Source organism: Zingiber officinale, chromosome 4A, assembly GCF_018446385.1.
Source record: "Zingiber officinale cultivar Zhangliang chromosome 4A, Zo_v1.1, whole genome shotgun sequence".
Taxonomy (NCBI): Eukaryota; Viridiplantae; Streptophyta; class Magnoliopsida; order Zingiberales; family Zingiberaceae; genus Zingiber; species Zingiber officinale.
The window spans coordinates 160,570,861-160,692,261 of record NC_055992.1 but is presented as its reverse complement, the minus strand read 5'-3'; the positions used below and the strand labels follow the sequence as shown (position 1 = coordinate 160,692,261).

At 38.2% G+C, this 121,401-nt stretch overlaps 11 protein-coding genes across 18 annotated transcripts in view; 7 read left to right on the top strand and 4 right to left on the bottom strand.

Moving 5' to 3' along the window:
- Nucleotides 1-12,728: 12,728 nt before the first annotated feature.
- Nucleotides 12,729-19,545, top strand: LOC121971999 (protein root UVB sensitive 2, chloroplastic-like). Of its 2 annotated transcripts, none has more exons than XM_042523565.1 (10): nucleotides 12,729-12,783; nucleotides 12,914-13,018; nucleotides 15,407-15,495; nucleotides 15,595-15,679; nucleotides 16,092-16,151; nucleotides 16,230-16,323; nucleotides 16,519-16,616; nucleotides 17,993-18,172; nucleotides 18,741-18,863; nucleotides 18,947-19,545. In XM_042523565.1, the coding sequence occupies exons 1-10, from the start codon at nucleotides 12,763-12,765 to the stop codon at nucleotides 19,373-19,375; spliced, it is 1,284 nt and encodes a 427-aa protein (XP_042379499.1). In that variant the 5' UTR covers nucleotides 12,729-12,762; the 3' UTR covers nucleotides 19,376-19,545. The 2 variants fall into 2 exon arrangements, with proteins under 2 accessions (XP_042379499.1, XP_042379500.1); XM_042523566.1 differs by having other exon boundaries at nucleotides 12,740-12,783; nucleotides 16,092-16,142.
- Nucleotides 19,546-20,007: 462 nt separating this feature from the next.
- LOC121971998 (ras-related protein RABA2a-like) lies at nucleotides 20,008-25,112 on the top strand. Its single transcript, XM_042523564.1, has 2 exons — nucleotides 20,008-20,249; nucleotides 24,480-25,112. The coding sequence occupies exons 1-2, from the start codon at nucleotides 20,085-20,087 to the stop codon at nucleotides 24,966-24,968; spliced, it is 654 nt and encodes a 217-aa protein (XP_042379498.1). The 5' UTR covers nucleotides 20,008-20,084; the 3' UTR covers nucleotides 24,969-25,112.
- Nucleotides 25,113-27,247: 2,135 nt separating this feature from the next.
- On the top strand, nucleotides 27,248-48,765 carry LOC121971996 (ferrochelatase-2, chloroplastic-like). Its single transcript, XM_042523562.1, has 11 exons — nucleotides 27,248-27,420; nucleotides 27,670-27,778; nucleotides 30,529-30,853; nucleotides 31,720-31,863; nucleotides 35,117-35,218; nucleotides 36,329-36,432; nucleotides 36,507-36,633; nucleotides 46,767-46,919; nucleotides 47,130-47,230; nucleotides 47,362-47,563; nucleotides 48,389-48,765. The coding sequence occupies exons 1-11, from the start codon at nucleotides 27,372-27,374 to the stop codon at nucleotides 48,614-48,616; spliced, it is 1,644 nt and encodes a 547-aa protein (XP_042379496.1). The 5' UTR covers nucleotides 27,248-27,371; the 3' UTR covers nucleotides 48,617-48,765.
- Nucleotides 48,766-48,889: 124 nt separating this feature from the next.
- On the bottom strand, nucleotides 48,890-52,676 carry LOC121971997 (3-hydroxyacyl-[acyl-carrier-protein] dehydratase FabZ-like). Its single transcript, XM_042523563.1, has 4 exons — nucleotides 52,398-52,676; nucleotides 52,246-52,306; nucleotides 52,009-52,153; nucleotides 48,890-49,370 (listed from the first exon to the last, which is right to left on the bottom strand). Exons 1-4 carry the CDS (start codon nucleotides 52,645-52,647, stop codon nucleotides 49,113-49,115), a joined length of 714 nt encoding a protein of 237 aa, XP_042379497.1. The 5' UTR covers nucleotides 52,648-52,676; the 3' UTR covers nucleotides 48,890-49,112.
- A 475-nt stretch (nucleotides 52,677-53,151) lies between these two features.
- Nucleotides 53,152-60,999, top strand: LOC121971995 (long chain acyl-CoA synthetase 9, chloroplastic-like). The gene is made up of 12 exons (XM_042523561.1): nucleotides 53,152-53,343; nucleotides 53,592-54,080; nucleotides 54,257-54,337; nucleotides 55,519-55,788; nucleotides 56,595-56,726; nucleotides 56,806-56,979; nucleotides 57,070-57,299; nucleotides 58,270-58,387; nucleotides 59,529-59,660; nucleotides 59,741-59,875; nucleotides 59,946-60,152; nucleotides 60,577-60,999. Exons 2-12 carry the CDS (start codon nucleotides 53,634-53,636, stop codon nucleotides 60,739-60,741), a joined length of 2,091 nt encoding a protein of 696 aa, XP_042379495.1. The 5' UTR covers nucleotides 53,152-53,343; nucleotides 53,592-53,633; the 3' UTR covers nucleotides 60,742-60,999.
- A 787-nt stretch (nucleotides 61,000-61,786) lies between these two features.
- On the bottom strand, nucleotides 61,787-74,459 carry LOC121971994 (CBS domain-containing protein CBSCBSPB3-like). Of its 2 annotated transcripts, none has more exons than XM_042523558.1 (14): nucleotides 74,103-74,459; nucleotides 73,846-74,005; nucleotides 73,620-73,752; nucleotides 71,982-72,152; nucleotides 70,750-70,828; nucleotides 70,551-70,664; nucleotides 70,358-70,424; nucleotides 65,431-65,536; nucleotides 65,297-65,355; nucleotides 62,981-63,090; nucleotides 62,778-62,905; nucleotides 62,607-62,701; nucleotides 62,429-62,518; nucleotides 61,787-62,204 (listed from the first exon to the last, which is right to left on the bottom strand). In XM_042523558.1, exons 1-14 carry the CDS (start codon nucleotides 74,255-74,257, stop codon nucleotides 62,034-62,036), a joined length of 1,638 nt encoding a protein of 545 aa, XP_042379492.1. In that variant the 5' UTR covers nucleotides 74,258-74,459; the 3' UTR covers nucleotides 61,787-62,033. The 2 variants fall into 2 exon arrangements, with proteins under 2 accessions (XP_042379492.1, XP_042379494.1); XM_042523560.1 differs by having other exon boundaries at nucleotides 62,607-62,686.
- Nucleotides 74,460-80,630: 6,171 nt separating this feature from the next.
- LOC121971991 (amino-acid permease BAT1 homolog) lies at nucleotides 80,631-82,752 on the top strand. 2 transcript variants are annotated; one of them, XM_042523556.1, is made up of 6 exons: nucleotides 80,632-80,867; nucleotides 80,931-81,113; nucleotides 81,251-81,562; nucleotides 81,637-81,942; nucleotides 82,019-82,201; nucleotides 82,261-82,752. In XM_042523556.1, exons 1-6 carry the CDS (start codon nucleotides 80,796-80,798, stop codon nucleotides 82,750-82,752), a joined length of 1,548 nt encoding a protein of 515 aa, XP_042379490.1. In that variant the 5' UTR covers nucleotides 80,632-80,795. The 2 variants fall into 2 exon arrangements, with proteins under 2 accessions (XP_042379489.1, XP_042379490.1); XM_042523555.1 differs by having other exon boundaries at nucleotides 80,631-81,113.
- Nucleotides 82,742-85,602, bottom strand: LOC121971993 (carboxyvinyl-carboxyphosphonate phosphorylmutase, chloroplastic-like). The gene is made up of 7 exons (XM_042523557.1): nucleotides 85,244-85,602; nucleotides 85,063-85,136; nucleotides 83,780-83,862; nucleotides 83,653-83,677; nucleotides 83,535-83,554; nucleotides 83,303-83,452; nucleotides 82,742-83,215 (listed from the first exon to the last, which is right to left on the bottom strand). Exons 1-7 carry the CDS (start codon nucleotides 85,567-85,569, stop codon nucleotides 82,859-82,861), a joined length of 1,035 nt encoding a protein of 344 aa, XP_042379491.1. The 5' UTR covers nucleotides 85,570-85,602; the 3' UTR covers nucleotides 82,742-82,858.
- Nucleotides 85,603-104,173: 18,571 nt separating this feature from the next.
- On the top strand, nucleotides 104,174-109,799 carry LOC121971990 (inactive LRR receptor-like serine/threonine-protein kinase BIR2). Of its 3 annotated transcripts, none has more exons than XM_042523552.1 (2): nucleotides 104,174-106,169; nucleotides 107,973-109,799. In XM_042523552.1, exon 1 carries the CDS (start codon nucleotides 104,296-104,298, stop codon nucleotides 106,132-106,134), a length of 1,839 nt encoding a protein of 612 aa, XP_042379486.1. In that variant the 5' UTR covers nucleotides 104,174-104,295; the 3' UTR covers nucleotides 106,135-106,169; nucleotides 107,973-109,799. The 3 variants fall into 3 exon arrangements, with proteins under 3 accessions (XP_042379486.1, XP_042379487.1, XP_042379488.1); XM_042523553.1 differs by having other exon boundaries at nucleotides 107,950-109,799; XM_042523554.1 differs by lacking the exon at nucleotides 107,973-109,799 and adding an exon at nucleotides 106,729-107,815.
- Nucleotides 107,796-109,236, bottom strand: LOC121972999. The gene is made up of 5 exons (XM_042524601.1): nucleotides 109,077-109,236; nucleotides 108,893-108,986; nucleotides 108,706-108,820; nucleotides 108,242-108,641; nucleotides 107,796-108,160 (listed from the first exon to the last, which is right to left on the bottom strand). Exons 1-5 carry the CDS (start codon nucleotides 109,234-109,236, stop codon nucleotides 107,796-107,798), a joined length of 1,134 nt encoding a protein of 377 aa, XP_042380535.1.
- A 4,494-nt stretch (nucleotides 109,800-114,293) lies between the features above and the next one.
- The window catches only part of LOC121971988 (auxin response factor 7-like), an 11,879-nt gene continuing 4,771 nt past the window's right edge, over nucleotides 114,294-121,401 (top strand). The window contains exons 1-4 of one of the 3 annotated variants that reach the window (XM_042523548.1): nucleotides 114,294-114,522; nucleotides 114,609-114,685; nucleotides 114,793-115,217; nucleotides 121,331-121,401. The exon at nucleotides 121,331-121,401 is cut by the window's right edge and continues 45 nt beyond it. In XM_042523548.1, coding sequence (XP_042379482.1) covers nucleotides 115,172-115,217; nucleotides 121,331-121,401 — 117 coding nt within the window. In that variant the 5' untranslated portion in view covers nucleotides 114,294-114,522; nucleotides 114,609-114,685; nucleotides 114,793-115,171. Of the gene's footprint in view, nucleotides 114,529-114,608; nucleotides 114,686-114,792; nucleotides 115,218-121,330 lie in introns of all 3 variants that reach the window. The other 2 variants (XM_042523550.1, XM_042523549.1) reach the window with 2 other exon arrangements.

Below are 121,401 nucleotides of genomic sequence, written 5' to 3'. Positions count from 1 at the left end.
CAGAGTGAGCTTCTAATTTTCAAAAAGAGAGACCTTTTCGTTTAATTTCATTTTCAGATTTTTACTGAACCTGTAAGTAAGTCTTTAAAATTATTTATCATAATTTTAAAATTATCAATGTTTCCATTTCACTTCCGTCCTCAAATTAATTAATTTTTTTCGGGTCAAAATTTATTTTTTTAATACAAAATTTATTTTCGATCAAAATTGATTGATGAAATTAAAATTTTTAAAATAATATAAAATTATTTTTTTTATATATTCATCTAATTCTTTTGATTATAAAAATATTATCAAACATTCAATTCAATATATACTGAGAGTGATTTTTTAAACACAAATTAATTTTTCGGATACACTTGTATTCAAAAAATCATCAAACTCAATATATTCGGTCAAATTAATATTTTATAGTATTTTTATAAATAAGAGAATTAGACGAACACATAAAAAATAAATTTCATGTCATTCCAAAATCTCTAGGTCCATCAAGGTCGAAACCAGCTTATGGACTTAAAGACATCAGAATAACATGAAATCAGTTCCTATGTGTTCGTCTATTTTTCCTTATTATAAAAATACTATCAAATATCAATTTGATTAAATATATTGAAAACAATGATTTTTTAACACAAATTAATTTTACGAACGTATTCGTGTTTAAAAAATATACTGCTCTCAATATATTAATCAAATTAATATTTGATATCATTTTTTAAAATAAAAATAGATGAACATATAGGAACTCATGTTATTTCGAGATCTCTAGGTTCATTAATTCGATGATTTTTTTGAACACATAAATAAATTAATTTGATTAGAGATTTTTTTTTCAGTCAAATTAATTTAAGGATAGGGTAAAATAAGAAATAGATATATAATTTAGAAATTTTAAAACTACGGTAGGTGATCTAAGTATTTCAAACACCTATCTACTGGGTCCGCTGTTCCATTTTTAATATTTATTAAAAAAAAGTTTAATTAATAAATATATTGAAGAGACTCTTAGGGTATAACTATGATTGTAATTAATCAAGATGCAATTGTCTTAGGGTATAATTAGGGTTGTAAAGTGTGAGGACTAATGGCATTCGGTGCTTGACGGTGGTTAAGAGTGTTGTCTACGACATTTATACATTTGTTAAGTGTTCCGAGTTGTCCCTATCATTGAGCTCCAACCCTAAAACCTCTGGAACTCACCAAGACCTTGTTGGCCATGACCCATTAAACACCTAATTTATTCGATAGTCTAAACTTGCAAGATATTCAATATCCGATTGAGTTGTCTACAATATTGTGGGGGACTGGCCAACTTTGTGCCTTACAGGAATTCCTTAATTATTTGGAGATTGGTCAAGTAGTGGGGATCGATGAACTCAAGCATCAGAACAAAGTTGTGTTGCTGTTTTTTTCTCTCTCTCCGAATTAGTCCATCCAAGTACCATTTTGTGTTATTTTAGTAGTTTTTATATTGTGACTCTATATTATGGTAAATTAATTTAAAAATTAACTATTCAAAAAATTGGTCTGGTTGAGAAATTAGTACTAAAAAGTAACTATTTGAATTTTAAATTCTAAATTCTAAATCCTAAACTCTTAATTTAATAAAAAAAATTATCTTTAGGATGAGATTCAATCTTTATAGTAGCAAAAAATTCTAAATCCTAAACTCTTAATTTAATAAAAAAAAAATTTATCTTTAGGTTGAGATTCAATCCTTTATAGTAGCAAAAACAATGATGACGCTCACTCTTAGCACCTCTCAGGATCAACTCTGTGGCTAAATGAAATATGATATAAATCAGGCACCGAATATACTACAGAAAGGTATTTCACAGTTTTCACAATTCGACCCTTGCTATATGGTGACAAATCTACTACCTAATGGTTAACTCAGCTGTGTCTAGGGAGTAAGATTCACCACCTAGGAGAGAAATATTATTAATATCTTCTTCATGACGGGTAAGAAAGCTACGTACGGTGCTTAAAAAATTTCTATGAAATCGTACCCTTATCCTAGATTAGTCTTTTCACTCAATACTTGAATAATATTTTTTTTATCATCCCAAGACAATGGTGCAACGACAGGACATCTTTTCAATTTTCTAAATATTTAAAAATTGAGTTATAGATTTGGTAAATTAACAAATAAATTTTCTTTAATGAGTGATTGATCTAAGAATACTAGATTGATGGGTAGTCTGCTGCAAGAGCTTCTCGATTTATGATCTCGTGGTTGGCAGGAAACTTTCGTAGAGTCGAACCGACAACTACTCCAGAATTAGCCAGTATAAACTGGATATCTGGTGTCTACTAAATAAAAAAAAAATCTTTCAATCAATCATTGTTACTACATTCGATAAGTTTCATAGTCAAAGCCTCCCACGGATTGATAGAATTGGTACTTATATAAGTATTTGCTCAAATAGATTTTGGGATAAATTTTCAGCGGGTACAAAATTAAAGGTAAGTGATATCATCTTTTACTCTGATAAATTTCAAAATTAAAGAGTTGTCATCCACTTACGAAATAAATGTAAGATTTAAATCTAAGTTCAACGACTCTAAAAACAATATTACACTATTTAGGGTAGGGATATGAATGAACCAAACGGTTCGCGAGTTATTCGGAGCTTGGTTCGATAAAAAACTCGTTCGAGTTGGTTCGTTTATCTTATCAAGCCGAGCTTCATTTTGAGCTCGACAGTTTTATCGAACCGAGCTCGAGCTTAAGGATATTCGGCTCGTGAGCTCGCAAACATGTTCATTTGTAGGCTCACGAGCCAAAAAACGAGCTCTAAAACGAACAAAAAAACGAGTTCTAAAATGAGCTTTAAAACGAGAAAAAAAAATGAGCTCTAAAATGAGCCTGAAAACGAGCTCGAGCTCGCTTAACGAATTATGCCCATTAACTATGATAATCGAGCTAATAACAAGCCGAGCTTGAACTGTTCGCGAGCTTGATAATTCCAAATCGAGCAGAGCTCGAGCCTTGTAATAAAAGTTCGATTCAAGCCCGAGTCGAGCTCGAGCCCGAATATAACTTAAACGAGTTGAGCTCGAGCCTAATACTGTTCGGCTCGGTTCGGCTCGTTTACATCCCTAATTTAGGGCTTCATAGTAGATGAAGTAGTTAAAGGATTATATTACTATCCTAAAAAGTTGTTATCATCTTTATTAAAGATTTAGGGTTTTTTTTTCAAGTACAAATGTAAAATGATCCTGTCCGAAAGTCGATGGGATGAAAAGTTGGGGATGTGACATTCCCGCTGACCGCCTGTAGAATCCGCTCCAACCTGCAACACAGATTATGTCAGTCCCGAGACAGGGAAGGGGTCTCCAACGTTGGCCCTCCGACGCTCAAGTTAGTCACCGCGATGAAGTAGAAGGCGGAGCAACGACAAAAATGAACAGTAGCACGAACAGTGTCTATTGCATACTTCCGTCGATGCTTGGACCCCCTTTATATAGAGCTCCTGTAATGTGTGTGCATGCTCCCCAAGACGAGCATGTTTCCCCAAGTTTCCCCTGAAAATACTTGTCGGTAAAGTGCCCCTGACACAGTACTTTAGCGGGTCGAGCATATCTCTGAAGTGACCGTTGAAGCTTCTTCCATGCGATCTTCTGGTTGTCCATGCTCGGTGTCAGCGACACTAACTCCCAAAAGGATGTCGATAGATAACAGTGAGAGTATGCTACTAGGCCGAGCCGGTTGGGCGCTCGGCCGGAATTTCGCTGCTCCTGTGCCCTGTCCACTCGACCGGAACTTCACTACTCTTGTGCATGTGTCCGCTCGGTCGTAACTCCGTTGTTCTTGTGTCTCGTCCACTCAACCAAAGTTTCACCCTGCCAATGTCGAGTCCTGCTGCCTGGCTGAGAGGGGTAGCTGCTTCGCCCGGCTTCTGCACATCGTCTCCTCCTCCGTCTGGCATCCAATACTCCATTAAGCGTCGACTATTTGCCACCTCCCGTGTCGAAGGTGGGATTAGACCGGGACCTTCTCCCCCCGGTCGGGGCATGATTGTCCGACTGGCAGATGATATCTGAGCGTTGACCCGATCACCTTGACTTTGACCTTCACCCTAGCAACTATTCTTCGCGGGGTGGGGCCCTTCCTTACCACCATCACATGTCACTCCCTCAAGTCTAGTAGAAGAAAGTTGCAAGTCCGAATGACTGGACAAAATTGCCCGTGAAGCTTTCCACCCGATCGGTTTTGACACTCCTTAGTTTCTGATCGGACAAACGTGGCGCAACGGTCGACTATGTGACTGCTCTTTGTCGATCAGACAAACGTGGCGCAACGGTCGGCTTCACTCAATAGGTCTTTCACCTGGCTTCACCCATCAGGATTTCCAACTATCTGGCTTCACTCACTAGGACTTTCACATGGGTTCACTCACCAGGACTTTCTAGTCAAGTATTCGGTCAACCTTAACCTGTTTGACTCTTCTTCACATCAAATTAATCATCCCTTGACCAGAGGGGAATTGTCCCAGCAATCTCCCCAATCGGATAATTGCACCTGCAATTTTTATGTATTGTCAAACATCGAAACTCAAATATCAGGACTCAAGCTTGAGTCAACTCAATCTTAGTCAACCTGGTCAACCTAACCCAGGGGATATTGCACCAACATCCCCCTCATCCTCCAAGTAGTAGGTGTCTGAGCGGAGTTTTTACACGACCTTTAAAGGTCCCGCCCATGGGGCTTCGAGCTTGGTGATATCGTCGATTGACTTCACTCTCTTCCATACGAGATCACCGACCTGGAAGGACTTCGGGATCACCCTCCGGTTGTAGTTCTGCTCCATCCGTTGCCAATACGCCGTTAGACGAACAGCTGCTTTCGTCCGCGTTTCGTCCACCAAGTCGAGCTCTATCAGCCTCTATTTAGCGTTTCCTTCATCATAGTACTGCACTCGATCAAACTCTACTCTGACTTTCACGGGGGTGACTGCTTCGCCGCTGTATACCAAGTGGAAGGGGGTTACGCCGGTCCCCTCCTTCGGGATCGTGCGAAGGGCCCATAACACACTAGGGAGCTCGTCGACCTAGCTGCCTCCAGCGTGGTCGAGCCGAGCACGTAGAACTCTGAGGATTTCCCGATTGGCGACTTCGGCTTGTCCGTTGCCCTGGGGGTAGGCCATAGAGGTGAAGATCTGTTGGATGTCATAACCCTCGCACCACTCTCTGAGCCCCCTGATTGGCGAATTGTCTCTCATTGTCTGATACGAGCTGGCGTAGGATGCCGAACCGACATATGATATTCTGCTAAACTAACTTAATGACCATATACTCGGTTATTCTTGCAAGCGGCTCGGCTTCCACCCACTTCGAGAAGTAGTTCACAGCGACGAGCAGAAATCTCCGCTGACCTGTTACCATGGCGATGTCCTGACGATATCCATGTCTCATTGGTCGAACGGGCAAGATACTGTGGACACCTTCATTTCCTCGGTCGGTCGGTGTGGAAGGTTATGATACTTTTGGCAGGACAAGCAGGTGATTACCATCCGAGCGACATCTTCTTAGAGGGTCGACAAAAAATATTCGGCTAGGAGTATCTTACGAGCTAACGCACGACCACCCGGATGACCTTCGTAGGAACTTTGGTGCACCTCCCGCATAATATATTCGACATCTTTCGATCCGACGCATTTGAGTAGGGGTCTGGAAAAAACTCTCTTATAAAACTGGCCCCCTACCAAAGTGAACCATCCGACCCTCTTCTTCAGCAAGCGAGCTTCTTCCTGATCGACAGGGGTAACTCTTGACCGCAGAAACTTTGTCAAAGTCGTCCTCCATGTTGGTGCAACTTTAGGTCAAGGTTGACCTGGTTGACCTGACTCGAGTTGACTTGACTCGAGTTATGTTTTGATATTTGACGATGTTTGACGAGAAGAGAGTTGTATTCTTGATGTTTGACAAGAATAGGTGTTTGGGAGATTGTAGGTGCAACCTGGTTGACCTGATTCTGGAAAAGTCCAAGCAGGGAGCTTGGCACGCAAAAAGTCCAAGTATGGAGACTTGGCACTGGAAAAGTCCAAGTACGGAGACTTGGCACGGGGAAAAGTCCAAGCAGGTAGCTTGGCACGTGGAAAGTCCTGGTGAGTGAAGCCAGGCAGTGGGAAAGTCCTAACTGGGATGTTAGGCAGTTGGAAAGTCCCGTGAGTGAAGCCGGTGAGAAAGTCCTAACTGGGATGTTAGGCGGTTGGAAAGTCCTGGTGAAGCCAGTGGGAAAGTCCTAACTGGATGTTAGGCGTAGGTGAAGTCCCGGTGAGTGAAGTCATGCAGGGGAAAGTCCTAACGGGATGTTAGGCGGTTGGAAAGTCCCGTGAGTGAAGCTGGGAAAGTCCTAACGGGATGTTAGGCGGAAATAATCGTGAGTGAAGCTGGTGAAAATCCTAGTAAGTGAAGCTAGGTAAAGTCCTGGTGAGGGCACGAGGAGGAAAAGTCTAAGTGGGTCAAAGGATTGACCGACACTTAGTGGAGAAGTGCTAGCAGGTCAAGGGAGTGACCGGATGCTAGGGATGATGTACCAACAGTCAAGGTTGACTGGATGTTGGTGTGGAAGCCTTAGGTTTAGGGTCGAGAAGTTTGGATCGGTCCGTGACCGATCCGGATATCTGCGGTTGCCCGATCGGTCCGTGACCGATCGTAATCGATCGCTGGCTCATCGATTAGAATCGATCGATGCCCGAGACCGATCGAGAGGCAACGCAACCTCGCGAAGAAAGCCGTGATCGGTCTGCTGACCGATCCATTGATACTATGGATAGCCGATCGAGCATAGATCGACCGGAATGTCTGACCCACCTCATCAGCGGCTAGTATAGTCCGGGCGAGGGGAAGGTCAACTCCTACGTCGTGGATCCGCTCATAGCTCGGTCGACAGGAGATGTTCTGATCGGTCTGGCACTAGCCGTTGGCTCACAACGGCTAGTCTTCTGTCTTCTCTTCTTCGCAGGTGGATGCAGGTATAAGAGGCTGAGGGCTTCTACTGTGAAGTGGAGTTCTTCTTGCTCTTCTTCTTGCTGCTGCAAGTTCTACTGCTGTGATTTGAGTTTGCTGAGCTCGATTCTGCTTGAAGCTTCGCGTGAGCTTCCTTTCGGCTGGGTTCCTGCTGTTGTAGGCGTCGCTTGAAGCTGTTGCTTCATCCAGTCGAAGAGAAGGCAAGTAAGCGAAGGTGTTTCATACATTTGTATTGTACTTTGCTTCTTGCTGCTTTCTACTCCTGTATTGCTGTTGCAAAGTTTGTGGCGAGGTTTCTCCACCCACAAGGAGTATTTATTAGCCGGTTATCCGGGGACTCATCCACCGACGGATTGATAGGCTTCGTCCACCTTACGGACACGCCGAGGAGTAGGAGTATCATCTCCGAACCTCGTTACATCTTCGTGTTGAGGTTTGCTTCTTCTTTTGCGTTTCTATTTAGTTATTTCCGCTGCGCTAACCCTAGTTTGTAGAAAGAAACGCGAGAATTTGGGGCGGCTATTCACACCCCCCTCTCTAGTCGTGTCCATCGATCCTAACACTCCAATCATTCGGGAAGGTCATTTCTTCCATTTGGTCAATATGTGCCACGAGCGAGACCTGTTCAATCGGCTGACCTATGATGATCGATGATAATGAACTGACTAATTTTTTCAACTCATCTGCCTCCTGGTTCGCCGATCGGGGATTCTTTTGTATAATGACCTCCTGAAAGTTGGTCTTTAGCTTCTCGAAGGCCTCCGCGTAGAGCTTGAGTCGGCATTGCTTATCTCGAACGTCTTGGATAGCTGCTGAGTGGCTAACCGAAAGTTCGAATGGATGAGGACTTTAACGACTTCCATATGTCGGGTTGCCTGTAGGCTGGCTATCAATGCCTCATACTCTGCTTCATTATTAGTGGCATGATAGTCCAGCCGAACGAAAAGCTACATCTGGTCTTCCCGTGGTGAGATGAGCAATATGCCGATTCAGCTACCTTGCTGAGTGGACGAGCCATCAACATATTGTTGGTGCAACCTTATGTCAAGGTTGACCTGACTCGAGTTGACCTGACTCGAGTTGTATTTTGATGTTTGACGAGAATAGAAAAGTTCTATTCTGATGTTTGACGAGAGTAGAAAAGTTGTATTCTGATATTTGACAGAATACAAACTTGGGAGATTGTGGGTGCAATCTTTGGTCAAGGTTGACCTGGTTGACCCGAGGTGAGTCGACCTGATTCGGAAAATGCTGGTGAGTGAAGTCAGGTGAAAGTCCTGGTGAGTGAAGCCAGGCAAGGGAAAGTCCTGGTGAGTGAAGCCAGGCAGTTGGAAAGTCCTGGTGAGTGAAGCCAGGCAAGGGAAATCTAGATAGGTCAAGATTGACCAGACATCTGGTGAAAAGTCCAAGCAGGGAGCTTGGCACGAGAAAAGTCCAAGTATGGAGACTTGGCACGGAAAAGTCCAAGCAGGGAGCTGGGCACGGGAAAAGTCCAAGTATGGAGACTTGGCACGGAAAAGTCCAAGTATGGAAACTTGGCATGGGGAGTCGGAGAGGGCTCGGTAGCTCGTTCTCCGGACTAGGTCAGAGAGGGTTCGGTAGCTCGTTCTCTGGACCGGACGAAGTCGGAGAGGGCTCGGTAGCTCGTTCTCCGGACTAGGTCAGAGAGGGCTCGGTAGCTCGTTCTCTGGACCGGATGGAGTCGGAGAGGGCTCGGTAGCTCGTTCTCTGGACCGGACATGGGAAGTCGGAGAGGGCTCTGTAGCTCGTTCTCCGGACTAGGTCTGAGAGGGCCTTGAGCTCGCTCGTGACCGTAGGGTTTAGGGTCGAGTCTAAACCCGGATCGGTCCGTGAGCGATCCATGATACTGTTGATCGATCGGTCCGGTGACCGATCAAGAATAACAACGAAGTTTCAGAGGTCCCGATCGGTCCGGTGACCGATCGGTAATCACAGACGAAGAAGATCGGAGAAGAAGAGGGGATCGGCCCGTGGACCGATCCACTGAGTCCCGATCGGTCCACGCATCGATCGAGAGTTCGCAACTCATCGTGAGCGTGCTGATCGGTCCGGGACCGATCAACATAGGTCCCGATCGGTCCCAAGACCGATCGAGAGGTCCGACCGATCGGTGGAGCCGATCGGTTCAGCCACAACGGCTAGCTTTCTGCTGTATCCTCCGCTCTCTTCGCAGGTTCGCAGGTTCAGGGATATAAAGGGGTCGAGTGCCTCTACAGTAAAAAAAAAAAAAACGAGAGCCTCTCTTTTCTTTCTGATTTTACTGCAATCAGAGCTTTGCTGAGCTCTCATTTTCCTGCCTTCGCCGGTTCCTAGGTGTTTCGTGAAGTTGCTTCATCCAATTGACGAGAAGGCAAGCTGTGTTTTTACATTCTTACTGCCTTTGTATTGTGCTGTATCTTTGTACTCCTATCTTGCTGTTGCAAGAAGTTTGTGGCGAGGTTTCTCCACCCAGAAGGAGTTTCTATTAGCCGGTTTTTCGGGGTCTCATCCACCGACGGATTGATAGGCTTCGTCCACCTTACGGACATGCCGAGGAGTAGGAGTATCATCTCCGAACCTCGTTACATCATCGTGTTTGAGGTTTGATCTTCTCCACTTTCGTTTCTACATTGTATTTCCGCTGCGCTAACCTAAATTGTAGGAAGAAACGAAAATTTGGGGTCGGCTATTCACACCCCCTTCTCTAGCCGCATCTGAAGGTCCTAACACATATATCTTCCACGTTGCCTCCGGTTCGACATTTTGGATCTCTATAATGAAATCCGCCAAGGCCTGAACCTTGATTGCCGCTCGGGGTTGATATTCTATGTCAAATTCGCTCAGCTCGGTCGTCCATTTGATCAATCTTCCTGATGCCTCAGGGTTGAGAAAGACCCATCCTAAGGAGTTGTTAGTCAGCATGATGATTGAGTGTGTGAGGAAATATGGACGAAGCCTCCAAGCGGCGAGAATCAAAGCATAAACTAATTTTTTCAGACTGGTGCAGCGAGACTCTGCATCCTTCAATATATCACTTAAAAAGTATATAGACTGTTTCTCTTGACCGTTTTGCCTAACTAGAGTCGACCCAACTGCATACTCATTGGATGATAATTAGATCCAGAGCGGTTCACCAACAATTAGCTTGGCTAATACAGGCAAGGAGTTAAGATATTCCTTCAGCTCTTCCAATGCCTGATCGCACTCAGTGTCCCACAGAAATTTTGTAGCTTGGCGAATCACTTTGAAGAATGGCAGGTTCCGGTCGGATGACTTAGATATGAATATGGACAACACCGTGATCCGACCGGTCAGCCGTTGAGCTTCCTTCAAATTCCGAGGCGGCGGCATGTCTTGCAGCACCTTGACTTTGCTTGGATTGACTTTAATGCCCCGCCCGGTGACAATGTAACCCAGGAAGCGACCACTCTTCATGCCGAATAAACACTTGCTCGGGTTCAGCTTTATTCCATAAGCCCTCAGTGTTCGACAGGTCTCCTCGATATCTATTCACAGGTCAGCAGCTCGGAGGGATTTTATTAATATGTTGTCGACGTATACCTCCATATTACCGCCGATCTGCCGTCGGAATACCTTGTTCATCAACCTCTGGTAAGTGGCTCCGACATTCTTGAGTCCGAACAACATGATGTTGTAGCAGTGCGTTCCGTCGGTCGTAATGAAGCTGACCTTCTTCTGGTCTTCTTGGGTGAGCGTCACTTGGTGATACCCTTGGTATGCGTCGAGCATGTAGATCAGTTCGCAACTCGTCGGTATGTCCACCATCTGGTCTATCCTGGGTAGCGGATAGAAGTCTTTTGGGTATGCTTTATTCAAATCTCGAAAGTCGATGCAGACCCACCATTTATTGCCCGGCTTGGATACTAACACGACATTGGCTAGCCAGCTTGGGAATTGAACTTCCCTAATATGGACGACCTCTAGCAACTCTCTATCTCAACCCGGATGATCAAATTTTGCTCCGTGCTAAAGTCCCTCTTTCTTTGCTTCATCGACCGAGAGTCTGGTCGGACATGAAGCTCATGCTGAGCCACACTCAGGGAGATACCGGGAAGATCGTGTGTCGACCATACGAACACATCATGATTTTGTCTAAGACAGGTGACCAACTCTGTCTTCTTCTCCGCCCATAGGTCGGCGACGATAAAGGTGGTTGCTTCCGTTCGGCTGGGGTGGATCTGAACCTCCCTATTTCTTTGTACACCAATATAGGAGGCTTTTCAACGATTGTGTTCACCTCCAAGCGCGGACTCTTCCAAGCGCTTCTCGCTTCAGACTTGACCATCTTGACGTAGCATCGCCGAGCGGCCAGCTGATCGCCTTTGACTTCACCCACCCGGTCGTCTACCAGGAACTTGATCTTTTGGCAATATGTAGACACCACCGCCCAGAATTCGTTGAGGGCCGGTCGACCCAAGATGATGTTGTAGGCCGACGGTGTGTCCACCACGATGAAATTTGTGGTATTGGTTCTCCTCAGTGGCTCTTCCCCGAGCAAGATGGCCAGTCCGGCCTATCCGAGCAGTAGTACCTCGTTGCCCGTGAAACCGTAGAGAGGGGTCGTCATGGGAAGCAACTCATTTCGATTGATTTGTGGAGGTCAAAGTCAAGCCGATCGGGTCAACACTCAGATATCATCAGCTGATCGGGCGATCATGCCCCGACCGGGGGGAGAAGGTCCCGGTTTGATCCTGCCTTCGACACGGGAGGTGGCAAATGACCCATGCTCAATAGAGTATCGGACGCCGGACGGAGGAGGAGACGATGTGCAGAAGCAGGGTCAAGCGACTACTCCGCTCGACCAGGCAGCAGGACTCGACATTGGCAGGGCGGAACTTTGGCCGAGTGGACGAGACACAAGAACAACGGAGTTATGGCCGAGTGGACACATGTACAGGAGCAGTGAAGTTCTGGTCGAGCGGATGGGACACAGGAGCAGCGAAGTTCCGGGCGAGCGGCCAACCCGCTCGACCTAGTAGCATACTCTCATTGTTATCCATCAATATCCTCTTAGGAATTAGTGCCGCTGACACCGAGCATGGACAACCAGAAAATCGTATGGTGGAAGCTTCCACTGTCAGTTCAGAGATATACTCGGTCCGTTAAGGTACTGTGTTAGAGACACTTTGCTGACAAGTGTTTTCAGGAGAAACTTAAGGAAGCGTGCTCACATTGGGGAGCGTGCATGCGCTATAAGAGCTCTATATAAAGGGGGTCTAAGCATTGACGGAGGTACGCAATACATACTATTGGTGCTACTGTTCATTCTTGTTGTTGCTCCGCCTTCTACTTCATTGCCGGTGACTGACTTGAGCGTCTGAGGGCCAATGCCAGTGACCCCTTTCCTGGCTCTGTACTGACATAATTTATGTTACAGATCGGAGTGGAGTCTACAAATGGTCAGTGAGAGTGTCACATCTCTAACTTTATATTTCATCGACTTCCAGACTGGATCAAAATATTTTGAAAATGACAAAAATAAAATAAAATAAAATAAAAGGGCTTTCCTTCGATTTAAAGTATCATCATAGTCAAAATTATTAATTATCATATCAATTTTTTTTAATAAAAAATATAGTGAAGTACCTTTTTGATATTTTTTAAAAATGAATAGATGAATTTTAACAGTGAAATAGAAAATTTGAGAAGTACTTGAACATTAATAAGATTTTTTTAAAACAATTGGGGGGCACTTTGAAAATTACTATTTCTTTGGACTTAAAGCCAATTCCCACGAAACGACGGCAGTAGGCAACAGCGGCAGCCATGTTTGCGACCAAATCAAAGGTATGCTGCCGCTCCCGATCCCTTCCAGTTCTTCCCACTACTCCTCCTGCCTGAATCGATCATCTTAATTCAGAAAGATGTTTCTGTTTTCTTTTGTATGATTTCATTTCTTTTTCATTCCAATGAGAAGTTGAAGGAACCAACGAAGGAGCCGCCTCGTCGCCCCGATTTCTGGATCGAAACCTGCGACTCCGTCTCCCAGATATGCCGCTTTGATTCCAATGGGCGTCTCTCTGTAAGCTCTTTCTGATTTTTATTTTCTTTTTCTTATGTTGTGGTGAGGCTCTTGAAAGGAAGCTCTCTTGGTTCTTCATTAATGTACAAGGGTTAGATGGGCGAAGTGCTAAAATTTAGGGAAACTACGTATGCGTTTCTGTCTGGCTGGGCTTCGTGAATCTTAGAGCTCGCAGTGTTGATTTTTTCCATTAAAGACCGTGTTTTTAAGTGTCCTTTGGTATCTCTGATGATGTTCATGATCTCTCTAGTTTCTTAGATCTTGGGCTTGTTTGTTGTTTCTACATCAGGTTACTGACGAATGAGTTGGCATTGATGTTGACTTTGCCATAGTTCACCTTGGCGCATTGAGGACTAGTAGGGATCTCCACCGGAGCTTGGGGAGAGAGCACTAGAAAGAGAGGGTTAGAATGCCGGTTGGGGCTCCCAGCGCAGCCACTCCAACACTCAAGTTACTTGCCGGTGGAAGAGGAAGAAGAATGAAGAAGAGTAGTTTAGAGTTTTTGGATGTGTTTGTGCGCGTACCTCCGTCCGTCAGCGTGGGCTGTCTTTTATAGGGTTGCAGCTGTGCTCCCCGTGCCTCAGGATCCCGGCTAGCATTACCCACATCTCCCGTGATAAGGGCTACGTTGCCCACCTTTCATTGATTAAATGACTACGTTCTCCACGTTCTGCGGGGAATAACGGCTATGTTGTCTGTATCTTCAGCCAGTCACAGCTTATCACCTGGAATTGTGAATCACCTGGAATCGGGGGCGTCATGAAGTCGAGGCGCCCCAGAGCTGGGGATGCATGGAGTCGGGCATGTTCCTTACCCGGGAGTGATGTGGAGTCAGTGCAACATGAAATAACCAAAGTATACAGAATTGGGGAGTGACTCGGCTCTCTGTTGACTTTGACCGCCACCTCAACAGAACCATTGACCTTCTTGGCCATGTGGCACCCTCTGATTACCTCCCACATCATTTGTGCTAGCATTGTCCTGTTCTCCTTTTGTGCTTGCACATTGACTTATCATCCTCTTTTTTCCATTAACTATTTTTTGTGATGAAAACTATGGAGTATGAGAATGAGTGAGTTTTCTGTAATTTCTTGACTCAGTGATCTTGCAGTTTTGTTTTGGTTAAGCATAGTATTGTTCTTGCTAGTTTTATGCACTCTGGAATAATATTGGGGAATTTAGAGTATCCATTGATGTTCATGCTATCACTTTGATCTTTGCCTACCAACTATTGCTTGATTTAGGGATAAAGCTAAATCTTGCAACTTGTGAATTAAACCTGAAACCTAGGAATCATTCTTAAAGTGCCACCCAACTGTAATTAAAGATTCATAGTAGTATGACAATCAAAAGATGACATTTTCCCATAAATTAAATTGTTGTCTCAGGCTAATATTTTGAGTCTATGAAAGAATTGAGTTTTGCTGGTGTTCACCCAAAAATTGTGGCTATGTGCCACTCTGGAATTTAGGCGAGTTTCTAATTCCTGCGCTTAATATGCCAGCTTGAGTACATATAATATGTTCCTGCTGTCTCTCCAGTAGATGATAAATGCACAATATTTTAGTAAGTTCAGCGGTGCTCATTCCTACTTGAATCTGTTATTCACAAATTCTGATAATTATAAAAGATTAATTTTTAGTTATTTCATTTTGTTTTGCGTCCAATTTAATTAAAGGGATAAATGATTGGCTGTAAAATTCAATGCTGTTGGCTATTAAATGAATATAAGCTACCAAAGTACTTTATCTCCACAAACATATACTTCTGGCTTGGCTTATGTGGAACACCCTTGAGCAAATACATTTTAGTAATGTTTCCTCACTTGAATCTATGACCCAGATTGCAAAGGTAGTGAAGGATCAACTTTGCTGTCAACCTTGTCCTCTATGGGTAATTTTGAAGATTTAATTAAATATAGGTAACTGATGTTTATTAAAGATTTACATTTTTTCAGGAAAAATGTTAATATTTTGAACATGTCAATAAAATAAAATAAAAGGGCTTCCCTTCCTGAAAAGTGTCCTCTTTAGAATCTAAGGATAATTTTTAAAAGATCCTACAATATTTATTAATTTTTTAAAATACCTATTATGGTGTTAAAATATCTTGTTAAGAATTTTATTTTATTAAAACATTTTGTCTTTAGTAATAAATAATGAAGAATTGGATATGCTCTTGACTTAGTCTTCCCTGCCTAATCCGGTTGGTGTAATGTATGAATATACTATAATTTTCTCATCAAGGTTGTAAACTATAATCACTTTTCTACTTTTATGGTGTAAGCATTGATGATATCTACTAGGTAAGGTACTTTAAGTGAATCTGAGATATTTTTTCCATGCTTCTCCGAATGATTTCTTTTCTGAAAATGGTATTGGATGGTAGGTTACAATTGCAAGCGACTCAAGACCTATAATACAAAGAGTGGTTGAATCATTTCTTAACAAATTCTTTCCATCAGGGTATCCATATAGGTAAGATATTCTCCTGCTATTCTTTTTGATAATCCATATATCTAATAGTATATGGAATTGTTTTCAACTCTTTGTATTCAAAAATTAAATATTGTGCAGTGTGAACGAGGGCTACTTGACTTATACTCAATTCCGGGCATTGCAACACTTCTCAAGCGCTGCATTATTTGTGTTATCAACTCAGGTCTTCTCTTTTTGTCTTATCCCTAGTAGTTGTGTTAGCATGGAAAATGATATTTTGAAATTAGATGAGAGGCTAACAATATTAAAGTTCAATTGTTACACTATAATCAATATTTGTCTTCAATGACATGGGATCACGTTACCTTGTGATAGTGTTAGAAAATACCTAGGGCGTCCAAATTGACAGACATCTTCTCTAGAACAACAGTTATAAGGAGTTTCATACAAGGATATAGCAGTACCTCGAGATCAAGACATTAATATTTTAGTTAAAATATTAATTATTTGTGTTATCTACTTTTAGTTTCTCTATTATTTAGCCAATCAAGGCATGCACGATATCATCTGTACCTCTGAATATATTATATACTTTATAGCATGCCTTTGACTAACAACTATCGGCTATGGTTCAGTCGCTTCTATTTGCCGCAGGCTTGCGTCCTACCCCTGCACAAGAAACCGCTGTAAGCTGGGTAGGATATTGTATGCTAAAATGGTTTTCAAGCTTCTAGTCTCCTCGGTCTTTTCTTTCTTATGCCTATTGTTTTCAGATTCTAAAAGATGGCATGCAACATGCTGGCAAACTGATATGTAGCAATATGGGAGCTAGAATGGACTCTGAGCCAAAGAGTTGGAGAATACTAGGTAATTCCATTTAAATAATAATTATATGTCCACCTTGCTATCATCATGTCAGCCACGAAGGCATAGTGTTAAGTATTTCACAGTTTTACTTATGCAAGTTTCTCTTTCTTCTATGCTACTAAAGTTTTTTTTGGTTAAGCAAATATGTTTTGGACTAGTGTTAATCCTAATGTTCTTTCCCTATCTGTGTTGTAGCTGATGTGCTTTATGATCTTGGTACTGGTTTGGAAGTTGTTTCACCTCTATGCCCACATCTTTTTCTGGAAACAGCAGGTTTGGGAAACTTTGCAAAGGTAATTCTTCTTTATTTCATTATTATCGAATTATTGATAGTGCTTTTGCTTAGTATACTTGATCAATTGATTTCTCTCTCTCTCTCTCTCTCTCTCTCTCTCTCTCTTAATTACACACATGCACACACTTGAAGTTGTCCCCTCAAGATGGACAGTTGGCTAGTACATGGTGGTGTTGCCACCACGAGATCTAGGGATCAAATCTTTGCTAGTAGTTGGGTGTCTGCCCTCCCCCCATGCATTATTCAACTGCCTAAGGCTAGTAGCCACCCGTGATTTATCTCTTCCATATTGGGTTGGTGACAGACTGGTGGAGGCGCTAGGGCGAGCGAATCGCCTTTTGCCACCATGCACGCACTTGAAGTTTCTTATTCCAAAGGCACGGCCTCTTTTGCAAAATGGCCAAATCATGCACTCTCTCCACATACCCAAAATACCCTTGATTCAATGTGTTTTTGGTTCAGTGATGAGTTTTTGTTTTTTTCGAAATCATCAAAAAATTTTACTTGACATCCAGAAGCATTTTGATGTATTTCCATTTCCAAAATGATGTGTTTTCTTCCAAAAAGATGATTATTGTAAATCATCCTGATGTGCCTTTTGAACTCGAAAACTTTCTGGGATTACCGGACACTCACTGCCTCTCTGGTGTAGTTCTTTGTCAAACTGATCATTTGGGAGACAAAATCACCTTTCCTTGATGAAGATTTGGAACTCAAATACACTCAAAACACTTTATTTAACACTCCCAGAATTATTACAGTGTGTTTACACTTAAATACTTTATTTAACATTCGTTGAATTATTACAGTGTGATTATCTATCCCAAATGGCCCATGTTCAGTCATCAATGGGCTTTCGGACTCAAAAGCACTCATGACTAGGTCACTACCTAACATTCATGGAAATTCTAACTTGATTTTCTTTCCCAAATGACATGTTTTAGGTCATCAAGGTGATTTTGATGGACCTATTGAATTCATAAACACTTGCTGAGATTACACAACACTCTTGTTTATTTTCTTTTCAAAAAGTCTCCTTGATGAGCTACATATCATTTTGAAAAGAGAGATGCTAAAATATTTCTGGCATTGCCAAATAGAATATTATGGTGTTCTTGAGCACAAAAGATCCATTAAGATTCAGTTTAAAAGCTAAATTTCATTTTTCTAACCAAAATACCAAACCAAGGTTATATTGAATATATGGAGAGATATGTGCATGATTTATGCGTTTTGAAAGTAGGGGGCTTGCTTTGGGAATATCTAAAGTTCAGTTTCTATTTGGGAAATTTGTCTAGATAATTAACATGATAAATTTTTCTGTGCTTTTTTTACCTATTGCGTAATGGACTTTATTATGCATGTGATTTACAGGGAATGGCTGTTGTAGCTGCAAGGGCTACCAGGTTACCAATTTATTCCTCTTTTGCCAAAGAAGGTAATCTTAGTGACTTGTTTGCGAAAGGAGAGGCTATCTCTACCCTTTTCAATGTACTTGGAATAGGAGCTGGGATTCAATTATCTTCCACAGTATGCTCATCAATTCAAGGAAAGGCATGTTTCTGTTATCTCAAGTATGAAGTTTGAAAGAATAATTGCAATATTAACATTAAATTCAATTGTTTGGATGTGGTTTTTGAAACAAGCAAAAGCCTTGTGTTTTTTTGTTATGAATAAAGGGCATTTCATTCATACTATATAGATACAGCTCAAAAACATGGTCAAGATGTTCTGTTTGGATACCAGACCTTGGAAATACATGATTCTAAGAAACTAATCTACAATAGTATTGGTGGATCTTGCCAATATGAGACACCTTTTTTTGGTTTACTTGTTGGTAGGATGTAACATTACTTTTGCCCCTTGATATAAGTGTGACTTTGCATTTTTAGAAACTTCTTTATTCGCTAGCTGGTGCTGACAATCTACTGTTGTTGGGAATTTAGCATACTTTACTTTCTCCGAAGAATCAGCTATTCTGGTGTAGAATTCCCTTTGATAAACTGCATTCCTCTAGGCAGCAATACCAGTCTTTGTTATGGCATGCTACAATCTGATTTCCCTTATATGATTAAATCTATTCATAGAATGGACTTGACTCGATCAAAATGTTAACCTGCAGTTGATAGCCGCCCCTCTGCTTTCCGCGATACACATCTACAGTGTGGCAGAAGAAATGCGAGCAGCTCCTGTGAACACCCTTAATCCCCAGAGAACGGCCATGATCGTAGCCAATTTTCTCAAGGTGCAAATCAGTCAGTGCCATTCAACATTCATTGCTTCTATCCATTTTCTGGTGACTGACTGTCATGCTCGCATCTGAAACAGAGCGGAAAAATATCTAGCCCAGCTGATCTTAGATACCAAGAAAATCTTATTAACCCTGGTCGCGTCATAGAGGAAGCAGGGAACGTGAAGGTTGGGCAACCACTTAAGAAGGTCGTGAAGAATCTGTCGACCCTCAAGGAGCTCAGGGACATTTTTCCGAGCGAAAAGTTTCTCATCAACCGACAAGACAAGCTCACTTATATGTCTCTCGAGCAGAGTGCGTCGGGCGAGGACGCATTAAGGGGGTGGCTGGTGGCTGCTTTTGCTGATGCCATGGAGAAATCAGGTCATGGCTCGGGGTCGCCGGTGTTGTACGCAGCTTATGAGAAGATGGAGAGTGTTTTCCCAACCTTCCTTTCTGAAGTGAAGATGAGAGGCTGGCACACTGATCAGTTCTTGGACGGAAATGGCAAACGGTATGCATTTTGAAAGTGTGGATTTGTCGTGATCATCTCAAATCCATTTCAAAGAGTTGCTGTAAGATGATCCACGTTTGCAAGATTGTCTAATTGGATCGGGTTAAATGGACTAGTTGGATGGGTCGGGACAGTTAACCCGTTTGATAGGGTGACCGGGTCGAACACACCTAGTGAAGTCGATCTAGGCAGACAAAACAGTTAGTCAGATTGTGCAAGCAAAATAAATCAGACAAATTATTCATACCAAAATATTGTATAATTTTTGTATGTATTTTTCATAGTATTGCTACCAAATGAATATCAAAAAAAAAAAAATCCATCTTCGATTAATTATATCATTTTATTTTATCTATACATTCACACCAAATAAATACTCATATAATTACACTGACAACAACAATTAAATAGATAAATTGATGACTAAACATAACGACAATCAATTAATTTAAAAAATTCTTAACAAATTTATTATTTATCGTCTTCTATTTTAAATTCCGGCCAATATGAAATGATTTAATTTTGATTATTAAAATTTTGTAAATAAATATTTATCGAATTATTCATCTTTAATCAATTAAAGGATGTTAAATATTTATTTTATTTTATTTTTAATAAAAAAATGTAAAATTTTTGATCATCAGACAGTCCAGTCCAGTCCACTCGAGTCCAGAACAGAAGAAAAGGTCGAGCTTGTGGGAGGAAGCTGCAGGAGGGAAAAGATGGCGAGAAGGGCGGACGAGGAATACGACTACTTGGTTAAGGTCGTGCTGATCGGCGACTCCGGCGTCGGCAAAACCAACCTACTGTCCCGTTTCACCCGCAACGAGTTCAACCTCGAGTCCAAGTCCACAATCGGCGTCGAATTCGCCACCCGGACCCTACAGGTATCGATCAGATCTATCGTTTCCATTGGGTTCAGTGTCTTCCTGCGATGGATCGGATCTTGGGCGGTGCACAATCCTGTCTTTGTGATCTCTTGTTTCCCTTTACGGAACCGACAGATCCATTTCTGCCTTGTTGGGATTCGTGGATCTTAGAACTTGAACTATTGATTTTTCCACGAAAGACCGTGTTTTTAAGTTCATCATTCCCCTTAAATTTTGTCCTTTTGGTATCTCTGATGATGTTCATGATCTCAATATTAACTAGTTTCCTAGATCTGGGCTTGTTTGTGTGAGCATTGTTCTGTTCTCCTTTTGGGCTTGCACATCAACTTATCATCCCCTTTTTCAATTTTTTTTTCTAGGAAAGCTATGGAGTATGAGAATGGGTGAAGTTTGTGTAATTTCTTGACTTAGTTTTCATGTACTTTTGTTTTAGTTAAGCGCGGTTTAATTCTTGCTAGTTTTATGCACGCTGGAATGATGTTGGTGAATTTAGAGTATCCATTGGTGTTCATGCTATCAATTTGATCTTTGTCTACCCACCACTGCTTGATTAGGAATAAAGCTAAATCTTGCAACTTGTAAGCCGAACATAAAATCTAGGAATCATCTCTGCCATGCGCTTTCAACTGAGTACTTGCATTTACCTCCCTCCATATCCGTGGGACCGGCTCTAGGGGGCCGCTGATGTGGCGGTTCCACATTTATAAAATCTAGGAATCATTCTTAAAGTGGCACTCAGCTGTAATGAAAGGTTAAAAGTAGTATGACAATTGAAAGATGACTTTTTTTTCCATAAACTAAATTGTTGCCTTAGGGTAATACTAGGAATTTATTTACGAATTGAGTTTTTCTGGTGTTCACTGAAAAACTGTGGCTACGTGTCAGTCTGCAATTTAGGCAAATTCCATTCACGCGCTTAATATGCCAGCTTGAATACATAGATTATGTTTCTTCTGTCTCTTCACTAGATGAAAATGCACAATTTATCAAAAGTTCAGTAATGCCACTCCTACTTGGATCTGTTATTTGCAAGTTTTAAAAATTATAAAAGATTAATTTTTGGTCATTTCATTTCATTTTGCATCTAGCAAACGGATAAACAATGTATTCAACTATGGTTGTAAAATTGAATGTTGTTGATTATTAAATGAATATGAGGGAGCAAAGTACTTTGTGTCCATAAACATATACTTCTGGCTTTGTTTATGTGGATCACCCATAAGCAAATACATTGTAGTAATGTTTACACACTTGAACCTGTGACAAGTTGCAAAGGTAGTGAAGGATCAACTTTTCCTTCAGTCTTGCTCTCTATAAGTAGCTTTGAAGATTTAATTAAATATATGACTTGGAATAGTCCAGCATTGCATTGTATGTTTTCTACATTGACTGCTACTATAGTTTGTTTTCTAATTGATGCCATTGTATTTGATAACGACTTAAATTTTGATGCCAAGAGATCTCTGATACAATTTGGCATTCATTGGTATTGGCAAGGACTTGCAATACGCAGCATTGTCTGAGATAAACCATGCAGATTACCTCAGTGTGTTTTTATGCACCCCATTTTCATAAACTGATGCGGTGATTTACCCTTTTTATAAGTTGAGGAAATCAAAGCCATTACCTGTTTACCTAGGGCTGTAACTGCTGTTTATTTGAGTCACCATTACAGGATAACCTGAATGTTTATTTGTTTCTAATTTTTCCCTCATATTGTCATAAACATTTCCCAAACATGGATGTGCTGCATTCATTTTTTTTTTCTCGAATAAAGAATACAATAAATTTGTAAAGTTTCTTCAATCTCGTACAAAATCATCAGCCTATGATTAGTTGGAGTGAGAAGCATGATTTGATTGAGATAGTAAATGATTCAAATTAAGAGCAAGATCTTGATAGATTTGGCCAACAATGTGCTACTTCAATATCTTGGTCAAGCACTTTTTAGTCTTCTTTGTTAGTTGTCAAACCTTTAACTGTGTTTATTTTCTTTGTTTGTGTGTGATATGTCTAATCTGCATTTTTTGAGCCTTTTTATTCTTCTCTATCTTTATGTTCCGGCTCAACTAACAGTACAATAAACAATTAATGATACAATTATTTCATATTCTTTGTTCTTTCTAGTGCAGATAGTTCATCACACTCTCACCATTCTTTCCTTGAAGATAGTTCCTCAGACTCACCATCTTAACACTCCATCTAGAAATTTTCTTTTTTGATGGTCAATTCACAAATACTGTTAAATATAGTAACCTTAGGATGAGCATAGCCTTTAAAGCTCAATCTCTGAACTATCATATAGGTATGCCTTTAAGTAGATTCATCGAGTTCTAATTTCCCATCTAATTTAATCTTTTTACCTATCTTCTCAGTTGAACTTTTTATCTAGATTTCTAAATGAGGCCATGACCATATCCCAGTCCTTCTGTGAAGCTTGATTATGTATAATCTTTCCTTCTATGCCATTCCATGGACTTAAGTTTCCTTTGGAAATGATCTGCACCATGTGAGGTTTTCAATCATTCTGAATGTGTATCTTTTGCTTATGGACACTGAGGAATGAGAATAATGAAATTTTTTTGCTTGATGATTTTAAACACCATATAGATAAGTTAATTATCCTTTATCACCAACAACCTTAAAATCTAGTTAATCATTATAGTAGCTGATGAGAAAGAATACACTTTGCTTAGTTATCAAGTTAGTTGTTTTTCATTTTCTACTAAAGATAGGTAACTTTTAAGTATTGAAGAGGAATATGATTGGTTCCGGTTTATATCTATTTATCTACAAGTACAAAAATGGAAAAGGGAAAAGTTTTGTAAACTGGTTAACATTATTAGTTTTAAAGTTCTGGCTCATTCTTACTAATTTTCTTGGCATGCGGAAACATGTAGTAGATGAACAACCAGATCACAATCTATGCACAAAATCTTATGGATGCTTCATGCTTACCCTACTTTCCCTCCAAACCAACAAATAGTATAATATTATTATAATTAGCATCTTTGACTTCTAGTTACAATGAAATGACATTTGTTCGATTCAAAATCTCAGATTCAGAGCAAAATGTAGAGGTGGAGCTGCATCAGGGGTTGCTTCCTGTCCTCTGAGGGGCTTAATCCTCAGTGATGCAATAAGGGTTTAATATTGATAAATGAAAATACTTCAGTAGAGTACGATGAAGAAATTAGTTATTTAGACCACATGAAACTAAACATCATAGCTTTGAGGTATAGTGATTAGCTAGGACGAAAATGGCATGATAAATAGAATACAACAACCACCACCAACAACTAAGTTTTCTCCCACTAGGTGGAGTTGGGTATATGGATTTTTCTATGCCATTGAGTTTATAATCCTTCTATATCATCATTTATATTTAAATAAATTTTATCTTGTTTTATTGTTGCTAACCAAGTTTTTTTTGGTATACTCATTTGATATGAACATTTCTCATAGTTTTACATTGTCTAACTGGAATATTTATTGGTTATCTAAGTATGTGTTTGTATCATCTTAAATATGTCTCCCGGAGGTTTTTCTCAATAAATGTAATCGCGATTTTCTCTCTAATATTTTTACTTCTTTTCTTGTCCATCCTTGTATGTCCGCACATTTATCTCAACATCCTCATCTTTACAACTCTCATCTTCTGCTCATGTATTTGCGTAATAGTCCAACATTTAGCTCTATATAATATAGCAGGTCTAATCGTTGTTCTGTAAAACTTTCTTTTAAGTCTTAGAGGTATTTTACAATCACAAAGAACAACTGACACTCTTCTCCATTTCAATCATCCTGTTTGTATTTTATGTAAGACATCCCAATAAATAGAATACTTGTAAATTTTTCTTTGCTTCAACTTGATGGCTGGTTTGCCTGCTTTGATGGCATACTCCGGGGATGTCATTTTTCCAAGGCTTTCAAAGTTGAGCTTCTCAAGTTACAGTTTCTTTAACATCGCCTGAAAATATGTTTCTGTTGAATGGAACCTTTTCTTTATACCAAAACGAAGATATGCAAAAATCCTTCTCCTAGAAAGTTTTTGATAAACATCAGCATGATCCATAGCTTATAATATTTCTAGGTCAAAGTTCACACATCTTTTGTATCAGCTAACACGTTGACTTATATCAAGTTTTGAGAACCTCAAGGCATATGGTTCCATGTTTTTGGTTATTTTTTGTATGATTTAATCTTATTCCTGCCTACCTTGTCTAGGTAGAAGGTAGGATAATAAAGGCCCAAATATGGGACACAGCAGGCCAGGAGCGATACCGGGCAATAACCAGTGCCTACTACCGCGGAGCCCTTGGTGCTGTTCTAGTCTATGACGTGACCAAGCCAACCACTTTTGATAATATCAGTCGGTGGCTCAAGGAGCTTCGTGACCATGCCGACTCTAATATTACAATCATGCTTGTCGGTAACAAAACAGACATTAAGCACCAGCGTGCAGTAGCCTCTGAAGATGCACACAGCTACGCAGAGAAGGAAGGGCTTTCTTTCATAGAGACATCAGCTTTGGATGCTACGAACGTGGAGCAGGCTTTTCAAATGATTCTCGCAGAGATTTATCGAGGTATTAGCAAAAAGAACATCTCATCCGACGAGCCTGGATTTGGGACTGCCGGTGTGAAAGAAGGAAAGAGCATTGACGTCTCAGCATCAGAGTCCAATGGCACAAACAAGCAATGCTGTTCGACATAGTGGTCTATGATCTCTTTGTTTCTAATATTGTAATGGTTTCAAACTTCCCACTCTGTCTCCTCCATTATCATTTCTTGTTCTACATGATGAAGTGATTATTTTTCTATTTTTTATTTTATGATCAGTTGAGGTGATTGTTGCAAATTTTATTGTTCCCTTTATTGTTTGCCTCTTTTTTTTACCTGCTATATTCCATATATGTTGTTGCAGGAGATAGGTTTAATGTGTGGTATTTGATATTTGCTAACATAAAATAAATAGCAAAAGCAAAAAATCAAGGAAGTTCCTTTTTCATTGATTATCAAAACAATTTTATATCTCATCTTCTTGTTTTTTTTTTTCGATGTATGTCTATATCCTTTTACATTATGTATTTCAACAGCTATAATATAGAGTTGATTAAAGCATTTATATTATAGAAATTATCATTTATAATTAGGGTGAATTATATTTTACCCCCTGAGGTGTGATTAAAGTACGAAACGATTTTCGTGGTTTCAAAAGTAACAAAAAAGCCCCTTGACCGGTAACATTGTAACATTATAACCCTTTGACACGGGAAATGCACACTAAAATACTGATGTCATCATAAATTCTTTTTTTTTTTTGGACAATAATACCCTTATTATGCTGTGAATTTAAATCCGGGGCAATACTACCATTTAACAAAAGAAAGGTAATTACAAAACAACCTGATGATTTAAACAACAACCCACACAAAGATATTAAAAACCCATAGATGCTTTCATTCCACCAAAATGAGTACTTAAATTTTCAGCTGTACAAAAAGACAGTATATATGTCTCCTTCGACATAATTTTTTTTAATTTCATGGATGCAATATTTGTTAAACCAACTGTCATCAATAGAATCATGATTATTTTCATCATCGTCCCCTCGGGACGGTGCGATCCATGTGTGGGTTGTTGTTTAAATCATCAGGTTGTTTTGCAATTACCTTTCTTTTATTAAAGAAAAAAAAGGAATTTATGATGGCATCAGCATTTTAGTGTGTATTTCCAGCGTCAAAGGGTTATAATGTTACAATGTTACCGGTCAAGGGGCTTTTTTGTTACTTTTGAAACCATGAGGGTCGTTTCATACTTTAGTCAAAGCTCAGGGGGTAAAATGTAATTCACCCTTATAATTATTATAAGGATAATACTAAATGACTAAAATAATTTTTTTAATAATGTTTTATGATTATTATTATTAAGGGTGTCCAACTAATATTATATTTTTATAAGTTAATTATATCTTTTTCATATTTAATTTTTAAAAATAATATCTAATTAATTTTTATTAATAATATTTAATTAACTTTTTAATTAGCTTAATTAATTTTTTAACTACATAAATTTATTTTCTGCTATTAAGATTTATCGTTGTTATAATATAATATTGATTGAAAAAAAATGATAATCCTAGTTAGTCTCATTGATTATTTCTGGAGTGGTCGGTTTGGTCTTACAAAATTTTCCACTAGTCATTAGGATAAATCGGGAAGCGTACGCGGCGGTCAACTCAGGAGTCCAGTATTTTTTGATTATGCTCCCCATTTGGAGAAATTTTTTTTATAGATATGTCATAGTTAGAGTTCAAATTGTGAATGTCTGAGTGATAATCTGGATTGAACAAGAAGCTATGAATGGTATATGTTATAATATAGTGTTGATAAGAATTAAAATGTTAATATCATAGTAATTATGAATCATATATGTTATAATATAGTATTTTCTTGACAATTTGAATAAAAACGGTCGTCTTTTAATTTTTGTTTATATATATATATATATATAGAAATGTTAGCCTGCGGTGCTGATGCTGCGGCATCGGTGCGGTTTAGTCCACGTATATTCCTGATCGGTCTGTGGACCGATCAGGGAACCTCCTGATCGGTCAGGGAACCTCCTCCAGACCGATCAGGAAGACAACCACACTAAAACCGCAAGAAATACACCGCAGACTAACATTCCTCTCTATATATATATATATATATATATATATATATATATATATATATATATATATATATATATATATATATATATATATATATATATATATCCTATTCTCTTTTCTTCTCTCCTTTCCTTTCTTTCCAATTCAGCGGTATGGTAATTTCCACAAATTTGCCTCCGGCCTCTGCCAACATCTGGCCGTCCGCGCCGAAGATGGATGAAACTAGCGGCCAGGATTCACTTTCTCTTTGGACTCATTGTCGGAAAAGCAACACCAACCATTGCGGATTAAAATTGAAAATCAATTATAGTTAATTTTCTTTTCTCCACAAAAAATCTCGACGCCCATCCGCCGCTGCTGCTTCACCTTTGGGTTTCTCGTCTTCGCTCGCGGATCCCTCAGTTTCCGCCGGAGGAGGAGGGCGAATCACATCCTTTCGGCATGGGAATAGAGATCCTGGCGCTTTCCCTCCCTTCTCCCGCTTCCCAATGTTAGATCAGACCCTTCTTAGTCTTCGCGGATGATTTTTTGTCCTTTTTTTTTGTTTTACTTTTCTGGTGTTTTATGTAATCTCTTGACGTTTTTTTTACATTCTATGGTTGAAGATAGCTACCTGTATCTAGCTAGGATGGACTTGCAATGATGATTTTTTTTCCCCTGGCGTTAATGGAGATGAATCTCCTGCCGTATTTACTCTGATGTTGTTGTTTTTTCATTTATTTTGTGTATTCTCCTCCAGGGGAGCGATTGTCATCATCTCATCAAGCCAGCACTCGGGGCTTCTTGGAGATGACGGGCCTGCACCTTGGTTCTTCAGCTCTGTCTCAGACAGTGTCGTCGCCGAAAAAGTACTCCTCATCCTCGGACTGTAATTTGGAACCTCTTCTTTAGGCTACTTTTCAGTATGTTTTATTATGTTGTGAAGCAAAATACGCGGGCTTTGTTATTTGACAATTAGCAGTAATAATTATACCTGACTACTATCTTCCTTTTTTTTCATACCATAATATTGATGTATTTCACCACTCACTGCATTATGTTAAAACTTCTTAATTTTAAATCTATGTATTCCAATGAAGTTACATACTCTTAGTTCCTTGTTGGAGATAATCAACTCATATATTACTATGTGAACATTTAGATAGTTCTGTAAGAACATTCATCCATGGATGGAAATACTATCTTGCCTTTCCATTATTCGAACATCATCTTTCTTATACTTCTGCAACTGTACTTCACTTAATGTAGGGATCGGTGAAGTTTAAAATCTCATATTCTCCTGGAGTATTAGTCTCTGATTGAAACACTTTCTTTGTCATGTTGTGCTGACATGAAATCCATCAACACGTTAGAGTTCTTGTTATGATGGATTCAAACAAGTTTTAATCCTCATCAATTGACTTGCTTACTTCCAAACATAAGTAAATAGTAATTAAAAAGTTATTTAAAATAAAATTTTAGAGCAATAAGTTATAAAATATTACAAGATCTCTATGATTGATCACACCTTACTAATATCAAAATGAGAATCATGCGTTAGATAATAAAAAGGTTTAGAATATTATTCCATTGTTGGAGTTTTGATATTTGTCTGAAACAATACAATTTGAACACCATATCGTGTAAATACTCGACACGCTTCTGCATGCATTGAAGTGTGCCAAATGAATTATACTATAATTTTTTATTTAGTTTATTTACTTTTAAAAATTAAATAACTACAATTAAATAGTCAATTGAATTTAAATTTTGTTGTACTATACCATATTGATGCTCACCGTTCTTCAACACTTGTTAATACCTTATCCATTTAATCCTCATTCCCTTAAATTCTCTACTTTTATTAAGACTTTATTAATTAGATAAATTCATTTAATTTGTACACCTATCTTATTTACTTATCTTATTTACTTCCACTTATCTTATTTACTTCTTAAAATTAAGGCTAAGAAATTACATAATCAATAGCATTAAATCTTGGAAAAAATAACAATAATAACTTAAATTCATCTTGCTGTGTGTTGAAGCATGTCAGCCGTTGGCATGACATGATACTTATTTGCACCTTTTGATTGTGCTCTGCAGTGTATCACTAGATTTCAAATCATGACACCAATTTATATATATATGTACATATATTTTTAAAATAAGTGCGATCGTTGTTGGTTCAATAACTTGACTCATGCCCATATTCTACAAGAGGAAGACTAGATGGGTTTCCGCAATGGGAAGATTACCTCAAACTTTGGATGGGGTCTTTGTGAGAGAAGATCTAGTTTGTCACCTGCCGCAGGAGGGAATAATGGATTTCTTGGCACCATATGTGAAAACTTCTCGGAGTGGCCCTTGTAGGTGCTGGAAGGCATGGAGCTTGCGTCTGGTAGGTTCTGCAGGAGGTACTAGTGCAGGGTGCATCGGAGCAGAGGAGGTGTGTTGAAGATGGAGGTTTCAATGGTCCAACAAATCTGGAGTGCAACACAGGTGGTTTTTGTGTAGGTTTGGTGATTCCTTTGTTGGATCTGCTGTAGAATGGTGTCTGACACAAGTGGTAGGAACGATGGGTAGTGGTATTGTAGCAGGATATGTGCATGGGACCTCTTTAAGGTTTGACAAACTCTCATGAGTTTGACTAGCAGTGAGTCAGTGAGGCTAAGGGAGATTAAGTGGAGAGGAAAGCATGGAATTTTGGTGGTAGGATGACAAAGGATTAGACTGAGGGATCTTCTGTGTTTCTGCGGGAGGTGGTAGGAGTTGCCTTCAAGGAAGTGTTTGAAGGGAATTAGTGATGGCAAGAGGTTTTGGACCACTTGCCTACAAAGAAACAAGTCTCCCTCTTTGTCGAGGTGCAGAGGCGAAAGTGAACTGTGGTTGGGGTTTGTTCCAGGGTGGTAGTTCAGTTTGCTTCTCATGAGAGGGATGGGTTGCAATAGAAGGGTGTACAGGAGGAGATATGTAGTGCTTGAAGGGAAAGCACAAACTTACTGAATTAGGAATTCAACTCTGATACTAATTAATTCAACACCAAAATCAAACTCTGAAAAAATAAATATTATAAAGAAGAAGAGGGGGATTGAAGTCTCCTTTAAAGCCCCAACCAACCCAAAATTGGAAATAAACCAAAAAAAGGAAAAAATCTAATAAACTAAAATACTTTAGGAAAGAAATAATATTATATGCAAAATGACTATATCAAACTCTCTAATCATGACAATTACCAGATAAAAACACCACCTTAGATATCTTACTCTCCTAGATAAAACACTCTTACCAAAATAAACTGTCTAAAACTCTTAAAAAATAAATTCTAATTCACATCAGGTGATCTCTGCATGGCTGTTCTGTTTTTTTTCCCCCTCTAAAAATGACCAATTTCAGTTGGTTAATGAATAATCCAAGGTTGCACTACTTTCACTAATGCAGCATTTTGATATGTCTTTGTTGTTCTGTTCTTTGTTATGCTTATGGTTCCCATCCTAGTTTAAGGATGCATATCTTTCTGGGTTTGGCTTGTTTGAGGTATTTTTAGTTAGCATAAACATATTGCTTTGTGTTAGTTCACTCAGATAGAATTGATATAATTAATCATTTCATGTAACAGGATTAAAGTGCCTGCCACATGCTCAATTCAGATGTTGAACCATTCTGGCTGCCACATGGAATCTCATACTAGTCTATGTTACACAAAGAAAAATACAGTTTCAAGAAACTGTTTATGGAAGCATGATTCATCATCATCCAATCATAGGCAATCATTCAAACTATGCTCATCTTCCTCGGAAGCATTGCTCACTTCTACATCTCAAACACCACAGGACAAACTTTTTCTGGGCAATGAAAGAGTAGGAGTCTTGTTACTCAATCTAGGTGGGCCAGAGACCCTCGATGATGTCCAACCATTCTTGTTTAATCTATTTGCTGACCCGGTATATCAAATTTCACTTTCTTTTTCCATCTTTGCAATGACATAAATTTACAGGCAAACGACACCTGAAAAATGCATTCATATGCTTGTGTTATCTTTAGAACATTCTACGAGTTGGCTAACTAATTACCCGAGAGCACATATGCCACCCTTGAAATCATGCAAGAAATCCTTTGGGGAAATGTTAGTTGCTATTCGCTGATGAATTCACCTTTCATGACATTGATTGTTACTTTGTTAAAGGAGGAATTCTTATTCTGTTGGACGCATGGTAAATGACTGATGGACCACGATTAATAAACTATTAACATACGAATATTTCTAGAGTCAACAGCAACTGACAATTTTTCCACTGTGTTTAGCCGATAGTTCTATAGCGGCAATAACTGCGACAGCAACTATTAATAGTACAATTTTATAGGGTTAATCAAAACACAAATAATATTTAGTTGAATAAGAGCTCCAAGATTCACAGCATGGTATATTTGAAATTTTTATCAGGCAGTTTTTTAATCTACAACGCCAATTTTAACTCTTTTGTCCTTATTGTAAATTGTAAGCTTTCAATTGGCATTGAAAACATCTCATCATAATTTTGTTGAATACTGACCAAAATTCTATTCTGAGACAGTGCATTACACTTGTTTTGCTTTAAGTTTGTTGACTTCACATTATATAAACACTGAGGCATGCCTTCACTATAAGTAGTTGGAAAGTGAGATTGTTTGCCAAAGCATTACCTACAACATGAAATCTGAGTTAGTTGGAAAGTGAGATTGTTTGCCAAAGTGTTGTCTACAACATGAAATCTGATAACTCTACTATTTAAATCCTGACAACTTACTTGGTGATATTTTTAATTTACAGGACATAATTCGGCTTCCTAGACTGTTCCGGTTTCTTCAAAAGCCATTGGCTCAATTTATCTCTGTTGTCAGAGCACCTAAAAGCAAAGAAGGTTATGCTTCTATTGGTGGTGGATCTCCACTCAGAGAGATAACTGATGCACAGGTAAGTTTCTAAGAATTGTTTTGGGAAAAAAACATGATAGTCTATTCCTCTATGGCAATCAAATTTTGCTTGAAAGTAATTTGCATTTTTAATATTTATCTTTTGATGGAATCTAATGTAGTACATTCTCATTTATGAAATTTCAATTTTTTTTACTGTTTTAAACTTCTAATATGTTGGTTTGCTATTAGTGAGATACATAATCATTTTGTTGTGCTCAGCAAACAAGCTCAACGCCTACAACAAATTCACATCCTTGCCTGTATAACATAAATTATTCACCATTAATTGGCTACCATCCTAGTGTATCACAAAGAAAATATATGATAATGGAATTGAGATCACTATGTTAATTTCATTGATCAAAGAGGGAGACCATGAATAAGTGAACACTCTAGACAAAGTTATCAATAGTGCACTAGGAAATTATAGCAGCCATAGAATGCATTGGATGGATAAAATCCATGTAGCTTAGCCAAACGATTGGGACTGACAAGGCTTCATGATGATTTTGTTATTTTATATATTTTTTTATTACCATATTCTGATCCTTAAGGCATACATTAAGTGAAATGAAATCGTCATTTTAGTCAATTGATCTTATTCCAATGCTTAAGGCAACTATTGAATGGATTGAAGTCCAGTGTTTGAAATGTCATTTCGTGCCGCCCGACACGGACGGCTTTTACCGTTCCGCCGGGCGGCCGAAACCGGCACGGGAGGTGTCCCCGTCTCGGCGGCATCGGAGGAGACGCGAAGGCGTCATGTGCAACGCCTTCAGCGCCGAAGGCGTCGTGCGCGACGGCTTCTGCGGCGCCGGAAGCCCCTCGCGGGATCGCCCGCGGTCATCGCAGCGCGATCTCGCGTTCTGCCGCAGCGATTTTTTTTTATCTTCTGTTTTTAATAATTTTTTATTTTATTTAATTAATTTATAGAATTCCCAAGGATGTGTGGAGGATGTGTGATAGTTCGAAGAAGCTTTTATAAACCCTAATTAAATTATCCTAATAAAATATCTAAAAAATATATTTAAAATTAAAATAAATTAAATAAATTTTATTAATTAATATTCTGAAAAAATAATATTTTAAATTTCATTTAAAAATTTTAAAAAATATATAATAATTCTTATTTATATTCTAATATTTTTTTTATTATTTTAAATTTCATTTAAATTTTTAAAAAAATTTAAAAAATTCTAATAAATTATATTTATATTCTGATTTTTTTTTTAAAATTTTTTTACTTGATATTTTTTACTATTTAAAATATATATTATTTAATTAATAAGTAATTAAATGAATAAATAGTTAATTAATATTATTATTATTATTATAGATACTTCTATTTTAATTTGAATTATTAATATATCAATTCTATTTAAATAAATTTTTTTAATTATTTTTTCTAACAATATTAAATTATTCAATAATTGAGAACCTATAATAAATCAATATACAACTTATTTTTATATACATAATAAACATATTTATCTTATAATTACTATAGATAAATAACAAATGCCGAAACTGTATCAGCACGGTACGATATGATACCAAAACCGTATCGTTCCGGTCTGAGACCGAAACCTCGGCACGGGTCGAAATTTTAAACCTTGGATTGAACAAGCTACTTTGATTTAATAAATTATAACATAATGCTTCTAAAAGACTAATAGTTTTTGTTGAGTAAATCTCTAAAGTATTTACCTTTTTTGGGGTAGAAAATGGCGACAAAAGTGACCAGTAACAGTTTTATGTGTATAGATTAAGGTAGGAGATTTGAGCCCAAAATTGTTCCAGATCCCTTACTGAAAAGCTAGTATCTCTTTTCCTTTAGTTTACTTCATCAATCAGTTTATTGAACTTTCATGCATTCTGTTTTTCTTTTGTTTTTAATGATTATTTAGAAAAATATGATGGGTGAAAAAGTATAAAATCTCTGGAATAAGCATGTCAAAAATGTTATTCCCATAATAAAAATTAGTGCCAAACTGTCGTATGAAATGAATAGTGACAGTTTTGATCTTCCTGTGTCATAAAGTTTTATGACCCATAATAAAATTAGTGCCAAATTGTTATAAAATCTCAAGTCCCAAGTAGCTGGCATATGACCTGAATAATGAGAGATGATAAATAGTGCATCTTATCTATCACATGCCATATCTGACATTGACAATATGCATTTTACATCAAATCTGATACAGCAGCAAACAATTTTGCATCAATTCCATGTGACAAAACATGACCTTTTTGGATGATACTCTAGAATTCATGTTTTGTCTAGGTTTTGGGCACCTCATTATCTAAAAGTTTTTATGCATTGGTATCTGATTTATAGGCAGAAATGTAAACTTGTACGAGTGTTTGTTGTCCAGCTTTAGTGGAGTAGATGAAGAGTTTTAGGATCAAAGGCTTCAACATATGCCCTTATGCTCAAGATTGAGGTCATGTTAAAGCACGGCTGAGCACATTCTATCCCAAAATGATTAGCTACTTGAGAGAGGGCGCCTCCTTAAAATGGGCACTCTCAATCACCAAGCATGCCTTCACTTGGCTATGTGGGATGGAGTGTGGAGAACCGAGTTCGACATCCTGCATTTTCACATGGCACACTCTCACCTTTTATGTGGTTTACAAGGAGATTTTGAACAAAAAAATAGAGAGGTACGGAACTGCAAGAGCAGATTCATAGTATGCCATGTTCTATGGCATATATATTTGCGTAGGTTAGTTCTTTGATCTGATTTGATTACTCTGGTATCAGTCAAAAGAATACTCCATAAGAATTTAGCCTATCTTGAGGGCATTTTATATACTTGCTGATAAATAACTCAAACTTTCATGTTTGATGATGCTCACTGTTCAGCGAGGGTGACTTGCATCACATTGTGATTCATTATTGTTCCGACATAAGTAGTGAGGCCAAAGAGGTGTTGGACTGGTGTTGCAAAGTTTCTTGTAAACTGAAGCTTTCCAAATTGGGCCTTTTTTTATTTTTCAAATCGGCTGAAAGTATTATAATCTGACCTTTCATATTCCTAGTTTTGTATATAAATCATTATGTTTTCCTGTTTTTAATTTATTTTTCTTTATATTACAAAGAGGTAAATTAAGGATGTACCTATAAATTATGTTCAGTAGTTGATGCCTACTGCAACCCTTCAAATTTACTGTCTAAAATATTTACAAATTTCTGTTGTCAACTACTACAGGACTAATATAATTGATTGTTTTTTATGTGAATAATAAAGGCACAAGCATTGAGAAAGGCATTGTGTGACAAGAATGTTCCTGCTAAGGTTTATGTAGGAATGCGTTATTGGCATCCATTTACTGAAGAAGCTATTGAACAGGTCAGAAATAATCCATTTCTAGATAAGAATTGAATGGCACAATAGAACGATATCAATCATCAATTGATACATTTTTATAATGGAGCTAGAATGGTTGGAACCACAGCATCCTATTCTTGTAGATTGAATGGTTTTATGGAACTATATGTATATATCATATGGCCATATAGAGACTACTTATGATTGGCTTGCTTGGGAAGATATTATAGATCAACTGTGCATTCTATAAGTTTGACTGAGTGGCTACCATTGCATCTGGATCACTATGCACTGCCTAAATGCCTACTTTAATACGTTTATTAGTTTTTACAATTCAATTGGAGACGTGGGAGTTTCTGTCCGTGATATAATCATTTAGAGCTAATAAACAGAACAGAAAAGTCTTATGTATGATTTACAAAGAATTGTATGGCTTTTGCTAAAAGTTGACAATGAGCAAGCTTTCCTTTTCTAGTTTCTTTTAGTTTTCATTCTGGTTTCTTTCTTGGACAACTGATAGAAATAACAGTTTGGATGACACTTTTTTAACCGTGAGGTAAACCTGGATGCATTTAAGTGGTAGTGTTCTAAGGGAAGTTATTTTCCCATGAAGGTTTTGTTGGCTCAATGCACATTAAATCTAATTTTCCTGGACTGTGACTTCAAATTTACACTTTGCAACTATCCTTTTGTTGAAGTGAATTATGTCTGACTTTAGAAATCTTGGTGTTATGATGAGTGAAAAAATGCAAATGGTTGCATTAGACCACCAAAGGTGATCCTGAGCCAAGATGAAAAATGTTGTTCCTAACTCCATGAATCTTAAGTGTTGACGAAATGATGAGTGGATAAGGACTTTCTTTATTGTTTATTGCCCATTATGTTTTTTTGTTTATTCTCGAATCTATTGCTCTACATATACAGTAACTTAGGTTTACTTATCCTGAACTATTAGATCTGCGATTCAGTTTCTAATTATCTTGTAGTTTGTAAATTTTTGAAAACTTTCACCACAATATTTTCCAAAGAAAATTTTGAGCGAAAATTTATTTCCACTAATCTGGATCTTGTATGGTTGATTATGCGCTACTTATCAATAGGTAAATGTTTAATTCTTTTTTTTTCTGGCAGATTAAGATGGATGGGATCACAAAACTTGTTGTGCTTCCTCTATATCCTCAATTCTCGATCTCAACTAGTGGTTCAAGTCTTCGTCTATTGGAATGTATATTCAGGTTGAGTCCTAAATATGGCCCCATAGTCCATGTTTCTTCTGAATCAATCTGTGATATCAATTTATGGTGTCTAGGGAGGATCAATATTTGGTTAATATGCAACATACTGTTATACCTTCTTGGTATCAGCGAGAAGGATATATCAAGGCAATGGCTGATTTAATTGAAAGAGAATTGCAGAAATTTGAATCACCCATGAAGGTATGGATTGAATTTTACCGAAATGTATATTCTCTTTAGATAAGGACCATATCACATCTGTTCATCCAAGCTAAACCAGTCTCTAGTTTTATAATCTGAATCATGCCTAAGTTAATACTGATTTTATTGAACTGGATTTCCAAATTGAAAAATGAGAAGCATCTTAGTGTTGCTAGGTTTACATGCACTGCTGTATGTTGTTATTTGTGGGTTTATGTTGCTTATAATTATATGCAACAATAGGGCTTTAAACAAGCCAAGCTGAACCAAACTTTGTGGTGTTCAAATTTATTAGATAAGGTAACTGACCCAGGCAAGTCAACCTAAAATAAATGTTGCTTCTAAAACAATTGTTCATGCTTAGCTTGTTTTTTTTTTTTTGAGCTTGAGCTTGAGCTTGAATTTGGCTTGAGTTTGGTTTGTTTAGATTATTGAGCTCTTAATCTGAATTTGTTTGAAACTTTTTCATTCTTAAGTTTGTTTGGTTGGTTAATGAGGTTGATATTACAAATTTGTTTGTTTGTTTTGAGAGCTTCTTTATTTATTTACAAGTTTGGTAAAAGATTTATTGATGAACATAGTTCACAAGTTTTGTTCATGGATATTGTTTATGAACATTATTCCTGAACAGTTCACCATCTTTATTCATGAACATTAATATTTAAGCTTGTTCATTTAGTTTAATGAAACTTATTCATTTAATTGACCTTGTGTATATTGGATGAGCATGAGCAAGTTCTTACTAAGTTGAACATCAAATTTGTTCACGAATGCTTAGTTCATTTAAAGCCCTATGCAACACACCTTGCATTGGCTGATGGATTGTTAGGATGATTAATTAATATGTCAAGTGTAGATGTAATTATTTTTTATATTGAATTCTTTGGTTAATTGATTTGATGTATTACGTAGATGTAAACTTATATTTTGACACATGGTGGTATGTATTATTGTCGAAAACTAGTATTTGTTAAAAAAATATGGAGCCTCATCTGCATTATTCGGTTGTTTGACTGTAATCTGAATATAGTTTTTCTTTTTTTCCAAAACCTCATTAGGGAGTCTTGAAATTTGGACCATTGTTGTGAGTTTATGTAGTTCATGTAGGGAGATCACAGTGTGAAGCAGATGAAGATATTTGGAAGGGAGGGGTCTCCTATATACTGTAACATACTATGGTTTCCTAGCTGAAGAAAAAGTGAAGAGATAATAAAGTATGAATTAGGCCCAGGATCTATGACTGGTATCTATTTGAGAGCGGAGAAATTTTATTGAATAGAAACTTAAAATGTTGCAACATATATAAATCCTAACATAATAAAAAAATAGCCTAATAATTCATGTAGCACTGTTTGTTGTAATAGCAAATCCAACTGTTGCAATGATAGTTTGTAGAATCCTTTTATTCAAGTAATCGCACCATTACTATAAAATGCAGCAGTATGTTGCCAAATTTAAACTTTCAATGTTAATGCTCATGTAATAAGCTAAGTTATGAAATGATAGACAGCTAGTGGCCTTTTAATGTATTGTGTTTAATATGTCAGTATTGCTAAAATGGCAGCCTGGTGCATAAAGTTTCCACCAATGTGGGATCTTTGGAAGGATTTATTGCTTATCTTGCTTTGCAAGAGGCTATTTCTGAGATTCGAATCCATGACCTCTAGGTCACACGGCAACAACTTTACCGTTTTGTCAAGGCTCCCCTCAATATATTAGTATTGTTATAAATAACTAATTCTTTGTCAAGAAAAACATAGGAATTTTCATTTGCGGCAAGAGGTCATACGTTGACCCTGAGGGCCCCCACACGGCAGGGCCACAACCATATATAGAGAGGTAAATCAGGAAATCGAAGCAGGCCCCCATATGGGAGGATATTGTCACATGGTGTTTACCAAGATTCGACCCTTGCTCACCGCAATAATTCTATCGACCAACTCGACTATGCCTTAGGGGCTAGTAATTTCCATTCCAAATCAAGCACAATAATAGTTTGATTAAAGCACATGTCTAATTCAAGCATTTAATATTTCACTAATGAGGGAAATAGAAAGCTTTAAAGTTTCATTCAATGCTATCGTTTTGGTTCTCGACATTAATGAGATGGTTATTAGGACCCTTGGCGCCCGGCTAGAGGGGGGCGGGGGTGAATAACCCCTATACAAAAATAAAACAAAAAAATCTTTCTCGGACTTATAACTTAATTAAAACACTTGCATAAACATAGAAATAATAATGAACTAAAAAGACGAGACTCAACAGATTTACTTGGTTACAACCGGGGAGGTTGTTAATCCAAAACAGATGAAAAAGCGCACTAAAAATCTCCTTTGGATGGAGAAGCCTCTTACAACATTTAAAACTCATAAAACAAAGCTAAACTCAGACAAACTCAAGCACAAGTGTTGTTACTCTGTAATTCTTATTGTTGTTAGCTTCTGGTAGCAGGGTTGCTTATATAGCTTGCTCGGGGAGCCTGGAAGGGTTCCAGGCGTCTGGAATGGGATAGAATTCTATCCCGACGCAACGGTACACGTCACGTCAACTTTGGATAAAAACTAGGTTCTGAGCGCTCGGAATGGTTCCGGGCGCCCCGGATCGGTCCGGGCGCCCTGGATCGGTCCGGGCGCCCCGAGCACTAGAAATCAGCTTTTGCTGATTTTTGGTCCCGGTCTCTTACTCTGGTTTCACTCGCATCGGTCCGGGTCTTTCGCTCCGGTTCCGCTCGCTTGGGTGATTTCGGCCATCCGAAATAGAGCTCATCCAAACTCAACTTCCGGCCTTCTCGAGCAAACTTTCGCTTCGGCTTTTCGTCCCTTGGAATCGCTGCTTGCTTCCTTCTCGCCCGCCAGCGTACTCTTCCACAGCTTTTCGTCCCTCGGACAGCTGCGTCTTTTGCTCTTCGAGCAATCTTTTGCTCCGGCTTCTCATCTCTCGGAAACACCGCACGCTCCCTTTTCGTCCGCTGGTGTACTCTTCCGTAGCACCTCGTCCCTCAGACGCATCGAGCTCGTCGATTCTCTCCCGTGCCGTTCTTCTGGCTAGCTGCGTCTTTCGCTCGACTTCCTGTGCTCCTAAGTTCTTGCACACTTAGACACATGGTTAAACACAACAGGACCTAACTTAACTTGTTTGATCACATCAAAACTACCTTGGGGTACCAACAATCTTCCCCTTTTTGATGTGAGCAACCCAAGTTAAGTTAGGGTAAACCAACATACAACAACAACAACCAAGCCTTTTCCCACTAGGTGGGGTCGGCTGTATGAATCCTTTTATGCCATTGAGCTCTATCTCCTATTATATCATCATCTATATTTAAATAAATTTTATCTTGTTTTATTGTTGCTAACCAAGTCTTTTTTGGTCTTCCTCTTCCTCGTTTGATATGCATGTTTATCATAGTTTCACATCGCCTAACTGGAGCATTTATTGGTCGTCTAAGTACATGTCCGTACCATCTTAAACGTGTTTCTCGGAGTTTGTCCTCAATAGATGCAACTCCGACTTTCTCTCTAATGCTCTCATTCCTTATTTTGTCCATCTTCGTATGTCCACACATCCACCTTAACATCCTCATCTCTGCAACTCCATATAACATAGCAGGTCTAACAGCGATTTTATAGACTTACCTTTAAGTTTAAGAGGTACTTTACGATCACATAAAACACCGACGCTCCCCTCCATTTCACCCATCCTGCTTGTATTCTATGTAAGACGCTCTCTCAATCCCTCCATCATTTTGTAAAATGATCCTAAATATTTAAATCTCTCGGTTCCGTGAACTCGTCCTCTCCTATCTTAACAATTGTTTCATTACTTAATATTGCTAAACTTAAATTCCATATATTCTCTTTAATCTACTAAGCTTAAAACCTTTCCTTCTAGTATTTCCTCCAAGATTCTAGCTTAGCATTTACTCCTTCACTTCTCATCTACCAAAATAATATCATCTGAAACAAGAAAGTACATCAGTTTTTCAATGCTGAGTTCAATCATAATTAGTGTAAAAGATAGGGACTTAAAGGCTGATCCTTGATGCAACTCTATCTTTATTGGAAATGCTTGAGTTACTCCTGAAGTCTTTACTCGTCGTTACATCCTCATACATATCCTTAATTAGTTCATATATATTACGCTAACACCTCTCTTTTAAAATTCTCCATATAATTTCTCTTGGGACTCTATCATGCTTTTTCTAAGTCAATGAATACCATGTGTAGATCTTGTTTTTGCTCCCGATATTTTTCAATTAATTGTCTAAGGAGATGTATAGCTTCATTGTCGACCTTCCATAAATGAATTGATTTTCATCATCGTGGTCTCCTTCCTTAATCTTTTTCTATTACTTTTTCCCAAAGTTTCATAGTATGACTCATTAGTTTAATACCTCTATAGTTTGCACAATTTTGTATGTCTCCCTTGTTCTTATATAAGGGAACTAGAGTACTTATCCTCCATTGATCAGACATTCTTTTCGTTTTCAATATCATGTTAAATAATTTTGTAAGCCATTCAATACCTTGTTTCCCTAAGCACTTCCATACCTCTATCGGAATATCATCTGGTCCAACGGCTTTTCCATTGTCGCCATTAAAGTTCATCATGATCGGAGTTTGAATTAAAATTAAAATTTCTATGCTCATTTGACCTAATTAAATTACCTAAGTTAAGTTGGTCACCTAAACCTTCATTAAAAAGTTGATGAAAATACCTCTTCTACCGCCCTTTTATTTCTCCATCATTTACTAATACCCTATTACATTCATCTTTAATACATTTTATTTGGCTAAAATCTCTTGTTTTCCTTTCTCTCACTTTAGCTATTCTATAAATGTCTCTTTCTCCTTTTTTTGTATCCAATTTTCGATATAACCGTTCCAAAGTTTCATTTTTTGCTTCACTCACTACTTTTTTAGCTTCTTTTTTGGCTATTGTATATTTTTTTAAGTTTTCCTCGTTCTTACAAATATATAATTCCTTATAAGCTATTCGTTTTTCCTTCACTTTCTCTTGTACTTTCTCATTCCACCACCAAGATTCTTTACTTAGTGGTGCATGTCCCTTTGACTCACCGAGTACACTCTTAGCTATTATTTTCAACTTTGATACCATCTTATCCCATGTTGTATTAGAGTTTTGTACTTCTACTTTCTCCTTAAATATATTTTGTTTTCCATCCTTTAACTTCCACCACTTAATTCTAGGAATTGTATATATTTTCTTTCTATTGATACTATATTTGAGGCGTATATCCAACACTACTACCCTATGTTGGGTAGTTAAGCTTTCTCCAGGGATGACTTTACAATCTTTACAAATCTTTCTATCCTTCTTCCTAACCATAAGAAAGTCAATTTGCGATTTATTATTCCCACTTTTGAATGTGACTAAGTGTTCTTCTTTTCTTAAAAAACGTATTAGCTAATATAAGGTCATATGCTATCGCAAAATCTAATATAGTTTTCCCTTTCTCATTTCTCATTCCATGCTCATAACCCTCATGTACTCTCTCATATTTCTCATTTTTCACTCCGACATGCTCATTTAGATCATCTCCTATTAAAATCATTTCATTTGATAAAATGTTTTGTAATATTTCATCTAAATCGTCCCAAAACCTTGATTTGATAACTTCATCTAATCCTACTTACAGTGAATATACATTAATTATGTTCATAATTTTTTTGCCACTATTATCTTAAGGGCTATAATTTTATCCCCTTTTTTAACTACTGCTACAACCTCATTCTTTAACGAACTATCTACAATAATATCTAATCCATTTCTTGCTTTACTCTTTCCTGTGTATCATAATTAACTTAAAACTGGAGTTTTCTATCAGTTATGCCTTCTCACTTACCCATTTTGTTTATTGTACATACAAAATACTAATTCTTCTTCTAATCATCATATCTACTACTTTTATTGATTTACCAGTAAGGGTTTCTATGTTTCATGTTCTATATTCCATGTTCTAAATCTTAAATTATTAGTTTTCCTATCATATTTGTTCTTATTTAACCTATGGTGTGAGAACTTTTGCCTATTTAACACTACACCCAAGTTCTCATGGAGATGTAGCGGTCCTTGCTGAAACGTTATAGTCGGACCTTGTAACGCGAACTCTTGCATATTTATCACTACACCCGAGTTCTGGAGATGTAGCGGTCCTTGCCGAGACGTTACAGTCGGACCCTGCAACGCGTTCCTTTCGGGGAACAACCTAGCATTAGCACAATAGTTTAATGGATTCATTCATTAAATATTTGCCATAGTTTGACGCTGGCTGGCAACCTAACGCAACCCTCCTCCTTTATCCGGGTTTGGGACCGGCCATGACCGGTCATCATGGGCGGAGTTAGGGTAAACCAACATAAAGTAAAAGAAATAAATTTTGTAATAAGGCGCAAAAATTGAAAAAAGTTAATACCTCCCCCAAGACTTGATAGCTTGTTATTAACGCAAGTTCGAAGAAAGCCCCAATCTCTAATTCAGATGACGTTTCATTCCACGTAGCCTTTAGCGTCTTGTACTTGTTAGATTGGACAGGCTTCTTGTTCTTGCCCTTGTCTTTGTTCTTCAATTTAGGGCAGTTATCTTTTACGTTCCCTTCTTCATCACAGTGGTAGCATCCGATTCTTCTTCGTTTTCTACCTTGTAGATTATTAGATTTTTCAGATTTAAGCAATTTTTTAAATCGCCTTACCATCATTGTCGTTTCGTCATCATCGAAAGAGAATTCTGAATCTTGTTCGTCCATCTTTGCCTTAAAGGCAACGTTGTGCTTCGGCTCCTTCGAATCTGCACATCTTGTTTCATGGATTTCAAAAGTTGAAATAACTCTTCTAAGGTAACAGATTCTAAATCCTTAGAGATATAGTAGACATCTACTAATGATGCCCATTTTGTATTTTTAGGGAATGCATTAAGAGCATACCTTAACGAATCTCGGTTGCTTACCTTTTCTCCGAAATTCAAAAGTCCGGTGATGAGATCCTCGAGTGAAGATGTGCTATAGTTTCGTCTTCTTTTAATCGGACATTGCTGATCTGGTTGCGAAGTAAGTACCATCTCGTAAGTTTCGCCTCCGAGGTTCCTTCGTGAAGTTCCAGGAATTTTTCCTCTCCTTGACGAACTCGTAAGCTCCGATCCAATTGACTTCTTGTGGCGGTAGGACGCTATGAAACTCTGCTTTGCTGTTTGCCACGAAGTCGGCTTGTTCCTTCTTCGTCCATTGATACTTTTCCTTGCCCTTGGGTGCTTTAAAATCAAATTTCATTATTAACAATAAATCGAAGTCTGTTTTGAAAAATACCTCCATTCTCTTTTTCCAGTTCGCGAACTCCCCCTCGAACATTAGTGGGTAGATGCTTGGTCCGGCCATCTCGTGTGCTTCGTTTGACAGTTAGTCCTCCTGAAGCGTCCTGGCTTTGATGCCACTCGTCAGGACCTTGGCGGCCGGCTAGAGGGGGGTGAATAACCCCTGCACAAAAACAAAATAAAAGAACCTTTCTCGGACTTATAACTTAATTAAAACACTTGCATAATCATAGAAATAATAATGAACTAAAATGACGAAACTCCACAGATTTACTTGGTTACAACCGGGGAGGTTGTTAATCCAAGGTAGATGAAAAAACACACTAAAAATCTCCTTTGGACGGAGAAGTCTCTTACAGCATTCCAAGCTCACAAAACAAAGCTAAACTCAGACAAACTCGAGCACAAGTGTTGTTACTCTGTAATTCTTGTTATTGTTAGCTTCTGGGAGCAAGGCTGCTTATATAGCCTTGCTCGGGGCGCCTGGAATGAGATACAATTCTATCCCCGACGCAACGGTACATGCCACGTCAACTTTGGATGAAAACTGGGTTCCGGGCGCCCCGAGCATTAGAAATCAGCTTTTGCTAATTTTTGGTCCCGGTCTTCTACTCCGGTTTCGCTCGCATCGGTCCGGGTTTTCCGCTCTGGCTCCGCTCGCTTGGGTGATTTCGGCCATCCGAAATAGGGCTCACCCGAACCCAACTTCCGGCTTTCTTGAGCAAACTTTCGCTCTGGCTTCTCGTCCCTTGGAATCACTGCTTGCTTCCTTCTCGTCCGTCATTGTACTCTTCCACAGCTTTTCGTCCCTTGGATAGCTGTGTCATTTGCTCCCCGAACAATCTTCCGCTCCGGCTTCTCGTCCCTCGGAAACATCACACGCTCCCTTCTCGTCCGCCGGTGTACTCTTCCACAGCACCTCGTCTCTCAGACGCATCGAGCTCGTCGGCTCTCTCTCGTGCCATCCTTCTCGCTAGCTGCATCTTTCGCTCGACTTTCTGTGCTCCTAAGTTCCTGTACACTTAGACACATGATTAAACACAACAGGACCTAACTTAACTTGTTTGATCATATCAAAACTACCTTGGGATACTAGCAATGGTGCCTGTGTTAATGAGAAGAATAGCAAAGTTTTAAATCTCATATTGCGGGTCTCGGTGCCTTTTTGGAATGAGATGGTTTTAGTACCAACCGGCAAATCCTATGTGGCAATCTACTATTCAAGTACCAACTCGGCTATATCCGTGGGGGCACTAACCGACAAATCCTGTATTGATATGAAGTGGTACCATTTAACATTGAATTAGAGTAGGAAATGAGGAATAGGAAAAGAAGATCGATGGAGGAAACATGCGGCTTCTTACTACGGTATTGGGGCTAGGGTTCAACTTGGTTATACCCGTGGGGGCACTAACCGACAAACCCTGTATTGATATGAAGTGGTACTATTTAACACTGAACAAGAGGAGGAAATAAGGAGGAAGAGGAAAAGAAGAGGGAGGAAATGTGTGGCTTCTTGCTAGGGTATTGGTGCTAGGGTTGACAACCTTGGTGAATGATTCCACTGCCGACACTTTAGTTAGTGGGCATATTGGTGTTGGTAATTTTTGTACATGTTTCCATGCCACACTGTATTTAAATTTCTCAGCAAATAGGTTGTGATCAGCCAATAGCAATTTAAGATGGTACCAAAATTAGAGAGCCTATATTCCTATCGTTAGGGGTATCAAAAATGAATCTGACTGGACAACCCGACCCAAGTCTACTCGAAAAATATTAGATTTGGGTTGAGGGTTTTCAAGTTTGGTTCAGGTTTGGGTTAGGGTGTTTTCAGGTTGTATTAGGATTAGGTCGGGTTCGGATGACCCGGGTTGACCTAAATTTAGGATTTAGTGGATTTTTATAGGGTTAAATTAAATTTTATTTTGAAAATTAAGATGCTTTTATGGATATCAATACAAGGTTAGTATGATAATGATGTAGTCAGATAAAAGTGAAGAATTAGAGGGAATTAGCAAAAAAAAATATCGTTTTAAATTGGGTTATTCGGGTTCGGATTTAGGGTTTTCGGATTGTGTTTGGTTATGGTCAGGTTCAAGTTGAGGTTTTTTTGTAAAATCTTTACTTCAACCAGACCCGAACCCACCCAACCCACACACCCCTACCTATCGTTGCAATATATCCCAAGTCGAATCAGGTCACGTGTTCAGCTTGGACAATTTGATTTCCTTTTCCATGGCTGTAATGATGTTAAGACTATAAATGTATAGATTATTCTATTTCCCAAATTGCTCAATCTTTTGGGACGGATGATCTGCAATTAACATTTAGGAGTCATAAATGACTCATTAACAGTTTATATAGCTCAATGTATTTAGAATCCAAACTTGAATACCATACTCCAAAGCGAGTTTATACTTTATACATTGCATGTGATCAGAGTGTCACACAGTCCATGTGAAGTATGCAGGTGCATATGTAGTCATTTCTAAGAGAATAATTTATTTTACTTGTGTTCTGAAAGCATTTCAGTTTAATATTCCTTAATGTTATTAAATTTCATCTGTGTCTCCAAGACGAGCTTGATATTAAACTGAAAATATTGCACTAAAGTTCGTGCTCTTGGTGTATTATTAGATTTGTATCAAATGCTCATCTCTGTTAATCCACATTTCTATTTCTAGTGTTGAGCCCTCAATTTTGCTTTAAGAGCTTTTTTGTTTTTTCGCACCTTGAAGAATCCTTGAACTAAAAAATCTCACTGTTTTTGTTAAACTAATATCTTGCCTTGGAAAACTGGCTATTAGGTTATGCTATTTTTTAGTGCTCATGGTGTTCCACTTGCTTACGTGGAAGAGGCTGGAGACCCTTACAAAGCAGAGATGGAGGAGTGTGTGGATTTAATTATGGAAGAGCTGGAAAAACGTGGAATAACTAATGCTTTCACTCTTGCTTACCAGGTAAACAAGTTCATAGCTCATAAGATTAGAATGTTTACTAAGTGGTTGTTTATTTGGAACAAATTCTTTCCATGGCCTCTTTTTTTGTCTGTATAATACATTAGCTTGAGCATGCTTACCTTAGCACGTGTGCATACTCAATCCAATACAAGTTAATCTTCATGATTGTTTCATTGTCTTTCAATTAAGCTTCATTGAATGATTTAATAGAGTCGAGTTGGACCCGTGGAATGGTTGAAACCCTACACTGATGAAACGATAGTTGAGCTTGGGCAAAAAGGAGTAAAAAGTCTTCTAGCGGTTCCTATTAGGTACACTTGCATCTCCATATAATCTATTCATTCTTCATACCTCAAGAATTTGCTTATATGCAGATTATATATGTTCCAATTGACTTTTGAGCTACCATAAACTTGTTTAGTTCTTGTTATCCAATTTGTAGTTTTGTGAGTGAGCATATTGAAACACTAGAAGAAATTGATGTGGAATATAGAGAATTGGCTCTCAAGTCAGGCATTAAGAATTGGGGTCGTGTTCCTGCTTTAGGATGTGAGCCTACATTTATTTCAGATCTAGCTGATGCTGTTATTGAAAGTCTTCCATATGTAGGAGCTATGGCAGCTTCCAGTCTTGAGGCTCGACAGGTAACGATCAACAGTTTAATTTTATGCATAAGTTGAAGCTAAGAACTGTTCCTTTCTCTACTAGTTTCAAAGTGAAACACTAAAAATTTGCTATTTTACACCTTAATCTTCAAGCTCTGTCTATATGCATTGTTGGGTATTCTCATTCGTAGATAGGAGATAGGGAAGTTTTCCTTTCGGAGTAGTCTTCCCTGATTCAATGTGAAGCTCTTTTTTTGAGGGGTAAAAATACAAGGGAAAAAAAATTACAGGATGGAGTTCCAATTCTTGACGAAGGTCAATCTCATATTTATAGATATATTGTTACAATATTATTTCCATAGGTAACCTGATAAACTAGTGTACTACTCAAATTGAGTAGTAATGTGTCACTTAACGGCACCAATTCATGATCATGCATCTCCAAATATTGATACAGAATCTTCTGAGGCCTAACATCATACGACAGGGCATAGCTGCATTGCTTCTTATGGATTCTAAACCTTGTAGTTGGTAGAAAACCCATTTACACTGTAACATAGATTGATTCTCTCGCTGTAAGAATTACTAGCCTGTCCGTCACTCTCCATGTTAGAGATTTCCATAGTTTTCAATCCATGAATGGTAGGGGAGCTATGAGCTATCCCTTGGTTGAACAAAAGTGATGGGGGGAATAAGATCCACCTATTGTTCCATGAAGCAAACATTATCTTCCTTTGTTTGTGAGATATTAGAGTTTGATAGATAATTCAAGTTCTTAAAGCTCTTCTAAGCCATTGATACTCGATTTACATTGCATGTGCATCGTTGGTGGCTTAATCTTACTAAGCTCTGGGCAAAATGCAGTCACTTGTTCCGCTTGGGAGTGTGGAAGAGCTACTGGCAGCCTACGACTCTAAGCGTGCAGAGCTTCCTTCTCCAGTAGCAGTTTGGGAATGGGGTTGGACCCCAAGCGCCGAGACCTGGAACGGCAGAGCAGCCATGTTAGCTGTCCTCGCTCTGTTGGTACTGGAAATCACCACAGGGGAAGGGTTCTTGCACCAGTGGGGCATTCTTCCCAGATCCTTTAAATGAAAACTACTTTGCCTCCTTGAATCCTGGAGATTCAAGCAATAGAGTTGAAGATAAAAACCATCTAAATACAATTTTAACATTAATACGTCAGGAATTGTGTTTTTGTGTTTTGGTTCTGGAAAATAATGGCAATTTCAAGCTTCAACTCAGAAAATTCTTTAAAAAATATATGACATGAACTAGACAACCAGGTAAAGGCTCGAAGCTCGGCCAGGAGTTATAAAGAAACTTTATTTGAAACTGGGATGAATCAATAACAGTCAAACAGACATGTGATATCGAACAATTTATATTTCAAAAAAGATTCTACAGAATTTTCAGTCATCCCTCAACTCTTCGTGCACAGATTATTTCAGAAAATGAAGGTACCACACAAGTTAAATATGCAGGTAGTTCTAAATGAACAACTCAAAGAAACAAAAACAGAATGACTTTTGATCCAGTGATCCTCTCATCCTGGGCAAGATGCATCGGGGAATCAGTTTGTGTGGGGAAATCACTCGCTTCCAGAACCTGTAGCCATTAGAAATTCGCCCTCGCAGACAACTTCACCACCAACATATGCCTTCCCTTCCATTTTCGCAATTCCGAAGCGTTTTTGCAGCTTGACCAGGGTCATTCTCATTACCAAGGTGTCCCCTGCAATCACAGGCTTCCGGAATCTTACTTTGTCAATTCCAGCAAAGAAGAAATTTTCACGAGAGCCACCCACTTCAGGCTGCAACATGACCAGGCCACCTACCTGGGCCATTGCCTGCATCACCACATCAACTCATGTTTTATGCAACAGAACAGACAAGATCGAAGATATTATGATGAGGGACAAAATTTGGATCATTCGATGTGCTCTATAGAAGTGTGATCTGAGAGTTCTGTAAACTAGTACTTGGTTTCAGTAAACCATCAAGAATTAAGATTCTCAGTAGATTCTGCAGTTGCTGAAGTTAAAACAAGTCAGGTTACAGTATCAACTATAAAAATTGGCTATTCCATTCTAGCAAATACAAGTTGGGTCCCTAATACTGAAAAATTCCCAGCTTAAATATTTTCACACCATCATCGAACAGATTGATAAGTGATGTTTTATACCCAAATTGCGCCAACAATCAACAATACGCTCTGTGTGCGTGCAATTATCTCAGTAAAATTTGGCACAACTTTTTTATACGAAATATTGTTCACCAAGTGACTAGAGGATTAAAAATTGTCAATGCCATATTTTTGATAGTTTATCCACAATTTTATATTTTTGGTAGTTTGTTCTCATGTTTCAAAGAGTTTGAAAATATTAGTATCAAATAGGTCTATTTTGGTGAAATTTTGATCTAAAATTTCATATGTATCATTGTGTTTAGTGAAACAACCTGAATGGTCTGAAAAGGTTATTCTGGTACAATGGGTGAGGCAGGATCTAATTTGCACATTTTTTTAAAGGAGGTAAGGTTTGGAATTTTTCATTATAAGGTGCGATCTGGATATCTGCCCTTCCATTTGTTTTCTTTTTTAACATTTCCAGATTAGAATTTTGGCATAGGCAGGCAGCAATTGTTTGACAAGAGTAATGCTTGTTTAATAACAGAAACAAAGCTAACATAACTTATTAGTACAATAAGGTAATACAAATTGATGAGGTTTAAGAGATATCACAAATGAATGCTGGCAAAACAAGTAAAAATACAATAAGCAATGAATTATTCAGGTTGCACTATTAAACAAAGAACCAGAAATCATCAAAGGGAAAATAATAATAATAATCAACCTCTAGCATTATTGCTAACATTAGGACTAGTTTTGTAAAACTCCTTGAAAGTCATGATGACATGATCTGGCCACTCAACTAACAAACAATATGGGCAAATTCAGTTCGAAGAGGTGGATACTCATCATTGGTCACTCAATATGTTTTTTTTTTAAAAAAAAATACAATATTAATTTCATTGTCTTCTTGGGAGGTCAACTATCATCACCAAAAGTCTTCTTCAATCATGTAGACCAACTTAGTGTGAGTTCATAAGATTTATAAATTCTGTCCAAATAGTTCCAAATAAGGCTTCAATTGCATAATAAATTATTATTTTTCACTCACCTAAGTTTTGGACCATAATGAACAATGAAAATACTTGTGATTAAGAGTGATAATTAGTGTAGCAGTTGAGCTAGCTCCTTCAACATGGAGATGTGGTAGTTATAAGTTGATGAGTATAATAATATGAGACAAAATAGAGTGACAAGGTATGGGCATGTTCAAAGACGATTTCATAGTGAAAAGTGTTGAGGGAGATTAAAACTAAGTCAATATAATAAAACATAATTTGATTAATTTAAATGCTATTAGTGATATAATATTGCAACCGATCCTAAATTGTTAGAACAAACAATGGTTGACAATGATGATGATGATGATTGTAGAAATAAGGCAATTATCTAAACTCTCCTAGGTCTTTGTCTCATGACTGATAAAAATATTTAATTCTTTATTTAAAGATGCTTCAGTATACAAATAGATTTTGGCATTCAATATTTTGGGTTAATGGCATGAAAAAAAAAATCAAGGTAACAAAATTAAACTGAGATCATTCTAGCGATTCCTAACTTCAAGTTCCCAGGTCATTAAGCTGTTACTATAGGTAAGCGTTTCTGCACACTTCTTGGAGAGCATTAAAGTTTCCAATGAATTTTTCCATCATTATATGATAAAGATTACTATCAAGTAACTGTTTTTACAAGGATCCCAAGATTTAACTATGAAAAATTGTAGCATACAAACATTCATTTATCTGATCTTTTAAACTCTTATCTGGATTTAAAGATTTAGAAAAGGAGGGAAAGGACGATTCCTTTTCTTCAATTTGGAAACAAAGTTTGTATGAATAAAGAATGAAGATGCAGCTGACATCCTAGTTAGTCCAATATCAGAAGCAGTGAACTATTTGCGTTGATTCATAGGCTAGTTGAGTCTACCAAGACCTGGTTGAGCTTGAGCATTTTATCCATTGATTGATTGATTCAACCCTACTGAGTAAATTTTCTCATGTGGGACACCAATAACAATTCGGTATAATTGGGGAATATTGTAAGAGGATCTTTACTGGAAAGAATTACCGACTGTGGTTGCACTTCGTTGTATACTAAATTATCAACCTTTTCCAGTTTGCTACTTTGTTTTCGGGGACAACCACACATATTAAAGTAGGTATAACTTAAAGTATTAGCAGGTAAATTTTAGTTAGACTTCTCAATTTCTCCAAACTGAGAAATTCATGTCTTTTCCATCCCTTTTCCTTCTAGATCTTACTCCGTCTAGCTAACAAAGTTCCCGAGAAAGCCCCATTCAGTATAATTGAACAGTAAATCTGTGACTAGAGAATTCTTTTTAATGATTGAGTAGATACCTCGACCATGAGAACACCAGGCATTATAGGGCGGTCGGGGAAGTGTCCAGGGAAGAAGTTATCGTTGATTGTAACATTCTTGATACCAACAGCCGTAACTCCGGGTGTGTATTCGATCACTCTATCAACCAATAGAAATGGAAACCTGCAATCCAAGGGCAAAAATCTCATTCGTCGAATCTTCTCGAGTAAGGTAGGTACTCAAAAATAAAAATCTCATATACAAAATAAACTCACCGATGAGGCAAAATACTTCGGATCTGATTTATGTCCATTACGGCCGGGAAAGGCGGAAACCCTTCAAAGAAAATCGGCAACGACAAAAACAATCAGAACTTCGATTTTACATGTCACTCATGTCTGAGCAAAAGAATATGAAAAGAACAAACTTTTCTCGATAGGAGCATCAACTTCCGTAGTCACGACGCCGTCGACGGCGCATCGGGCGACGAGCCGGCCCCTCTTGGAACCCACTACCGGAGCGGGAGTCCGGATGTTCGAGAAGAATAGAGGCTGAGAGCTTCTGGCACGGAGCTTTACGGAGGGAGGGGAGAAGGGCTCCGGCTGCCCGAGTGGGCGGCGGAGGGTCGGAGGCGGTGAGAGGAAAGATCTGGCGGCCATGGCAGACGAGGCTTCCATCGCGACACTGTCTGTGAGCGAGCCAGCTTATGCTTAAATACAAAGGACCTCCATTAGATTTCACCTTCACCTTAAAGGGCTATTTTCTACAGTCCGATCGGAGAAAATTTAATCTCAGTCGTTGATTCCCTATCTCTCATCAATCTCCAGGATCAAGCGATTCTAGATCGGACGACTACCAAGTATGCCTCCACAGGAAATCCTACAGAGAGCACCGTATTAAGATTTGCTGCTGTGGTTGGTCATCTTCCTGGACGGCCATCAAGAAAAGATATTGGAGTGGGTCCCAGATGTGGACGATATCCCACCGTCCACGTGTAATTTCGATTTGTTACTTATTAGGGCGTTGTTTGACATTTTTTAAAAAAGAAGTGCCTTTTTACGAAAACGACAATAAAGGACATCATTTTTAATTTTAATAATAATAAATGTAATATAATTATTATTTAATTTGTATTGGTCAAAACAGTTGGTGCCGATGTGTTTGCATGAACATGAAATGCGTTCCATATTGGCACGTAGACGTTCTCGCACAAGTAGAGAGAGAGAGAGAGAGAGAGAGAGAGACTAGGGATCGGCCTTCGACAACCGTCGCACGATCTTTTTCTCGATCTCATCGATCGTCTTCTCCATCGCCTCGACCACACGCCGAATCTCTTCGACGACGACGCCGGATCGATGTTGTCTACCTATCACGTACGAAATCCATCTTGCCTCTTGATCATCTCCTAGTGCAATAATGTCGATGACCTCTTTCGTGAAAATGGAATGCGTGTATTTTTTTTTATCGTACTTTATGCATATGTAAATTGATCGCGGTTTTGTTTATTCTCGTTTAAAATTGGTTTCTCCTCTTGTTGATTGTGATCTAGGGTTCTCAATTTCTACATTTGAAACTCTATCTAATCATGTTACGCTCTTTGTGATCTTTGTTGCCAATGAAGTGACCTCGTCTCGGGTGACGGAGTAATTGCTCGTGTGCAAGTATGAATCCTTATCTTGTTGCCATTGTTGTTCCTATTATTGCTTCGGTGTTATTACGGAGATCAAAGAAGGCAAAAACACGGGGTTTGCCGGTTGATGTTGGGGGAGAACCTGGTGTTGCAATTCGCAACTACCGTTTCCCTTCTCCATTGCAATCACTGTGGGAAGGAGTCTCGACTCTGGCTGAGCTGTTTGAGCATTCTAGCAAACGCTTCCAGCACAAGCCTCTTCTTGGATCTCGGAGACTTTTGGCAAGGGAAACAGAAGTAAGTCCGGATGGGAGGTCTTTTGAGAAGTTCCACCTGGGAAACTATGAATGGATCAGTTATGGTGATGCTTTTAAAGCTGCCTGCAGTTTCGCATCTGGTCTTGTGCAACTTGGCCACAAAAGGGATGAGCCCATTGCAATATTTTCAGATACACGAGCAGAGTGGTTTATTGCTTTGCAGGTAGATTTCTTGACATGCATCCTGACTACTTGAATATCCATCTTGATGTTAAATGGATAACAAGTTTATTGGTGGAACATTTAAATTATAGCACAAGAACTTGTCTTTGCAAGGCACTTGTTTTCTTTATACGAAAGTTGTCAGGTTGCTTATATAGTTCACCTTTCTTAAAATAGGGGTGCTTCAGGCAAAATATCACAGTTGTTACAATATATGCTTCGCTAGGGGAGGAGGCTCTTTGTCACTCTTTAAATGAGGTTTGGTTGCTCTGAACTTTATTTATATATACATGCATACAAACATCATACAATTATCATGCTACATTCTTGTATTGCATATATATTTGCAAAATGTATTTCCTCCACAATTATTAACTTTAGTACTTTCTCTGTTTTGAACAGTGAGATTACATTTATTTTGTTTATTAACAAGAAAAGCACATACTATTTTTCAATCCTCGTCAATTGTTTCAAGTGCTACTACTAAGAAAGGTGGCTTTTCACATACCTAATAACGAAAGATATGCCATATCCCATTTAATTTTTATTGTTTTATTATTCTCTTTTCAGTTCAATATAGATTCGATAATTGCAATTGACTAACTTATGGAGATCTCTCTTGCATGCTTTCCTGATTTTTTTTTAAAAAAAATTGACTAACTTGATGGATCAACAGACAATCTAAATATATATACATATTTTGGATCAAGTGGCATACATGCATGTATAAAAGTTGGCAATTGAGGAAGCATTTAAATAATGTAGCGCGTTGAATCTTTTTCTTAATTATAATTTACTTAGAGGGACCATCTTTCCCTTACACTATTTTAGTTATTTCAATTGGTTGAAGGGTCACTCTTGTATTCCAATAGTTAGGAAACTATCTTTCAATATTGTTTGGTGGTTCTCTTGCAAATTTGACCCTATATGTCAAAAATATATATAAGTTCAACTGTGCAGTCCATGAGTATCATTTTGGTTCCTTGAGACATGGCTATTTTCCCTATTGATGCATGACCTCTGGCATGAAAAGTTTTGCTCATTCCTTCGCCTCTTGCTTTCATATTTTTTTTCTTCTTTTTTGGTAACATTAGCAACACAAGTAAACTTGTAAAAGTTCAATCTATACCTTCGGTGAAAGATCATCCATTGACCCTTCCCATGAAAGTAGTCTACTTCTTTGCAAAGGATGATCATTTCTGTGCTATGGCTTCTTAACAAAGCTCCCGAGTAATAAGTGGATCAACAAAAACAGTTTGTTTTTATATCAATTTCTTTGTTCTTGGTAGCATTTTGTGGATTTTTGTATCAATTTTAACACAACTGAACTTGTAAAAGTTGAATCCATTGTTTCAGTGTGCCATTTTGTGGATTTTCATGTTGCTTTTTTATCTTATGGAACACAAAAGTTGCAATCCTAACTAGTACATATGAATCAGACAGAGGTATCGACTGTAATTTGTGGACCGAAGGAACTGAAAAAAGTGATCGACATAAAAGCACAGCTTAATACTGTAAAACGTGTTGTTTATATTGATGAAGACGGTGTTTCAAATGAGATTTCATTGGACAAGAACACTACCTGGGTGGTTGCATCATTTGTTGAAGTAGAGAGAATGGGCAGGGAAAAGCCTGTGGTTCCGTATCTGCCTAAATCAGCAGATATTGCTGTGATAATGTACACAAGTGGTAGCACTGGTCTGCCAAAGGTTTGTTTAACTCAACAGTCTTGTTGGTTCAGATTATACATTCTTGCATGATATATTGGTTTTAGTTGCTAGGTTGGATTCTGGAAGTAATCATTTTTGCTTGTCTAGTTATGGTTATATTTCTTTCTATTTATCTAAGCTGGATTCTGGAAGTAACATGTTTTCTGGTCTTATCATGGATATAGTGCTGCTTCATAATGTTATTATCAGTCAGCAAATGTAATCTTTTGTTGGAATTCCTATTGGATGTGTTAATTATTCATGCAGTGCCTAGTCTAGTATTCTGCTTTTATATACATCCAAGATTGGTGAAAGATCTAGCATTGTTCTTCTAGGTTTCATCTTGCTCTTTATTTTGTGACTATTAGTTGTAACATTGACATGTAAGCATGGACACATCTAACACTATACAAATATTGTTAATTCATATATGCAAGTGAAAATTTCATCTTGAAATACCTGAAACAGAGTTTGGGGATCATGTAGTAGCTTTGTTTTTAGATTGAGTTTCCCCTTCTAGTAAACTCACAAACCATTAAAGAAAAAAAATAGAATATGCACCCCAGTGAAAAAAAATAAAGGAAAATAATCTAATGGAAATGCTTATATTATCTATTTCCAGCTTTAAGCTGATAGACATTTAAACTACTTAATTTAAGTATAAAATTAAATGTAGTTTTATGCATAGTGAAACTCTGTCCTGACTATCCATGGCAAACCCTTACTGAGTTCTGATTATGTCATGTCCAAACATGCTCCCATGGTTGCTTATCTGCTGCATTTCTAATAATTTGAATCCCATGTAGGGGGTAATGATGACACACGGCAATGTTCTAGCTACAGTTTCAGCTGTTATGACTGTTGTCCCTTCCCTTGGTACTAAAGATATATACATGGCATACCTACCTCTAGCTCATATTCTTGAGTTGGCTGCAGAGGTGAAGGGCTTCAGATTTTGAGCTTCCCAAATTTCACTTACTTTCTCAGATAATAACTTTGTCAATATGCTCCATGCAGCATGTAATGGTTGCTGCAGGAACTGCTTTAGGATATGGGTCACCTTTAACTCTCATTGACACATCGAATAAGATAAAGAAAGGAACAAAAGGTGATACTTCAGTCCTGAAACCTACCTTGATGCCTGCTGTACCTGCTATCCTTGATCGTGTTTGTGATGGTGTGCGAAAAAAGGTCTTGTCAATTTTCAGAGAAGTCATTTTTGTTGTCCTTTTGGCCTGAGGCTCTTGTACATTTTTCATTGGGCATTCGTTTTCCTTTCAGGTAGATGCTAAGGGTGGGTTATCAAAGAAACTATTTGATATTTCATATGGTCGTAGATTGGCTGCGAACAACGGGAGTTGGTTTGGAGAAACTAGTTTTGAGAAGTTCTTTTGGAATTTTCTTGTCTTTAGAAAGATTCAGGCTGTTTTAGGAGGTCGTGTACGATATCTACTCTCTGGTGGAGCACCTCTTTCTTGCGATACTCAAAGATTTATTAACATTTGTTTTGGGTAAGTACATCACCATTCCATTTCTATGATAGATATGCACATCATTGCAACACAAACATTTAGGGGCGTCTGGATTTGCAGAAGCAATAGCGGGCCCTTTATTTCTGTGTATAGATTTAAAACTGTAAATAAAATATGTGCAGCAATGTGTGAGAAAGTAATATAAATACAAACTATCTCACACCCAGATGCAATCAAGACAAGGAGAAAGTCTTGTTAAGTTTTTTTAAAAAGATTTGGGTGAAACCATATTCTGATGACCAGTGTTCGTCAGCAACTGATTCTCCCTTCATGTCTGTGTCTCTAGAGATCTGAAACTTTAGCTCTAGGTTGTGTGCAATTTTAGTTGACAATATGTTGTGTTCTACCTGATTTATTCTGATCTCTCTTTTCTGTTACTTATTATTGTTGGATTTGTATGTCCATTTTTTTTATATGACCTCAGTTGGCTTATATTTTTTCCAATTGTCTTTTAAATTTTACTAAGTAGATACAAGAAGACTATAGTTTATGGTTTTCAAAAAAATTGTGTACAATCATAATCTATACAAATGGGACTTGGTACTAATGAATACACTTCATGGATACCTAAAATTTAATATAGGGCAGGTCGACATGAAATCGGTTATCAACTAAAACACCAAGAGATTAGAATCGGGAGCTTACACATTTGTGCATGGACAGATCTCTTTGTAATGTGTCTTGAACCTATCCAGGTTATGGACTTGAATAATGTGCTGACAAGAGGAACCAATGGTGGTGTACAATAAAGTTGACACTTGCCCATTTGTTCTTGGACGGAGACATTTTGAGAAGAAATTGGGTTCTTGTTCCATGCATGGGAGTAAAATATGCAAACAATTTCTTGTGTGTTATTTTTTTTTTGCACAATTTTCTTGCAAAAAAAAAAATTCTAAATTTCTTGTTGGTGGCATTTATTATTTCCTTGATCTTCCTAAATATAATTCAGGGCTACAGTAGCACAAGCATATGGTCTGACAGAAACTTGTGCTGGCGGAACGTTTCAAGAAGCTGATGAAATATCTCTTGGTGCTGTTGGTGCTCCACTTCCGTGTTCATATGTCAAGGTAGTAAATGTTTGGTATCTTGTTGTGAACATTGGCAGAACAATTAGGCAATTGGCAATGTAGATCATTATCCACCTATTTAATTGCATTTATGCAGATTACTTTGTGCTTTCACCCCTGGTTCCTATGTGCCTCTACCCTTGTTTGCAATTTATTATGCAAATATGTTTAAAGATAGTTTTCTCAGATTTAGGATTATCTTCCCTTTTATTTCTCACTAAATGCTTTGGTGGATAGCGATGTTCCATGCATCAGTTTACTTTCCAACTAAAATAGCAACTGCATAAACTCTGCCTATTCATTTAGCAAACTGTATGCTACACAAGGCTTTTGGAAAGAGTTGTTTTAATTTATATATTTTTAAAATTTCTTCATGCCACCGTTTAGATATCTCATTCGTATTCATCTCATGTTCAACCATGGCATTCAGATTCACTGCAATTACTCAATTCTTATTCTAGTCATATTTTGGGGGTATCTATCATAAATTATGTTCATCTTGTTTTATTTCTTGATACTTTGCTGTGTTCGTTGATAAGACAATTTTTTCAATCTAACTTTCAATCTGATAATTGAGGTTATAGTTTCTTAGTGAAGTTGTACTTTTAGAGTATTCTTTCTACACAAGTCACAATCTATGAAGAACTCCTGACTATCAAATGTATAAAGGAATAATATATTACTTGTTAATAACATGAAACTAAAGATTCAGATTGCTCTTTGCATTAGCTATGTCTTAGCGATGAGTGTGATGGCATGTTCAGTTTTACCGATGTATCCTCTACTATAATAATCGAGTGAAATCTTAGTTGAATGAAATCAACTTCTAGGGAATAATACATCCTCATGGAATAGTTGTCGGACTAAGTTCATTTCCTCAGTCCTCACAGAGCTATTGTTAGTTGCAATAGCTGTCAGACTAAGTTCATTTGCTTACAGGATGAGACATTGGATCTCTTAAACTAGTAAACTACTATATTGAAAAAATAAACAATATTTTGCGTTTCTTTTTGTTACATACTTACATTGGGCAAAGTTTTTTCTTTATAATCTTCATAGAATTAGCTGATGTACTGTGGATGAAAATGTGTTACCACTCTCTTAGATCTTCTATATTAATACAAAACATTTTTGGTAGCAGTTGATAGATTGGTCCGAAGGTGGGTATTTAGTTACAGATAAACCAATGCCAAGAGGGGAGGTAGTTATTGGAGGTCCAAATGTTACTGCAGGGTACTTCAAAAATGAAGAAAAGACTAAGGAAGTTTACAAGGTATACTAGTTACAGCATCGCTTATCATGTTAGTATCTTATCATTAGAACACTAAGGTGCATTGGTGCCCAAATCAAAAGGTTGACGAGAGAGGAATGCGTTGGTTTTATACTGGTGATATAGGAAGGATTCACCCTGGTGGCCTCCTGGAAATCATTGATCGCAAAAAGGATATAGTAAAACTCCAACATGGTGAATATGTCTCCCTAGGAAAGGTAGGATGGTGATTAATTATTTCTGTTTTATTAATGTTCAGTTTAGCAAACTCACTGTTCTTTCTCGCAGGTGGAGTCTGCTTTAATTGTGAGTTCCTATGTGGAGAACATCATGTTGCATGCCGATCCTTTTCACAATTTCTGTGTTGCACTCATTGTTGCTGCACACAATACTTTAGAAGATTGGGCTTCCAAGCAAGGAATCAATTGTACCGATTTTTCAGATTTATGCCAAAAAGAGGAAACTGTGAAAGAAGTCCATGGTTCACTGCTCAAGGTTCGTATCTCCATATTATAATATATGATATATAAGCTCAATTTTCTTTTATCTTTGTTGTCTGCAAAGATAAGATGGCCTCTCCTACTCGCTTGTTTATGTTCAAAGGAGGACTTCTTTTCACATGATTAAGTAACCTCAACTTTCACATGTTTGAACACAATCTAGATGCCAGGATTATTTTACGTAGATTGGTTTAATGTTAAAAGTTCAAATAAGTATCATAACAGGTACAATCACATGTAAACTGTATCACCAATCTGGTTGTTCTTTTGATATTAAGAGTGCATCATTTCATCATCTGGCTTCGTTGCATCTTTACCTCATCATTTCTCATATCTACTTAGATGCTGTTTCAATGAGTCAGCATCTAATATATCAATTGATGAAACTGATACTAACTTCTTATTCAATTTGGAAACAGGCGGCGAAACAGTCTCGACTGGATAAGTTTGAGATCCCAGCTAAGATCAAGTTGATTCCTGAACCATGGACCCCCGAATCTGGTCTGGTCACTGCTGCACTCAAACTCAAGAGAGAAGCCGTCAGAAAGGCATATGCTGATGACCTTCAAAAGTTATACGCGTGAATTTTTTTCTTTTGCCGCTACAGCATTCTACATTTTGGTGACAATTTTTTTTCCCTCTCTCAGCAACTAATGAAAGTTTATTAGTTTTGTTTTTAGCTTGTTTTCTCTTGAGGAAAAATACCTTCGAAGTTTTTTTTTAATAATAGTGCTCCCAATCTTGGAGAGCATTTTTGGGCATGGGAATTTGTTGAAGTGTATTTGTGGTTGTATCCTCATTATCGGAGAACTTTTCTTTTTCTCAAGATTTTTAGGGTGATTGTCCAACATGTCTTTTAGAGCTACAATTTGTGATTGAGGATGGCAGGATGCTAATATTTTGGTATTATATGTAAAAGAAATTTGCAAATAGATGAATTAATTGAATGAAAATGATAATATGCACTTTAGTAGATAACTATGAAGGACGAGCTTAACATGAGCTACCCAGCTCTTGATGGGATGCCTCATAAACATTAATACTCTGTTTAAGCAGAGGAGTGAACGATAAATCTAGAGCATGAAAAAAGAATGGAAAGAAAAAGAAATCTCACTTATTTATATTTATCGAGGAGTGTAATTTTGTGTAATTTTTGTAACTGACAAAAATTGTATGCATTATTTTTTTTGATATCTAATGTAATTTTATGAATTAAAAAGAATACATATATCATTTTGTTTAATATATGATATCATTTTGTTTAATATATATGATGTAATTTTATGAATGAAAAAAAATACATGTGTCATGTTATTTTCCATGTTACTTTCCACCCGATTTTGAAATAATCAATCATCCGTTGATGGATTATATTTCTCTTCCCTTTTAAAATTTTAATTAAATAAACAACGAAAATTTTTTCACAACGAGAATTTTTCCTTAGTTTTACTTTCCGCTCTTATAAGTAAACATAACATTAAAAAAAATAGTTGAGATTTCATGGAATGATTTATTATATGGAATCTTATCTTACTTTGTAAGAGGTCGAGACTTACAATTGCGTGACCTAAGTCATACGCTAACAATTGCGTCAAAGCTCCTCAATGCTTCCTCATAAATATACATGAGTAAAACCAAAACACCTTATCAATAAGCATGAAAATAATTGATGCACAAGATTTCTTATTTCATTGCTTGATCAATATCACTCACATCGATTCCTCTATTTGCTCGGCTAAAAATTATACATTAGGGTATGCTCAAAATTGGAGCGATCTTTGATGATCCAACTGACATGCGCAAATAAATGCCATTCAGGAGCTTTATTTTTTTTTTATATATTTTATGTAGCCTGAAATTTTAATTTTTAAATGAGTCACGAGTTGGATCGTTTCAAGTAAACCATAATTCCAATGCTAGCCAGTACCACAGTCCCAGTTAAAATCCCCCATTGGAGAGTTGTTACTCTACCTCTTTGGACTTCTGCAAGATCTGTTTTCGTAGCTTCATTCTTAGTTTCTGGGTCGTCAATGTGCAACCTTAGAACCTGAAACAACGATAAGCCTACTAAATTGAACATCTAGGCATGAAATTATGATTTGAAGTTTCACATTTAAACATGATTTACTTTTGAAGTCAAATTTAATAACATATAAAAATTAATTTGTCTGGATACCATAATATCCTACCCAACTCCAGATGGATACATATTTGGAGATGAATGATAGAAGGTAATGCGGTAAATGAATGGCAAGTTAAATTAAAGAGTACCTTCCATCCTGCTGATCGGGCATGATTGATAGCTGTCACAACATCACTATCTGAAGTTAGAAGAACCTTGTCGCCTTCATCATCTTCATACTGCACGGGCAGAGTCATGGCTGAACCATTGAGTTCCATTACTTGTGCAATGACACCACACAAATGCATGCAAGAATTATGATCTCACCAAAAGTTGAATTTTGTTGTCACGATCAAGCCTTATCCTCTTCATTATAGTAGATACAAGTTCATCCAAACTCTCCGTGTCTACAAGATTCAAACCTTAGATATTAGTGCAGAAATCAATTGAAGCTCTGTCAAACAGAAAATGGTTCTTGTGATCTTGTCTCATACTAACCACAATTAAATCTCTGTATGTGCCCGTTTTGATCTTCAAATTTGAATGAAAATGTGTTTCCAACAAGAGGAGGATACTTGTACTTCCCAGTTTCAGCATGCTCAGATGTCATCAATGCTGATGATTCACTGCAAAGAGCAAAAAAAGTTCATAAACAGAAGTTTGGCAAGGAAAATACAATAGAAAAAGATGATAAAATATACCTATTAGTGTCAAACTCTTGATCTGCAGGCTCCAAGGCTAGGGCAGAATCCCAAAAGTTTTGCATCATTGTGTTCGCCATGTCATTGGTAGCTTCAGAACCTCCATCAACCTTTTCAAATGAAATGCAACAAGGATCACTTAAAGTGAACCAAACCAGAAATAGCTCTGTGAGCATATTCTGATATTTAAAAAACCATCAAGACAAAATAGTCTAAGGGGCATTGGTTATCAATATCACCTTGTGGAATTAGGTTATTTGGCAGAATAATATCCGGTTAGAATATTCTGTATAGCTGTATCTATTACATCACTCAGTGTAGCGATAATACTCCACTGTCTGTTCATGGCAGTGATCTCCATAGTTCTGACCCAGCATGTAGTTGGCTGTCAAAAACTAGCTATAAGCCTATAGTGGTCTCAATTTTTTTAATAAAAAAATGAGAAAGAGTGAACAAATTGTTCATCCAGCATTTTCATTATTCAAAATTGTTCAGCCAACACTGATTTTGGTACCCAAATTATGGAAGCTGCAGGTTTGGTCTGCCGGACAATCCTCTTAAGCAGTTATAATTATGCATGACATATCTTCTGAAATTCCCTTTCTGTGTTTGGTTTGCCTTGTCCTCTGAAGTAGTACTATACTAGTTTTACTCAGATCTAAAGTAAATTGCTAGATTCATTCTTATTGTTTTGAAAAGAAATGAAAACATAGTGTGAAAAGAAGAGAGTGCATAATTGGAAGTATAGTTTCAAGTGTAGTTCAATGTTGATTAGCACGGTTGGAACCTATCATGCAAACCACTGACTGATACTTGTACCATGTCAGCACGAGTAAATTTTATTGTCGCTTGTGCCACAATAGTTTCAGTGGTACTTACTAAAAAAGGGTATATTTCAGATGGTACAAACTATAACTGGTAGAAAATATTTCTCATCCCATGACTTGTCCTTGGATTTTGTTTGCCAATGATAAGAAGATGTATCACTAAAAAAGAGAAGGGAAGGTTAAAAAAAAACAACTAGAATACTGGCAACAACAGAGAGGAGTAATGCTAGTGTCAAAGAAACCAAGATGTAATCATTACTTGCATGTTTCCTAGTTTCAATTATGTCAGTTCAAGTCCAACTAAATCAAGATAGATTTATAGGCATGTGGAGTAGTATTGAATTTGTGCTGGAAAGATTAAATCTAGGTCTAAGAAAATTATAGAGCTCTCACTCAGATGCTAGAAGAATTTATACCCTCATCTATGCAAGATATTCATTTTGGTATGTACTATGTAGCATAATCATTAGTTGATAGACTTTGTTGTATTTTTGTAACTTGATACTCCAAAACTTTAATTTAATTGAATTGCTAATTGTGATAAACTTCAAATTGATCTTGACACGCTTGAAATGTGTCAACAGCCCAAATCCTATCAAGTGTTGGCACGACATAGTACTAAAACCGTACTATTGTAGTTAGAAACTGAAATTACAACCTTGAACAATTCTTCAAACATTAAAAGCAAGTGTCTTTAAAACCAGAGTGCTGGTGTATATGATACTTTTCAATCATATGATTCCCATAATCTTGGGTTTCCAATCTCGTATCAATAGTTTAATTTTAAATCCACTAGAACAATGTGTTTTAAAGATAGTGTTGTCAAACGGGCCAACCTTTAGCTAGGTGGGCCGACCCGTCAAAAACCAGTCATATGCCTGAGCAGGCTGGCCCGCCATATTGGCGGATTGGAAAATCTCCAACCCAACCCAAGGCCCGTCAATAAGAATGAACTCGCCAAAAAAATTTATATATATATATATATAGAGAGAGAGAGAGAGAGAGAGAGAGAGAGAGAGAGCATGTTGAAATGTTTAAGTTTGGATTTGTGGATTAGGCGAGTCAAACTCACGAACCCATTGAGTTTTCCATTTTAGTTTTAAATCTTAGAAGAATTTTTTTTCTCAACCCGTGGGTCAATCCGAGCCCACCACACGACGACCCGTGCGAATCGTGTGCCTAAGCATGTCGATCTATCTTAAAATGGATTGATATAATCTCAACCCAACCCGCTTAAATTGTTTGACAGGGTGGGCTAACCCGACGGGCCCAACCTAAATTGATAACTCTATTTAAAGACGGCTCTGTAAACTTGATCAGACTGGCAAAAATAAATGGTCATAATTCTCTAAATTTTGATTGGAGATTAAAAAATACAAACACCTGTTTTCCTTGTTCATGGTGAAACTGAATTTACCAGTTCATATTCAAAGAGCATTGGGAAGTCTTTCATTATGTTACTGCACATATAAAAGCATGTTAGTATTACCAAGGAAATTGCTGCATGTGTTAGCTGCAGAACATCCAAACAAGCAACAATTCGTCCGTCTGTTTTGGGAAGTGTAGCAGAAAATCAGAATTAAAGATGGAAACATATTTACATAAAAATAAATGATAGATTACCTCTGTCTAGTACTGGAATATGCAAGAACTTTCCGTCATGCATAATGTGCAATGCATCAAGAACTGTGGTGTCAAGGGTGGCGCATTCGGGGTTCAAGGTCATCACCTATAAAATGGACATTAGACAATGACTCATGATACTTGTTGGAAAGAAATTCATAAAAATTTGAAACATTATATAAGAATTTACAGGTTATTAAAATTCATCAGCAATTGCAAACAAAAGTTGCTCCAATGAAGATCCAATGATACTGAAAAATCTGGAAATCATCCCTAAACAATATGACTTAAAATATGAACTACGGCCTTGAAAACATATCACAATTATGAAGAGCCTAAATTGGCATGAATAAACAAGTTTACCAAATAGGCAATTCTTTGATGCAGTAAAATTGTCATAAATCAACATGTTTATAAATAACTTACTAATAAGTTTAACTAACTTTACATCCTATAAATCAACTATCAATTATTTCACATAATATAAATTGCCTAAATTACACATCAGTTTGTAGCCTTGGAGTTGACCTGTAATGATACAAAAAGACTAGAATGATACCACAAATTGACAGCCCTATGCCAATTGAATGAATGTTTATCGACGCCTTCCTTCAGGTATCCAGACTTGCTAAGAATCACATTGTGAATTGCCAATTCTACTCCGCATCAACTTTTTATCATTCTAATTTGCAAGTACCATATATTTTTATCCAACCCTGCCAATAATGAGATTTTCTTGATCATCTACTAGGAATTGAAACTTGAACTGCCCAAGAGGACACACCAGCCAATCCTGATCAGTACAACCATACTTAGCAATGCAATGATACGCGATGAGCAACTCTTGATTCCTAAGCATTGATGGGGATGAAAAATGTATGGGGAAATGCAACAATGAAAAAAATAAGTATATAAAGGTAGTGAACATCTTCCCAGAGCTCTGGCTTCCTATTCCATCTGTTCTGTTTTTCTTTCTCACTCACTTTTTTATATGTTTCTCAGTTGTTCTTACCATGGAAAAACATATTTGCACTAATTATTTGAATTGTTCTATGTCCCTAATTTCTTTATCTAATCGATTTCCTTTCAATCTGATGGATTGTATATCATATTTGAACTCCTCAAATTTTCGGATTGCTTTCATCCTAACTAAATACATGCTAGACCCCGTGGTAGTTTTGATGTGATCAACCAAGTTGGTTAGGTCCTGCTTTGTGTTTGATCCCTATGTCTGAGTGTGCAGGAGCTTAGGAGCGCAGGAAGTCGAGCGGAAGACGCAGCTAGCGAGAAGGACGGCACGGGAAGGGAGCCGACGGGCTCGGTGCGTCCGAAGGACGAGAGAGCTGCGGAAGAGTACTCCGGTGGGCGTGAAGAGCGTGTGCGGCGTTCGAGGGACGTTATGCCCGGACGGAAGGCTGCTCGAGAAGAAGGCCGGGAATTGGGTTCGGGTGAGCCCTATTCCGATTGGCCGGAATCACCTAAAAGAACGGAGCATCGAAAGCCCACGCAAAGGAGCTGGAAAAAGGAGTTGTGCTGAAAAATCTAGCTCAAGGCGCCTTCAACTTGAAGGCGCCTTCAACTTGAAGGCGCCTTCAAGGCTTGTTCAAGGCGCCTTCAACAGTCAAAGTTGACCGTTTACGCAGCGGATAAAGTTTTATCCGCTGACCGAACTAGAGGTGCCTTGAACCCAGTTGGAGGCGCCTTGGACTCTCGGGATAAGATTTCTAGGACCTATATAAAGGCCCCTGGAGCTAGGAAAGAAAAAAAAAACAATTCAAGCAATCAACTGTGTACTCTTTCCTAGCAATAGTTCTAAGCTTCCAAAGTGTAAAAGGCTTCTTCGCCTTCAGCAAATGAGATTTTTCTACTGAGCTTTTTCTACTGCCCTGGATTAACAACCTCCTTGGTTATAACCAGGTTAAATCCTGTCTACTACTTAATTTTTATTTCCTTGCTTGTTTTAATTTTACTATTGCTTTTCTGAGTTGAAATCCGAGGAGGGTAGTTTTATTTTTGTTTTCAGCAATTTACCCCCCTTCTTGTCGACCGCCGCTTCACCTACAATTGGTATCAGAGCCTGATCGCCTCTAACTGCCAACTGAAGCACTCGATCAAGACGATGGCCGGAGCGAACATCCATCCCCCGAAGTTCGACGGAGACTTCGCTTCATGGAAGCAAAAGATAGTGGTATACCTTAACTCTGATTTTTCTATTTATTTAATAATGAAATCTGGTTATGAAGCACCAAAGAAAGCAAACGGAGAAGAGCTCGAGAAATACCTCTGGAACGAGAAGCAACGTGACGAGTTTAAGGCAAATGCACGGGTTGAATTTCATCTTCTAACCACAATACCAAATGAAGATCTCGACAAAGTCGGAGAGTACAATAGCACAAAAGAACTTTGGGAAAAGTTCTTAAAACTCCATGAAGAACAAATTGAAGTTGAATCCGACTCCTCGATGGACACTGATCCGACGTCAGAAAAGTCCGAAACTGAGGCAAGTGCCGAGACAGAACCAGTAACCGAACTCAAACTTGAAGACCTAGAATGCTCATCACAAATGAGCATCGATGAAGGGGGAGAAACATCAGAAGACGAAAACAACTCAACAGGGGGAGAATCAACCGCCGACAAGGTAAGTCAGGTATAGTCTCCACCTCTTGGCAAATTAATTGTTTCAATTGAAATATTGCCGAAAGGTTTTCGTGAATTACAAATTATTTCGTCGAAAGAATATTTTAAATTAAAAACTGAAAAACTATTAAAGAATATTGAGTTAAAAGACACAACTTGTCAATTAAAAGATTTTGACAAACTAACAATAGAAAATGTACAATTTTTTGCATGCTCAATATTTTTTGCCATAATTCTAAAAAACTGTGAATTAAGAACTTATGAGAAGTTAAAATGGAAATTTAAAAATCATAATATTTGATCTTAGTTGAAATATTAGACTTAGCGCTTTCAGAGAAGAAAATTAAACAGTAAATTTCTTTATAAAGCTTTGTCAAGGAAGTGGTTGTTGCTCCAATAACCAAGAAGGCCTAGTGCCTCGCCACGACCTGGAAGCTGAAATATTGAAATGAAAGGTTTAATTAACTTTCTGAAAAAGTATTTAAAAATTAGAATTAAATAATGCTTTGAAAGTTTAATCAAACATTTTTGAAAATTTTGTTTATTAATTCATTTTTAGAAATATTTTTTCCTGAAAAAATTCTAAAGACTTAATTTGCTTTTTGACTTGAAATTTTTTCTCTTTTGAAAATCCGATTTTTTTTTTTCAAAAAATTCATTTTGGGTAGAAATATTTTTTCTGGAAAGTTCTGTTTGAAAATTCATTTACCTAGAATTTTTTTTAAAAGTTCCCTCTAATTAGGACCCCATTTTTGCTGTGATCAAAGGGGGAGAGAAAAGTACAAGTTGAGGGGAGTTAGGAAAATTAAATTTTTTTTTTCTAACTATGTTGCAATTTTATTTTATTGCAAAACTTATGCTTAATATGTTAGTCTAGTAATTTTTCTTTAAAATTACTATTTATGTCTATTTTAACCCTAACTTGAACTTGGGTTGATGCACATCAAAAAGGGGGAGATTGTTAGACCCCGTGGTAGTTTTGATGTGATCAACCAAGTTGGTTAGGTCCTGCTTTGTGTTTGATCCCTGTGTCTGTGCAGGAGCTTAGGAGCGCAGAAAGTCGAGCGGAAGACGCAGCTAGCGAGAAGGACGGCACGGGAAGGGAACCGACGGGCTCGGTGCGTCCGAAGGACGACAGAGCTGCGGAAGAGTACTCCGATGGGCGTGAAGAGCGTGCGCGGCGTTCGAGGGGCGTTAAGCTAGGACGGAAGGCTGCTCGAGGAGAAGACCGGGAATTGGGTTCGGGTGAGCCCCATTCCGGTTGGCCGGAATCACCCAAAAGAACGAAGCATCGGAAGCCCACGCAAAGGAGCTGGAAAAAGGAGCTGTGCTGGAAAATCCAGCTCAAGGCGCCTTCAACTTGAAGGCACCTTCAACTTGAAGGCGCCTTCAACTTGAAGGCGCCTTCAAGGTTTGTTCAAGGCGCCTTCAACAGTCAAAGTTGACCGTTTGCGCAGCGGATAAAGTTTTATCCGCTGACCAAGCTAGAGGCGCCTTAAACCCAGTTGGAGGAACCTTGGACTCTCGGGATAAGATTTCCAGGACCTATATAAAGGCCCCTGGAGCTAGGAAAGAAAAAAAAACAACTCAAGCAATCAACTGTGTACTCTTTCCTAGCAATAGTTCTAAGATTCCAAAGTGTAAAAGGCTTCTCCGCCTTCAGCAAAGGAGATTTTTCTACTGAGCTTTTTCTACTGCCCTGGATTAACAACCTCCTTGGTTGTAACCAGGTTAAATCCTGTCTACTACTTAATTTCTATTTCCTTGCTTGTTTTAATTTTACTATTGTTTTTCTGAGTTGAAATCCGAGGATAGTTTTATTTTTGTTTTCAGCAATTCACCCCCCACCCCCTCTTGCCGGCCGCCGCTTCACCTACAATACACTCATTGCAGGAATCCAGAATGGAGTTGGTAGTTTCAGAAACCACAACAGGAATTAATGCTAGATGGAGAGAGAGGGAAAAAACACCAAAAAAGGTGGGTTATCAAGTTTTGTTTCTCTATTTAGTAAATTTATTATATAGATATCCATCAAGAAGGATGAGCAGATGAATAGAATAATCACGAATATGTGATCAGAAACTACAATTGTGGAACAATGATAAAACACCTATAGATCCTAAATTTAAGTATTCAAAAAATATAAGAAGATGAAATGGCCTTTAGAGATCAGGTTTGCCCTCGAGGAGTCATTCAGGGTTATAATTATAATGTCTGGAAATTGTAAGAGCCATGCATAAAAAGGATTCGGGAACATCGAAATTTCTAGAATCAGTTTAGCATAGACAACCTTTTCTACAAGAGTTAGTTCAGGTGAAATATTTTGAGCAACTACTCGCACAAGCACATCCTTTGAGCTGCAACAAAATTAATTAAGCAAAATTATGAAACAAGTATTATCAGACAAACAGAGTTAAAAAAAATAATGGAGAAGTGACATTAGTTGAGAAATCAAGGTCAAAATATCACAATGAGCAGCATACGTTAGAACTCCATGAAGACTACTTCCTGTTGTTACAATCACAGAGTTAACTCGGAAGTCACGCATCTTTTTGGTTGCAACAGATACAGAATCTGAGGGAGACACCGTCACAACTCTGCAGACAGGTTTCAGAAAGGTCAATGACAATAATAATTGCATTGGTACAAGAAAAAAAACAAAGCTAAAGCCTAGAGACATACTTTGAATGCTCTGTCACAAAAGTTGAAAGAGTTGGCTTAAACATTCTTTCTCGGAGGGTTTCAATGAAAGCATAGGGCGCTGCATCAAGGAAAAAGGATGAATCATGAATAATTCAATAAAGTAGATAGAGCAATTATATAATCAAAGTTATCTCAAGAGTAAACAAAATCCTTCTCATGGTTCAACAGAAGAACACAACATTGAATAAAGTTGTCAAAAAGCAGAAACAGTCCCATAAAATAGCCACCTAAAAACGAACATGAACTTCATGTGTCTCCAATGAACCATTGGGCAATACTTTTATGAATAATAAAGTAACTGAATATCATTGGCATAATTATCAAACTGTCTTAGTCCCACCTATTTGGAAACTAATAATGTGACAACTTATTAAAGTAAAAATATAGTGTATCATAAACAAGCTTATAAAATTAATTACAATTTTTTTCATTCACCATTCAGCTGCACATTCATTAAGCTTAACAAGTGTTGTGTGTGTTAATATTGTTAATTGCATCCTTAACATAAGTAATGACAATGTGGGCCATGTTTAAGACTTTTAACCCATGCATTATATTTTGTTCTCAATTCAAGTCAATATGAGCTGTTGAATACAATAGCAAAACAAACACTTATCAAACAAGAATTTCAAATTTCGATGCCATTAGAACACAAGTGTCATTTCATCCTTATTTTGATTAACACATGTGTCCCTATACCTTCATCTCCTTTTCAGATCAGGCATTTCGCATGGCTCTGTGTCATTTGTCTTGTATATGACTAAAAACATAATGACTCAACTCAATCTAATGAGAACACTAGATAAAGTCCATATATCTTTAAGGACAATCTGTGTTGTACCATACTGAAAGGAAGGATTTTATTCTCAGAGCTATCTGACAGTTTCATTTATACCCTACTATCATTCTAAACAGTAAAATTTGTAAAATGGGATATGAATCAAAATGACACCAGTACTAACATGGTACACATTTGAAGTTGATCATTCCAAACACTAAAACTGTAAAAGGAATATGAAAGAAAATGGTTCCTCAACTAATCTATTTAAAGTTTATTTCTTCTTCCCTGAAGATTTTCAATCCTCAACTTTTATGATGAATGGAAGTGTTGAGGAGCAATTGAGCATATCCACAAACATGCTAAAAATAACAACACTAGAGGACCTAATCTACTCATGCCTTGTTCATTAAGATACAATAAATCCTCTAACCTGACAAGCTGCTTTCCCATTGACGTTCAACTCCCTCAACTGCAGCAGCAATAGCACTACCTCGTTCAGCAGCTTTTTCCATTTTTGATATAGCATCATACAAGCATCTCGTAATATCCAGCATGGCAATAACTTCACCATTCTCTACTACAGGAAGGTGCCTAAATTTTCCTGCAAAAGACCAAGCAAATGAAAAGCCCAAGTTAACCCACAAAGAGTAAGAAATTTTGAACCTAGAAACAATACAGTGTTTAAGAAAAGATGAGAGGAACAACAAATTTATTACAATATGATATAGTCCTGAAACATGAAAGCTACTACTAGGAAAGTACCTCTTCTCTGGTCTAAGCATATCATCAACAGGAAATATGCACTATTCACCATGCAAAATAGAGTAAACATCAAAGCTACTACTAGGAAAGTACCTCTTCTCTGGTCTAAGCATATCATTAACTGGAAATATGTACTATTCACCATGAAAAATAGAGTAAACAACGCATCCATAACTTCAAATTAGTTGTATAGGTCATAAGTTAATATTACCCAGAGGTCCAATCAACCAAACAAATAGCACTATAGCATGGAATGATGCTAAGCATTTTGGAACTGATAATCATTCTTGCATAACTTCAGTCACATAAATATATTGAAGTTCCTGAAATTATTATTTTAACATATTAAACTTAAGTAGCAAATGTGACAACTAACATCAACAGTTAAAATACATGTTAAGTTTTAACAAACATTGTTGTTTGTAATTATAATTTATGAGCATTAATTTTTTTTTAAGTCATTGATTCTTGATAGTCCAACAATTTAATCATAAAGTATGGTAGACCACACCATAATTTTAAAAAAAGTGTTCTTTAAGCTTGAGGGACACAACAAATTTTGTTTTGCAGCACAATAATGACATAAGTCGAAAGCTCGTCTCCCTTCCAACAACCCTCTCTCATATCAGGTAAGGTAATACCTACCAAATTTTTAGCCCATGACAAGAAGTGGTGACAAAATCAAAGAACATATATCAACCAACAGACAACATTAGGCTCGTCCTTTTGAGAAATCATAAAGTATGAATCTCCAATTTAACATCAATAGCATATGCACAATTTAACAATATGGTTAGTACAACTGGAATCAACGAAAAGAGACTATCAGAAAAACTATCCAAGTAGATGTAAATAGCATAAATAAATCTTATAGATGTATGTAATATCAGGAAAAGGAATTCAATTACAGTTACATTTCATTTCGAAAAAAAATGACCAATCCACAATATTTAATCTCATATAAAAGGTAAATCTTCCTCTGTCTTAAACATGAATTTTGACTTAAATATGTTAACTCTTGTTGTGTAGAAAGGAAGACATGTTCCTTCAACCAGAATTATTGGTGCTTCATGTACTTGATGTAAGAATTATTGTTTCATCCTACACATTTATAACAAAAAATAATGTCAAAAAAGTGCATTGAATTTGTAGGCATAAAAGTTGCAGCTTTAACTATTCATAATGAGCAACAACCATAGCATTATATCAAAACAAGCCATCAACATCAACACCACAAGAGGAAAGCATTATCTAGGAGCAACTATATGTGAAGGTAAAGAATAAAATAATTCATGAATAAGCTAACCTTGAACCATTTTCTGTAGAGCCTCTATTGCAAGAGTATCAGACATTACGTAAAGTGGGTTTCTAGTCATAATCTTAGACACAGGTGTTTGCTGCGGCCTCAACCCCTCCGCTATAACCCTTATGGCAATATCCTGAAGAAGCGAAACCGAGCCCAACACAAACACTTACCTCATAACCAAAGAAGATGGAACTATCGAAAAACGAAAGCAATCAGCTTAACCAACCTTGTCGGTAACAATTCCAGAGAGAAGCCCGGTGACATCCGTCAAAAGCACGGAATCGACCTTACGCGCCGCCATCCTCCTACACGCGTCGGAGACAGTCGTGCCCTCCGGAATAGTCAAAGCTTTCGATAATCTCAGCTTCTTAACCGTCCTTTCCCCACTGTCCCATTCCGAAAAAAAGAATCACAACAAAAAAAAATCCCCAAAAGAGCAAACTCGAAAGAAAACAGAGGCGAAAAAAAAACAAATAACCATACGATGCTTGAGTAGGAGAATTCGGCTTGGTGGTGTTCCCGTTGGCGGCGGCTGAAGAATTAGTGCTGCCGTTCTCGGACAGAAAGAGTTTCTTCGCCGCCAACGCAGCGCGACGGGAGGCGAGGCTTCTCGTAAGAGGAGCGGCGTGGCTGCTCATCTTCTTGCTCGATCGATCGGGCCGAGGAACAGACCTTCAGGACTTGCCGGAGACGATCGAAACTGAGAACCCTAAATCGATCGCAATCGAGGATTCGTTGCGAGAGACGGTTTAACTTAAACAATCGCGTTCGCGTTCGCCTTCTTTCTCCCTCTCTGCGATCCTTCCTCTCCTACAAATGACCTACTTCTGCGCGTGCAGCGCACAGCTGAATTTGTATTTATTTATATATAAAGGCACAAATTCCAAGTTGCACCCTCTATTTTGTAAAAACTCTTACAAACCAAAATTTGAATCAAATTTTTTGATTTTTTAAACTCTTAGGTACCAGAGTATTTAATTTTTAAACTTACAAAGAAACTTTTATAACAACATAAAATAAAGGGGGAAAATGAAACTATGTCATGAAATATAATTTTTAATTTTTAAAAATTCCTTTGCGCCTTGTCCATTTAATAAAATTTTACCTAAAATGATGATAATGATGATTATTGCGACGGGTTGAGGGAGTATTAATTGATTTAATTGAAGGTGTTAATGGCAAATTTGAAATCGTCGAGCGGTCGATGAAAAGGAAGGGGAATAAAGCAGGCATAAAGAAGCGTGAATTGAACGGGAAACTGCCAACTGGGGACTGCATTACGTGCGCGGGCCGCCCGCATAATTTTGTGGGCCATCTCCGCGGTTTACCGACCGTAGTGCTTGTCGAGTCACGAGTGTACGCGATAAAGAGAGACGTAAAAATACTCACATTTCTATTACCCGCAACGACGGCTCCGAAACGGAGAAGTCACTTGGAGAGCTCGCCTTGTGGGTAGGACAAACAGGTAGTTTTTAAGGAAAATTATGACTTTTGGTTACAGTGATGGACGGCGCGTGGTGGACCCACTGACCTGAGAGCAGACGAGTCAACTCTCAATGAGCAAAATAACCGGGCCAAACATGGACACAACTCAAGACACGATCACTGTCGTGATTCCAATATGAAAATAGCATTAAAAAGTTGCATAATGGTAATGATCACATACGTGACTTTTGCCGAGAGGACAGATCTTCTGGTTTCTTGTTTACGGATTAGAAGATGATTCGTTTTTTTTTAACTCGTGATTTAGATAGATTTTATTTATTTAAAGATAGTATATCTAAATAAAAAATGATCATATAATGGATCATCCTCTAATCTATAATTTACGGACCAAGAATTTTTACTATTTTGAATGACGGATCCTCTGGTCATAAATTACAGATCAGATGATGGTCTATTTTTTTAGACCCTTGATTTGGATGGACTCCATCTATTTAAAGATGGAGTTAATCCAAATCAAGGATCCTCATGCAATGGATCATCCTCTAGTCCACAATTTACGGATCAGAGGATCCCTACTGTTTTGGAGGACGGATCCTTTGATCCGTAAATTGTGGATCAGAGAATGATCCACTTTTTTAGAAACTTAATTTGGATGGACTCCACCTATTTAAAAATGGAGTCTATCCAAATCAAGGGTCTTTATGGAATTGACCATCCTCTAGTCCACAATTTGCAGACCAGAGGATCCCTATTGTTTTGGAGGACGGATCCTCTAGTCCGCAAATTACGGATGAGAGGATAATCCACTTTTTTAGACCCTTGATTTGGATGGACCCCACCTATTTAAAGATGGAATCTATCCAAATCAAGGGTCCTCATGCAATGGACTATCCTCTGGTCCACAATTTGCAGACCAGAGGATCCCTATTGTTTTGGAGGACGGATCCTCTAGTCCGCAAATTACGGATGAGAGGATGATCCACTTTTTTAGACCCTTGATTTGGATGGACCCCATCTATTTAAAGATGGAGTCTATCCAAATCAAGGGTCCTCATGCAATGGACTATCCTCTGGTCCACAATTTGCAGACCAGAGGATCCCTACTGTTTCGGAGGACGGATCCTTTGATTTGTAAATTGCGGATCAGAGGATGATCCATTTTTTTATACCCTTGATTTGGATGGACCCCACTTATTTAAAGATGGAGTCTATCCAAATCAAGGGCCCTCATGCAATGGACCATCCTCTGGTCCACAATTTGCGGACCAGAGGATCCCTACTGTTTCGGAGGACGGACCCTTTGATCCGTAAATTGTGGATCAGAGGATGACCCACTTTTTTAGATCCTTGATTTGGATGGACCTACCTATTTAAAGATAGAGTCTATCCAAATCAAGGGTCCTCATGCAATGGACCATTCTCTGGTCCACAATTTGCAGACCAGAGGATCCCTACTGTTTTGGAGGACGGATTCTCTGGTCTGCAAATTAGGGATCAGAGGATGGTCCACTTTTTTAGACTCTTAATTTGGATGGGCCCCACCTATTTAAAGATGGATTCTATCCAAATCAAGGACCCTCATGCAATGGATCATCCTCTGGCCCACAATTTACGGACCAGAGGATCCCTACTGTTTTGGAGGACGGATCCTCTGATCCGCAAATTGTGGATTAGAGGATGATCCACTTTTTTAGACCCTTGATTTAGATGGACTCCACCTATTTAAAAATGGAGTCTATCCAAATCAAAGGTCCTCATGCAATGGACTATCCTCTAGTCCACAATTTACGGACTAGAGGATCCCTACTGTTTTGGAAGACGGATCATCTGGTCCGTAAATTGCAGATTAAAGGATGATCCATTTTTTTATACCCTTGATTTGGATGGACCCCACCTATTTAAAGATGGAGTCTATCCAAATCAAGGGTCTTCATGCAATAGACCATCCTCTGGTCCACAATTTACCGACCAAAGAATCTCTACTGTTTTGGAGGACGGATCCTCTGGTCCGCAAATTGCAGATCAGATGATGGTCCACTTTTTTAGACCCTTGATTTGGATGGATCTCACCTATTTAAAGATGGAGTCTATCCAAATCAAGGATCCTCATACAATGGACCATCCTCTGGTCCACAATTTGCGGACCAGAGGATGTCGAACACTTCTCCGCAGGAACATAATGTGATAGGGGTGAGCAGTCAATCCATTCTATCGATCAATCGATCTATTTATATCTATCTAAATTGAATTGAAAAAAAAACATCTATTTTATAAGACGAGATGTCATATTCTAATATTATATTATCTGATCTAATATGATCAAATAATTTTTTATCCTAATAATTAAATTAATTTGATATATGATTATTCCTACTTATAAGTAATATTAATTTTATTTGATTATTTATTAAATGTATAATAGGTAATATTTATTATCATTTTAAAATATTTTATTTATTTTTGTTATATTTATATTTTATATTTCATTAAATATAGGATTGAATATCCAAATAACTGATAATCCGCGGGATATCTAATACATAAAAACGTCCAATGTAGAATCGGATGTAGTCCTAATATTACATTATCTAATTTAGTAATATTATATTATCTAATTTAATATGACTGGATAATTTTTTATCTTAATAATCAAATCAATTCGATCCATGATCATTCTTAAAATGTAAGGAATCATATATGTACGATGAACATAATAATCCTTTATCACTAGAGTGATTTTTACCGACGGTAAATTGTAATGGTCAGATTTTAGCCATCGGAAAATATGAATTTATCTAATTAAAAAAATTAATTTAGTTAATTAAATATTATTAATAAAAATTAATTACGTATTATTTTTAAAAATTAAATATAAAAATAGATGAGAAAGAATATATTTGACTTATAGAAATATAATATTGCTTGGACACCTTTAATAGTAATCCTAAAAAATTATAGAAAACAAATTTATTTAATAAGCCAGAACACACTAGTGAAATAATATATGTATATTTCAAAATGAATTAGTGAATATTAAAAATGAAAAGTCAGTGTATCTAGCTAATTAGTGTAATGTTTCACATAATAATAGTGTTAGTTGGTAAAAATTATTATTCTCGGGACTATAATATAGTAGAAGGGTACTTAATTGGGTACCTACGATTGATTCCTAACTACAGTGTATTTATAAGGATTTTTTCTTCAAATGGGATATGTAATCAATGAATACTAGGTTTCTGGACCTCCCGCTACAAGCGCTTCTCAATTTACTCTGACGATCGATAGAAAATTTCTATGGATCAAATTAGTCATCCTATATTCAATGTTACCTGTCCTGATTAATTATTTTTTTTTCAATGAATATATTAGGATTCTCAGTAGTTGGAACTTTCGATTACGTTTATTTAATTGGAATTTGAATCATTTTTTCGAAAATTCCCTCTACCATATCTAACTTGAATCATAACAGTGCATCTTGAAATAAAAAGAAATGAATTTGTAATATAAAATGATAAAATGTAAACACATTTCGCAGCTATACTCGAAATGAAAAGTCCACTTACCTGGTCAGAAACTTCTTCGGGTTTGGACAGAAATTTTACGAAACTTGAACTTGCACTTGATAATCGGAACTTGGGCTAAGAACTTGTGTAGAAATTTGCACAAAGATTTAAGTGTCTATTTGGAAGACAGTGCATTGGCTATTTATAGGAATGAAGGGGTGGCCAAGGCATATGAAGAGATGGCTAGATGGAGGGTCATTTATTAAAAAGGCTAGGTGAAAGGTCATCGCTAGATGGAAGTTACAAGTAGATGGAGAGTCATTCATTAAAAAGGTTAGTTGAAAAAGGTCATGACTAGATGGAAGTTACAAGTAGATGGAGGATCATTCATTAAAAAGGCTAGGTGGAAGATCATGGCTAGGTGAAAGTTACAAGTAGATGGAGGGGTATTCATTAAAATAACTAGGTGAAAAATCACCATACCATTACAACTTAGCACATGAAATATAGGCATGGTAGAATAAGTCCAAGTTACATAAAAGGATTAATACATGACTTATTATGTTATCATGATAAAATCACAAGAAACATAGACATAAATTTTAACCTATAACTCACTAAGTCATCTTGTTAAAAACCAAGAAAAACATAGATATAGCTAGAATAAAAAGTTAAAACACATAAAGTTAATATGTGACGCATTAAATTCTCATAATGAAGGGCATAGAAGAAACATATGAGTAACTAGACCCAACATCCGAAATCCCTAAGATTCAAACCTACACATGACACAAAGTAATCATAAAATTGGGTTTAATTTTTATGGTATTAAGATTTTTAGGAGTCGAACGTAACTTAACCTTCAAAGGTATCTCAACTAGTGTCTATCATCATGTCCAAAATCAGGTCTTCACAGTCAATGTATCTAACTAATTAGTATAATGTTTCACGTAACAATAGTGTTAGTTGGTGAAAGTTAGTATTCTCGGAGTTATGGTGCAGTAGAAGGGTGCTTAATTGGGTACCTACGATTGATTCCTAATTACATTGTATTTATAAGGACTTTTCCTTCAAATGGGACGCGTAACCAATGAATACTAGGTTTTTGGGCTGCCCGTCACAAGCTCTTCCCGATTTACTCTCTCGGTCGATAGAAAATATTTATGAATCAAACTAATCGCCCCAGATTTAACGTTATCTGACTTGATTAATTATTTTTTCAATGAATATACTAAAATTCTCATTAGTTGGAACTTTCTATTACCTTGATTTGATTGGAATTTGAATCGTTTTTTCCTCAATGGTTGTGATGTCTTTCAATGGGATCATGAGTCTATCGTTCTATTTCTGAAGCACTATTTTGTGGAATATAAGTAATGGTTAACATCGTTTTGATAGAGAAAAAAATTCGTTGAAGATTTTTTGAAATAAATAGTCGTATCTTCCTTTGATGCCTTATGAGATATATCCGGTCATCAAAATATAAGTTAAGAAGGGTCTTTATATATAGTAAATCAAGGGTTAAGGAGTCATTCCCTTAACTGATGATAATCTGATCCCACGAGAAATTAAACAAATTACTCCTTAATTAATCTATTTTTTTAATATATATATATATATATATATATAGCAATGGAAGTTTTAAACGAATGAGGGGGAGAAAAAAACTTGCTAATTTCCCTTTTTAATAAAAGATAAGTTCTCTGATTCTAACTAACTAATTTAATAAATTAATCAAATTTCTTAGTACATAATTCATCTGGTTATGCCCATTTTTAATAGATACTTCTCTGATTTCCAGCAGCTGTCAGTCAGTGGAGTTTCACATTAATTGGAAAGATTCCAATTGAGCATCGACGACTTCCACGAATAAACGCAATGGCCCTTATTTCTTTCTGTTCCAGTCAAATTCATATAAACTGGGAAACTCCGATTCATGGTTGAGCTGTCCTTTACCAATAAATCATAACATAAATGTACTACGAAGAGTGTGAATTCTTTCTAAAAGCACGAGCCAGGACGCAACCAGCCAGCTTTGACTATTTTGTTTCCCTTTCGCTGCCGTTTTCTTCCCTTTTGCGTCGCTTTGTTCACTTGCGATTTGAAGAGTCAACCGACGGCCCTGCGTTCCCATTCACTGCATAAGAAAAGGAGACAATTAAGCTTCCTCCATCCGAGAATCTGAGAGGAGGAGGAGGAGGAGGAGGAGGAAGAAGAGGCAGGAAAAATGGTGGAGATGGATTCAGGGGAAAAGCGGCTCAATGAGCTCGGCTACAAGCAGGAGCTCAGGAGAGAGATGGTGAGTCTTTTCTTTTCATCTTCTCCTTCAAAATCTAATCTTTTCTCTTCTCCGATTGTGCAGACGCTGTTCAAGACGCTGGCGATATCGTTCTCGACCATGACGCTGTTCACCGGTATCACGCCGCTGTACGGCTCGAGCTTGCTGTACGCGGGTCCCGCGAGTCTGGTGTGGGGCTGGGTCGTCGTCTCCTTCTTCACCTGGTTCGTCGGCGTCGCCATGGCCGAGATCTGCTCCTCTTTCCCCGTAAGCGCCTGCCGCTCTGACATCTAAAAAATTGCGTGCTTGGTAATTAGCTTTAAAGATCCAGAGGGATCACATCAGTAAGAAACGTTTTCAGATTCAGGGTAAATCATCAGATTAATCTTAAAAATTATCAACAGACCACAGGTTCTCTATACTTCTGGGCTGCTCATTTAGCAGGCCCCGTTTGGGGTCCCTTTGCCTCGTGGTGCTGTGCTTGGCTGGAAGCCATCGGACTCATCGCCGGAATCGGCACTCAGGCATTCGCAGGTTCACAGGTGCTGCAGAGCATCATTCTATTATGCACCGGGACGAACAGGGGCGGCGGTTATCTTGCTCCCCGAGGCGTCTTTCTCGCTATGTACATTGGCCTGACAATCATATGGGCAGTGCTCAACACATTTGCATTGGAAGTCATCGCACTGATCGACATCGTCTCAATCTGGTGGCAGGTGATGTAATGTTCATCACTTTTCATTACTGATCAAGCTTCGTTGCTAAATTTTGCTGGTGAGCGACAGCGCAGGTGATCGGTGGCTCTGTTATAGTTATCATGCTTCCCCTCGTCTCTCTCACTACTCAGCCTGCGTCTTATGTCTTCTCCCATTTTGAAACATCCCCTGACTCAACGGGGATACACAGCAAAGCCTACGCCGTCGTCTTATCGGTCCTTGTCAGTCAGTATTCCCTCTATGGATACGACGCTGCTGCCCATCTAACCGAGGAAACCAAAGGCGCTGACAAAAACGGACCGATAGCCATTCTGTCGAGCATCGGCATCATCTCGGTGTTCGGCTGGGCGTACATCTTAGCCCTCACTTTCAGCATTCAGGTTCTATCTAATATTTCAAAACTCTCATCCTGTGTCAATGTCATGTATATTAATAAGAGAAGAATCCTCGATGTAGAACTTCGACTACTTGTATGATACTGGCAATGAGACTGCCGGAACGTTTGTGCCGGCGCAGATTCTTTACGACGCGTTTCACGGGAGGTTCCACAACTCCGCCGGAGCGATTGCTCTGCTCTTCGTCATTTGGGGGTCGTTTTTCTTCGGCGGACTTTCGATCACCACCAGCGCTGCTAGAGTGGTAAGAATGACTACATCATCTGCACTCCGATCATGGAAATCATTGTTTTGCAATTGCAGGTGTATGCACTGTCGAGGGACAAGGGAATTCCGTTGTCATCGGTATGGAGGAAAATACACCCGAAGCACAAGGTACCGGCCAACGCAGTGTGGCTGTGCGCGGCCCTTTGCTGTCTCCTCGGGCTGCCCATCCTCAAAGTGAACGTGGTGTTCACGGCCATCACGTCGATCTGTACCATCGGATGGGTCGGTGGGTATGCGGTTCCGATCTTCGCGAGGATGGTCATGGCAGAGAAGAACTTCAAGCCGGGTCCGTTCTATCTGGGAAGGGCAAGCAGACCCGTTTGCCTGGTGGCGTTCCTGTGGATCTGCTACACTTGCTCTGTGTTCCTGCTGCCGACGTTCTATCCGATCGATTGGAACACCTTCAACTATGCCCCTGTCGCACTGGCCATCTGCTTGGGCCTGGTGATGTTGTGGTGGGTTGTGGACGCGAGGAAGTGGTTTAAAGGACCAGTTAGGAACATCGATAGCCACGATGGAAATGTCTAACCTGAATTGATTAATCGATCGAACACTTACAGGTCTTTTATTTATAAGACAATACATACACGAGGTGACCACTTTACAGTATAACAAACAGGTCGCGTCTATGGATTCAGTTGGAAGGGATTTTGAATTTTTCAAACCGAGCACCGGTCTCGTTGTATTTCTTCAACTCGATCAAACTGTTGAACTCGTCGAACGTGGTGAGCTTGTGGAGATGATCTCGGCTGGTTCCATCGTCCTTCATTACTTTCAAGATGTCGATCAAGGCGCGAGCAGAAGCGTAGACAGCGGTGGTGGAATGCACAATGAGATGGAAGCCCATCTCCTTGAGCTCCTGGGGCGTGTGCAACGGCGTGAACCCGCCTTCGAGCATGTTGGCTGCTCTGAAGCCATTTGTGCGCTTGCATACCTCCCTCAGCTCGTCGTCGCTCCGCGGTGCCTCGACGAAGCAAGCATCTGCCCCTGCCTGCACAAAGTTACTTACTCATGACGAGTAATGACTTATTCGTGGTATTGAAGGGGAAATTAGCAACGATGAACAACTGATTTGTACCTCCATGTAGAGGTTTGCCCGCGCAATTGCTTCGTTTAAACCACCAGCAGTTGCACGAGCATCAGTACGAGCGATAAGGAAAAAATCAGCATCGCCAATAGCTTCTCGAGCGGCTGCTATCTTGGCTGCATGTTCCTCAGCTGGTATCACCTAAGAACAATACAACAACAGGCAGAAACATAAAATTATGATAACTTAAATATTTATCGGATGCAGTTGTGCAGCAAATTACCTGTTTTCCTTGCATATGTCCTGATTGCCAGAAGGGAAAGGAAATTAGGTAAGAAAGAGTTTTGAAGGAGGAGAAACTAAGCTAGAGCAAAGCAAGGGAATTAAGATTGATCTCATACCACACTTCTTTGGCCAAACTTGATCCTAGAAATCATGCAAATGCAAAAAAGTAGGAATAAAGTTCATTCTGAAGTTGAGAACCAAATCAACTGCAAAGAATGAAGGAAACAAGAATTGTTCGTGTACCTCAAGGAACAAACCAGCAGCACCAGTACCAATTATGTCTTTAACAGTCCTTTGAACATTGAGAGCGTTTCCACCTCCTGTATCTGCAGCAGAGCCGTTTGAAGAACCATAAGGATTATATCTCAATGACTATACAAGGTTATAACAGATGTTAGATAAAATTTAATAAATGTATTAAAGAAAAACATAGTAAAATATATCAAAGTTTATATATAAAGTTAAACTGAGCATTATTAATCAAGAACATACAATATAAAGTTAATCATCTTTGAAAATTCTGTAATAGATAAACTATCGTCTTTGAGCATTCGACTCTACACTATAAAGTTTCACATCAATCAAATCAAGAAACCTACAAACCTCTTGCAAAATCACATCTTGTTGGTACACCCAAAATGAGCTGTTCGAACATTTGTAGTTTCTTTATGGTCCAGAAAAACCATATAATATCAAAGTTATGGGTAACAACTGGTCCCTTGCAATTAGGATTCATTTCCTTTTGGCAGCTAAAGAAATGTTCATCCGAAACATAATAGAATTTTTGTTGAAAAGATAATCAACAGCTTACATTGGGTCAGATCAAAATTGAGAAGCAAATTGAAAATTTGAAAGGAATAGTTAAGATGTTAATGTAGTTGAGTAAGGTACACAGTATGTTCTAGATCAATAAGTAGAATTCATGCGGATTACTATCATAATCTTTTGGTCATGTTGATTTATAGGACTTCTACAGATCATCATATGTGACAATAATTTAACAAAACAAGCATTAATCGTGGTCAATTTCCATTTTTTATGAGATAAATCATTTGCTTTTGTAGTGTGGGAAATGTTCAGCTCCTGTTCCTAGGGCAACAAAAAACTAGTATTAAAAAAAGGAAAAGGAAAGAACCAGTTAAATCAGAAGCAAACAAAGAGCAATCAGATAAAATAATAAAATATACTTGATTTCATTAGATTTTTGACAACTCAAATAGAAAAATTAGGATTCCAGTTTAAAAAACAGAAAAAATAATGATATAGGGAAAATTTTCATATCCCAAACCCAGAGTTTGGATCAAAATGCTGACAAAAACGAGTCAAATTTTCACCAAATAGTTCCCCGAATCTCTGTCGCAAAAACATATAGGTAAAAGACACTACAATTTAATAGTTTTCAAACAAAATGCCAGCTTCAAAATAAACCATCGCCATTGTTCTTTACCACAGATCAGTCATATTTACTTTACCAGTACTAAAAGAGGGTTCATAATGCAGACAAAATGAGGCGAAAAGATGATTACCAGCATCAACAATGAACGCAACGTTAGGAGCCGCAGCGCAAATTGCTCGAGCAACATCAGCCATCTCCGGCGGCCTAAAATTCCAAAATCCGAATAGAAATTGCAAACAAAGGGCCCAAATTGTAATTCAGAAAAAAGAAGAAAAAAAATGAATCGAAGCAAGGGAAGGGCGAAAGCATACGTGAGGAGGCCGATGTCCGGCATGCCGAGGCGGGAAGCGGAGACGGCGTATCCGGAGACAAATCCAGCCTTGAATCCCGAGCTCTGCAGGACGGCGGCGGATAGGGCGTCGAAGATCCCCGGCATCAGCACGATGCCCTCCTCCTCGATGAGGCGGTGCATGCGCGTTCTCTTAGATCCAGAAGACGCCGCCGAAGGCATCACCGGGACGCAGGTCGTCTGAGAGCTCGCCATCACTTCAGCTTCTACACCGACCCGGAACTGCTCGATCGATGGATTGGTGGACGGACAAGGTACGGAGAGGGAGAAGGGCAGCGCCGTGCTCATTTATAGCGTGCGCGAAGGCGACGGGTTTGGAACGAGAACGGCGTCGCCCTGACGCCCTTCTCTTTCACTGTACAAAAATGATTTATTTAATTCATATCAATTTATAAAATTAAAAATCTAATTTAGTACCTAAAATTTCTAATATTTATATCACACATTTTACTTTTAAATTATAAAGCACGTATCGATATACAAGCATCAATAGTGGCATTTTAATTTCTATAAATTGCTTTAAATAAATAATAAATCGGGTTTCACGAGTTTGTGATTTTTTTTTAGGGCGAAAATGTGATTTCATCAAATTTCAAGGAGTGGGACCCAAATGCATCATCCTTCCCTAAAGTGCCGTACAAGCACTCGTTTAGCCATTCCGGTGACATTTACGACCTCCATGTGTATGCGAAAGTTTTTTTGTGTGTTCTGTCCAGGACACAGTACGTTAATATTCGAGTAGTCATTGGTCGAATGCATAGAGCCCACAACATACCTTCGAATAGTGCAAGTCTTTCCTGCAGTTGGTGTAATAGGTTGGACACCGATGCTCAGTTTATCACAGACAGGGCAGATTATCTACAGAAAAAAGAAATTATTCAATTCTAATAAATAAAATAATATTTTTTCCAAAAAAAAAACATAGCATTAATTAAAAACTTGATAGCTGAACGTTAAACCAAAACCATCTCTGATCACAAGTTAAAGCAACAATATATAATTATAAAAAAATTAATTACTGTCCGGGGCAATATTACATGTTTTCTAGAATCTAATGAATGAATTAATTTTTTAGTGGATAATTAAACTAAGAATACTGAATTAATGAGCCATGATTTATCCGGATAGGTTAGATATCAACTAAAAAAATGAATAACGGTCAAATAATTAATCGTATGATTTAAAAATATGCAGAATTAATTGCGTGTTTAACAATAACTATTCCACGTGGCGGTGTATCATTGAATGAACAAGAAAAGGCAAGCACTTAGTCAATTAACAAATAAGTTCCAAAATTTTAGCGCATTGACTAATCGTCCAAAGATACACAACGTGACTAATATTATAATATGGACGTGGCTTTTTGCAAACTGTTTTGCCACGTTGGGTTAGAATTTTCCCCGCATAATTTAAAAATAATTTAAGGAAAACGCTACGAATATAGGTAAAAGGTGGAACCATCACCCTAGCGGTCCCTTGGTCTCGCCCCCATAAGATTTCAGAGGGAGTAAATCATGATTAATGCTGGGTAGGATAGGTGACTGGAGGTCGAAGGAATTTTTGGCACAGTAGACTAGGATTTTATCCCCGAGTGTAACTGGTGACCTTCGACTCTATGATTTCATTGACAAATTGTAGGTACCTAACCAGCTGATCCAGTCCGTGAAGGTAAAACGCTACGAATATAGCAAGTATGGGAGTGCGACTTGACTTGCACGCATCATACTGCGCACGAAGAACCTCATAAATTTTGAAATATAAATTTCATTTTTTAAGAAAAATCTAGAAGCTGATTTTAACTTTAAAAAAGACACGCACGTCACATTTGTAGAATGTGGGAAAAAACAATTAAAGAAGACGAATAGAATATGAAAAGAAAGTGATAGAAATATGTCTGTTGTCTCATTTTAACGGCCTCGATAAGATTAAAAATATACATCAGGTGATTGATGCAGCGGAAATCAGCCACGTCATTTGAGATTATGGACGAAATTTTTAAGCCCGGGATAATAGTACGATGATTAGATTTTTTAATGGATAATTAAAAATTTTAAGATTTAAATTTTAATTGTGTGAGATTTTTTCTTCAGTGAAATTTAAATTTAAAAATATTAGTCATTTGAATGAGTTTCATACGTTTTAATTTATCCTAATTAGTTACGGAAGCTTCCGTAAAAAATTTCTGTGTTAAGTTTTTCAATAAGGCCCTTCTCCTGTATCGGAGTTATCTGACGAGACATTTTCGATATTTAAATCATCATAATACCTTAAACAATAAAATATTAATAAAATAAAATGAAAAACCCTAAAAGTACTAAAAGCGAATAGAAGAAGATCAATTCTCTTTCAAGAAGTATATATCTATTTAAGGGTATTTATAATCTATTTTCATTATACTATCCATCACTTAGATTAAAAAAAAGTTTGGGATTAATTGTCACCAATGACGGATCCAGACAAAAAGAAAAGAGAATATTTAAAAAAGGGAGCTAAAATTTGTCTTACTTCTCGCTGCCCCTCGGACTGCAGTATACTGATGAAATTTTCTGGAAGTAAGGGGATGCTCAAGCACACCTCCGCTCTTCCTAAATCCGTCACTGACTGTCACATACTCATTATAACAATATATCTTTTTTATTCATGTTATTTTTAACATTAATATTCATTATTTATAGATCTTATAATTTATTCAATCATTTTAAAATTAAATCATATTAAATAAATATATTTTTAAAAATAGAGATCAATATGGCGGCATACAATTTTATTTGTTGATTTTAAAATTTTTAAATAAATATATAAAAAATTTTATAGGTCCATATGGCATACAAATTTTATTTGTTGATTCTAAGATATTTTTTTAATAAATAATATTTTATTTTTTATTTTTTTTTATAAAGAAAGGCAGAAAACTTGAACACGTTCAATGCCACGATGACATTAACATCCACCATAGCACATATGGAGAGTGCATAGTTCTGTGACTGAAAGATCCAGGGGTCGATCCCCGAAGTGTCACTGCCTGGGGTTAACGTCTCCGCTATGCACTTTCCACCTGTGTACCTGCATTTACCTCCCTCCATATCCATAAGATCGGCTCTAGGGGGCCACTGATATGACGGTTCCACATTTTTTATGACATTAACGTCCACTAGTAAGGACTTTGACATATGAAAGCAGTTATAACATTCCTTAAAACTCACATGGAAGCCCTAATATTTATAGATGCAAGGGGACAAAATACCTTGGAGATTATGGAAAAGCGGATTTCAACAAAGAGTATCGATGTGGTCTAAAAGCTGAGTAGGCAACGAATACTTCTGTTATTGACTAAATGGAAATTTTTAGCTGTCCAAAAAATTGACTCCAAAGTGTTTTAATGATCAAAAAGAATGTTAGCATTCAGGTTAGAGCAGAGGTCCCAGGTATAGATATTCAAACGTTCAGGTCAGTAATCTAGTTAAGTAGAGCAAACAGTAGTATAAATGAATAGTAGTTATGAACGCGTGTAATCACGTAACCTTGCGTATCTGTGCTGATCCTGTCTGAACGCTGAATTAACGGACGCTGGGCACGAGGTGCTCTCCTCGTTGCTGACGTAGATCCCCGACCGGTCACACGGAGCTCCGGCGAACCTGCGAAGAAGTCGGGACGGGAAGGGATTCCCGGTGACGACCCTCCGACGCTCAAATCAGGCAAGTGGACAACAAAAGGGGTGACTTCGAATATCAAAGAACGCGTACCTCCAATGAAGTGTGAGGCCCTTTATATAGAGTTGTGAAGAGGCTCACGCACACATATCGAGGCGAGTACGTGTCCTCAGCCCATACTTCAGTATGGGCATGTCAGACAAGCTTACCTGACACCATACTGCTACAGTCCGAGCACGTCTCTGATGGGACAACGGAACCCTCTGTCAGAAGATCCTGCGTATGGCCTACTCATCGAACCTGCCCGCTGTCAGAAGATGTTCCCTTGTCCTTTTCTCGTTCTACTCCCTACTGAGTGCCCGGCCGGTCGGCAGTCCCCCCACGTCCGGCCGGCCATACGTGCTGGTCCGCTCGGGAGATTCCCAGTAGTGTGCTCTGTGGACTGTTCGCAGTATTGATACTTTATGCCTTCAGCTGAGCGGGCCACCCGCTCGGCCATACGACCCTGTTCAACATGAGCGTCGGAACCCTGACTCCTTGCCGGGTGCCTTTGACTCCAATGAGACCCCGTTCGGCCTCCCGGTCTCCCCTTCTCCGGTCGGCCATTCAACCCTTTGACTTCCACGTGGCGTTGACTTCCCTCTGAGGGGGGTCCCTGTTCTTACCGCCGGATCACTTGCCTCCCCTTCAAGTCTAGTTGAAGGAGGCAATTAGTCCGACTAACTGGACCATCAGTTGAGCCGAGTGGCTTCCTGCAACTACCGTCCGCTCGGAATAAGGGGGGGTAGCCAAAACGCTAGTCAACGCCCATCTTCCTCAGCATCTCTTCGAAGTTTTCACCAATCTCCATCATTAAGGTCGAGCACGCGCTCATTAAATGCGTTCCAATGGCTGAATGCCACGTGGCGGTGCTGCCGTCATTGTACGGCGGCGGCGTGGTGCTCTGATGGGATCGAGGCGGTTCGAAATGAACGGCGCGATGCGTGCTCCGATTCTCGCGACCTAGATCCAACGGTGGAGACTGCTCGGGCTCTACCCTATAAAGCCTTCTCTTCTTTCTCTTCTTTCCTTCGCCTCAATTCTGCTGTCGCGTGCCTCCCGCTTCTTCCTTCTCAGCACTCCGGCGATCCTGTTCTTCTGCTTTCCGACGATCTCCGGCGTTCTTCCTTCGATCCTCCTTCTCTGTAAGGCTCTTCCTCTGCTCTATCTTTGGTTCCCGACATTTTCTTTGCATTTCTTTCCCAAGTTTTCGTCCTCGAGGTACTGTTCCGTTGCCATCTTCTTCCTTTTATCCTCTTTCGTCCTTTTTTGATTTCATCCGCTCAGACAATGGCTCATTCCTCTCAACCGGAAGACCAAACCCTCGGCCCATGGTACTATACTATGGAGTCGCGCTTCGATCGGCGCAACGCCGATGTCCTGATTAATAGTTTTGACATTCCCTGATCCCACTCCTCCAAGAGACGAGCTTATCGAGTTTTATGTTCCTGTATGATATGTTTTTATTTGTTGTATGAATGGTTGTTCTGGAGTCCCTTTTGTGAACTTTCTTTCATTTTGAATGTATGATATACTTTTATGCTAAGCTCTCCTTTTGGTTCTACATTTCAGTGTTGTTATGTTCTGTTGATATATGTGTGTTTTAGGGGGAGCACTCCTCGTATTTATCATATTTGCTTTGTGCACTTATTGAGGGGGAGTTATTTGCTTTTGATTTTTGACAAAGGGGGAGATCTATGTTGAAGTTCATGCTTATTGCTTATGCTTATCTCAGTAGCTTATTGCTTATGCTTATCTCAGTAAATTAAAATCAAGCTTACTGCAATTATGCAATTATTATTTCAGCAAGCTACAATCATTATTTATCATTGTATTGGAAACTAGCCTAAACTTAAATAGATTGTCAAACATCAAAAAGGGGGAGATTGTTGGTGCAATCATGCCCTGGAAGTTTCAATGTGTTGACAATTATTTAAGTTTAGGTTAATACGGTTGAACTAACATGCATTGTGAGTTTGCAGGAGGAGTTTCTTGCAGGTCAGAAGACCAGATGCAAGAGAAGTCCAAGAAGGTCAAGGACTGAATTCTTGACAGAAAGAGCTCTTGCGGGTCAGAAGACCAGATGCAAGGCAAGAGAATTCCAAGAAGGTCGGGGACCGGATTCTTGACAAGAGAAGCTCCTGCAAGTCACAAGATTATGTGTGTGTTAGGCTCACTATCAGAGATCGACTGGTAAATCGATTCAGACATGGTTGTGCGGCAGATTGCCTCTGAATAGATCAGCCGATCGATTGAAGGTAAGTCAATCGATTGACTGATCGATTGGTAAGGTTCTGCGCAGCATAGAATGCGTCTGGATCGATCAGCCGATCGATTCAAGGTACTGAATCGATCAGCCGATCGATCCATGAACATTCTGTGCGAAGCACAGAATCGTTCTGAATCGATCAGCCGATCGATTCAAGGGATTGAATCGATCGGCCGATTGATTCACAAAGCTGCGATTTCGCGAGCAGGTGTCTGGATCAATTCAAAATCTTCCCCAAATCGATCCAAGGTAAATGGAAGAATCTGTGCCGTTGATCTTGACGTGATGGCTCCAAACGGATACTTGTGAATCGATTGGGACATAATCTCAATCGATCCACGGTGACGGCAGAGTGAGAAACGGCTAGTTTTCTCGACGTTTAAAACACTGAAAGAAAGAAGAAAAACGTAGAGAAGAACACAACAAAAATACTGTTCTATTGCTTGGGTGTCAAAAAGCTTTCAAGCGCTCAAGATTTCTCAAGAGTTTAAAGTTCAAGCGCTCAACCTCTCCATGTTCTTAAATCTCACGCACAAGGAAGAAGCTACTTCAAGTTTGTAATACTTCTCTCTTCTTGATTGTAGTGAGTGTGATCTGTTTCTTTTGGAGAGGGACTGTTGATAGTGTTGTAAGGTTTCTCCACCTTCGGTGTGTTTCCGAGAAGGAGGGTTTTTGGATAGTGGAAGTATGGTGAGTGGCGTGAATCCTTGGATTAGTCAGCTCCTTGAGGAGGTGGATACCAAGTAAATACCTGAGTTAGCATTGGCTTCAAACTTCCGCTGTGAAAAATCTAAGATCAAGAAAACGAAGTGAGCCATTCACCCCCCATCCCTCTAGCTCAACCGATCCTAACAGATATGACTTCTATCTGGTGCATTTATTTAGTAGAACTAACTAAAGTTACCCCTTATTAATCCTAACTGATTAGATCAAAAGTTTTGTATTAAGTTTAGTGGGCAGGATTATTTGGATAATTTTGAATACGCGGCTACTCTAATGATGTCTAGGTGATTCACCACAACTTAGACGTTTATCTAAATAATGTTTGCCTGTTGAATCTAAGGCTAAACTTGAATATAATACAAGTTAAACCAAATCCTAAAAATTCAACTGAATTCATCTCACAAAATTATATGATTTCCCTGATTAAAAATATAGATCGAGTGTGATGAATAAGGTTAAAATTTAAATTAAATAAAAAAATCAAATTTAAATAAAATTTAAAATAAATTTAAATTCAAATTTAAATAAAATTAAAATGAAAATTAAATTCAAATTAAATAAATTTGAAATTTAAATTAAATAAAATTAAAACATTAATGGAATCTAACTTAAAATAAAATCTAAAATAAATAATAATAAACTTAAAACCAAACCTAAACATTTAACTAAAATTTGTCAATGATACTTAATTTTAATTAATTAAAACTTAAGTTTAAAATAGTTGTTAAATCATATAATAATAAAACTTTAACTATAAACTATAAAAACTTTAATGAAATCCTAATTTAATTAAGCTTAAATTAAATCTTAATTTAAACTTAATGTTTACTTAAAGTAATTAAATTAATTAATTTAAACCTAAATATTAATTAAGTAATCAATTAAATTAATTAAAAAGTTAATTAACTTAAATTAAGATTGAATTAAATTCAAAATATTAATCTAACCTTAATTGATAATTTTGGATAACCTCAATTGAAAACTCAATTTAACTAATACTTAATTTAATTTAACCTAATTAAAGCTTTAAACTAACTTAATTCAAATCAATAAAATTACCAATCACTCAACTTATATCTCAATTAATAAAACAACAGAAACCAATTCTAAAATTTAATTTGATTAACTTGAATCCAAAGTTAATTTTCTTGACTAATTTAAACAATTAGATAGAGTTTCTTGATAACCATAGATGTCAAGTTAAGGAAGAGTGTAAATTTAAAGAGGAGGATTTGTATAGCCAACTTAATTATTTTAAAATTTGTTTTGAAAAATCCTTTGTAAATTTTGTTTGAAAAACAGTTAGAAATGCATTGTAAAATATTTATTTTTGAAAAATACTTTGTAAAATGCTTTGAAAAAGAAATTGGTTTGAAAAAAATCTTTTCAAAATCTGGTTTGGAAAATTTACTTTCAAAACTTGCTAGAAATATATTTTTTTAGATGACTATTTTGAAAACTGAAAATAAAAGTGTTTTGAAAAATACTTTAAAAACATTTTTGGTAGAAAATGTATTGCAAAAATAATTTGAAATGTATTTTATCCCTTTGAAAATTATTTTAAAAAATACTTTGAAAAATATTTTTTGAAAACACTTTGAATTTTTTTTAAAAATTTTAGAAAACTCTTGCAAAACTTATCCTTTCAGTTTGAAATTTATCTTTGGAAAACCTTTTTAATTTGTTTGAAAACTATTTTGAAAATATTTCTAAAATTATTTTGCTTAGAAAAATTTCTTTGATAACACTTTAAAATATTTTACAAATTATTGCAACAATTTTTTCTGAAAAAAAAAAACATGTTTTGATATGTATCTTGAAAACCGGCTTATGAACTTCTTTCATAATTTAGCTTTACACAATGATTTATTTTAGCAAATTCAATATTCAAATTTTGAAACCATCTGAAAATTTTGAAATCTCTTTCAAAATACTTTGGAATTTTTTTCTTAACTCCTCTCTATGATAAAGCTACAAGTTTCATTTATGCCCACTTAGAATAAAATTCTTACTTGCTTTATTTTCTTGAGTATTTAGATTTTCATACTTTGGTACACTTATGCATTCTATTTTTTTATGAATACCAAAGGAAGAGAGTAGGGGATTAAGTAGAAAAAGAATGTGATTAAGTTAGAAAAAACATAGATGATCAAGAGAAGAAACAATGAATAGACTTATGCATATTTAGTTATTCTATGCATTATTTTTTTCTAACTATATTTTTATGCACTTGTTTTTTCTAACTTTAACTGAGATTGTTATTACATCAAAAAAGGGAGATCATTGGTGTAATTTGTATTAACGGTTTAATTCAGATTTTGATGAATGACAAGTAAGTTATTAGGTGTTTTTATAATCTAATACATTTATCAAGCATGCAGAGATTGAGGGGTCTAGGGTATCTGACACTAAGATGAAACTCAACTAGGTCTGAGGACTCGATAGTTGGTGTGAAGCCCATATAGGTCAAAGGATCGACTGAATATCTAGCGGGAACTCCGGCTGGGTCTGCGGGGCCTGACAACTGACCAAAGTCTAGTTAGATCTGCGGACCTGATAACTAGCAAGAAGATCTGATGGATTGAGAGGCTAGTCAATAGACTACAAGTTGGTAAGTGAAGGTAAGTCACTGGAGGAGAGAATTTCGGTGAAGGCGAGTCCAAGTTTAGACATTAGGCGCTAGTCCAGTTTATGTTCATTTTGGATCCCTAAACTAAGATATTGACTAATTCCTAGTCTTGGAAGGACAAGAACTAATTGTTATTGCTTATTATTATTGTGCTAACTTTGTTTTATGGGTTAGATACTTTTGTATTGGACTAACATATTTTACAGGGTAAAAGGAGTACAAAGTGCCTCGGGTGAACAATACCCGAGGCGCCTTCAGGAGCTTTGAAGGTACCTTAAATACTGTTCATGGAAGGTGGCTAGTATTTGTAAGTATCCTGTGTTAGTTTTAATGTGATCAAACCAGTCAAGTTAGGTTCTGCTATGTTTTGATGTCCTGTGTCTAAGTGTGCAGGCACTTATGAGCACAAGAAGTCGAGCGAAAGTTGTAAGGGATCGGTGGCTGGCTTGAAAGGGGGTTGAATAGATGACGCCCCCAAATAATCACTTTCTTCCTACACTTGTTAGTATGCGCAACGAAAATCTAATACTAACTACAAATATGAAAGCTAAAGACAAAGAATAAGAAAGACAAGCAAACTAATTGACACGTCGATGTAACGTGGTTCGGAGATAGTTTGCTCCTACTCCACGGCTGTCCGTAAGGTGGACGATCCCTCAATCCGTCGGTGGATTAGTCCCCGGCAAACTCTGGCTATCTCAAGTAGCTCCTTGTGGGTGGAGAAACCTCACCACAACACTCACAAACACTTGAGAACAAGTAAACTACTAATTAAGGTTTACCACCACTAATTTCATCAACTATAACCAAGCTCCTAAGGCTTGGTTATATAGGTCACGGGTTGGAAACCCCGCCTACCAGTCGACTGCTAAAATTAGCAGTCGACTGCCCTCTGTGGAAATTCGACTGTTACATTCCAACGGCTCGATACCAATCGATTGCTAAAAATAGCAGTCGACTGCTCCACACTGACCGAACGAATAGAAGCATTCTGTTCGCTCCCAGTCGACTGCCCGGTCGATTGCACCAGTCGACTGCTAAAATATGCAGTCGACTGTTACAGTAACGCTGCAGTACTGCTACTGTAACGCTGCAATAAAACCCTAAAACTTGGATTTTACTCTGAGTACAATCTCTCGTGCACTCGTACCCTCACCCTTATGACTCACTTGACGCTTCTTTGCAACCTTGACCTCTTGCCTTCAAGCCTACTTCCTTTGGCTCTCGTCCCTCGGATGCATTCAAGCACGCGGCTCGTCCCCAATGTCATCCTTCGCGTATGCCTCGAAGTTGTTTCCCTCGGCCCTTGTCCTCGCTGCCTTGTCCACGGTCCCTCGGATGCTCCATCCTTCATCGGACCCGAAGCCATCAACCTGAGTCACATGTGTATCCTGCAAACCTGTACAACTCAAATACACATATCAAATACAAGGGTGAACCTAACTTAAACCCTTTGCCAAAACACCAAAACACATGATCGCACAAACCATTGGAATTGCTCCAACAAAAGTCGCAGCTAGCGAGAAGGATGACGCGGGAGAGAGTTGACAGACTCAATGCGTCAGATGGATGAGGTGCTGCAGAATAATATGTTGACGGACAAGAAGAAGGCGCGCGACGTTTCTGAGGGACAAGAAGCCGGAGTGAAAAGTTGCTCGAGAAGGCTAGAAAATGAGTTCAGGTGAGCCCTATTCTGGATGGCCGAAATCACCTGGAGCGGAGTTGGAGAGGAAGACAGGATGAAAAGTCAACTAGGGGTTGACTGTGCTCCGGGCACCCGGACCACCCGGACCACCCGGACCTAGGGCATCCAAAGCAAGTCCTGAACCAAAAAAACTTATCGAAACACACACTGTTATGATCCGGTGCGACGAGGATAAAATTTTATCCACGTCTAGGTGCCTGAAACCCTTTCAGGCACCTCGATTAGGGCTATAAATACAACCCTGATCCCAGAACCTAAACAACACTGAAAAAATACAGAGAACAACACTTGTAATCGATCCTAATTAAGCTTAGCTTTGTAGTTGTGAACTTTGACTGGTGTAAGAGGCTTTTCCACCTGAAAGAGACATTAGTGAGCTTTCAAACATCTTGGATTAGCAATCTCCTGATTGCAAACTAAGTAAATTATTGTGCCTCTTTTTCTTGTCTATTAATCAGTTTCTTTCTATACAAGTACTTTATTTCCAAAGTTCTGAGAAAGGTGTTTATTTTTATTGTGCATGGTTATTCACCCCCCTCTAGTCAACAGCCAAGACACCAACAATTGGTATCAGAGCAAGGTCACTTTAGAAGGACTAACCGCTGATCAAAATACAAGAAATGGCCGGAGCTAGCATCTACTCACCAATATTCGAGGGGGAGTTCGCGTTTTGGAGACGTCGAATGGAGATATATTTTAAAGCCGATTTCAATAGTTTACTAACGATTAAGTATGGTTTTGATATGACAAAAAACGAAGAAGGAAAAAAACTTGAGGAGCATCGATGGACTAAGAAGTAGCGCAACAATTTTGTGTCAAATGGTAAGACTGAGTTCTATCTTCTGAGTGATTTGCCTGCTCAGGATCTCGTTAGAATTGGCAAATACAAGAGTGCAAAATAACTTTGGGAAAAGTTCTTGAAGTTCTACGAAGAACTAAAGGAAGTTGAATCCAACTCCTCGATGAACACTGAGTCGTCGTCAGAAGAATTTGAGACCGAGGAAATTGTCGGGACAACTCTTATAGCTAAATACCTACCTGAAGATACAAAAAGCTTGTCCCAGATGAGTATCGATGAAGGGGGAGAGTCTTCGGAAGAAAGCAATGTTGAAGGGGGAGGAAAATCAGAAAAAAGTAGCTCTACAGGGGGAGTATTATATTTTAAGATCGACAAGGTAAGTCAGGTACAATATCTACCTCCGTAAATTATTTAAATTTATAAAAATATTATTGAAAAATTCTTGTAAATTATAAATGAAAAATAAAAAATATTAAAAGAAAATAATGAGTTAAAAGAAACTCTAGCAACAGCTTGTCAATTAGAAGATTTCGACAAATTAAAAATAGAAAATAAAATTTTAAATGAATAAATACAAAATTTGAAAAATTCTATATGTTCTACTTTTATTTATTCAAAATTTTAAAATAATTCATGACTTAAGGGACATGTTAAATTAGTTAGAATTTAATTTTTCTAAGAAAGAGAATTTCATTACTCATCTAAAGAAAAATTGTCAATTTTTTTTTATCATTGCATTATGTTTCTATTCTTTGTTATTCAAAAATCATAGTTTTTTTTAAAAAAAAATAGCAGAGTTACTATTGAAAAATTTATTTTTAAAAGCTTATCATCTTCTCTATCCATGGAAAAATATTCAAAATTATATTACTGTAATTGAATTTTATCTAACTTATTTATCAAAATGCTAACTTTCTTAAAATTATCGAAAGATAGGTATTGATAATTTTTTTTTTACTTGCTCTATTACACTATTAGAAAATTGCTCATGATTTTTTCTTAAAAAATATTTTTAAGCAATTTTTAAAACCAATTTTTTTATATAGAAAAGTATTTATTTCTGTTTTAAATCAGTTTCATAACCGTGTGAAAATTTTATGACAGCTTTTGGATATTTCTTTGTTGTAAAAATTCTCAGGCTTTTTTAACAATTAAAATTCTCAAAAATTATAAATTATAATTGTCATCATATTTTATCCCTTGGACTTTGTTTAAATTAATTTCAAATTACTTCCATAAGTGTACCCTCATTTTTATATGATCAGAGGTGAAAACTAGAAGTTAAGTTTAGGGGGAAGGTGCATTTTTTTATTTTTGTATAATTTTTCTTATATGCAAAATATGTACTTGCCATTTTTATTACTATCTATTTTTTTGGTTTACTCTAACTTAACTTGAGGTTGTTCACATCAAAAAGGAGGAGATTGTAAGTACCCTATGGTAGTTTTGATGTGATCAAACCAGTCAAGTTAAATCTTGTTATGTTTTGATGTCCTGTGTCTAACAAAAACTTAGGAGCACAGGAAGTCGAGCGAAAGACGCAGCTAGCGAGAAGGACGGCACGGGAGAGAGTCAACGGGCTCAGTGCATCCGAGGGATGAGGTGATGTGGAAGAGTACGCTGACGGATGAGAAGGAGGCGCACGACGTTTCTGAGAGACGAGAAGCCAAAGCGGAAGGTTGCTCAAGAAGATAAAAAAATAGGTTCGGGTGAGCCCTATTCCGGATGACCGAAATCACTCGGAGGGGAGATGGAGTGGAAGAATCGGAGGAAAAGTCAACCGGAGGTTGACTGTACTCCGGGCGCCCGCCCGGACCCAGGGCGCCCCAGACGAGCGCCCTGGTCGAGCCGATTCAGCCCGATCCGAGCGCTTAGACCAGAAAACTTATTGAAACGCGCGCTATCGCAATCCAGTGCCATGAGGATAAAATTCTATCCACGTTTAGGCGCTTGGAACCCTTCCAGGCACCCCGATCAGAGCTATAAATACAACCTTGATCCTAGAAGCTAAACAATACTGAAAAATACAGAGAACAACACTTGTAATCAATCCTAATTAAGTTTAGCTTTATACCTATGAGGTTTAATTGCTGTAAGAGGCTTCTTCGCCTGAAAGAGACATTAGTAAGCTTTCAAACGTCTTGGATTAGCAATCCCCTGATTGCAAATCAAATAATTATTGTGCCTCTTTTTTTCGTCTATTAATCATTTTTTTTATACAAGTGCTTTTATTGTGCAGGGTTATTCACCCCCTTTAGTCGGCAGCCAAGAGACCAAAAATATCATCTGTGTTGTCTAATGTGTGTTGTAGTTGGAGTTAGACAGTGTTTGGTAGAGCTTCTACTAAGCGCTTCTTGGATTCTAGTTATATTGAAGCACTTTTAAGTGTTTGTGAATATCAACTTTTGCTTTAGTTTTTGTAACTTTTACTCAAAAGTTGAAAGTAAATATTTGATATTTTTTCCTACTTTTATTTTTTTTATTTATGGTCTAAAATTAAAAGTTGATATTTATGTTCTTAATAAATTATCATTTTACATAATTGTCATCACATTTTTTACCTTAATAAATTTATCATTTTACATAATTGTCACCCCACTTTTGGGATATTTTATTTTTTTAATAATATTTATATGTTATATAATTTACATTGCTAGAATTTTTATACATATTTTTGTGTATTTATATAAATTTTATTGTTTTTTTATTTTTATTAATTTTATATATTTTTATTATAAAAATAATTTTAATACAATATTTAAAATATAATAATAATTATATAAATAAATAGTGTATCAAAATTATATTTAGATAATTAAAAAATAATAATTTATATAGTTTAAGAATATTATTATCATTTAACTAAAAATTAAATTTGAAAACAATTATTCATCCAACACTCCAGCTTTACTCTATATTAAGTTTTAACTTCTATTTTAATATATTTTATACTTTAGTTTCTCATTATTTTCAAAATAATTTCTATAATAATTAATTTTAAATAAGTAAAAGCTTGAGACATGGCTTCAACTCATGGCCCACCACATGTCAAGTTATGTCAAGAACAATGGGACATGAATCTCTTATCCACAAATGTTGGATCACTACATCGCTTCCCATTTATCCATCTATCTTGGTCAAAGAATGGATCAAGACAAACGATCTAGAGGATTCGTCCTCCATAACAACATGACCCATGTGCTAAACATAATTCTATGATTTATTTAAAAAAAATAAGTTTATATTTTATATTTTTTCAACTTTGCTATGTTTTTTCTTTAATATTTTCCAGGCCGAAAGCCTGTATTTTACAAAAACTCGGGCCAAACTCTGTCTTCTACCGTCGACGTTGACTTCTAACCAAGTCAATATTGATTTATCTTTCTTTGAGAAAATGTCGATTAACTGTTGTCGGAAACGTAGTCGTCTCGTCCACGGCCGACCAGTTCAAACTCTCCCCGGTCACGTTGTCTGACTTTTCTCGTTAATAAACTTGACTAATCGCATTGCTGAAAGTAACGACAACGAGTCCGGAAAAGAAAGTCGCTAGCGATCACCTAACAAAAACAAAAACCACAAAGAGAAAGTGTGCAAAAAAAAAAAAAACACGAAGAGTTTATTGCAATTATTAAAAGGTATCCTCTTTTCATTGATCATCGAAACATCATTCCACCCTTTACCGTACACAAATTCTTCGTATTTATAAGATGTTATTGATTTATAATTGTTATAATATATGAAGACATGAAATCTTATTAAATTCTAATCAACATTGATAAATAAGTATCACAACAATTATAAATTGTAGTTGTGTAATCCCTACAAATCATAATTGCTAAACATGTGTATATGTGAAATCATATTAACTTAAATTAACATTAGTCTATATATATAATATATTGTAATAGCTATAAAGGATAATTGTCACATGTTAGCGGGCGTTAATTAATAGCATATTGTACTAATTATGAAATATAACTACTGTATTAATATATGCACACGTGGTTTTGAAGGTCAATTGAATAAAAAAAAGTAATTTAAATAATAAAAAATGAGATGATCTCTTAAGGATTAATAATAAAATGAGATTCATTACAATGAGCAATGACGGAGCCAGGATACGGATTACAAATTGTCCACCAAAGATTTTTCAGGTTAATATAGTTCAGGTAGTCTACAGTTTGGCTCCTCCCTTAATGATGAGGTAGAAATTAATTTCTGATGAATATATATTTAAAAAAAAACTCCTCCTATACTTCATTTAACGAACTATATATTGATTCTATTATTTATCTTATGCTAAGAACACATAATAGGAAGGTTTGGCTGCGAAGAAATTAATGAAGGTACTGTAATAATAAAAATGAGACACGAGACTGCTAGTTTCAAAAGTGAGAAGGATTTTTTTTAATCTTTTTAAAGCGATAAGAGGTTTTCGATCTTATAAATTGAAAAAAGCTTCTTTTTATTAAAATGACAGTTATTTTTATTTATTTATTATTAAAATAGTATCTCATTCCGCCCCAACATATTTTTATTTTTAAAATAATTTCATTGTTTTATTATAGGAGATAAGAGATTGAAGATTTTATTACATGAACACTTTCAATTATATTCAATACTACGAAAAAAAATCGATTAACCTTGAATCTGAGGTACCTAAAGGCCAGCATCTATTAATTACAAATTTTATTTGGAGAAAAAATCTCTAAAAATACATTGTAGTCGTGTATTAAATCATGGATTTCTATATAATAATTGAACATTCTTCCACTACATCATAGGCTGAGGGCTATATTTAATACTACGAGTATTTACATCAATTTTTCTAAATATAAAATTATCTTAAATTTTACATTTTACATTGATATGGAGAATAAGGCGAGACCCTCGAAGTTTCAAAGTCAAGAAAGCCGACTGATGTGGTGGTCAAAGTCATGGAGGAGTCAACACTATAAGCTAATATAAGCACGTAGCTCGCCCGAATATCTTAGCCGATCGGACCTCCGTCTGATCGAATCTCGATGTTGATGCAATTTCTAGTAATGGTCTAACTCAGGTTTTAATGAATCATAAGTGGATTAAAGTTAGAATGTTTTGTGATATAATTACTTTACCAAGTGTGCAGGAGTTGATAGGTCTGAATGACCTGATACTATGCTGAAATTCAGCTAGGTCTGCGGGCTCGATAGCTGGTGGGAAGTCCAAATAGGTTCGCGGGCCCCGATATCTGGTCGAAAATCCGATTGGGTCTGTAGGACTTGACAACCGGCTGAAGTTCAGTTGATTCTACAAACCTGACAATTGGAAGGAAGACCTGATCGGTCAAAGTCAAGCCAAGCGACTACAATTGGTAAGTGGAGGTAAACAACTGGAAGAGAGATCAAGTGAGGACGCATTCCCCATTGAGAGAACTGTAGGCGTCAATCTAGCTTAGGTCAATTTGGGAAACCTAAGCTGAGACCTTGACTAGATCCTGATCTCGGGGAGACAGGATATAATTATATACTCTTATCTTATTAATGTTGTGTTAACTTTGTTTTGCAGGATATATATATATATTTCTATTGTCTGGACTAATATTTTTTGCAAGGAATAAAAGAGACAAAAAGTAGTTTGGGCGTCCGGAGCTGGTTTAAGCACCCGGATCAGTTTCGCCCAGGCAGGTGCAGCAGGCACCCGGGCGGTCCGAGCGCTCAAAATTGGTCCAAGCTCTCAAACTACAAAAGTTATCCATAAGCTGAGTTCAAGCATGACGACTAACCGAACGTCAGAGGTCCAGACGCCCGGAAGGGGTCCAGACGCCCGAAAGTGGATAAACTTTGCGGATGAAGTTTCGACGAGAGATCACTACGTCATCAACGGTCGAACACCCGGAATGGGCCTATATAAGGGCCTTTGACCAGCCGCTTCAAAATAATATTGACTATAACTTTCATATTCAAGTGTTGCTTCGAATAAACTCCGATGACACTGAAAGACTGCTACGAAGTTCGAGGAATAAGAGACTTCAGTTTCCTTTCTGTTTGTCAGTAATAAATTTTCAATTCTTATACTCAATCATTGTAATCCTTTTATGAACTGATAGTGATTGCCCAACGAAAGCGATCGACGATCACGAGACTTGGAGTAGGAATTGTCACAGGCTCCGAACCATTTAAAATCATCTGTGTTAGCGTTGTTTTCTATTTTCTTTATTCTGCTGCGTAACTCGTTTTAATTCTCGATGTTCGACAATCACTATTCACTCCCCTCTAGCGATTTTATGATCCTACAATCGAGTCCTCTTAGCACGATGGAAATCTTTTTGGTTCCATTTGAGCAGAGTCCTCCTGGTTTAATTGGGTGGTATATTCGACATAAGGTCCGACCAAATATCATTTTTAGCGGATGCTGAATTCCGAGCATAAACCCGACTGGACTCAACGTCGGTTGGATCTATAGGGTTCAACTCCCCACTTAGAAGCAAGGCTCCTAGCATACATCTGCCCGGACTTAGCGTCGGTCAGATCTACGGAGCTCAACTTCTTACTTAGAAGCAAGGCTCCCAACTTACATCTGCCCTGACTTAGTGCCAATGGAATTTATAGGACTCAACTCCTTACTCAGGAGCAAGACTTGTAGCTTACATCTTTTCGAACTCAGAGCTGATGGGATCTATGAGGCTCAGCTCGCCACTCAGAAGTAAGACTCTCAATATATGGTTGGTCGGCCCAAAGTACAGGTCAGACCTTCTAGAACTTAGCTCCTTGTTCTTCAAGGGCAAGTCTCTCAGCATATTATCTCAGCATAAAGATAATAAAAAATTTAAGAAAATCGATACATAAAGTAAAAAAAATGTAAGTCTAAATTTAATATTAAAATTTAAAGAAAAACAAAAAAAATACTGGTATAAATAAAAAAAACACTCTTACTATTATAAAAAATTTATCTATTATCGAAACTGAGACTCTGTCATTCCATCAGCAGCAAGTAAAACAATATTATGTTAAAATAATTTTGAGATTTGTTTAAAAAAATTTTGTGCTCGAATTTTAGGGACTTCACAATGGGAAGTAAAGTGAGTGCGCTCTCAACTTCCAGGTTTGAAGTTGGAAGTCAAAGTCGACTCCACGACCCTGGTCCGCTTGGTAGTAGTAGCAGCAGCAGCGTATGTAGTGGCATATCAAAGTCCCCCAATCCAATGCAATTTGTCTCTCTATGCCTTTACTCTTCCAAATTCCGATCACCATGACCGCCTTCTTGCTCCTGCTCCTGCTCCTGCTCCTGCTGCAGACGACGATCGCGCAGGAGGACGACGTCCGATGCCTGCGCGGCGTCAAGGCCGCCCTGGACGCCGGCAACTCCTCCCTCCAGTGGAATTTCTCCAACACCACCGTGGGCTTCGTCTGCAGCTTCGTCGGCGTCTCCTGCTGGAACCCGCAGGAGAATCGCGTCCTAGGGTTCAATCTAAGGGGTGTGTCCCTCGCCGGCTCCATCCCCTCCGACATCCGATTCTGCGCCTCGGCCAACACTCTCGATCTCTCATCCAACGCCCTATCCGGCCCCATCCCCTCCCAGATCTGCTCCTGGCTTCCCTACCTCGTCTCCCTCGACCTCTCCGACAACCAGTTCAACGGCACCATCCCGCCGGAGCTCTCCGATTGCCGGTTCCTCAACATACTCATCCTTGCTGGCAACCAGCTCCAGGGCGGGATCCCTCCGGCCCTCGCCGAGCTTTCCCGACTCAACCAGCTCGACCTCTCCAGGAACCGCCTCTCCGGTCCGATCCTTCCTTCACTTGGCCAGAAGTTTGATTCCTCCTCTTTCGAGGACAACGACGGCCTCTGCGGCCGCCCTGTTTCCTCCAGATGCGGCCGATCGCTCTCGACGACCAGAATCATTATAATCGTAGCCGCCGGTGTGTTTGGCGCCGCCGCCTCGCTTGTCCTAGCTTATCTGATCTGGCGGTGCTGGACGCCGACTCTAAAACGAGCGGCTCCTAGGGATGGGGAGGAGGGCAGTAGGTGGTGGGCAGAGCGACTTCGGGCGCAGCAGCACCGGCTCACGCCCGTATCCCTGTTCCAGAAGCCCATCAAGAAGGTCAGGCTAGCCGACCTGATGGCGGCCACGGCGGATTTCCACCGCAGCAACATCATCGTCGCCGGGAGCTCGCGGGCTGGGACCGCTTACAAGGCCCTTCTCCGGGACGGCTCCGCGCTCACCGTGAAGCGGCTCCATTCCTGCACGGTGCCGGAGAAGCAGTTCCACGCGGAGATGGAGCCCCTCGGGCAGCTCCGCCACCCCAACCTGGTGCCCCTCCTCGGCTTCTGCCTCGTCGAGGACGAAAGGCTTCTCATTTACAAGTACATGCCGAACGGTTCTCTCGCTTCGGCCCTCCAGTCGCCGGACGTCGCGCTTGACTGGCCGGCACGGGTCAGGATAGCAGTTGGCGCTGCTCGTGGCCTAGCCTGGCTCCACCATGGATTCCAAATCCCTTTCCTACTCCAAAATTTGAGCTCGAAGAGCATCCTCCTCGACGATGACTACGAGGCAAGAATCACGGACTTCGGCATTGCGAGGTTGGTAAGGACGTCGACCTCCGACAGCATGCACACGAGCCAGTTCTTGAACGGGGAATTTGGGGAGTTTGGGTACACTGCGCCGGAGTACTCCACCAATCCGGATCCCACTCCTAAGTGCGATGTGTATGCATTTGGAGTTGTTCTGTTGGAGCTTGTCTCCGGTAAGGCAGCCACTGAGCTTGACTTAGACGGGGAAGAGTTCAAGGGGACTTTAGTGGATTGGGTGAACATGCTTTCAGCAAATGGCAAGGACAATGAGGCAATTGATCGATCCCTTCTCGGTAAGGGCAAGGATGATGAGATGATGCAAGTCTTGAAGATTGCCTCTGCTTGTGTGGTTGCTCAACCTAAGGAGAGACCTTCTATGTACAAGGTTTCCGAAAATTTGAAGTTGTTGGGAGAGTCCTATGATTGCTCGGAGCAGTTTGATGAATTCCCTCTTGTGTATGGAAAGGATGAATCGGACTTGCTGTAATTGGCATGCTATGGGAAGCTTCATCTGTAAAAATGGTATGTCTTGTGCTGAACTTTAGCTCCATTCTTGCTAAGATTTTGGTCTTTCTCAGTTTGACCAATCTGTAGTATTTCTTGTTCACTCATTGTATTATTATCCACTGTCTTTTACTGGAAAATTTAAATTTAACTCTCCAATAAATCATTGTGTATGCTGCTTATTTATAGATTTGCTGATTCAGCCTTTTATTCTTCCATTGCTCTTCTTAGCTAATGCAGTTCCTCTTAGTTTGTATTATTCTGTATCTTAGATAAAATGCTCTTTGTGCATCTGAAGTTAAAGATTGTAATGCTTCGAACGGAAGGCTATAGACAGCATGGTAATTGTTTAGGAGCTTTGCTTAGTTTCAAACCTGCATTTTAGATTCATCCCCCCCAGTTTTTAAGTTGTGACAAGAATCTACTCAAGTCTCAAAGACTGTTTATAGGTTCTCAGACTGTCTATAAAGAGGTCATAACTTGTTACTCTCAGGATCATTTCTTTAGAGTTCATAAGACATTTTTCATTAGGGTTGTAGCCAAGCTTGACCATCTCTCTCCTGAGCTTTTTATGGAGGTCAACTGGAGACATTGTCAAGCAGAACCTCCAACTGCAACTGTTTGAACACAAGCGCACAATGAGGTGGCTTGTGGTTGAAAGTTTTGTAGTCGGACGTTGGAACGTGCTAATGGGGTAGCCTACAACTAATCAAACTCATGAATGAACAGAGGAGCTCCGCGAGATTGAAGAATGAAGGCCAAAATTTGTCTGAAACAAAAGAGTTTTCATTCTGCATCCGTTATTATAAAATTTCACAAGTTGTATTTCCTTTAAGTTGGTCCCAAGGGAGAGGGCTTTCGTTGGGTTTGATCCTAAGTCATTTTGGACTGGCATAAGCACGATTTCGAATGACTCGGAACTTGATCCATTGACACATTTAACTTTTTATCAGCTGGGGCTCTTAACAGAGTTGTCATTTTGACAAAGCAGCCTTTGTCGACATGTATACTCAAGTGCTTACTATGTTTAACAAACGCTGTATAATTTTTCAAAGAACCTCCGAGAATTGCATAAGCTTCAGTCGTCAAAATCTTAGAGATCTGAAGAACTTCACATCCTGCAACTTTGTTGTTTCTTTATTTGAAGAAACCTATTCCTGCATTGTTAGTAGGACTTCCAACAAAACCATCACAATATTTTTGCCATACACACTCAATTGATGAAAAGACAGTATCACAAATTGGATGTTTGCATCGACAACGATGGCATTGTGACCTCCTAAGATGTTCTGGGTTGATCAATCTGAATCAGAGCTAAGCAACACATCTATCAAACCGATCCTGTCCTCTATGATCATGCTTCACATGTGTAGATTGTAGTGTCTATAGGTGTAAATCATTACATGGTCATCGATTACCTTTACCAAGCTGATGTAGATTAGTATGGGTTGACACCATTTTCTCAAAGCATGAAGTAGAAAACCTAAACGAATACAATGCAATTTGAGAATCAAAAACAAAGAACAAACTTTATTATGTCTATTCCTTTTTGAAACATGAACACTTGGAAGACTATAAGAGAACTTTAAAGAAGGCATTAAGTATAATACTTATTGTTTATAATTATGCCCACAAGTTATCTCTCTACATGATATTGCAGTTGCACTTTGATTCTATCTTGGGGGGTTTTACATGCTCTATACTTTTTGCATCAGTTCTTAAATCACTTAGTGCTTTTTTGGTATCGAATTCTTGCTTTTTCCTATTGAATCTTTGCAAATTCTTATTACGTTTATAGTATACATATCGAAAATACTTCAGATCCGAAGCAGATTTCACCAACTGTTCAAGCGATGGACGAGAAATCTCTGTGAGCGCCATCTGATTCTCAGACTCAATGGCTGCACTTTCGTAGACAAGGTCATGAACAATAGAATTGCACAGAAGTATAGCGTCGGTGGCTTCTTCTGAAGTAAAGTTTCTTGGAGCTTCAGTTGTCTTGCTTAGTTCTGCCAGGAGAAAGGAGACAGGAATTCTCTTTGATTAGTTGCCCTACTTAAGGATTTTGCTGATTCATTTCGACAAATTACCTGCTGCTGTTTCTGACTTAGTAGCGCAAACATGGCCATTTTGATCTGACACATCTTTTTCAAAGCACGATTTCTCAGTAGCACTCATCAGATTGGCATCTCCACAAGCTTTCTCATGCTTTGAGGTGTCTACTAATGTTTCTTGCGCACCTTCCTCCTGTCCAGAGTTGACAAGGCCACCGAAATTTTGTTCTGATGCACCTTTTGCTGGAAACGGCTCCTCCTCTATCACACTAATCAAGTCGAAGCTGCATAGATGTGAATTCGTGCACCCGACACACACAATATCATTCCTCTTCTCTTTCGCCTTAGTGTTACCACTGCTTAACCGCCGAGATGGTTCTCTTCTTGCATCTCTAGGAGATGTAGCCACGGTGCCTCTAGTTTGGGTCTTTCCATTCTGCAACAATAGCACTTAAAAAGTATGCAATCCTGAAAGCAGATTACCAAAGTCAGAATGATACCGTAGATGGCCGCGGAGTTGTAGTTGTTTGAGTTCTTGCTTTGTTTGGAGGATTATCCACCGGTTTAAGCTCTCGATTGATACCATTCAGGGGAGATCCTGGAGGAGTTACAAGCCTGCTCCCATCACACCAATTGGTTAAGCCTTGTCCTCAGTTTCATTTCGCTGTTGAGACACAGAGAACTCACCAATTGTACTCATTCTTGCCACCATCTGAAGCTTTTGGTGAATCTCTTCTCTCGCTTTGACGAGCAGAAAAGTATGTGATTTCTGCTGATGATTCTAAAGTCAGAAACAGCGAACAATTGTGATCTTCTTTAAGCATGGAATAAAATGAGACAGAAGGACGGAATGAGATCTAAGAATTTTTGCCTGATTCATGTTTCTTCATCTCGGTGAACAGAAAGAGATCGTCAACATCCTCATTGTTTTCCGACTCGAGCATCAGTCTGCTCTCCGAGCTACGGCTGCTTCTGCGGGAGTTCCTCTTGCAAAGCTCAGTGGTGCGGCGGCTCCTCGATGGGGGTGGCATCTGTTCAGGAGCTTTGTGGCAATGGAATTTTCAGGAGTTGGAGTGATGCCATTGTTGAGCTCTAAAATAGCTGAACAGACAAGAAAACATGGCCGAGTTTGGCGGTTAATAACTGTCATTTCACAATCTTTTACCATATCGGTGGACAGAATACCAAATTGGAAACGGGTGGAGGGTCAAATTCGAGCTCAGCATTTATTCCTAATTGGCTCATAATTAATGATAATTATGATCAATACTGGGACTGGGATCAGGGTCAGATGGAAGGTCATGTCCAAATAATATGGATGTCGATACGACGGACTCAATTTTCCAACAATTGGTTATGTATAGTTTGCGAATATATCGAAAAAACACATCGGTTGGTGAAAAATGCCAATTTGGATCGGATGCAATGTCACGTTTGAGCTTGAAATGTTCGACACCGACCCGGTTTGAATTTTTGTGGTTTCTGCATCACTCTAGAATTTATGTTAACTTCTTTCCTCCCTCTGTTTGATCGTTGTAAAATAATGGACGAACGGATTTAAAAATTCGTTTGCTCGCGGTCTCAAGATCGCTCATGGCCGAGAATGACCTCGCAGAGATTGCGGCGTGTAATCGAGCCGGGTCGAACCGAATTCTTGGATGTTTGAGTTTGACTCGTTTATAATCGAGCCGAGGTCGAACTTTATTTAACGAATATATTCATGACTCGTGAGTTTATTCGAACTTTTATCGAACTTAAACGAGCTTAATAAATATAAATTATAAATTTAAATATTCATTAAAAATTAAATTATATATTTTTAAAAAATTATAATATTTTTGTTAAAATTTATAATTTTATTCTAATAAATAAATTTAATATATTTGTCTATGTTTTTCATAAGTAGAGTGTAAAATTTATAAATTTAAAATCAAAATTATTATTATTCTTATTTAAATGTTGATTTATGAGCTTAACGAATATGTTCACGAGCTAACGAGTCGAATATTCTGAAGTTTGAGTTTGATTTGTTTATCTTAACGAGTCTCGTTAAACAAGTTCAAACGAGCTTTTATCGAATCGAGTTTCGAATAGCTCACGAACGACTTAACTCATTTACACCCCTAGACTGCGCTGCCTCGTTCACGGCCCCATGGCCGCAAAGTTTCACTAGGCTAGCTGCGACGACAAGGTTCTTTCTCTTTTCCATCCATCCTTCGAGATAAACAGAGCATAAACCTTTTGACCACCTAACTAGGATAATTGATTATTCAAACTAAGTTCAATTATATGAAGAACGGTCGCGGGCTTACTTGTGAGGGCCACACAAGATTCAATTATCGAGTTTAATGTTTTGGCTGGTGAACCTACTGTAGAAAGTGAGGTAGTTGTTGAATTTGAATAGGGATTTGAACTAAATGTCTGGTCGGTTGCTTTGCTAATAATAATAATAATAATAATAATAATAATAAATCTTCAATATTTAGTATAATAGAAAATGATCATTTCAGTTGAAATATTTCTTGACTTGGCAATGATCTCCATTCAAAATCAAATTAATTTACAATTATATCGAGTCATAAGTGTCAATTACTCGCTGTTTTAAACAAAACGTGAACATTAAATTATAGAACACAAATAAAGACTCTTTTTATATTCCATTTGAAGAGCACATGCATAAAGTCAGTTGGTGGTTAAATCTTTAAATAGGTTTATTGCATCCTCTACATCAATGGTTAAGTAATCAAATTTAGGCTTAACAAGAAACCTTATTGTAGAACGGTTCCACAACTTTCTCATGATAATCATATCAAACGTCCTCAACTACTTTTACACCTTCTTCAACAAATCATCCATCTTATTTTGATTTTGTTTTTTTTTTATAAAAGGGTGCCTCATCTCATCAGTTCGCATTGTAAAATAATACAATTGTCCTTACTATAATTTATTATCATTATTATTTTTCTATCTATATTTTTCATTTAATTCTCAATTGGGAGTGTATTATAGTAGTTCCTAAATTTTAACTGTCACACAATTATAGTAGTTACAATTTATAGCTACTATAACATAAATGATAAATAAATTAAAGTTGAATCAAATTAAAGTGAGATTTTTCCATGTATTTTGCATTCAAATAAATACACTATCAATAAAATTTCAAAAGATATTCATGGAAAATCTACTAGCTATGAACATAATCAAACATATAGAGTAGTAGAATGCTAAAGAGAAAATATTAGAAAGTCAAAGAACTCATCATTCACGTGGTAGCAACTACAAAATTGTAACTATTGTTGCATGTCAATCTGATTCAAAAATTAAACGAGAGATTTAGATGAGAGATAGCAGTACTGAACAATACTAAATAGTCGTTGGATATATGTGAATGGAGAAGAGGTGGAAGAGACATGAAGCTCCATTGTAAATGAGACTTTAGTCTCGTATTGGGAGTTTCAAGACATATTGGTTGACTTATATTAATTCACATGCATTGATGATGTGAATAAATGCATAGGAAGAGACTCTCTATCATGGGTGGGTGTGTATGGGGGATGTAAATCCAGGGTTCAAATTACACTGAACCAAGTTGACTCGTGTGTGAGCACGACATGCGTCTGCCGAATGCAGGACCGGTCGAGACAAAATTTGTTCAAGTGGAATAACCAACAATACATTTACATGCTCAAAAAGTTGAAGCTCTCCACCTACGTTTCCCTTCTTCTCTGTCATGTATCTCTTGCTTGGTGGAGTGCACATGATAGTAATCAGGTACCTCTCAGTTCGCTGTGGCCATAAGTGATTGGTGGGAATCATGGTTCACCGTTGTATCTTGGGAAATAGACGACCCGAGAAAGTTTCGAAATACAGTCAGAGGTGGGGCGAATCTGTTTCAAGGAAACTGCATATCGTAGGCCTCGGTTCACAGGTCTGGCCGCTCGCATCGCTCGCCCGATCGTAGTGCCCGCCCTACCTCATTGGCTGCTCGGCTGCACGGCCGTCTTATGGTAGCACGCTTGATTTACTCACCCGCTCGCTCGCTTGGACCGCTCGACTCCACTATAAGGCTAATTGCATGCTTGACTTATTTGCTCGGTCGGCCAATCTACTGCTTGCCCCCTGGCCTTTCAATCTGCTCGACCGAATCCTTCGCTCGGCGAAATTCACTCGGCCTCTGCGTTCGTTCGGTTACACACCCGTCCGGCCTCAGCTCGCTTGGTTAGTTCGCTCGGCCACTCCCTTACTTACTCGGCAGTTCGGTCACTTGGTCTGTGACTCGCCCGTCCAGTCGTTCACTCACGCGGTTGCATAGCCCGTTCGACCACTTCGCTTGGTGAAATTCTGCTTTGCCTCTCACTCGGTTCAGTACACACGCTCGGCTTGTCACTCGCTCGACCTCTCACTCGGTTCGCTCGCCAGTACGCACGCTTGGCTAGTCACTCGCTCGGCTACTCTGTTTGGTAGGCCTAACTGCTCGCTCGGCCTATCTGACCAGCCTCTGAGCTTGCTCGGTTGCTCTGCCCCGTCGGTTGCTCAGCTCGCTCGGCTACTGTACAGTTTGAGTTCAGTAGTTGGTAGAAATCTATCCCTCCTGGTAGCTTAAGATTATCGACTCAGATTATCTCGACAGATAAGTTAGATTTAATTTAGTATATTTAAATTCAGTTAATTTCTAATATATCTGACAACAGATTATTTTATCTAATAATAGTGTAGAAAAGTAATTGAGTAATTGTACACGATTAAATAGCAGAGGACGCTTTCTTAATTTTTGTCCCTAAAAAGATCCTATTGTGATCTATGAATCTAAGTTCTCCATGAGTGTTCAATCTTATGGAACTCTATCTGTTTAGGGCATCTTCAATAGTTAGAATTTTATAAAATTTTTTTTTATGATCTCAATATGCTACATCAATATTTTAAAAATCTATTGAAATATCTCCAATAGTTAGAGCGTTAAATGATTTTTGTGTGATCCATTTTATAATATGTAATTGTATGACTACATACATATTACATTAATTTCAACACAAAAAATAGTTTTAAAATTTTACTACTGCTATTTAACAATAAACTTCAAATCTTACATCCATAATAATTAGAATTTTTTATTTAACTTTTTCATTTTACAAATCTCTTAACAAATTTTACATGGGAGATGTTCTTATATGTAATTTTATGTATTTAATTTAATGTAATTTTATGTATTTAATTTAGGACAAAAACATTAAAAATTATATTAATCGCCCTTAATTGAAAATTTCAATTTAGCGAGGCCCAATAAATACACTGTTCGAGGAGCACACAATAATTGCCCTTTGTTTCTCACGTAGATTATCATAATTAAAAAGAAATATTTCTTTATTTAAATTTGGAAAATATTAAAAAGGGGCAGATATTGATTAAAAAAAAATACTAGAGAATTTCCCAATAATTGCTCCCCTTGTTTCCTCTTAATTAACATATGATATTTTCCTAATCATTGTCGCTTATTTATTGCCAAAGAGCACAAAAGTCAGATCCTTTTAATTGCCGGAACATTACTGGACAAGGCTCTCTGCTGGTGCCTGCCCGGGACCGGACACCGTAGCACCGCGGTGGGCCCCACGTTGATCTGCTAATGGTCCGCACCGGCGCGACACCGGAGCGTTTTGTGGACGGCACGTGCGTACGACGCGCGTCGCAGAGGATCCGCCACCGTGATGTCGACGCGAAAGCGGTGGGTCCCGGAACCGAACGCCTCAGTGGCCGTCCGATCTCTGACGGGCGGCTGCATCGACGCTCACGTAGCCGACCCTTAGTGGCCTTCTAAGAGCGCCCGGTCAAGCCGCGCTGCGGAGGTCCTGGGGTTCCTGCGGAACACGATTAGGATAGGCAAGTAAGGAAGTGATGGACGCTAATTGGAGATGTGAGTGGTGGACTAGGATAACTATATGAGTTCCGAGGGAACAGGAGAACTAATTGAAAACAGGAAGGAGCCGGCGCTGCTGGGCGTAGCAGAGACAGCGAAAAAGGAAAAAAAATAAATATAAATAAATAAATATTAAAAAATAATTTCAAAAAAGGAGTAGGTGAAGTCGGTAGTGGTTCTCCGGTCCCACGTCATCCGACCATTTCCTGTTCTTCCTCGCGGTGCATCACGGATCCTTCCTCCCTCGCTCGCTCGCTCGCGACGTCGTCCGCGCGCCAGGAGGAGGACTCCGATCGCTCGGGCGTCGGTTTGGTAGGTGGATGGGAGCAGAAGGAGCTCGGATTTGGCGGATAGCGTGTCTTCTCTGTCGGTTAGGCTGGTGGAATAGTGCTGCGGCTGTTCCTGGGTTCGGGTGCTTCCTGCTCGTCCATGAAGTGAGGTTTGGCTTTGGCTTTGGTGATTGTGATTGGTTCGGTTTCTCTGTTTTCGCAGTGTCGGTGTTTGGGCGATTGGATCTGCTTTCTGAGCTCTGGACTGGTTTTCCTTTCTCCTTTTCCTGATTCGAGAAGGTTTGTTTGAGTTGGGCGCGGCTGAGGCCTGAGGGCAGAGACCTTTGGTGGTTGAGGGCTGCGAGAACGTCGGTGAGTTTCTCATTTGGCCGTGTTCTTTGACTCAGGTCTGCGGTGGAGAGTTCTCGCTAAAGGTGGCACCTTGCGGTGAATCCGGACGAGACGAAAAAGAGACGACTTCAGACATTCAGCGGGCGTTAAAGAACGAAGCTCCGACTATGACAAATATTGTGCGTCTCGAGTCTCTTCTGCTAGGGTTTGTTTGTCAGGAGCAAGGCGTCAAATTTGGCGACGAGAGTTCAGTGGAACTATAGGCGTGGCATCTTTTGCGTAACAATAGAGTCTTGCTTGGCCTTTTGCTACGGTGGAGTTTTCGCTGCTGCTTTGCAGTTAACGCCGCGATAAGAAGGGCTTTTATTGTGGTGGTATAAAAGCTGCCAGCGAGTGTTCTTTTATCGAAGTTTCTGAGAGAAATTTCACGCACTCATGTCTTTGATGCCTCCAAGTAGGTCAACCTCAAGTCACGATTCAGGTGAAGCCCTTCGAATATATTTAGTAACCTGATTGTCTTCTTCAGTACTTAGAACTTATTTTTGTATATGGCCCATACTTTCTTCATCCTCTTGGTTTCTTCGGCTTATTTGTGATTTTTTGCTTAAGCATTATTACTCCTTGGAGAAGGTACTATGTGAGGTAACAATAGTTTCATGATTTACTAAACTATTTTGGATTCACTGGAATCCGCTTTCCATTTGTCTATTGTTGATATGTCGAACCTTTTTTATATCTTGGTGTGTGTTTTGGACAAATTTTGTTATCTTCTTTTATACCCCTTATGTCCATTCTTCCAGACATAGCTCATTTTATAAATTAATCTCAGGATGCCAAATTTTCCCTTTTGGGGACATTATGCCATGGCCATTTAATATTGTTGGAACTCCTCCCATGAGATTGGTCCAACATTTTAGGTCAGATCAATTAGCTTGTTGACAAGTCAACGATTTGAACCAGTGGGGTAATGGTAAAATGACACAGATCATGTCTTCTTTAGATTCTCAACACACTCCTTCAGGAATTGAGACACCCATTCGGATGGTAGACATATCCCTTCTGGTAACATTGCCACCAATTTACTATTGATAGTCACTAACTTAATAATACTGGTCGTTGAATCATCTCTATGGATGTCAACACCATTTTCGGGTCAGTTTATCCCCTCAGATAAGAGAATTAAGGTTCATGCGAAGGCAAACCTTCTCGCTTTAGGATGATATTGCTCTGTCCAAGTACCTATGATTGATTGATAATCACCTTCCAAGATACAATGCTCTATGACTCAAAATAGAAGCACTTCAAATTTTGAGTCTTGACAAACTTTTGAAGCCTTGGAACACTTCAGAGAGGAGAGATAAAGAACTCCAAAGGGGTGTTGGTGCAGCGGAGGCCGACAAGAGGAGGGTGAATTGTCTACAAAATTAAACTATACCCTCCTCAAAGCTTTTAACTCAAAAATACAACAACAATAATAAAATTAAAGCAGAAATAAAAGAGGAGACCGAAGTTTAACTTGGTTACAACTAAGACAGTTGTTAATCCAAGGCAGTCGAAGATCGTACTGGCAAAATCTCCTTCACTGTAGGTGGAGAAGCCTTTTTACACACTTAGAATGCTCACTAGTTGCTAGGAATTGATTACAGAGTTGAATACTGAGTTGATGTCTAATTCCTAGCTCCAGGGGCCTTTATATAACTCTGGAAAGTCTATCCCGAGGGTCCAAGGCGCCTCCAATAAGGTTCAAGGCGCCTCCAACTCGGTGAGTGGATAGAATTCTATCAGGTGCTCGAACGGTCATTTTGACCAGCTTGGAGGCGCCTCCAACAGTGTTAAAGGCGCCTCCATTGTTGAAGGCGCCTCCAAGGTGGAGGACTGCGCAGGCGCCTCTAGCACTTCCTTTAAGGCACCTACAGCTCGCTCTTTAGCTTCTTTTGACTTTGTTTCAGCTTCCGAAGCTCCGATAACTTGGGTGATTGCGGCCAATCGGAATAGGGCTCACCCGAACCCAATTCCTGGCCTTTTCCTCGAGCAGTCTTCCTCCCCGGCTTAACGTCCCTCGAACGCCGCGCATGTTCTTCTCGTCCACCGGTGTACTCTTCGGCAGCTCTCTCGTCCTTTGGACGCACCGAGCCCGTCAGCTCCCCGTGTCGTCCTTCTCGCTAGTTGCGTCTTCCGCTCGACTTCCTGCGCTCCTAAGATCCTGCACACTCAGACACAGGGATCAAACACAAAGCAGGACCTAATCAACTTGGTTGATCACATCAAAACACCCACGGGGTCCAACAATCTCCCCCTTTTTGATGTGCATCAACCCAAGTTCAAGTTAGGGTAAAAATAGACACATAGTAATTTTTAAAGAAAATTACTAAACTAACATGTTAAGCATAAGTTTGCAATAAATAAAATTGCAACTACTTAATTAAGAGTTTAACAAGAATTTTTCAAAAAAAACCAAATAATAAAATTATTTTTAAGACTCAGAGTTTTAAAAAAAAATTTCTTCCCCTAAACTTGTACCTTTCTCCCCCCTTTGATCACAGCAAAAACGGGGTTATAATAGGAGAAAAAAAATATTTAGCAAATTTTTAAGTTAGAAAAATTTCTAAGCAAGATGAATTTTTCCAAAAATATCTAAGAAAAAATGAAAATTTTTTAATTAAACTGATTTTTTAGAATTTTTTTAAAAAATAATTTCTAAGTAAAAATGAATTTTTAGAATTTTCCAAAAAATGTTTGAAAAACTTTCAAAACATTATTTAGTTCTAGTTTTAATGCTTTTTCAGAAAGTTAATTAAATATTTTATTTCAATATTTCAGCTTCTAGGTCGTGGCGAGGCACTAGGCCTTCTTGGTTATTGGAGCAACAACCACTTCCTTAGACAAAGCTTCATAAAGAAATTTTAACGTTTAATTTTTCTTCTGAAAGCCTTAAAAAAATTTAATTTAGCATAGATTTTGGAACCCAATAGAGGTTTCTTCCTACAGGATTATTCAAAAATTTAGGGGGTACATAATTTTTGGGGACTTTCCTAAGTTACCCCTGATGTTTTCTAATATACCAATTCAATTTTTCATAAATTCTTAATTTTGATTTTGAAATTTATTTAAGCATGCATCATTATTCTTCAATTTCTCAATTTCAACTTTTAATTTTTCATTTTCTAATTTTAGATTATCATACATTTCTAGTGGGCATGCTTTTGCTAGGTTCAATTTCAATTCAGCATTTTCTTTTTCTAATTTGAATAAATCTTTAGAAAGAGATTTAATAAATTGAAATGATTGAGTAGGGGTTAAATTACGTACCTGACTTACCTGACTCGATGATGCTCCCCCTTCATCGTCGCTTTCTTCGTCTGAAGTTCCTCCCCCTTCATCTATGCTCATTTCTGAGCTTGACTCTTCTTCCAGCTGATGGTTAGCTATTAGTGCTAACCCAGAGAAGGCTTCTACGTCTGATTCGGAAGAAAACGAATCTGACCAAGTGGCCTTCAGGTTCTTGTGTTTGGAGGATTCTAGTTTCTTATACTTTGTCTTTTCCTTCTCTTTCTCCTTTTTCTTTAATTTTGGGTAGTCATCTTTGATGTGCCCTTCTTCGTTGCAGTTGTAACGACGAGTCGTTCTTTTTCTTTGCTGATGCTTCTTTGTCTGCGATCTAAATTTATTAGAATTAAAAAACTTATTGAAACGCTTTACCAGTAGTGCCGCTTCCGATTGGTCGATTGAGGCTTCAGAGTCAGAGTCATTTGATCTTGCCTTTAGGGCAATGTTCTGACTAGTCTTCACTACTCCATTGGGCTTTGCAACTCGAGATTCGTGAAGTTCAAAAGTTGAAAATAAATTTTCTAAAGTACTTACCTCGAAACCCTTAGAGATGTAGTACGCATCTACTAAAGACGCCCATTCTGGAGTTCTGGGGAAGGCGTTGAGCGCGTACCGGATTGAGTCCCGGTTCGATACTTCTTCTCCAAGATTGCTTAGTTGAATTATTAGCTCCTTAATTCTTGCTTAGAGTTGCGCTACCTTCTCGCCGCTGTTCATCCGAAGGTTCGTTAACTGGGTCCGGACGATGTCGCGCCTCGCTAGCTTAGCTTCCGAGGTACCTTCGTGAAGCTCTAGGAATTTGCCCCCGAGGTCTTTAGCGGAATCGTAGCTCCCGATCCGACTTACCTCCTAGGGCGGCAACACGCTGAGTAGGTGGAATTCCGCCTTTCCGTTGGCCACGAATTATGCCTGCTCCTTCTTTGTCCAGTTGAATTCTTCTTTGTCTTTTGGAACTACATAGTCATATTTCATGATTAAACAAATATCAAATTTTGTCTTGAAAAATACCTCCATCCGGCGTTTCCACGTCGCGAAGTCTCCGTCGAACTTCGGGGGATGAATATTCGCTCCGGCCATCGTCTTGATCGTTGTGCTTCAGACGGCGGTTAGTCCTTCTGAGGCGGTCTGGCTCTGATACCAATTGTTGGTGCAGCGGAGGCCGATAAGAGGGGGGTGAATTGTCTGCAAAATTAAACTATACCCTCCTCAAAGCTTTCAACTCAAAAATACAGCAACAATAATAAAATTAAAGCAGAAATAAAAGAGGAGACCGAAGTTTAACTTGGTTACAACCAAGACGGTTGTTAATCCAAGGCAGTCGAAGATCGTACTAGCAAAGTCTCCTTCACTGTAGGCGGAGAAGCCTTTTTACACACTTAGAATGCTCACTAGTTGCTAAGAATTGATTACAGAGTTGAATACTCAGTTGATGTCTAATTCCTAGCTCCAGGGGCCTTTATATAGCTCCTGGAAAGTCTATCCCGAGGGTCCAAGGTGCCTCCAATAAGGTTCAAGGCGCTTCCAACTCGGTGAGTGGATAGAATTCTATCCGGTGCTCGAACGGTCATTTTGGCCAGCTTGGAGGCGCCTTCAACACTTGTTGAAGGCGCCTCCAAGGTGGAGGACTGCGCAGGCGCCTCCAGCATTTCCTTTAAGGCGCCTACAACACGCTCTTTAGTTCCTTTTGACTTTGTTTCAGCTTCCGAAGCTCCGATAACTTGGGTGATTGCGGTCAACCGGAATAGGGCTCACCCGAACCCAATTCCCGGCCTTTTCCTCAAGCAGTCTTCCTCCCCGGCTTAACATTCCTCGAACGCCGCGCACGTTCTTCTCGCCCACCGGTGTACTCTTCCGCAGCTCTCTCGTCCTTCAGACGCACCGAGCCCGTCAGCTTCCTTCTCGTGCCGTCCTTCTCGCTAGCTGCGTCTTCCGCTCGACTTCCTGCGCTCCTAAGTTTCTGCACACTCAGACACAGGGATCAAACACAAAGCAGGACCTAACCAACTTGGTTGATTACATCAAAACACTCACGGGGTCCAACAAGGGGAACTCACAACTTGTGAATGGAGTGAAATGAGCAAGAGAAGATAGAATTAATTTATAAGGGTAAAAGGTTTCTTCCAAAGGGTGAAGAACACCCTCAAAGGGTGAAAAGGCAGCTTACACCCTCAAAGGGTGAAAAGGCAGCTTTATAAAAGGTATGCCGTATTCTACAAATTTTCCATAATTAATTAAATTATTATAGCAGGTTTATGATTGGCTATTCATGCGAATTTAGTTTGCAGTTCTACACTAGGCAACTTGTATCTCAAAAATCAGTTGTTAAAAGTGACCGATCTTGGCTAACATATGGATACTGAACTTTGTTACGTAACGAGTGAAAATGGTTCACAGCCTAAGGGCTAATTCAAGTTCCTCTTTCTGTGGAATAAGTGGTGCAAGTGTTTTCTGTTACAGCAAGAGCTGTATCTGCATTCAGTGGATCAACTTCACAGATTTCCTGTTTGCTATTTTTGATCACTGCCAAGCTGCTTCTTCATTGGCTGCATTTATTGTTTCCTATTTGCGCCGCTGCATACAGCCCATGAGAGTCGAGGAAGGTGTCATACTAACTGCATGAGGACCGTAGCTTCAGTCCAAGTCTAATGCATGTTCTCCACAGGTTTCGTGTGCTCCAAATTCCAACTATATGCATGGTACAATTTCAAGATGATGGAGCATAATTAATTATTAATTAATTAATTAATTAATTTCTACCCTTTTCGTAGCCTAATTGCAAAAAATCAACCCTGATTGTAGTTGATTTCTCACCCCCTTAACAGTTCCACATGAATTGACATTTACACATACTTAGAGTTAGTGTTCATGTATTCACGATCCATGAACCTCATTCATATTCAAGCCAATATCTTTATCTGATTTAATCGCATCAACACTTTGTAATTTGTAACTTGAATAGTCTTGGACATTAATTTCTCATTCACTCAAGATATTGTGTTACAATGGTCTACCCGTAAAATAGCCATCAATGTCCCTATTTGGTTTATTGGTTATGAAAACCAATTTCCAACATTTAATATATGCATCCAAATGAGATTGTTCATCTATTTTCTAGGCATGCCCTCCTTCAGTAAGGATACTTTTTGATTGCTTGTTTGTAATACTATAGACTGAGTTAGGTTAGAAAATTCCTTGTTAACTATCGTCAACCATTCTTCATATTCCTTGATTTATGTCCTCATTTGGTTATAGAATTTCTGTATATAGGTTGCTTTCAAGATGTAATGTACACTGAGCTATGGAAAGCATGTGCTGGGCCTATGGTTACTCTACCTTGT

Bases quoted from the DNA above. Each gene is read 5' to 3' on its own strand.
- LOC121971997 (XM_042523563.1), bottom strand. From the start codon at position 52,647: ATGGAAGCCTCGTCTGCCATGGCCGCCAGATCTTTCCTCTCACCGCCT. The intron at 52,307-52,397 runs GTTTGTTCTTTT...TTTTCTTTGAAG, and splicing joins TGATGCTCCTATCGAGAAAA to GGTTTCCGCCTTTCCCGGCC. The intron at 49,371-52,008 runs GTATCTACTCAA...GTGGTGATGCAG, and splicing joins CTGGTGTTCTCATGGTCGAG to GCAATGGCCCAGGTAGGTGG.
- LOC121971994 (XM_042523558.1), bottom strand. From the start codon at position 74,257: ATGAGCAGCCACGCCGCTCCTCTTACGAGAAGCCTCGCCTCCCGTCGC. The intron at 74,006-74,102 runs GTATGGTTATTT...GGAATGGGACAG, and splicing joins AATTCTCCTACTCAAGCATC to TGGGGAAAGGACGGTTAAGA. The intron at 72,153-73,619 runs GTTAGCTTATTC...GGTCTTTTGCAG, and splicing joins TCTACAGAAAATGGTTCAAG to GAAAATTTAGGCACCTTCCT.
- LOC121971993 (XM_042523557.1), bottom strand. From the start codon at position 85,569: ATGAGCACGGCGCTGCCCTTCTCCCTCTCCGTACCTTGTCCGTCCACC. The intron at 83,863-85,062 runs GTAATCATCTTT...GCTCTGCTGCAG, and splicing joins TGCGTTCATTGTTGATGCTG to ATACAGGAGGTGGAAACGCT. The intron at 83,555-83,652 runs GTATGAGATCAA...TCTGGCAATCAG, and splicing joins AGTTTGGCCAAAGAAGTGTG to GACATATGCAAGGAAAACAG.
- LOC121971996 (XM_042523562.1), top strand. From the start codon at position 27,372: ATGGGAATAGAGATCCTGGCGCTTTCCCTCCCTTCTCCCGCTTCCCAA. The intron at 36,433-36,506 runs GTTGAGTCCTAA...TATGGTGTCTAG, and splicing joins CTATTGGAATGTATATTCAG to GGAGGATCAATATTTGGTTA. The intron at 47,231-47,361 runs GTACACTTGCAT...TCCAATTTGTAG, and splicing joins CTTCTAGCGGTTCCTATTAG to TTTTGTGAGTGAGCATATTG.
- LOC121971990 (XM_042523552.1), top strand. From the start codon at position 104,296: ATGCCTTTACTCTTCCAAATTCCGATCACCATGACCGCCTTCTTGCTC.
- LOC121972999 (XM_042524601.1), bottom strand. From the start codon at position 109,236: ATGCCACCCCCATCGAGGAGCCGCCGCACCACTGAGCTTTGCAAGAGG. The intron at 108,987-109,076 runs GCAAAAATTCTT...TTCTGACTTTAG, and splicing joins GATGAAGAAACATGAATCAG to AATCATCAGCAGAAATCACA. The intron at 108,642-108,705 runs GTATCATTCTGA...CTATTGTTGCAG, and splicing joins CAACTCCGCGGCCATCTACG to AATGGAAAGACCCAAACTAG.
- LOC121971999 (XM_042523565.1), top strand. From the start codon at position 12,763: ATGTTTGCGACCAAATCAAAG. The intron at 13,019-15,406 runs GTAAGCTCTTTC...ATTGGATGGTAG, and splicing joins ATTCCAATGGGCGTCTCTCT to GTTACAATTGCAAGCGACTC. The intron at 18,173-18,740 runs GCATGTTTCTGT...GTTAACCTGCAG, and splicing joins GCTCATCAATTCAAGGAAAG to TTGATAGCCGCCCCTCTGCT.
- LOC121971998 (XM_042523564.1), top strand. From the start codon at position 20,085: ATGGCGAGAAGGGCGGACGAGGAATACGACTACTTGGTTAAGGTCGTG. The intron at 20,250-24,479 runs GTATCGATCAGA...TACCTTGTCTAG, and splicing joins TCGCCACCCGGACCCTACAG to GTAGAAGGTAGGATAATAAA.
- LOC121971995 (XM_042523561.1), top strand. From the start codon at position 53,634: ATGAATCCTTATCTTGTTGCCATTGTTGTTCCTATTATTGCTTCGGTG. The intron at 55,789-56,594 runs GTTTGTTTAACT...AATCCCATGTAG, and splicing joins GTAGCACTGGTCTGCCAAAG to GGGGTAATGATGACACACGG. The intron at 57,300-58,269 runs GTAAGTACATCA...AATATAATTCAG, and splicing joins TTTATTAACATTTGTTTTGG to GGCTACAGTAGCACAAGCAT.
- LOC121971991 (XM_042523555.1), top strand. From the start codon at position 80,796: ATGGTGGAGATGGATTCAGGGGAAAAGCGGCTCAATGAGCTCGGCTAC. The intron at 81,114-81,250 runs GTAAGCGCCTGC...AATTATCAACAG, and splicing joins AGATCTGCTCCTCTTTCCCC to ACCACAGGTTCTCTATACTT. The intron at 81,943-82,018 runs GTTCTATCTAAT...TCCTCGATGTAG, and splicing joins CCCTCACTTTCAGCATTCAG to AACTTCGACTACTTGTATGA.